Below are 144,179 nucleotides of genomic sequence, written 5' to 3' on the forward strand. Positions count from 1 at the left end.
GGTTGGAGCAGCTGAGTGGTGGAACGGCTCTGCAAAATAGAAGGAAAAGAATCTGGACATCTGGGGGATAGAGAGGAGGAGCGTCAGAAAAGGAAAGAGAGGGAGAAACCAGTAATGGGGGAGTTTGGGCAGTTGGAGGTGAGGAGGCGAGTCAGCATTTTAAAATAAAAAAGACCAGGGTTATCCGTGCTGGGGGATGCTTCGTAGGGCCCCTCCCCTGGGGGCGGAAGAATCTGCCACGTTCACAGATCTTGGTGTGCGCGGATCTCTTAGGTGTGGAGATGGAGCGATGGGTCGTGTGGAGTGAAAGAGAGGGGTCTTCGATCTGCATCTTGAGAGCCTGGGGTCCCTTGGGGATCTGTGGATTTCTTCAGAGAGGCGGAAGGAGCTTCAGAATCGGGGTTCAAGACAGGCTGATCTAGATCTTAACTGCCTACAGCTGACATCTGGATCACTCTTGTTAACTGCATAGCATCAAATAAACTTAGAAAACACTATTCACCTTTCCAAAGTCCATCGGAGCCCTCTAACACACCATTTCCTCAAGAATAAATGGGTAAGTGTGCACATCCAGCACACGTGGTGTTTAACCCGCCCCCCCCCCCCTTCCTTGCACTTGGCCACAGGTCAGAGTCACTCAGAATTGTGGAGGCAGGAGAGATAAGCCAGGTGAAAGCCTATTTAAAGACTGGGCAGTGGAGGCTCAGAGAGGGAGAGCAACTTCCTCAAGACCACACAGCTAATGGGGGCAGAGCTAGGACTTATTTTTTCCTGCCCCCAGGTTTGGGCTCCTCCCCCTCCCTGAGGACTGCAGCTGCTGTGAGTTAGGATGGAGCCAATTTGGGTCTGAGGGCAATTCATTAAAACATATCCTGAGAGAGCAGGAGACAAGGAGGCCTTGTTTTCTAAGGGATTCTCCCAGGGCTCTGAGCTCCAAGCAAACACATTCCTGAATCTTTGCCACCACATTTAAAACCAGAGGAGAAAAGTTATAAATGGGCTTTTTCTCTCTACAGATAAGAGAACCACAGGATATTAGGTCTGTGAGAGATGGGCTAGCAAGACGTCTCCCTGCCCAGACTCCCTGTGACCTAAGAATCTGAATTCTCGCCCTGAACTTTTAGAGTCCCATAGGCAGAGATGTGTGACCTTAGTAGCTTCTTCAACAAACATTGTAAATATTTTTAAAGTTTTTACTTTTATCATAGAAAAATAATAGGCATTGAATGAATTACATTGAATATTTTGCAAAATTCTAATTTATTCAACTCAGCAAGAATTTGTTTATTCAAGGAATGGCCAAATGTTCACCACTGAAGTTGGAACCTGGACACATTGGTCTGGGGGGTGGGGTGCGGGGTGTCATTAAACTATTCTCTTTATTTTTTAAATGTTTTCAAAATTCTGTAATAAAAAGTTAAAACTATATGTATATATATATTTTTATAAATTTATTTTATTTATTTATTTTTGGCTGTGTGTTGGGTCTTCATTGCTGCGTGCAGGCTTTCTCTAGTTGCGGCGAGCTGGAGCTACTCTTCATTGAGGTGTGTGGGCTTCTCATTGCAGTGGCTTCTCTTGTTGTGGAGCACAGGCTCTAGGCGCACGGGCTCAGTAGTTGTGGTGTGCGGGCTCAGTAGTTGTGGCTCGTGGGTGATAGAGCGCAGGCTCAGTAGTTGTGGTGCACGGGCTTAGTTGCTCCACGGCATGTGGGACCTTCCCGGACGAGGGATCAAACCCGTGACCCCTGCATTGGCAGGCAGATTCTTAACCACTGCGCCACCAGGGAGGTCCCTATGTGTATTTTTTTAAAGTTTGCTGCTTAAATAAGTGTCAGAAGTAAGAACTTCCATTGTAAATATTTTGCATGTTGGTTTTTTTAAAAAATGCCAATTTGCTGTCAACAAACTCAGTCTGTCAATCTGTCCTTGTATCAAAGTTCTCATTTTAAAGGTACAATTAAGGGAATTCCCTGGCGGTCCAGTGGTTAGGACTCTGCACTCTCACTGCCAAGGGCCCGGGTTCCATCCCTGGTCGGGGAACTAAGATCCCACAAGCTGCACAGCACGGCCAAATAAATAAATAAAGGTGCAATTAAAAGCGCTTCATTTAAAGTGGCGATTAGGACTCAATGCAATTGGGGGCACTATATAACCCACACCATAAGTTGAGGCAGCATCTACGTCTCATTACTCCTTGTCACAATCATTTCACACTAGTGGGCACACACAGACACAACCACACGTAAAACACCAGCGGTGAGTAGATGGAGCCCATGTTCATCACTCACACTGCTAGGCTCTCTGACTCCCTAGCAGAAGCAGGTGCCCCATAGCACTGCGTCCATCCCGCTATCCTGTACCTGCTGCACGTTCTTAGAATTCCTTACTATGCATCTGCTTCCCCAGCTACTTGCTGAGCTCCTTGAAGGCAAGGATGAGGCTGGCCCCTCTCTGGGTCCTGGTCTGGGACCTTGCCCCACAAAGAGTGAGGACTCAATAAATAAGTGTTAGATGATATAAAAGTCAAACTGTGTAGCATTCTGGGCTTGGTGTAGAGAATTGGGAGAAAAACAGAAGAGAAGTGACCTGGGACATGGAGCAAGATCGGGGCTCCCTATCTACCTGATTATATGTGGGGCCTCAGTCTCTCCATCAACAAAATGGGAATAATTATCTTTACTTTGCAGAGTCGTGGTGAAGAAGAGAGATGATGGCTGTGCGGTGCCTGGCACATAGTAGGTGCTACAGAAGAGGCTGCTATACCTAGAATGATGACCCTAGGATGAAGATAACATCTGATGCAGAGCTTGGGACAGAGGTGAGTGTTTTAAACACAGGCAATGAAGGGTTACCAGGCTGACATTAGCCAAAAAGCCCAAGATCTTTTAATAAAAGTCAGGGAGGAGAGAGAGAGTTCGCAGGTATTTAGTTGTTTTGTATGCCGTGACTTTAACTAATCCTCATGTCAACCTGTGAAGTGCGTGGTTTGTGACCAAGTCCTCAGGAGAGGAGGAGGAAACATTAACACAGGCTGGTGCAGCGCTCAAATCTCTCAGGGAGGGCAAGGCTGGAATTTCTGGCATGTGGGGCAGGAAGCGTTTCTGGGCTCCTTGTACCCTCCCTATTCTTTTTAAGTCAAATCAAGTCCTGGAAGCAGCTCAAAGCTCACCCTCTTTGGGGCCCAGTCCCTGTACCTTTGTTTAACAACAGACACAGATTCATTCCAGGCTGGCCTAGTTCAAGTTGACCTGGGCAGGCCTGTTGCCTGGGAGGTGGACAGATCCTCCCTTCCCCTCCCCACTGCCCAGTCAGAGGACATGACTCTCTCTCTTCTCCCACCTTGAAACCCTGCTTGCCTGGGGTTCAGCTCTGAGTACTTGACCCTGGAGACCCCTTACCCCTTGGAACATGGAATGAAGAGCTTCCAGGGGCTCAAAGGACAGAGAGGTCCCCTTTGTTCCCATCTTAAATACTTCCCTACCGAATTTTGTATCACAGTCCTAGATTCTTTTTCCTAAAGAGCGTTCTCAAAAATTAGATAAGCTTCAGGTCCCACAGAGTCTGGTCTGCCCCTGGTGGTCAGGACAGGTCTCTCTGAGAAGGTGACATTTGAGTAGAGACATCAATAAATAGAAAGTAGCCATTAAAATGAGCAAAACAAAATTATTGGCCCTAGGTTGCCCACTCTCACCACTATTATTCAACATAGTTTTGGAAGTTTTAGCCACAGCAATCAGAGAAGAAAAAGAAATAAAAGGAATCCAAATTGGAAAAGAAGCAGTAAAGCTGTCACTGTTTGCAGATGACATGATACTATACATAGAGAATCCTAAAGACGCTACCAGAAAACTACTAGAGCTAAACAATGAATTTGGTAAAGTAGCAGGATACAAAATTAATGCACAGAAATCTCTTGCATTCCTATACACTATTGATGAAAAATCTGAAAGTGAAATTAAGAAAACACTCCCATTTACCATTGCAACAAAAAGAATAAAATATCTAGGAATAAACCTACCTAAGGAGACAAAAGAACTGTATGCAGAAAATTATAAGACACTGATGAAAGAAATTAAAGATGATACAAATAGATGGACAGATATACCATGTTCTTGGATTGGAAGAATCAACATTGTGAAAATGACTCTACTACCCAAAGCAATCTACAGATTCAATGCAATCCCTATCAAACTACCACTGGCATTTTTCACAGAACTAGAACAAAAAATTTCACAATTTGTATGGAAACACAAAACACCCCAAATAGCCAAAGCAATCTTGAGAAAGAAAAACGGAGCTGGAGGAATCAGGCTCCCTGACTTCAGACTATACTACAAAGCTACAGTAATCAAGACAGTATGGTACTGGCACAGAAACAGAAATATAGATCAATGGAACAGGATAGAAAGCCCAGAGATAAACCCACGCACATATGGTCACCTTATCTTTGATAAAGGAGGCAAGAATATACAGGGGAGAAAAGACAGCCTCTTCAATAAGTGGTGCTGGGAAAACTGGACAGCTACATGTAAAAGTATGAAATTAGAACACTCCCTAACACCATACACAAAAATAAGCTCAAAATGGATTAAAGACCTAAATGTAAGGCCAGACACCATCAAACTCTTAGAGGAAACTATAGGCAGAACACTCTATGACATAAATCACAGCAAGAGCCTTTTTGACCCACCTCCTAGAGAAATGGAAATGAAAACAAAAATAAACAAATGGGACCTAATGAAACTTAAAAGCTTTTGCACAGCAAAGGAAACCATAAACAAGACAAAAAGACAACCCTCAGAATGGGAGAAAATACTTGCAAATGAAGCAACTGACAAAGGATTAATCTCCAAAACATACAAGCAACTCATACAGCTCAATATCAAAAAAACAAAAAACCCAATCCAAAAATGGGCAGAAGACCTAAATAGACATTTCTCCAAAGAAGATATACAGATTGCCAACAAACACATGAAAGAATGCTCAAGATCATTAATCATTAGAGAAATGCAAATCAAAACTACAATGAGATATCATCTCACACCAGTCAGAATGGCCATCATCCAAAAATCTACAAACAATAAATGCTGGAGAGGGTGTGGAGAAAAGGGAACCCTCTTGCACTGTTGGTGGGAATGTAAATTGATACAGCCACTATGGAGAACAGTCTGGAGGTTCCTTAAAAAACTACAAATAGAACTACCATACGACCCAGCAATCCCACTACTGAGCATATACCCTGAGAAAACCATAATTCAAAAAGAGTCATGTACCAAAATGTTCATTGCAGCTCTATTTACAATAGCCAGGACATGGAAGCAACCTAAGTGTCCATTGACAGATGAATGGATAAAGAAGATGTGGCACATATATACAATGGAATATTACTCAGCCATAAAAAGGAACGAAACTGAGTTATTTGTAGTGAGGTGGATGGACCTAGAGACTGTCATACAGAGTGAAGTAAGTCAGAAAGAGAAAAACAAATACAGTATGCTAACACATATATATGGAATCTAAAAAAAAAGAAAAAAGAAAAAAAAAATGGTCAGAAGAACCTAGGGGCAAGAAGGGAATAAAGATGCAGACCTACTAGAGAATGGACTTGAGGATACGGGGAGGGGGAAGGGTAAGCTGGGACAAAGTGAGAGAGTGGCATGGGCATATATACACTACCAAACGTAAAATAGATAGCTAGTGGGAAGCAGCCGCATAGCACAGGGAGATCAGCTCAGTGCTTTGTGACCACCTAGAGGGGTAGGATAGGGAGGGTGGGAGGGAGGGAGATGCAAGAAGGAATAGATATGGGGATATATGTATATGTATAACTGATTCACTATGTTATAAAGCAGAAACTAACACACCATTGTAAAGCAATTATACTCCAATAAAGATGTTTAAAAAAAAAAAAAAATTCTTGGCCCTGTGGGAGCCAGTGATTCTGAAAAGGCCCCAATCTATCTGCTTTGCTAAGTTGAAAGACTGCATTTGAAATTCCATCTCAGGCCAGGTCTCCAAAACAAGTTGAGCCTAAAAGTTTACATGTATCTCCAGACCCCACCCACCCACCCACCCAGGCTATTGGCCTATGCCAGGCCTGAGAAGCAGGGCAGAGAAGGCAGGAGAGCCTGGGAAGATGGGAGGCATCAATCGGCAGGCCTTGGGTCTCAGAGAATGATGGGTAGTGGAGACCAGTAGGAGGAAGGAACCCAGACAGACAATATCAAGTGTTGATGAAATTGTGGAGCAACTGGAACCCTCATACACTCCTGGTGGGAATGCAGAGTGGTCCAGCTACTTTGGAAGACAGTGTTGCAGTTTCTTACAAAGTTGAACACATACAGGGACTTCCCTGGTGGTCCAGTGGTTAAGAATCCATCTTGCAATGCAGGGGACACTGGTTCGATCCCTGGTCGGGGAACTAAGATCCCACATGCTGCAGGGCAACTAAGCCTGCACACAGCAACTACTGAGCCTGCACACCACAACTAGAGAGATGCCCGCACACCGCAACGAAAGATCCCATGTGCCACAACTAAGACCCGACGCAGCCAAAAAAATAATAAAATAAATGAATAAATATAAAATATGTTAAAAAAAAAAGTTAAACACATACAGTTGACCTTTGAACAACATGGGTTTGAACTGCGGGGGTCCACTTATACGTGGATTTTTTCAATAGTAAATATTACAGTACTACACGATCTACAATCCGTTGTTTGTTGAATCCCTGGATGCAGAGGAACCTCGGATACAGAGGGCCAACTGTGCTGAGGGTTGGTGCCCCTAACCTCCACGTTGTCCAAGAGTCAACTGTACTTAATATATGACTCAGCAATACCTTCCCTGGTATTTACCCTAGAGAAATGAAAACTTATGTTCACATAAAAATGTGTACACAGATATTCATAGGAGCTTTATTCATAATAGGCAAAAATTGCAAAAAAGCCAAAAACAGCCCAAATGTCCAACAACAAATTGTGATGTGTTCATGCAATGGAATACTCCTCAGTGTCACAAAGGCACAGACAACTGATACACCCAGCAACATGCATGAATCTCACAGACATGCTGACTTCTGGAAGAAACCAGACTCAAAAGAATTTATCTGTAGGATTCCATTATATGACACTCTAGCTATAGGAACAGAAAGCAGATGACTGTGCAGGGGCACGAGAGAATTTTCTAGAAAGATTGAAATGAATCTTGATTGTGATGTATGCATTTGTCAAAACTTATTGAATTGTGTACTTAGGGGCACATTTACTACATAGAAGTTACAGCTTAATTAAAATATAGCTTAGTAAAATTGATACAAAAATCACACCCCAACACATTGTCCACTGGAAAAACCCTCCTTGAGGTCAATCATCTACCCCGTTCGCTTTACACATCAGGAAATGGAGGCCCGGAGAGGGCAGTGACTTCTCCAAGGTCACACTGTGAGTTAGGACTATTAATGCACTAGGGAATGTCTAACTGAGGTTCACAGGGCACGTTCTCAACCTCCTCTGACTTAGTGCTCACTACAGCTTTGTGAGGCCGCAGTCATGCCATTATGCCCAGATTTCAGATGAGCACACTAAGGCCCAGAAGAGTTGGAAGACTCGCCCGAGTCCACACATCCAGCTTCACCATGACCTAGGCTGCCTGGGCAGCTGCCAATGGAGCAGGAAGGCAAACCCAGGTCCTCAAAGCCCAGATCTTCCCTCTTCCCCCCAGTCCACCTCCTAGCAGAGGATGTGTGAGCTGGAGACCCTTCACTGAAGCCCAAGGGCCCAGAGCCCAGCCCTGAGGCAGGCAGAGGAGGGAAAAGAGTGTGGAGCACCTGTGAGCTTTCCCTGGTGAGGTTGTGGGCTGGGCGACAGGAGCCACTTCTGTTCCCAGTGGGGCGGAGCCAGGGAGTAGGTGGAGAGACAGCCCTGGCTGTGCTCAGAAAGATCCGGTTTCCCCTGGATGCTTTTTCCAGCATGGCCTGCCAGGAGAGATTAAGATCACAGAGAGCAACACGATGCTCTGGAGAAAGAGATTAGTGGGTTCCGGGGTGTTTGTCTCCCTGAGAAAGGCGGTTTGTTTGGGATCTGACTCCAAGCCACAGCTGAAGCTGTGCCAGGTCCCACTGGAGTTGACATGAGGAGAGAGAAGGCCCCTCAGGCAAGGAGGCCAAACATAACAGGACTAGGCCTTCCAGAACCCTGAGAGGCGGTGGAGGGTGATCTGGGGTCCCCTGTAAGCCTTGCTCCAACGCCTCCTGCAGAGGATGGTTCCCATCATAGCAGACCCCTGGGTTTGCTGAGAACACAGATGGCCTTCGCCCTGCGGAGCTGGCGTGGACTGGGAAGAACCTAATTTGTTTTCTCCAGAGTGGGAGGGTCTGGACTCAGAGGGTGGGGGAGGGCTGGTCCCAAGAGAGGGAGGGGGAAAAATAGCCAATTAGCACGGAAGCTGGGAGAACTTTTTTTTAAATTATTTTTTATTTATTTATTTTTTGGCTGCATTGGGTCTTCGTTGCTGTGCGTGGGTTTTTCTCTAGTTGCGGCGAGAGGGGGCTACTCTTCGTTGTGGTGTGTGGGCCTCTCATTGCGGTGGCTTCTCTTGTTGCGGAGCACGGGCTCTAGGCGTGCGGGCTTCAGTAGTTGTGGCTCATGAGTTCTAGAGCACAGGCTCAGTAATTGTGGCGCACGGGCTTAGTTGCTCCGTGGCATGTGGGAACTTCCGGGACCAGGGCTCGAACCCATGTCCCCTACTTTGGCAGGTGGATTCTTAACCACTGTGCCACCAGGGAAGCCCCTGGGAGAACTTTTTAAAACCTGAAATGCGTTAACATGAAATATTTCTGTGGCTACCATCGTAGAGGGCACGATGAGACACGATGGTGACCCAAGAACCTTCAGTAAGGTTTCTACTGACTGAGTGACTTTGGAGTGAAAGATCCAGGAGAACGACCCAGGCCCTATGTTTGGGGCAACTCCAGGGGAGAGAGAAGGCACAACTGCGGGAAAACAGAGGCAGGTGTCTAGAGCCAGAGTGGCTGGTGACAATTTGCAGGAATTTGCATTTTAAGGGCTTTGGGTTCCCCACAGGGATGGAATGAGGTTTCAGTCTGTCTCATTCGGGTTTTGAGGAGCTGAGGACTCTGGCTGCCATCTGAGTTACATGTGCTCCTGCCAGACACAGCGGTGGAGGTGGGAGAAGTCAGGAAAATGGAGGTGGCTTGTCTTCTGCCCTCAAGGGGCGCCAGTGGCATTCAGCAGATAGGACAAAGCACACAGCCAGTGTGTGTGAATAGAAAAGGGCACGTGGAGGGAGCAGAGAATGATGGAGGAAGACAGAAAAGGTGAGTGAGAGTGAGGAAGAGCCAGGGAGAGGGACAGAGACTGATTTTTTTTTCCCAGCCTAGAGACGGTAACATAAGGAAGCCTTCTGAAGGGACATCACATTTAGGGCCATACTGTTGGATCAGTAGGATATGGCCCTGGGGATATATGGAGGGGTCACTCCCTGTAGAGAGCACCACCTAAGCAGAGGCCCAGAGGGGCAAGGCTGGGTGTTTCCAGAGCGCTGAGAAGCCAAAGCGATGGCAGCAGGTCTGGGGACCCCGGGTGATCACGTTGACCTTCGTCCTTGCTGGTCATGCCAGGAGCTTGCTCGAGGCTTGCGGTCTAGGGAAGGAGATGCATATTAAATAACCCCACAATCAAATACAACGTTATAGATGATGGTAGTGTTACAAAGACACCGTTTAAGGAGGCGTTTCAGAGCCAATAGCAGAGGGCACTTAGTGGGCGGTGATGTCTGCATTCACACCCGAAGGATGTGCAGAATTGAGTGGGTAAGGAGGGGGGTGGGGAAGAGCACACAGGCCGAGGCAACAGCCCGTGCAAAGACCTCGAGGCGGGTCGGAGCACGTGCCGCCCCCGGCCCACCATACCCCCTGCCGTCCAGGGACTCTCAGGGAGTTTTCTCCTCCTACCTTCCCCACGGCACCACGCACAGGCCTAGGCACGCTGACTGTGCTCTGGAATTCACACGCCCACACCCCCTGCTGATTAGCTCCCAAGTTTATCCCTTCCAGCCACTCGTACTGATTGCCTCCTGGCACCACCTTCCCATCCCCTTGACCGCCTATCTTACCCCCCACCCCGGCCCCAAGGTCACCTGCTCCCCACAAGATTTGCTCCGTTTTGTGAAGGTACCACCAGCCTGAGTCTGGCTTGGGGCCCCCTCACTCCCCCTCCTCACTCATCCTGCCCCAGCCCTTTTCCAGGATGCCTGGGGAGCCGAGGGGCATGAACACCCCATGGTAACCCCGGATCAAAGGGGGATGAATAAATGGTGTCCTCCTTCCCCCACAGGCTGTTCTGAGACTTGTTGTGTGCATTTTGCAGAAGGCCCTGTGACACAGAAGAGAGGCAACTCCATCTTGCCTCTGGTGTTGGTTGCCCCTGCCCGGCTTCACTCTCCCACCCTGCACTCTGCTTCCTGGGCATCGCATTCCTGAAAAAACTCCTCCACCACAGGCCTCTAACTGGGGTTCCACTTTAGGGAGCCAGAGCTAAGACCCCCCCATCAGGATGAACCTGTATGTCTGAAGCGGGGGCTGCCTCAGACTCTCCCCATCTCCAGCAACGCGTGCATCAGTGGGCTTTTCAGACCCTGGGCCCCAAGCCCCTGGCCCCTCTGCTCGGCTGCCACATCCCTGACTCGACCCTGTTCAAACGCCCAGTCTCGTCCCCGTGCTGACTTCTGTAAATAGCCAGGCAGCATGTTTACCAAGAACACTTTTTTTCTTTTCTTTTTTGGCTGCGTTGGGTCTTCGTTGCTGCGCACGGGCTTTCTCTAGTTGCGGTGAGCGGGGGCTACTCTTCATTGTGGTGCGTGGGCTTCTCATTGCGGTGGCTTCTCTTGTTGCGGAGCACGGGCTCTAGGTGCATGGGCTTCAGTAGTTGTGGCAAGCAGACTCAGTAGTTGTGGCTCACAGGCTTAGTTGCTCTGCGGCATGTGGGATCTTCCCGGACCAGGGCTCGAACCCGTGTCCCCTGCATTGTCAGGCAGACTCTTAACCACTGTGCCACCAGGGAAGTCTTACCAAGAACACTTTGACACTTACTTTCCAATGGCAGAGACAGCATGGTACATTACTTACTTCTTGTTTGCCATGGTACATGGCAAAGTGACTGATTCCCCAAAGCTGTCTGGTGGCCTGTATTTCCACAGGCTGCTCCAAAGCCAGCCTGAAGTCCTGGTGTAGAACCCAGAGCCACTGCCTGGATGCCAGCAGCCTGGGCTCCCAGCCAGATTCTGCCACAGGCTCTTTGTGACCCTAGACAAGCCGCAGGTTCCTTGGTCTCTTCCTTGTGAACTGAAGAAGGAGAGACATTCTCCAAGGTCCTTTGAGCTCCAACCAGAGAATCATGCTCTCCCCAGTGTCCAGAGAAGATCAAGTTCGGGTGTGCCCTGCACACCACACCCCCAGCTAGCATTCTCCCTAGAGATCACGCCTTTATAGAACACACATGTCTTCAATACGATGTTTTCTGGCTGGTATTTACGTAGGTGGGGACTTCCCTGGTGGTCCAGTGGTTAAGACTCCGTGCTTCCACTGCAGGGGGTGCGGGTTCCATCCCTGGTCGCGGAACAAATATCCCGCATGCCACACGGTGCGGCCAAAAAAAAAAAAAAAAATACATGGGAGAAAAAATTATGTGTACAGCTCCAAAAGTTAATACTTTTTTTTTTTTGGTCATGCCATGTGGCTTGCAGGATCTCAGTACCCCCGCCAGGGATTGAACCCCGGGGCACTGCAGTGAAAGTGCCGAATCCTAACCACTAGACCACCAGGGAGCTCCCTAATACAACATTTTTTAATGAAACAATGTGCAGGAAAAGAATCAAGATACTTTCCAAATATAATTAGTAGAAGGTTTAAATCAAGTTGTGTTTTGAAGAACATGAAAGTAATGAAGTGGATGGTGTCTCTTAGCTGTTGCTGGCACTGAGGTCAGATTCCCGTGTACAGGGCAGCTGCTTGGTTTTTGTTGTTGTTGTTTGTTTTGTTTCTGTTTTATTTTTAAAGAGGCTTTTAGAGTCCTGTCGGTAAGAAAATACATAAATACAAAGATCAGCATATCAACCTACGTGGTCTGGTTGAATGAAGATTGGATTTATCTGACAAAGCCCGCTAGAGGGGCACATTCTTTTTTTTCTTGAAGTATAGTTGATTTACAATGTTATGTTAGTTTCAGGTGTACAGCAAAGTGATTCAGTTATGTGTGTGTGTGTGTGTGTGTGTGTGTGTTCTTTTTCAGATCCTTTTCCATTATAGGTTATTACAGGATATTGAATTTAGTTTCCTGTGCTATACAGTAGGTTCTTGTTGTTTATTTCACAGAGAAACTGCTTGTTAATGTCCCTATTAATTATAGGTGACCAGGAAGCAGAGTTTTAAGCATCTTACAACCTAACCTGATCCTTTGTTACATATATAAGCATTTTACCGTATTTTAGTTAGACCTAGGAAATTGGTTAAGGGATTGGGGTTGACAGATAACAATATAATTTTCCCCTTTAAAAAGAAAGGAAAGGGACTCCCCTGGTGGCACAGTGGTTAAGAATCTGCCTGTCAAAGCAGGGGACACGAGTTCGAGCCCTGATCGGGGAAGATCCCACATGCCACGGAGCAACAAAGCCCGTGCGCCACAACTACTGAGCCTGTGCTCTAGAGCCTGCGAGCCACAACTACTGAGTCTGCATGCCACAACTACTGAAGCCCGCATGCCTAGAGCTTGTGCTCCACAACAAGAGAAGCCGCCACAATGAGAAGCTCGCGCACCACAACAAAGAGTAGCCCCCACTCGCCGCAACTAGAGAAAGCCCGCGCACAGCAACAAAGACCCAACGCAGCCAAAAATAACTAAATAAAATAAAATAAGGTTTTAAAAAGAAAGGAAAGAAAATAAACAAAAGGAAAGGAAAAGAAAGGAAAGATGTTTCCAGAAGCATTTCACCCAGAACATCTCATTTTCAGGAATAGATAACTGACGTTAAGTAGGAGATGCCGTACGATCTTCTTCATGTGCCGTTCACATGGTAGTCATATTCCTGGGAAATTCAGTGGATATTAAAACCTTGCAGATATACTTGGTGTTTATTATGTAAAGCAGAGTTTAGTTTTGAGCTCAGATAATCACCTACATCAATGTCGTGAGAGACATTCAAAAGTCGTGTGGAGGGCAAGGCAATTCTTCACCGTGAGCTGGCCCCAGGCATTGCAATATGTCCAGCATCTCTGGCTCCTCATAGCCCCCACCCCAGTGCCAGCAGTGCTCTCCTCAACATGGGGACCCCCAGAAATACTCCCATATGTTGTCATGCCCCTTGGGGCATCCCTACCTGCATGGAGAGATTACCCTTAAAAAAAGTATAAACTGTAATTTTAGTATAATCACAAAGTTGTGCAACTGTCACCACTATCTAATTCCAGAACACAATCGTCACCCCCAAAAAAGGAACCCTGTACCCATTAGTTGTCACTCCCCATTCTCCCCTCCCCCAAGTCCTAGCAACCACTAGCCCACTTTCCATCTCTGTATCTGCCTCGTCTGGACATTCCATACAAATGGAATCATATAATACGTGGCTTTTTGTGTTTGGCTTTTTCACTTAAAATAATGTTTTCAAGGTTCATATATGTCGTAGCCTGTATCAGTACTTCATTCCTTTCAGTGGCTGAATAATATTCCATTATATGGACATACCACAATTTATTGATTCATCAGTTGAGTGGTTTCTTCTTTTTGGATCTTATGAACATTCATGTATATGATTTTTGTCTTCCATTTTTATTGAGATATAATTGATGTACAGCACTGTGTAAGTTTAAGGTGTACAGCATAATGATTTGACTTTACATAATCATGAAATGATTATCACAATAAGTTTAGTTAACATCCAACATCTCATATAGATACAAAACTAAAGAAATAGAAAAATATATTTTTTCTTGTGATGAGAACTCTTAGGATTTACTTTCTTAACAACTTTCCTGCATAACATACAGCAGTGTTAATTATATTTATCATGTTGTACATTACATCCCTGGTACTTATAACTGGAATTTTGTGCTTTTCGACTGCCTTCATCCAATTCCCCCTCCCCTCACCCCTCATCATGTACAAATTCTTGTGTGGATGTATGTTTTCAATTCTCTTGGGTGTATACCTAGAAGTTTCTGGGTCATATGGTAACTCTATGCCTAACTTTTTGAGGACCTGCCATACTTTTTCCAAAGTGACTGCACTATTTTAAGATTCTGCCAACAGTGTATGGGGGTTCCAATTTCCCCACATCCTTGCCAACACTTGTTATTGTCTGTCTTTTTGATAATAGCTGTCCTAGTGGGTGTGAGGTGGTATCTCATCAGGGTTTTGATTTGCATTTTCCTAGTGACCGATGATGTGGAGCATCTTTTCATGTGCTTATTGGCCATTTGCACATCTTCTTTGGAGAAATGTCTATTCAAGTCTTTTGCTCATTTTTAAATTGGGTCATTTGCCTTGGTGTTGTTGAGTTGTAAGTGTTCTTTATATATTCTGGATACAAGCCTCTTATCAGACATATAATTTGCAAAATGTTCTCCCGTTGTGTGGGATGTCTTTTCACTTTCTTGACGGGGTCTTTTGAAGTACAAACATTTTTAACTGTGATGAAATTCAGTTCATCTATTTTCCTTTGATTGCTGTGTGCCATGGGCTTTGAATCAGTTGTCCTAGCCCCACCTCACGGCCAGGGCCAGGAAATGGAGGCTGCTGTAATTTGACTGGGGGCAACATCTTCCAGCTTCAAAGGCTCTTGATGGGATTCCATATATAGAGTTTAATTTCTCTAGATAAAAACTCTATACCTGCCAAGTTCAATGCCCTCAGAATGAGTAGCACCAGCCCTCCCAGTCATTCATACCTTAGAGCAAACTAGTCCATCAGACTAAGAGCAGACCGTGCTGGGGGTGGGGACCCTGAACCCTGGGTGTGCACCACGTGGGTAGAGGCACACGGGAGAGGCAAGCTGGACGTGAGGAAGGCCAAGGTCGCCTCTTAGCTGAGGGAAGTCGCCACCAGCTCTCCTACATAAGCATTAGCTAAGAGCCTCCCCATTCCCTACCTCATGCCATATTTTGGGTTTTGCAGCAAAAGGCCCTGCTAAAACGTAAATATGTTTGCAGGATGGGGACACATTCTTAGATGGCTGGTGCTGGACTAAGAGGAACCTCCATGCTTATCTCCTGCAGGCCCTCCAGCTGTGCATGGAGAAACAGAGGCCCAGAGAAGGCAAGGGACTTACAGCAAATCCACAGCAGGGCAGGGACCACGTGGCCCTCCCACTCCCCACGGCCCTCCCACAAGCACCTTGGCCCTAATGGGATCCACAAGCCTCTGACAACAAACATTGTCCTTGGGCATAGGCAGTTTGCTTGGGCAGAAAGAGGCCCACATAGGTCAGTGTCCCCGGGGGGGTGAGCCCATGAAGGGCCGCAGCAGGGGGACAGAGCAGCACAGGGCCCCAGACCTTGAGGGGAAGGGGCCTCACCTCTTTGGGACGACCCTGCAAATCACATATCTCTTAGTAATAGCTGCCATTCACTGAATGCTCATGAGGTGCCAGGCGCACGCTAAGAAATGTACCCACATCATCACACTGATCCTCCCAACGGCCCCATGGAACAGATTTTTTGGTTTTGGTTTTGGTTGAGGCCACTGAGGCTCCAAAGAAGTGAAGCGACTTGCCCAGCATCACATAACTATTGATAGAAAGAGCTGAGCAGACTTTCAAATCCAAGTCCGCCAGCTCCAAAGTCAGGGCTCACAATGCGCATTCTGACTGACTTCTGGAGACCCCTCTAGTTCTCAGCTCCCATGTGGAGGATGCAGTGTGGACCCGTAGGCTCGTGTCCCACCTCATGCAGCTGAGCTTTGCCCAGGAGCAGTCAGAGCCCTGGGTCCGTTCCCAGGGAAGCCTCGGCCCTCTTCCGCTGTCACAGTGCCCCCTGCTGCTCGCTCCCACTCTCTTCTGCAAGACCGTTTAACGCCAAGGGGCTACCTGTTAACAGAGGCTCTGGGGGTTCCCCCAAATAGGAGCCCCAGTGTCTCACTAACACCCCTGTCTTCTCGAAAGTTCTCTAGGTTTGGGGCAAATCAGAGAGAAAAGTGTGATGTTATTTCTGGGCTTTTAGGTCTGTGCCTAGGGGGCCCAAAACCCCCGCATTGTCCTACCCTCCTGTCACAAAGCAGGCAGAGGGGCTTTCCTGGTGGTCCAGTGGTTAAGAATCCGCCTTCCAATGCAGGCGACACGGGTTTGAGCCCAGGTCAGGGAACTAAGATCTCACATGCCGCGGGGCAACTAAGCCCACATGCCACAACTACTGAGCATGCGAGCCACAACTAGAGAACCTGCGCACTGCAGCTACTGAGCCTGCGCACCACAGCTAGAGAGAGAAGCCTGCACACCACAACGAAGAGGCCACATGCCGCAGTTAAGACCCGAAGCAGCCAAAAATAAACTTAAATAAATAAATAAATAAATACTAAAAAAAAAATAAAAGCAGGCAGAGAGGAACTCTGGACTTTGTATCAGACACTGGAGGTCAGCAACCCAACTCCAATTCTTCATAGTCCTACAGATGTATGTAAACTGAGTCTCAGTTCCCTGATCTGCCAACTGGAGACAAAAGTGCCCACCTCTCTGCTGGGGGTTGTCTAGAGTCTAATATACAGCAAGTACCCAGTAGCTGAGCATGTCTCCTTCCTGAGCCTCAGTTTCCTCATCTGCTGATGTCCCTTGGCACCTGACCTTCACCCACATTACCTCACTCAATTATCACAGTAATACATAAGGTAGAATAAGGAGAGCTCAGAGGAGTCAAGCAAGTTGCCCAAAGTCACACAGCTGGAAAGACGTAGAGCCAGGGTTCCAACCCAAGCAGCCTGGCTCCAGGTTCAAGGCTTGTAACCACCACGTCACAATGCCTTCCAGTGGCAACGTGCCTTATATACTATGAAATGTGCAGAGTCTGTGCAAAGCTGGGGAGATGTGGAGTAGGAAGAAATTAGAAAGAAAAAATAGTACTTAGAAAAATGAAGCCAGGATGGACAGACTCCTGCAGTTTGCATCTATCACAGCAGACTTCCTGGAGGAGGTGGGGACTGAGCCAAATCTCCCCGTGTCACAGGGTCCAGAGTGACTGGTGGAAAGGATCCTGGCTGCCCTCCACTTGCCCATCTAGAAATGGGGGTGTTTCCCAACCTTGCAGGGACTGAGAGAGAACAAGGCATAATGGGACTGTCCTGATAGTGAAGACATATATTGACTGTTTATACAGACCAGGCACAGTACTAAGTGCTTTACGTGGATCATCTCCTTAAATCCCCCAAGAGCCCTGTGGGGTAGGTACCATTATCGTGGCCCCTTTACGCTTGAAGAAACTGGCTTTCCCAGAGGTTAAGAGGCTTTGCCAAGGTCTCACAGCAACTAAGAGGAGGAGTCAGGATTCAAACCCAGGCTCAGAGCTCTGCTCCTATATGTCCAAGCCACAGCTACACTTCCCCAGGAAGAATGTCCCTGGCTGGGATCCACACTTTCCTGCCATCTCCATGTGGCCAGCCCTACTGGACATTCTCTCTGGTGACTCTTCTCTCAGCTGAGGCAAACATAAAGAAGAAAGACTTCCTTTCTCCCCGTGTCCCAGCATCCAGAAGTGGTCAAATGGAGGATGCTTGGAGAATGAACTGGCCTTGCTGGAGGAAGGACAGATTACCTATGTCTCTGTCGCCCCCTCCTGCCCCAAAGGGGAACTTCACAGGACCAAGGCTCTGGGGAGCATCCCAGTGCAGGTTGGAAAACGAGGTCAGGCGCAGTGCTTCCTAAGACATCCGTGGAAAAGGACCACGCTGTCACTTTTTTTTTTCAACTTTCAATTTGTCATGGACCAATACTTTTTGTTAAAATTCATAAAAATGAATTACTTTTAAAAAACGAAATGCTGCTTGAATGATGTGGCACTGTCAAGTTGCTATAAAAGTTTCTAAATACTTCCTCACAAGTCCTCAGTGAGTACTTCCTGTAACTGTCTTCAGGTAACAATAGTTCGTGAGCCAGCACAGTTCTGGGATCACACTTTGAGTGGCACTGGTCCAAATGGCCACTGGGCAAAATGTCTGCCTGAGGTCCCATGGCTAGTCATGAGGAACCCATTCCCAAGGGCACTGCCTCAGTAGAGGCAGGGACTCTGTGCCATCCTGAGACTTGGGTCCTGATGCTGACTCGGGGTTCATCCCTGCACTTGCAGCTGGAGCAGAGGGATAGCATAGGCCTGAGAAATCCCCAGGGGCAGGGCCCCAAAGACAGCAGTGAGAAGCCAGCTCCTGGGTTCTGCGCTCTCCATCTGTGAGAGACATGAGCAGGAAAGCTGAGGCTGTCAGAGCCAAGGAGGCCTATGGGAAGGCAGATCCTTCCCCTGGCAAGCTGGGAGGTAGGGGTGGGGGTCTTAACCTGCTGTAGGGCAAGGGCGATAGACACCCTGAGCTTAAGTCCAAAATTGGATGGTCACATCACCTTGCCACTCTGAGCTTCCTCTTCCACAGATGCTCTCTGAGATCCTTTCTAAATCTAATATGCTGTGCTTGTCCGGGAAGATCAACTGCCTGCCCTCAGGGATGGGGTGACAAGGCTGTTCCACTGCCAAGAGGAGAAACCAGACCAAGCGGAAGGAAAATGGACAGTAGTTGTGCATTGCAGGCTGCCCCCAGCGGGCAAGGAGGATCCAGGCCCGGAAAGGCCAGAGAAGGCCTCTGGGCAGGGTGCACCCAGGGGATGCCTTGGAGGGGAGAGGTGTTTCCGATCAGCTGGGGAAGGCGCTTGGTGGAACTGAAGGAGCGCTTGAGGGAAGTAAAACCAGCCCTCTCCACGTTAGCATTGGCTACCTGCACACAGCCGCACTCAACCGGCCCCACTGTCTCTGGTCCCCACCGCCACCTCTAAGTAAAGTAACCCAACAGCTTGAAAGAAAGCAAACAGCTGCAGAGCAAGGAGCAAGCTTCCCACTCATTCCCAGCCAAGGTGAACAGGCCGCGAGTTTGTTGACAGAGAAAAAAGTCATCAATTTTTCATGAGCCAGCGAAGGCAACAGAATGTCTCGGGATGTCAACAGTTTCCAGGCAACGAAGACAAACCAAATACACAGTCCCCTCACCTGCAAAGGTGTTTCCTTTACAAGCATCAGCTTGGATGGGGAGCCGGGAGGAGATGGAGACGGAGGCAAGTGAAAGCCCTTGGCAGCCACAACGGCTGATTCAGACGTTGGGGGTTTGTGGTTGTCTGCAATGACCCCATTAGCAGATCTTGTCAGACGATGACTCAAGGCCAAGCCGGTCTTTGGGGAGGATTCGGGCACAAGAGCAAGGCGGGAGGGATCAGCTGGCGTGTCTTATTCATCCATTTATTCAACAAACATTTTTGAGCGCTCTTAGGATCAGTGCTCAGGCCCCGGGCCCAGTCTAGCTGGGGAGATGAGCAAGGAAACCACTTCCCCTCACCCTACGGATGAGAAAGCCAAGAGCCAGAGAGAGGAAGCAACTGTCTCAAAATCACAGGGCCACCTAGAGGCCGAGCTGTACTTGATCCCCCAGCCCAGGTTCTTTGCAGCTGTGCCAGGAAGGAGGTTGGCACAGACACGGTCTCGTCCAGAATTAATGCTGCAAAAGCTTTCCAGAGCCCTTTAGCCTAAGTGTTCGGAAACCGAATCTAAAACCAAAAAGGAGATCATTAGAATCTCGTCGTGTGGTACATGACTGTTATTTTTAACTATCGAGGTGGTTCTAACCAAAACAGAAAGGAAGGCCCTTTCCAGAGCACTTTGTCAGGGCTGCAGCTCCCAGGATGTCTCCTTGTGTTTGCGTTAACGTTTCCCAGTGAATGTCAACGGAGGCTCGAGAATAAGTCAACACAGGTCCTCACAGTAAATGGCAAGGCTTCTTAGCAGAGTAAACCGTGTGCTTAGCCTGTCTTAAAAGAATCTTTGCTGAGTAAACAGAAGGAAGGCTTTACTTGAGAGTAAACAGAGCCAGGAGCTGTGGTGTGGAGACTCCACTGGCACCGGCTGCTTCCCGGGGCCCTGGGAGGGAGCTGGCATTGGCCTTGCGTGAGGCAGAAGCTTCCTTGCAAGCCCTTCATGCCAGGAGGGGTGTGGGGACCAGAGAGGTCATGGGACTTATTGTCACACAGCCAGCTGAAGCAGAACCGGACTCTGAAAGGACCCTCAGAAAGGAGAATCTGGGAGTCCATCTCATTTGCTCTGAGGTGTCAAGGAACTTATGTCTTAACCTTCCCAGGACAATTTTTATACTTAAAGACCACTTCAAGGAAGTGAAGCCCTAATGAAGACAGAGGTGAGAAAATATTTTTCGTCCAAATAGGTGACCAACTTTCTGTCTGCAAATATTAATGCTGATTCAATATTGTCCTTAGTGGTAGTGGCTAAGGAAACAAACCCTAATAGCTTCTGGTCCTTTGCCCACACCTCATAACTTCCTTGATGGCCTTGTTTACATGAGCTTCTCATTTTCCCAGGTAAAAAAACATTTGGGTCTGAAATCTTTGACCCGTAAACTTGTTAGTCTCAAAAACCCAAGTGCAACCACTGACTTAAAATCATCTCAAATAACTTTTCACACACACACACACACACACACACACACACCAACCAACTTGAAACATTCCACTCTTTGTTTAATTTATGGATTCCTTTCCTCTTTCTTGAAAGGATATGAGAACATAGATCAAAGTACAAGTATGCCGTGAAGTCATTACAAGAGCCACAAAAAAAGAAAAAGAAAATTTTTTTTAAATCAGTACCAAGAAAAGGATGAGGAAGCAAATCCATTATCCATTTAGGTCAATTTAATGGCTGAGATTGGGCATTAAGCCTGGTGCTGTTTCTCAGGCAGAGACGCGAGCGTGATAAGTCACAGAGCTCTTGTTATTATAAAGGAGGACTGGCTACCAATTCCCTGGAGGATACAAACTTTCTTCTGGTCCTAAATTTTTTTCTTTTTTAACAAATTTATTTATTTTTGGCTGTGTGTTGGGTCTTCGTTGCTGCATGTGGGCTTTCTCTAGTTGCAGCGAGCGGGGGCTACTCTTCGTTGCGGTGTGCAGGCTTCTCATTGCAGTGGCTTCTCGTTGTGGAGCACGGGCTCTAGGCACACGGGCTTCGGTAGTTGTGGCACATGGGCTCAGGAGTTGTGGCTCGCGGGTGCTAGAGCGCAGGCTCAGTAGTTGTGACGCACGGGCTTAGTTGCTCCGCGGCATGTGGGATCTTCCCAGACCAGGGCTCGAACCCGTGTCCCCTGCATTGGCAGGCGGATTCTTAACCACTGCGCCACCAGGGAAGCCCCTTCCAGTCCTAAATCTAAAAGAATTTTTCACACAAGACCTTATTTAGGAGACAGTAACAACACAACAGCCTCCATAAGTTTTATGGAAAAAGCAGAAGTGGTTTTCATGTGGCCGTTTCTTCCAACAACCTTGGAGGAAAGCCAAGGGTACAGCAGCTTGCACAGCAGCTCAGTCAAGTTCTTCCTTGTTCTTAGACAAGAAATGAACTTAGCACATTTGACTTTTCCTCTTAATATGCTTAAGTAAATTACACAGGAGGCAAGACCACGTGAAAATGCACTTGGTTTCTTCCTGACTGGGTCACTGGTGGGCACACAAACATGCCTTTCCTTTCATATGTGCGGACTGCCTTGCTCACCCCTGGGCCGACAGCCCGCACCCCTACCTGCCTGCCTCACCACACAGGGGCAGCACTGAGCAAGCATCTGGAAGAAAGAAACTTTCAAAAATTCCATTTGTAAGCAAAGCCATCCGGCATGAATGCAATTCTACCAATCTACTAATTCCATTAATCCTGAAAATCCAGTATGTGGCTGTTTCCATGAAAATTTAAAGGGTGTAAAAATAAAACAGCTGCTCCAATAGTAGGCATTTTTTCTCTGATACTCTTTTTAATTTTTTAAATGTCAATCCATCATATGAGATAGCAAAGAAATGCTAACATTTTTTGAACAGGAACTGTGCTAAGTGTTTTACATGTGCCATCTCATTGAATCCTACAAGAACTCTATGAGGTAGGTATCATCATTAACCCCACCATGCATATGAAGAAACGGAGGCACAGAGAGGTTAGACAGTTCTCCTAAGGTCACACAGCCTTATTTAGTGGCAGAGTGGGATTTGAGTCAACCCAGGTAGTCTGACATCAGAGCCCTTAACCCTCTATCCCAAAAGACTGATGGGATCTCACTGGTGGAAGACATATCTAGTCCACACTCATTCCCTAAACAGACATTGTCTTATTTCTCCCAGCCTCTGCCTAATGCCCAGCAAAGTTTTTCCCTATTTGGAGCTAAAACGCTCTCAAAATTGGTCAGAGTTCTTCCCTCCATAGCTCACTGGAATAAAGTGAGTTTCTCTTTCATATTAAAGCCCCTCCAATTTTTGAAAAATTAATAATAACGTTCATTGTTGCTCCCCAACCCTCAAATAGCCCTACAGCAAGAACAGGGTGATTATTCCCCATTTACAAATATGTCCCATCCCATTCCTGCTGGCTAATGAAAGTGCTGGACGCTCCTGACATAGAGGTTTCACAACAGATTAGTTGCTTTAATCCACTCACCAGCGTCAGAGACCACATTGCCATTACTAAACCGGACTTAAGAGCTATTAAAAGTAATGCATGGTCATGGTTTTTTTAAATGCAAGCAATATGGAAAAGGATAAATTGAAATGGAAAAAAATCTCTCTCCTGCCCTGTCCAATCTCTCCTTTCAGAGGTAATCACATGTTGTTACTTTTGAATCCTTCCAGAAATTTTATTTACACATATAAACATATGCATATGAATCTTTTAGGGATATTATGGATAATAGTCTGTAATTTGCCTTTTTCACTTAACAAGGTGTCATAGATATCTTTCAATAGCAGCACTCCTGTTAATGGCTACATGAAAGCCTCCTCTCATGCACTTTTTTTTTTCCCCCTCTTACAAATAATGCTTCAGTGAAATTGTACATATATTTTTGGATGGATTCCTATAAGTGAAATTCCTGAGTGGAAGGTAAGGGCACTTTAAATTCTGAGAGATGGAAACCAATTACACTCCTTAAAGAGTTTTAGTCTTTTTTTTTTTTTTTTTTTTTTATGGCTGTGTTGGGTCTTCGTTTCTGTGTGAGGGCTTTCTCTAGTTGTGGCAAGTGGGGGCCACTCTTCATCGCGGTGCGCGGGCCTCTCACTATCGCGGCCTCTCTTGTTGCGGAGCATGGGCTCCAGACGCGCAGGCTCAGTAATTGTGGCGCACAGGCTCAGCTGCTCCACGGCATGTGGGATCTTCCCAGACCAGGGCTCGAACCCGTGTCCCCTGCATTGGCAGGCAGATTCTTAATCACTGCGCCACCAGGGAAGCCCAGTTGTAGTCATTTTCACTCAAAGCAACGGTCCATCTTCCAAGTGTTGACAACATGGTTTATAATTCAACTGTTAAATCTTCCTTCAGGATCTGAAGACAGTTATTAATTGTCGTTCTTTTTGTTTTGTTTTTAATTTTTATTTTATATTATAGTTGATTTACAATGTTGGGTTAGTTTCAGGTGTACACAGTCATTCTTTCAAACAATGCTTATTATGCACCACCTACATGGCAGGCACTGCGTGAGGAGCTGGGTTTGCCCTAAACCAGGAGTTCCCAACCCTACTCATCAAAATCCTCAGGAGAGCTAGTTAAAATGCAGACTCCCTGCCGCCTTCCGGGAGGTCCTGGTTCATCGACCTGTGGAGGGGCCCAGGAAGCTATTTTGTTGTTGTTTGTTGCATTCGGGTATTCTGTTTTGTTTCGTTTTGTTTAACAGCTTCCCAGATGACTCAGCTAATGATAAGCAGTCAAAAGTAGAACAAATCTTCCCGCTTCTTTCTCTGGGCAAAAAACCGCTTTCTGGAAACCAAGGTGCTGTGAACAGGCAGGATCCACTGCCCCCAAAATAAAAGAACAGGGAGCTAACTCCGTGATATTAATTAGTAACGTCCAAACGCCGAAATCTGTTGTTGCTCCCCACCCCTCAAAAAAACAGCCTTATGGCAGGAATGGGCTCATTATTCCCAGTTTACAAATATGCCCCATCCCATTCCTGTTGGTTAATGATAGAGCAGGAATCTCCTGACCTAGAGGTTTCACAACAGATTAGTTGCCTTGATCCACTCACCGGCGCCCGCGACTGCGATGCCGCCACCAAACCAGACTTTAAAACTTTTACTAGCGGGATTGATGGTAACGGGCACGCGCAAAAGCCCCGAGGCGCGCGCGCCCCTCGCGGTCAATAAGCCTCAGTGCAATTGAGGAGTTCGCTTCCCCTGGCCACACTCGTCTTCTAACCCCGCCTCCCATCCCGCCCCTTCCTCCCAGCGCGGACGTTGATTGGCGTAAGGCGCACTATAAGAACTCGAGCGCGGGTGTCCGAAGCCCCGGCATCAGTGCCAGTTGAGGAGAGTGATTTCTGTGGAAGGTACGGCTGAGGAGAGCTGAGAATACTTCACCCGGTCGCCTGGTCTCAGTCTCCAAGTTTTCCTGCATATTCTCCCCTCATCCTAGGCGATGTAGACGTGATGGGGGAGGCGACAGGTCACAGTGTCCGGAAGGAAGTTTGCGGGCTGCGGGGCGCCACTCCTTGCTTATGCTGTCCCACCTGCTGAGAATTCCACGCTCATCAATAAGGCGTGGCCCTGGCATCACCTGGGGGAATGCCGGGACGCTGTCGTTTGAGTCCGCGGACCCGGGTCTTGCGGATTTAGGATTATGGAATGTGTAAAGCCAGACCTGGTACCAGCGTCTTGCGCCTTCAGTCTTCATGTGGGTCCGTGGGTTCCCATCTCAGGGCCTGAACACCTACATCTGCACCTGGCAACCTGGAAGGTGCGTACTAAGTGTGAATTGACTGAATGAGGCTTGTGGTAGGGGGCAGGCCTGCTGCAGTGGAAAGGGCATTCGCTAGTCCAGAGACTTGGGTTCCACTTCTGGCTTGGCCAGTCACTGCTGCTGAGCAAGGTCCTCCTCTGTCTGGGCATTGATTACCTTCCGTGTGAAAGGAGAAGGTTTGGCTCTGATAAATATAATAGTAATGTCAACAATAAGCCAGGCGTTGTGATAAGTACTGGGGATACAGGTGAGCAACACAGTCCCCCCGATCCCCGAACTCACTGCATGGAGGCAGGAAGATACTGAACAAACTGTCAAAAATGCACAATTACACATTTACAAATTATGGGGGAGAAAGGATTTGACACATTTTATTTGAATTTGTAGCAATATACCAAGTTGTTTTGTTGCATAAATATTTTGAATTCTTTCAATTGGTTTTTCTTTTCCAAAAGGTGGTTTTAAAACTTCACATTTCATGTATGGATCTCTCCTTATCATTTTTAGCTGAGAAGAAAGAACAACAACAAAAAAAAGAATTAGAGTAAAACAGTTGATAGGCGCTTCGGATTTTTTTTTAAACCTATCCCATTGTCCAACACATTCTGTGGACTTTTTTTTTTAATAATTTTTAAAAAATTTTATTTATTTTTGGCTGCGTTGGGTCTTTGTTGCTATGCACAGGCTTTTCTCTAGTTGCAGCGAGCGCAGGCTTCTCATTGCCGTGGCTTCTCTTGTTGCAGAGCAAAGGCTCTAGGCACGCAGGCTTCAGTAGTTGTGGCACACGGGCTCAGTAGTTGCGACTCGCAGGCTCTAGAGCGCAGGCTCAGTAGTTGTGGTGCAGGGGCTTAGTGGCTCGGCGACATGTGGGATTTTCCTGGACCAGGGCTCAAACCCGTGTCCCCTGCATTGACAGGCAGATTCTTAACCACTGCACCACCAGGGAAGCCCCTGCGAACTTTTTAAAAAGTTGTCTTCTTAGGTGGTTTGTCAATGAACATGTCTGTTCCCAAGATTCTTCAGAAGATGGGGATTAGAGCCCATATACCTAATGCTGGCTTCCTGCTAATGCAGGATTATTAGAGGGGTGAGTGAGCTGGCCATGGACCGAGGTATGCTTTCAGTAGCCACAGGAGATGTGAATAGAATTTTAAGAACAAGGAACTGTTTAAACAAAGTAACAAGTATGCTTGGTGAACGTCAGAAGTGTGAAACTATAAGAAACCAACCAGGTACGCAACCCTCAAGTGTCATAATAAAGAAGCCATGACTGGGCAGGATCGGCAGGGAGGGGGCTTGGGGAGCACAAGGTTGGACCTGGGATTCTGGAAACCAGGGATGCCAGCTGTGTTGTGCCTTATGCAGACGGGAAATAACAGTCGCATGCCAGCAAGCATTACTTCGTTCATTCTCTAACATGAAGTAGATATGATTTCCATTTTGCAAATCGGAAATCAAGGCTCAGAGAACTGAAAGGTCAGTGGAACTGGACAGGTTTTATTACTGATATCTAATGAATAAAAGACTGGCATTCCTATATGTGGATGTGGGTCCCCTAATTTGATTATCAGATCATTCTTTGGAAAGGTTTTTTAGCTCTATTAGATTCTTACTATAGTAAAGGTTTCTTTTAAAAAGCTGGGCCATCCATTAGGCCATGTTAACATGAGTCTTGCTAGAGTGAACGTTTGCGATTGCATTGTTTGGTTTGGATAACTTAAATTTATAATATCCCAATTTACCACTAATTTTCAGCTGTTTTAGATGCTGTGCTTTTCTTTATCTTGTATTCTCTTTAACCCATCCAAAAAATATTTCAGCTAAGTGAAATGTGGATGTTCCCTCCTTGAATGCTAGATGCAAGGAAGCCGTTATCTCCGAACTCTAGAGGATATACTCTCATCACTTCAGATGAGAAAGCTGATGCAGGAGAAAGGAGCAGGAGCATGGAGATGCAGTTAAAGCAGGCTTCCGAGTCATTGCCTGGTTTTAATCCTTCCAGGCACTTACTACTTTGTAACCAAAACGCATGAAAACCTCTGAGCTTCTACTTATCCACCTGACGTGGGGTCTTACCAGCATGGGATTGTTGTACAGAATGACGCCTGAGATTAGCACAGTGCTGGCCTTCATTTAGGTGAGCTATGGATGAGGAGAGTGAGGAAAAGTAGGCACTTACCATGTGGATGTAGATCATCTTTGTTTTATGACACATTCCCTAGTGCTCCGCGATGCCCTTTTCCATGTCTAAATTTGAACCATGACATCTATGTTCTCTCATTGTATCCCACCCACCTCAGGTCCTAAATTATTTACCCTACCTTATCTTTATCAGATATGAATGACTTAATCTCTAAAAATTTGAGCTTTACAAAAAGGGTAACGTGCTATATATATGTTATTTACTAAGACTTGCTTTTAAATCTCACTCTGTAAGAATTCCTCCATATCTGTAGTTTCCACCACTGACAACTTAAGGCCACTTATTTGATGGACCTCTGAGATTTTCATTTTTCAGCACTGCTTTAAACATTACCAGAGATGTATCTTGATGTCCAATTTTACAGGATACACCAGCCACTTGCCCAAATGGCTACAGTAACATATACAAATGGTCCTGTACACTGGAGTGAGGACGGTTGGGGCCAGGAAGTCCTGCTCAACTCCTCAATCCCATGTCCCCAGCTATTAATTGCACAAATGTCCCAAGTGCCTGGCACCTAACATGCTCTGAATACACAAGAATCATGTTATATAAATCCAAGTTCTAGGGTGGCCCTGGCATTTTGAAAAGCGAACCAATTTCCACTTCACACCACCATTCAATCACCTCTCCCCCAAAAGCTGCTTCATTTGTTAGTTTTTCAGAAATCTGAGGTCTGGATCACCCCCAACAGTGACTCTTATTCAGGTCTAGAGGACAGAGCCTGTAATCATGAAGTCATGTGGGTAGTCAGGACAAGGTGTCTGCTCTGAACCTTTCTCCTCCTGCCTCTCCATGCAGTTCTCAATGCTGCACCCAGCTTCTTCTTTCAGGAAGAGACCACTGAAAGCCACAGTTCATCTTTACACAACACATCCCCAGAACTATCAGTAAGACCAACAGCAGCAAAGAGCTCAGCTTTTTATTGAACGTGCTACTAAAGAGGTTTAGTCAAAAAGACCAAAGCCCATGTCATCATCAGACTCTTCAGATTCTTCTTTCTTTGCTTCCACTTTCTTCTCCTCAGCTAAAAACAAAACAAAAAATAGTCAGTTACCTCTCTCAAACTCCAAAGAGCTCCAGGCCCTTCAACTTACGTGGTCAAAAATACCCTAGATTTCCCTCATCAAACTATGCCTCTGGTTTTAAGATTTCTATACATCATCTACTCTTAGCAAATGAAGAACAATTTTGTCTATAATACTTTTAATCTCCACGCTCTGATACCAAGTTTCCTACCTGGGGCAGCAGTGGTGGAGGGGGCAGGACCTCCTGCTGGTGCAGCACCAGCTGCTGGGGCAGGTCCACCTGCCCCCACATTGCAGATGAGGCTCCCGATGTTGACATTGGCCAAAGCCTGCAATACACATGCATATATAGGTAAATGCTTAGTTCTGTCCTTTTGTTCCAGCACCAAAATGCTGGCTTAACTTGCTAGGAGAAATTTCAAGCTTCCTTAAACACTCAAACCAAGATGCTTTCCACAGTTCATATCTCCTCTTTAGAGTGAATTCAGTTTTTTATACTATGCAATTCTAGGACTTTTCCCAAGGGAATTCACTGAAGATGATTTAGGAACAATGTTTCCAATCTTTCAAGTCTCAAGGTTGAAGGACAGGAGGTGAATAGTTAGAGGCTATCAGTTTCACTTGCCAGAGATTAAGTAGCCTACACAATGGAAGGTAACCAGTGCTAAGTTCCTTGGGTAGGAATCCGGTTTTCATTAGTCTATTACCTCCTGGGCGACCGTTTTATGAAGGAATGACCTGGTTAATATATCTTCCTCATGATTTTAGAACAGAAGGAAAGAGAAAGCAGAGTCTGAGACCAAGAGAAAAAGACATAACAAAGCAAAACCTTAATTACCTCCTAGAGATAGAAATGAGGAAATTATTGCTCATACTTGGACAAGTCCAGTGGAATTCTGGCACTTCTGGAGGTTAGAATGAGCACCTGACTTAATGGTCTTCCAAAATTTGCTTCTCCAAATCACTGCCACCATCACCTTACCTTTGCAAACAAGCCTGGCCAGAAAGGTTCAACATTTACACCGGCTGCTTTAATGAGGGCATTGATCTTATCCTCCTAAAACAAATAAAAACGGCAATCCATCAGACAGCAAAGTTTAGCTTTCGTAAATGTCTCCGAAATACTGCAAATTGAAAGCAAATCACTCGTAACATGTGTACAAAACTACGTTTACCCAGTTCAAATATTCTATCGGCACCGCATGTATGCTAATTTAAGACGACTCTTTCTTCCACTCTAAAGGCAAAAAAAAAAAAAAAAGCCTCTGCTCTTGTGTGCCAGGTACTTTGCACGGCCTCGAGTTCATCGCTGCCACTTCACAGGCTGGGACTTGCCCAAGTCACGCAGCTATTTTAAGTTGTGAGGCAAGGCCAGAGGTGGAGCAGAGCCTCCACACCACGCAGCCAGGCCCCAGGAGGTCTTCTCAAGAGCACGAAAGGAAATCACACCAAATGGAGGTATAAAGCGTCCTGGGGCATTTTCTAGCTGCGGATGAGGCTGCCCACGTGTTGCACAAGTTTCTCTAAATACAGGTTCTCAAAGCCCGAGCGCGCCGCCGCCAAGTGAAAGCCACTCCCTCCGGGGCGGGCACGTGGCCGAGGCCCCAGGCCGCCCCGCACATGGGACCACCCGATGGGAGCCCGTTCCGCCCGTCCCCCTCCGCTGGGGTGTCGACTGCCGCGGCTCCGGCCAGAAGAGTCCGCCCCGGACGCCTGCGAAGGCGGGGAACCTGCGCCCCGCCACCGGCCCACGCCCGCACTCACCGTGACCGTCACCTCATCATCGTGCAGGATGAGGGCTGAGTAGATGCAGGCGAGCTCCGAGACGGAGGCCATGGTGCGGACGAGTGCTAGGCAGGGTCTGCCGGGCGCGGTGCTAGTCGCCGGATGAAGTGAGGATCTCACCCCAACGCGGCCTTAGCTTCCTCGGAAGGACCGAGCACCTTAGCGGAAACTGAGGAAAAGGAAGTGCCCGCCTTCGCGCAGCATCTTATACTAGCCAAGCGGACCAATCGGCGCCCGAGTCTACCGGAAGAGGCGGGACTAGAACATCTCGCGACAACACACCAAAGACGCCTGCGCAAACACGTATCTCGCTCGTTTGCGGGTTCAAAAAGTTAATAAGCGTTTGCAGACGCTAGTTCCCGAGGCTTGGGTAAAAACTTAGGGCTTGTGAACAGTAAAAATATTTTTAGCAAAAAGTTGCCTAGATAAACAGGTATCACTTCCACCTGCTGTAGCCCGTGTGAGAGTGTTTAAGCAGGCAGTGACCTGCTGAAGAGCAGGAAACAGGTTTTAACCTGGAGGTCCCGGTGCTTAGCGCAGCTTCTCGGATAAAATGCTAAGTGAATATAGGAGAAAATGAGAAACCTGCAACGTTACTGTAGCAGAGGCATTTGAGCGCCTACTGTGACCCAGGCACTGAGCCACACTCTGCAAGGATTCGTTTAATCCTCACCCAGCATAAGAGGTAAGTACTATTATCTCCATTTTGTGGATGGCAAAACTAAGGTGTAGGCCCGGTAACTACACAAGATTCCGCAGTTACTACGAGGCCGAACCTGGATTTGGAATCTAGGAACCTAAATTCAGTGCTTCCTTCTTGTGTGTGCAGAGAGGGATGGGTTTGGGGATTATGAGTAAATTTTGTCTTCTTTTTTTTTTCGCCCAAAGCATAAAAGATATATTAGGAATATAGGAGAACTTGCCACTTAAGCTTCATTTTTTTTTTTTTTTTGTAAATAAGGGAACCCGTGGTTGGATGTAAATGCCTTGAAACTGTACTTGTGATGTTAAAAGACCTCTTGATGTAACTGCTGTCTGGCTAGGTGCTGTATTGCCTTCTTGGGTCCTTTGAAGCTAATGAAACTGGTGTTGGGTTCATGCTGAGAGGTTTTCTTTAGAATTTTTTAAATTGAGGTATAATTGATATATTAGTTTCAGGTGTACAACATAATATTCGACATTTGTTTGTACTGGGAAGTGATCATCATAATAAGTCTAGTTAACATCCATCAATCATACATAGAGAACAAATTTATTTGTGTGCGATGAGGTCTACTCTGTAAGCAACTTTTCAGTGTGTGGTACATTATTCACAGTAGTCACCATGCTGTACCTTACATCCCCATGACTTATTTATTTTATAACTGGAAATTTGTAGCTTTGATCCCCCTTCACCAATTTCACTCAGCCCCGCATCCCCACCTTGGGCAACCGCAAATCTGTTTCCTGTATCTATGAGCTTGTTTTTGGTTTTTTTGGTTTTTTTTTTTGTCTGTTTGTTTAGATTCCACATATAATGAGGTCATATGGTATTTGCCTTTCTCTGACTTAGTTCACTTAGCATAACGCTCTCAAGTTCCACCTGTGTTGTCTCAAATGGCAAGAGTTTATTCTTTTTTTGCTGAATAGTATTCCATCACATTTTCTTTATCCATTCATCCGTTGGTGGACGCTTAGGTCGTTTCCATGCGTTGGAGATTGTAAATAATGCTGCAGTGAACATGGGGGTGCAGGTATCTTTTTAAGTTAGTGTTTTCCGTTGTCTTCTAGTGAATACTCAGAAGTAGAATTTCTGGATTTTTTTTTTTTTTTCTTCCCATGGATCCAACTCATGTTTAATAGCACCGATGTGTAGCAGGGACACGAGGTTGACTGATGGAGCCCTGCCCTAGGGGCTCACAGTCAATCCAGAGACACAGGTCGTTACAGCGCTGGGCGTGAGTGCTGAAGCAGCCAAGTGCACGAGTGGGCATGGAGGCAGGACTCCTGAAGAGCAGAGGGGAGGGCAGCGCGGGCCCAAACAAGACTAGCTGCTAACACAGCAGGCAAGTGCCTGGAAGGGAGCCGAGACTCGCGAGGAGGCCCCGCACCCCACCCTCCTGCGTCGAAGCTGTCCCAGTGGGCCAGGGCTGCTGGTAAGCCTGTACATAGGGAAGCACCCTTCCCTGCCAAGACACCCTCCCACTTACACTGAATAAAGAGAGCAGCTGCTTCCTCCATGCAGCCTTCCTTAACTTCCAGTCCGGAGGACAGGGGACACAGGGAGCAGAGACTGGGGCAGGGGTCAAAGCAGACACTACAGGAGTTAGGTCCAAAAGGGCTGGCACGGCGGACCCAGTCCAGTCCCAGCCAGCACCGAAGTGGGTGGGTTTGGGGGGGAGTAGTTACAAGGACTGTACAAACTTGATGGGAACTGATCTACGCAGCTCTTTCCAACTAGCGGGAACAGGCCAGCTGAGAAGGCGCTCCCCAACAAGGTGTGGGGATGCAGCCCAGAGCCCAGTGGGAGGCAGCCTCTGGGCCACTGAGGGAGTCGGAGAATGAGGGGCACGGAGCAGAGGCCATTGTCCTGCTGTGCCCTCGGGTGGCGGTATAAGGGACACTGTTTGTGCCGAGACATGGTAGACGCCAAACAAGTGCATCTCCTGCCCAGCAGTGGGGCAAGTGGACAGGGCACTACCTGGTGCACTATATCTAGAGTTGGCTGGCAATGCCACACTGTCCTGACAGGGGGCTGCATTGTTCCCTGGTCACGCAGGCCACTTCATGACAAGGGGGCACTGCCACACCTGCCCGGGACATGTTCGGAATCCAGTGCTGTGGGTTGGGGCGTGGGACAGATTATAGTAGTTTTAATTTTCGAAGGAACCTCCATACTGTTTTGCGTAGCGCCTGCACCAATTTACATTCCCACCAACAGTGCATGAGGGTTCCCTTTCTCCCCATCTTCGCCAACACTTGTTAGCTCTTGTTGATGATAGCCATTCTTAACAGGTGGGAGATGATAGCCCATTGTGGTTTAAGTTTGTGTTTCACTGATTAGTAGTGATGTTGAGCACCTTTTCAAGTACCTGTTGCCCATCTGTATGTCTTCGAAAAAATATCTATTCAGATCTGCCTGTTTTTTAATTTGATTGTTTGTTTTTTTGTTATTGAGTTGTATGAGTTTTTAATATATTTTGGATATTAACGCTTTGTCAGGTACATGATTTGCAAATATCTTTTCCCATTCAGTAGGTTGCCTTTTCATTTTGTTGATAGTTTCCTTTTCAATGCACATGCTTTTTAGTTTAATGTAATCCCTCTAATTTGTTTTTGCTTTTATTGCCTTTGCTTTTGGAGTCAGATCCAAAAAATCATCACCAAGACCTGTGACAGGGAGCTTACTGCTTTATGCTTTCTTCTAGGATTTTTATGATTTCAGGCCTTACATTCAATTCTTTAATCCGTTTTGAGTTAATTTTTTGTGTATGGTGTAAGATAGTGGCCTACTTTCATTCTTTTGCATGTGGCTGTCTAGTTTCCCAACGGCATTTATTGAATATTGTATATTCTTAGCTCCTTTGTCATAAATTAATTGACTGTATATGCATGAGTTTATTTCTGGGTTCTCTATTCTGTTTCATGGATCTATGTGTTTGTTTTTATACTGTTTGATTACTATAGCTTTGTGATGTCTCCAGCTTTGTTCTTCTTTATCAAGATTGCTTTGGCTATTCAGGATGTGTTGTGGTTTCATATAAATTTTAGGGTTGTTTTATTTCTGTGAAAAATGCCATTGGAATTTTGACAGGGATTGCATTGAATCTGTAGATTGCTTTGGGTAGTATGGACATTTTATCAGTATTCTTACAACCATGAGCATGGAATATCTTTCCATTTATTTGGGTCTTCAGTCTCTTTCATCAGTGTCTTAACTTTTCCTTTATTTTTGGTATTTTGAATTGTCTACAACGTGTATGTGTATCATTTATTACATATCTGAACCTTAAATTTAACTCCTACTAACAAAATGGTAATCTTTACATTTCATCAATTATTTCCCTCTTGGAATTTGCCTAGTTTCCTGGAAAGGTGATTCAGTTTTTTGTTTTCCCCAGGAACCTGCTTTGTTTAATCAATGCCATTATCTCATCATCCCTGACCAAACATTTCCATTGGAATCCCCCAATTTAGAGTCCCACTTGGGTTCATCTTATCCACAAATGTAAACATATCTTAATATCCCAAACTTTTTTTTTTTTAAAGTGATGGGAGTGTCAAATCTTCTAGATTTGTACAAGTTTTGTTTCCCATCTTATCTTTTTTCAAAAAAATTTATTTATTTATTTATTTTTGGCTGTGTTGGGTCTTCGTTTCTGTGCGAGGGCTTTCTCCAGTTGCGGCAAGCGGGGGCCACTCTTCATCGTGGTGCGCGGGCCTCTCACTGTCGTGGCCTCTCATTGCGGAGCACAGGCTCCAGACGCGCAGGCTCAGTAGTTGTGGCTCACGGGCCCAGCCACTCTGCGGCATGTGGGGTCTTCCCAGACCAGGGCTCGAACCCGTGTCCCCTGCATCGGCAGGCAGACTGTCAACCACTGCGCCACCAGGGAAGCCCCCAAACTTTTTAAAAAGCTTTAAAAAAAAAAACTATCAAGGTTTCTAAAAATAAAACTTGTTTTGAGTTTTCATCTAAATCTAGGAAGCAGTTATAGTGGAATTTGGGAGGAAAAATGTAAAATTATTGAAAAATTCAAACGTTTCCAAAGCCAGAATGAATCAGTCCAAAACATACTTCCCTCACCAGTGTACTTAACAAAAAACTGATCTGGTGAATATAATACATATCAACACACAGTAAAACAAGATTTTTCCCATTTTAAACTATACTAATAAGAAATAGTGTTTTTTTATTGAAGTATAGTTGTTTTACAATGTTGTGTTAATTTGTGCTGTATAGCAAAGTGATTCAGTTATACATATATGTACATTCTTTTTTTTAACATACTTTTCCCTTATGGTTTATCATAGGATATTGAATATAGTTCCCTGTGCTATACAGTAGGACCTTGTTGTTTATGCATTCTATATATAATAGCTTGCATCTGCTAACCCCAACCTCCCAATCCATCCGTCCTCCAACCCCCTCCCCATTGGCAACCACAAGTCTGTTCTCTGTGACTCTGTTTCTGTTTCATAGATAAGTTTATTTGTGTCATATTTTAGATCCCACATACAAGGAATATCATATGGTATTTGCCTTTCTCTTTTTTTTGAATTTTATTTGTTTATTTTATACAGCAGGTTCTTATTAGTCATCAGTTTTATACACATCAGTGTATACATGTCAGTCCCAATCTCCCAATTCATCACACCACCACCCCCGGCCCCCGCCGCTTTCCCCGCTTGGTGTCCATACATTGGTTCTCTACATCTGTGTCTCTATTTCTGCCCTGCAGACCGGTTCATCTGTACCATTTTTCTAGATTCCACATATATGCGTTAATATATGATATTTGTTTTTCTCTTTCTGACTTACTTCACTCTGTATGACAGTCTCTAGATGCATCCACGTCTCTACAAATGCCCCACTGTCGTTCCTTTTTATGCTTGAGTAATATTCCATTGTATATATGTCCCACATCTTCTTTATCCATTCGTCTGTCGATGGGCATTTAGGTTGCTTCCGTGACCTGGCTATTGTAAATGGTGCTGCAGTGAACATTGGGGTGCATGTGTCTTTTTGAATTATGGTTTTCTCTGGGTATATGCCCAGTAGTGGGATTGCTGGGTCACATGGTAATTCTATTTTTAGTTTTTTAAGGAACCTCCATACTGATCTCCATAGTGGCTGTATCAATTTACATTCCCACCAACAGTGCAAGAGGGTTTCCTTTTCTCCACACCCTCTCCAGCATTTGTTGTTTGTAGATTTTCTGATGATGCCCATTCTAACTGGTGTGAGGTGATACCTCATTGTAGTTTTGATTTTCATTTCTCTAATAATTAGTGGTGTTGAGCAGCTTTTCATGTGCTTCTTGGCCATCTGTATGTCTTCTTTGGAGAAATGTCTATTTAGGTCTTCTGCCTATTTTTTGATTGGGCTGTTTTTTTAATATTGAACTGCATGAGCTGTTTATATATTTGGAGATTAATCCTTTGTCCGTTGATTCGTTTGCAAATATTTTCTCCTATTCTGAGGGTTGTCTTTTCATCTTGTTTGTAGTTTCCTCTGCTTTGCAAAACCTTTTAAGTTTCATTAGGTCCCATTTGTTTATTTTTGTTTTTATTTCCATTAGTCTAGGAGGTGAATCAAAAAAGATCTTGCTGTGATTTATGTCAAACAGTGTTCTTCCTATGTTTTCCTCGAAGGGTTTTATAGTGTCCAGTCTTAGATTTAGGTCTCGAATCCATTTTGAGTTTATTTTTGTGTATGGTGTTAGGGAGTGTTCTAATTTCATTCTTTTACATGTAGCTGTCCAGTTTTCCCAGCACCACTTATTGAAGAGACTGTCTTTTCTCCCTTGTATATCTTTGCCTCCTTTGTCATAGATTAGTTGACCATAGGTGTGTGGGTTTATCTCTGGGCTTTCTGTCTTGTTCCACTGATCTATATTTCTGTTTTTGTGCTAGTACCATATTGTCTTGATGACTGTAGCTTTGTAGTATAGTCTGAAGTCAGGGAGTCTGATTCCTCCAGCTCTGTTTTTTCCATCAAGACTGCTTTGGCTATTTGAGGTCTTTTGTGTTTCCATACAAATTTTAAGATCTTTTGTTCTAGTTCTGTAAAAAATGCCACTGGTAATTTGCTAGGGATTGCATTGAATCTGTAGATTGCTTTGGATCATATAGTCATTTTCACAGTATTAATTCTTCCAATCCAAGAACATGGTATATCTCTCAATCTGTTTGTATCATCTTTAATTTTTTTCAGCATTGTTTTATGGTTTTCTGCATACAGGTCTTTTGTCTCCCTAGGTAAGTTTATTCCTAGGTATTTTATTCTTTTTGTTGCAGTGGTAGATGGGAGTGTTTCCTTAATTTCTCTTTCAGATTTTTCATCATTAGTGTATAGGAATGCAAGAGATTTCTGTGCGTTAATTGTGTATCCTGAAACTTTACCAAATTCATTGATTAGCTGTAGTAGTTTTCTGGTGGCATCTTTAGGATTTTCTATATATAGTACCATGTCATCTGCGAACAGTGAGAGTTTTACTTCTTCTTTTCCAATTCGTATTCCTTTTATTTCTTTTTCTTCTCTGATTGCCATGGCTAGGACTTCCAAAACTATGTTGAATAATAGTGACGAGGGTGGACATCCTTGTCTTGTTCCTGATTTTAGAGGAAATGCTGTCAGTTTTTCACCATTGAGAATGATGTTTGCAGTGGGTTTGTCATATGTGGCCTTTATTATGTTGAACTAGGTTCCCTCTATGCCCATTTTCTGGAGAGTTTTTATCATAAATGGGTGTTGAATTTTGTCAAAAGCTTTTTCTGCATCTATTGAGATGATCATATGGTTTTTCTTATTCAATTTGTTAATATGGTGTATCACATTGATTGATTTGCATATATTGAAGAATCCTTGCATCTCTGGGATAAATCCCACTTGATCATGGTGTATGATCCTTTTCATGTGTTGTTGGATTCTGTTTGCTAGTATTTTGTTGAGGATTTTTGCATCTGTATTCATCAGTGATATTGGTCTGTAATTTTCTTTTTCTGTAGTATCTTTGGTTTTGGTATCAGGGTGATGGTGGCCTCATAGAATGAGCTTGGGAGTTTTCCTTCCTCTGCAGTTTTTTGGAAGAGTTTGAGAAGGACGGGTGTTAGCTCTTCTCTAAATGTTTGATAGAATTCACCTGTGAAGCCATCTGGTCCTGGACTTTTGTTTGTTGGAAGATTTTTAATCACAGTTTCAATTTCAGTGCTTGTGATTGATCTGTTTCTTCCCGGTTCAGTCTTGGAAGGTTATGCCATTCTAAGAATTTGTCCATTTCTTCCAGGTTGTCCATTTTATTGGCATAGAGTTGCTTGTAGTAGTCTCTTAGGATGCTTTGTATTTCTGCAGTGTCTGTTGTAACTTCTCCTTTTTCATTTCTAATTCTATTGATTTGAGTCTTCTCCCTCTTTTTCTTGATGAGTCTGGCTAATGGTTTGTCAATTTTATCTTCTCAAAGAACCAGCTTTTAGTTTTATTGATCTTTGCTATTGTTTTCTTTGCTTCTGTTTCATTTGTTTCTGCTCTGATCTTTATGGTTTCTTTCCTTCTGCTAACTATGGGTTTTGTTTGTTCTTCTTTCTCTAGTTCCGTTAGGTGTACGGTTAGGTTGTTTATTTGAGATTTTTCTTGTTTCTTGAGGTAGGCTTGTATTGCTGTAAACTTCCCTGTTAGAACTGCTTTTGCTGCATCCCATAGGTTTTAGATCGTCGTGTTTTCATTGTCATTTGTCTCTAGGTATTTTTTGATTTCCTCTTTGATATCTTCAGTGATCTCTTGGTTATGTAGTAATGTATTGTTTAGCCTCCATGTGTTTGGTTTTTTTATGTGTTGTTCCGTGTAATTGATTTCTAACCTCATAGTGTTGTGGTCAGAAAAGATGCTTGATATGATTTCAGTTTTCTTAAATTTACTGACGCTTGATTTGTTACCCAAGATGTGATCTATCCTGGAGAATATTCTGTGTGTGCTTGAGAAGAGTGTGTAATCTGTTTTTGGATGAAATGTCCTGTAAATATCAATTAAGTCTATCTGGTCTATTGTGTCATTTAAAGCTTGTGTTTCTTATTAATTTTCTGTTTGGATGATCTGTCCATTGGTGTAAGTGAGGTGTTAAAGTCCCCCACTATTATTGCGTTACTGTCGATTTCAACTTTTATAGCTGTTAGCAGTCGCCTTATTTATTGAGGTGCTCCTATATTGGGTGCATATATATGTATAATTGTTATGTCTTCTTCTTGGATTGATCCCTTGATCATTATGTAGTGTCCTGCCTTGTCTCTTGTAGCATTCTTTATTTTAAAGTCTCTTTTATCTGATAATGAGTATTGCTACTCCAGCTTTCTTTTGATTTCCATTTGCATGGAATATCTTTTTCCTTCCCCTCACTTTCAGTCTGTATGTGTCCCTAGGTCTGAAGTGGGTCTCTTGTAGGCAGCATATATATGGGTCTTGTTTTTGTATCCATTCAGCGAGCCTGTGTCTTTTGGTTGGAGCATTTAATCCACTCATGTTTAAGGTAATTATCGATATGTATGTTCCTGTTACCATTTTCTTAATTTTGGGGGGTTTGCTTTTGTAGGTCCTTTTCTTCTCTTGTGTTTCCCACTTAGAGAAGTTCCTTTAGCATTTGTGGTAGAGCTGGTTTGGTGGTGCTGAATTCTCTAGGCTTTTGCTTGTCTGTAAAGCTTTTGATTTCTCCATTTGAATCTGAATGAGATCCTTGCCAGGTAATCTTGGTTGTAGGTTCTTCCCTTTCTTCACTTTAAATATAGCATGCCACTCCTTTCTGTCTTGTAGAGTTTCTGCTGAGAAATCAGCTGTTAACCTTATGGGAGTTCCCTTGTATGTTATTTGTCGTTTTCCCCTTGTTGCTTTCAATGATATTTCTTTGCCTTTAATTTTTGTCAATTTGATTACTGTGTGTCTCGGCATGTTTCTCCTTGGGTTTATCCTGCCTGGGACTCTCTGCACTTCCTGGACTTGGGTGGCTATTTCCTTTCCCATGTTAGGGAAGTTTTCGATTATAATCTCTTCAAATATTTTCTCTGGTCCTTTCTCTCTCTCTTCTCCTTCTGGGACCCGTATAATGCAAATGTTGTTGCATTTAATGTTGTCCCAGAGGTCTCTTAGGCTGTCTTCATTTCTTTTCATTCTTTTTTCTTTATTCTGTTCCATGGCAGTGAATTCCACCATTCTGTCTTGCAGGTCACTTATCCGTTCTTCTGCCTCAGTTATTCTGCTATTGATTCCTTCTAGTGTAGTTTTCATTTCAGTTATTGTGTTGTTCATCTCTGTTTGTTTGTTCTTTAATTCTTCTAGGTATTTGTTAAACATGTCTTGCATCTTCTCGATCTTTGCCTCCATTCTTTTTCCGAGGTCCTGGATCATCTTCACTATCATTATTATGAATTCTTTTTCTGGAAGGTTGCCTATCTCCACTTCATTTAGTTGTTTTTCTGGGGTTTTGTCTTGTTCCTTCATCTGGTACAAAGTCCTCTGCCTTTTCATTTTGTCTGTTTTTCTGTGAATGTGGTTTTCCTTTTACAGGCTGTAGAATTGTAGTTCTTCTTGCTTCTGCTGTCTGTGCTCCCTGTCTTTCTCTTTCTGAGTTACTTCGCTTAGTATGATAATCTCTAGTTGCATCACGTTGCTGCAAATTGCATTATTTCTTTCATTTTTATGGCTGAGTAATATTCCATTGTGTATATGTACCACATCTTCTTTATCCATTCATCTGTCGATGGACATTTAGATTGTTTCCATGGCTTGGCTATTGTGAATAGTGCTGCTATGAACATAGGAGTGCATGTATGTTTTTTTTTCTTTTAATCAAAGGGAGAAGTTATTTTTTTCTTAAATATATGTTTTATTTATTTTAGTACATTACAGTTGCCATTCTTTTTGATGCTCTAATTATCTTGTTTCTGACCAGTGGGAACCATTTCCAGTTGTCTCTTAAGTCTTCTAATATCCTGATAGTCTTTAATAGCTTCTTTGACTTCTGATATTCTCTTTTTTAAAAAAATATTTATTTACTTATTTATTTATTTATTTTTGGCTGCGTTGGATCTTTGTTGCACAGGATCTTCATTGCAGCATGGGGGAGCTTTCATTGCGGCACACGAGCTTCTCTGTAGTTGTGGCATGTGGGCTCAGTAGTTGCGGCATGCGGGCTCTCTAGTTGTGGCGCGCAGGCGCCAGAGCACGTGGGCTCTGTAGTTGTGGCGTGCAGGCTCCAGAGCACATGGGCTCTGTAGTTGCGGCGCGTGGGCTCTCTAGTTGTGGCTTGTGTGCTCAGTAGTTGCGGCGCGCATGGTCTTAGTTGCTCCGTGGCATGTGGGATCTTAGTTCCCCGACCAGGGATTGAACCCGTGTCCCCTGCGTTGGAAAGTTGGTTCTTAACCACTGGACCACCAGGGAAGTCCCAGGGTGCATGTATCTTTTTGAATTACAGTTTTGTCTGGATATATGCCCAGGAGTGGGATTGATGGATCATATGGTAATTCTATTTTTAGTTTTCTGAGGAACTCTCATACTCTTTTCCATAGTGGCTGCACCAACTTACATTCCCACCAACAGTGTAGGAGGGTTCCCTTTGCTCCACATCCACATCCAGCATTTGTTATTTGTAGATTTTTTAATGATGGCCATTCTGCCAGTGTGAAGTGGTACCTTATTGTAATTTTGATACGCATTTCTGTAATAATTAACGATGTTGAACATCTTTTCATGTGCCTATTGGCCATCTGTATAAGAAATACTTTTTGAATTAAATTAATACTTTGTTCCACAAGTTGTTTTATAACCGTAGTAACAAAACCTGAACCTTAGAGTGCGAGAAAGGTAAATTATAGGCTCGTCTCAGTTATGAATGTAAACACATTCCAAAATAAAATATTACGGTCAGTTATATCTCAAACTGGGGGGAAAAAGCCAAAAAATTAATGAACTGAATCTGTACTGTATGTAAAAATACGGTATATCATTACTAAACAGGATAGTTCAACATAATGAAATCTATTAAAAATAATTCATTAACAAAGAGGAAAATCTACATGAACTTCTTATAGACTCAGAAAATCACTTGATAAAATTAAGTAACTATTCCCATAGATTGTAGAAAACTGGGTTAGAAGGTAACTTCCATATCCTAAGGTATCTACCAAAAATGTACAGTAAACATCATACTTAATGATGAAACTTTAGAAACAAACTGCTTAAAATCAGGAACAGAAAAGGATGCCTGCTTTCTCTGCTTCAGTTCCAATTACTATTTTAGAGTTTAGCCATCTCCGGAAGATAAGAAAAAGTATTAAAATTGGAAAGTCGTAAACTTCATTATTCATAGATGATATGGTTGTTTACCCAGAAGTTCCAAGAGGTTCCATAGACAAACAGTTCAGATTAATAAGTAGTTTGGCAAGGTTACTAGAGTCAAGATTAATATACAAAACCCAGCAGCATTCCTGTACTCAGCAGAAGTCAATTAGAAGATACAATATTAAAAAATATACCTCAGGGGCTTCCCTGGTGGCGCAGTGGTTGAGAGTCTGCTTGCCAATGCAGGGGACACGGGTTCGGGCCCTGGTCTGGGAGGATCCCACATGCCGCGGAGCAGCTGGGCCCGTGGGCCACAGTTGCTGAGCCTGCGCGTCTGAAGCCTGTGCTCCGCAACAAGAGAGGCCGCGATAGTGAGAGGCCCGCGCACCGCAATGAAGAGTGGCCCCCGCTTGCCACAACTAGAGAAAGCCCTCGCACAGAAACGAAGACCCAACACAGCCATAAATAAATAAAAATAAATAAATAAAAAATTTAAAAAATATATATATATACCTCATACAATAGCAATTAAAGTCATATGGTTTCTAGGAATAAATCAAGATGTGGATGGCCATCATTTTAAAAGTCGTAAAATTTTATGGAACAACATCAAAAGCAAACTAAAAAGAGTGATATATTCACAGATGGAAGGATCTTTTTTTTATTATTATTATTAATTATTTATTTTTGGCTGCGTTGGGTCCTGGTTGCTGCACGCAGGTTTTCTCTAGTTGCGGCGAGCGGGGGCTACTCTTTGTGGTGGTGCATGGGTTTCTCGTTGTGGTGGCTTCTCGTTGTGGAGCATGGGCTCGAGGCGTGAGGGATTCTGTAGTTGTGGCTCACGGGCTCTATAGTACAGACTCAGTAGTTGTGGTGCACGGCTTAGTTGCTCCGTGGCATGTGAGATCTTCCCGGACCAGGGCTCGAACCCGTGTCCCCTGCATTGGCAGGAGGATTCTTAACCACTGTGCCACCAGGGAAGTCCGGAAGGATCTTAAAGTGGGTAATTCTCTCCCAATTGTGTAATTTCAATCAAAATTCCATTATGCTTTTCAGTGGAATTTGACAAATTGACCTTAAGTTTTAATGGAAGGATCAAAGGCCATTAATAGCTTTCTACGTTATAAGGGAGGATTAACTTTAATGTAAATTTCACTGAGGGCACAAACTGTGGTTTACTGCTGCATTTCTTATTCCTAAAACAGTGCCTGGCACATAGGAGGTACTCAGATAAATACATACGGAATTAATTAAAAGTGTTATTGACATACAAATAAGCAGACCATCAGAACAGAGAACCCAGACATACACTCTATTTGTAAGGGAACTTGGTAAGGTCAGAGGTATGGCTTTATAAGTGGGAAAGAGGTGGTTAGGGGGGAAGAGTACCTTTTCAAAAACCAGCAGTGGGACAACTAGTTTTCTATCTGTATGGGAGTGGGGAAAGAATGTTTTTAATTCCCTCCTCATACCATACATAATGTGAAAAGCAAAACTATAAAATTTTAGAGGAAAACATAGGAGTTTTTCTGTGATATGTGTATGAAAATTTTCATTAGACACAGAACAGAAAGGAAAAGATTTATGTGTTTGATAACATTAAAATTGAAAACTATTCTGTTGGCCAAAAGGTTCATTAGTTTTTTTCCGTAAGATGGCTCTAGTAGCACTTAGTTGTCTTTAACTTCATTCAAAACAGTTTTGTTAGATTGTATGTGACAGTTGAAATATCAGCATGCATTTAAAAAAAGATTTATCAAAATTGGTGAATTTTTGTGTAGCCATTTTAATATTGAAGATGGAAGAAAACAACATTTTTGGCATATTATGCTTTATTATTTCAAGAAAGGTAAAAACACAACTGAAACGCAAAAAAAGATTTGTGCAGTGTATGGAGAAGGTGCTGTGACTGACCGAATACGTTAAAAGTGGTTTGCGAAGTTTCATGCTGGAGATTTCTCACTGGATGATGCTCCATGGTCGTGTAGACCAATTGAAGTTGACAGTGATCAAATCGAGGCATTAATTGAGAACAGTCAACATTATACCACAAGAGAGATAGCCGACATACTCAAAATACCCAAATCAAGCACTGAAAATCATTTGCACCAGCTTGGTTATGTCAATCGAAATGGCCCACCACCAACCACACCAAAGGCTGGTGTTTATCCAAAGAAGGTGATGTTGTGTATTTGGTGGGATTGGAAGGGAGTGCTCTATTATGAGCTCCTTGTGGAAAACCAAACGGTTAATTCCAAAAAGTACTGCTCCCAATTAGACCAACTGAAAGCAGCACTCAATGAAAAGCATCCAGAATTAGTCAACAGAAAATGCATAATATTCCATCAGGATAATTCAAGACCACATGTTTCTTTGATGACCAGGCAAAAACTGTTACAGGTTGTGGACTTCCCTGGTGGCACAGTGGTTAAGAATCTGCTTGCCAAAGCAGGGGACATGGGTTCGATCCCTGGTTCTGGAGGATCCCACGTGCCATGGAGCAAATAAGCCCGTGCACCACAAATACTGAGCCTGCGCTCTAGAGCCCATGAGCCACAACTACTGAGCTCATGTGCCACAACTATTGAAGCCCGTGCACCTAGAGCCTGTGCTCCACAACTAGAGAAGCCACTGCAATGAGAAACCCACGCACCACAATAGAGTAGCCGCCTCTCGCCACAACTAGAGAAAGCCTGCGTGCAGCAGTGAAGACCCAACGCAGCCAAAAATAAATAAATTTATTAAAAATAAAAAAAACTGTTACAGCTTGGCTGGCAAGTTCTGATTCATCTGCCATATTTACCAGACATTGCACCTTCAGGATTTCCATTTATTTTGGTCTTTACAAAATTTTCTTAATGGAAAAAATTTCAATTCCCTGGAAGACTGTAAAAAGCATCCAGAACAGTTCTTTGCTCAAAAAGATAAAAAGTTTTGGGAAGATGGAATTATGAAGTTGCCTGAAAAATGGCAGAAGGTAGTGGAACAAAAGGGTGAATATGTTGCTCGATAAAGTTCTTGGTGAAAATGAGAAACGTGTCTTTTATTTTTACTTGAAAACCGAAGGCACTTTTCGGCCAACCCGATAAAAGCCAAAAGTCTGAAAAACCAAGTCTGAAAAACTGTCACAGCCAAGAAGAGCCTAAGGAAACACAATGACTAAATGTAGTATTGTTTCCTACCTGGAATTTTGGGAAAGACGAAAGATATTAGGTAAAAACGAAGGAAACCTAAATACAATATGGACTTTAGTTAATATATCAATACTGGTTTATTAATTGTAACAAATATATTGGTGTGTTAAAAAGTAGGGGCAGCTTGTCAATCAGTGGGGCTTAACCGCTGGTTGTGGCCAGGGAAAGAAACAGTCAAAGAGAGCCCTGCCGAAATCACTGCCATCCCAGAGTGACTGTGCATGCTCAAGGCTGCTCCGTGTAAGAGCAACGTTAGCTGTTTCGCAGTGTGGGGGCGACAGACTTCACTAGACTCATCAAGCCAATCACTGAACAAATAAGCAAAAAGCCACAGAACCAATACCTAGTCTTGCTGTGTTACCTGAAATGTCTAGTTTCCAAAGGGAAAAAAAAGAATGCAAGACATACAAAGAAAGGAAAAACCTACGTGTTTGGGGAAATAGGCAACAAAAACTGCCAGTGAGAACAATCGCATATTAGATTTAATAAAGACCTTAAAGTAGCCATTATAAATAATGTTCAAAGAACCAAAGGAAACCATGCTTAAACAAAGGAAGAAGTGTTGACAGTGTCTCATCAAATAGAGAAGATAAAGAGATTATTAAAATTAATGACTTTTTCAGTAAATTTCAAAATTTTTCAATAAAGATATCATTAAAAAGAAAAAAAATAGGGACAGCTAGCTGTGAGATATGTGGGAACTCTCTATACTATCCTCCAATTATTCTGTAAGTCTTAAACTTTTCTAAAAATTAAGGTTTTATTTATTTATTTGGCTGCACCGGGTCTTAGATGCGGCATGTAGGATCTTTGTTGCAGCATGCAGGCTCTTAGTTGCGGCATGCGGGATCTAGTTCCCCGACCGGGGAGGATTGAACCCGGGCCCCCTACATTGGGAGCGTGGAGTCTTAACCACTGGACCACCAGGGAAGTCCCTTAGGTTTTTTTAAAAAAAATACTATAACCAAAGTGGGAAAAGAAAGTCAGATTGGGAGAAGATATGAGGCCCAGAGTACCCAAAGGATATATAAAGTTCTACAAACCAATAAGAAAAGACTAAAAACTAGTCCTGTTTTGTAAAACATCAGAAATTATCAGGTGAAATTGACTAGGGCTAAGAAATGTTTAGTTAAACTATAAAAATGAGTCACAGTCATTAGCAAAGTAGTTAACAGCTTTGATGTCAGACTTGGGTTTAAAAATCAGCTCCATCATTTATGACTTTGGGGGGTCCTTGAGCGGGTCATTAACTCTTTCCATCTATTTCTTCACCTGTAAATGATAAATAACACCTTTACAGGGCATCAGAGACTGAGCATCCAATTAACTACAGCTATTCTTCATGACTATTTAAGAGAGCTATTTAAGCAAAACATCAACTGCCCATGCATTTCCCTTTATTTTGTGTAGTTCAGGGGCTTACTAGATTCAACATACTGTTCAGACAAATTCTACTACCCCACGTTCCCGTATCATAGTAAAAACTTCCTGTTAAGATGTGTTTCACAGGAATTTCCTGGTGGTCCAGTGGTTAGGACTCCACACCTCTGCTTGGGACCCGGGTTTGATCCCTGGTCAGGGAACTGAGATCCCAAAAGCCACGTGGCATGGCCAAAAAAAAAAGTATTTCAAAAGACTAAGCAATATGATATTTAAAAAAAATAAAAATAGTCAAGAAATAGAAAGATGAAATACAGTAGCATCTATTGAGAGAGGTGCTCTGAAGCATTTCTAGAAACACACCTATGACACTGCTTACTACTATACTATTAGTGACAAGAAAGTGGATTTTGTCTTTTTCCTTAACCTTTGAATCTGCGTTTGGCTAGGACTAATATCATGCCTTCACTCTTAATAAAAAACAGATAAACTATAATTTTAGTAATAAAAAAGTTCAGCCTCAAAAAAAAAAAAACTAACTTATAGAAAAATGTATGTTCACCCAGATAAGAATGGATATTTCGCCATGATGTTCAATAGTACTTCTAATTTATGTTGTCCCCCAACCTTGTTTTTTGTTGAAATGTCTAGAAGAGCATACTTAATACATATATATTATGGTTGTCAGGCAATTCGTTGAATTTGTGAATTCAGTGGCAAATTATATTATCTAGTGCTTTCTTTTTTTTTACAATTGCAAAAATCTACTTTTCATTTTTTATTGAAATATATTTGACATATAACCTTGTGTAATTTTAAGGTGTTCAACACCTTATAATGTATAGTTAGATCATTTATATATTATAATATTGCCATTGTAGCAATACTTAGCACCTCTATCACATTTCATAATTATTCTTTCTTTTTACTAGTTGGAATAATCAAGTTCTAGTCTCTTAGGAAGTTTGATGTTTATAATACAGTATTGTTGTCTATATTCACTGTACTGTGCGTTATATCTCTAGGGCTTATTTATACTTGTTGCAAGTAAACTTAACATCTTTCCTGTCCTCCCACCTCCTATCCCCAAGTAACCACCATATTACTCTCGAGTTTTACAAGTTTGGCTTTTTAAAATTCCACATATAAGTGACATCAGACAGTACTTCTCTAACTTATCTCGCTTAGCAAAATGTGCTCAGGGTTTATCCATGTCGTCTCAAATGGCAAGATTTCATTCCTTCTTATAGTTGAATAATATTCCATTGTTATTATATATAACACATTTTCTTTGTCCATTCATTCATTGGTGGATGCTTAGGTTGTTTCCATGTCTTGGCTATTGTAAATAATGCTGCAGTGAACATGGGGGTGTAGATATCTTTTCAAGGTAGCATTTTCGTTGTCTTCAGATAGATACCTAGAAGTACTTATTTATTATTTATCTTTGATGTCTGGATCATATGGTGGTTCTAGTTTTAATTTTTTGAGGAACCTCCATACTGTTTTCCATAGTGCCTGCACCATTTACATTCCCACTGACAGTGCGTAAGGGTTACCTTTTCTTCACATCCTTGCCAGCACTTGTTACCTCTTGTCTTCTTGATGATTGCCATTCTTTTTTTTTTTTTTTTTTTTTTTTTTTAGTTTATTTATCTATTTAATTTTGGCTGTGTTGGGTCTTCGTTTCTGTGCGAGAGCTTTCTCTAGTTGCGGCAAGCGGGGGCCACTCTTCATCGCGGTGCGCGGGCCTCTCATTGTCACAGCCTCTCTTGTTGCGGAGCACAAGCTCCAGACACGCAGGCTCAGTAGTTGTGGCTCACGGGCCTAGTTGCTCCGCGGCATGTGGGATCTTCCCAGACCAGGGCTTGAACCCGTGTCCCCTGCGTTAGCAGGCAGATTCTCAACCACTGCGCCACCAGGGAAGCCCATGATTGCCATTCTTAACAGGCATGAGGTGAGCTCACTGTGATTTTAATTCGCATTTCCCTGATGATTAGTGATATTGAGCATCTTTTCATGAACCTATTGGCCATTTGAAAGTATTCTTTGAAAAAATGTCTGTTTAGTTCTTCTACTCACTTTTTAATCAGATTGGGGTTTTTTGTTTGTTTTTCTGATATTGAGTTGTATGAGTTTTTTAAATATGTTTTGGATATTAACGCTTTATCTGATACATAGTTTGTAAAAATTTTCTCTCGTTTTGTAGGTTGCCTATTCATTTTGTTAATTGTACCTTACTGTGCAAAACCTTTTAAGCTTGATGTACTCCCATTTGTTGCTTTTGTTGTTTGTACTTTTGTTGTCATATCCAAAAAAATCAATGCCAAAACCAATGTTGAGAAACTTCTTCCCTATGTTTCATTCTAGGAGTTTTATAGTATCAGATCTTATGTTTGAGTCTGTGATACATTTTGAGTTAATTTTTGTGAGTGATGTAAGGTATGGGTTTAATTTCATTGCTCAACATATGTTAATCCAGTTTCCCAGCACCATTTGTTGAAGAAACTGTCTTCTCCACTTTGGGTGCTCTTGGCTCCCTTGTTGAATATTAGTTGACCATATAGGCTGGGGTTAATTCTGGGCTCTTTATTCTGTTCTTGCTCTATGTGTCTATTTTTGTGCCAGTACCATACTGTTTTTATTACTGTAGCTTTGTAGTACAGTTTGAAATCAGGAAGTGTGTGATACCTCCAGCTTTGTTCTTTTTCTTCAGGATTACTTTGGCTATTTGGGGTCTTTTGTGGTTCCATAAAAATTTTAGGATTTTTTTTCTATTTCTGTGAAGAATACTGTTGATATTTTGATGGGGATTGCATTGAATCTATAGATGGTTTTGAGTATTATAGACATTTTAACAATATTAATTCTTCTGATCCATGAGCACAGATATTTTTCTATTTGTTGTGTCTTCTTTGATTTCTTTCAGCAGTCTTATAATTTTTGTTGTACATATCTTTCACTTCCTTGGTTAAATTTATTCCTGGGACTTACCTGGTAGTCCAGTGGTTAAGACTGTGCACTTCCACTGCAGGGGGTGTGGGTTTGATTCCTGTTCAGGGAACTAAGATCCCACATGCCACGAGGCACAACCAAAAAAATTTAAAAAAAAAATTACTCCTAAGTATGTTACTGTTTCGATGCTGTTGCAAATGGGATAGTTTCATTTCTTTTTCATATGTTTTCTCCTTAGTGTATAGAAATGCAACTAATTTCTGTATGTTGATGTTGTATCCTGCAACTTTACTGACATCATTGATTAGTTCCAACAGTTTTTTAGTAGAGTCTTTGGGATTATCTTTATACAGGATCATATCACCTGCATTTCTATATACAGGAAGAGTAACTTATTCTTCCCCAATTTGGATGCCTTTTATTTCTTTGGCTTGCCTAGTTACACTATCTAGGGCTTCCAATACTATATTGAATAAGAATAGTGAGAGTGGACATCCTTGTCTTATTCCTGATCTTAAAAGAAAAGCTTTCAGTCTTTCTCCATTGAGTATAATGTTAGGTTTGCATTTGTTATACATGACCTTTATCATGTTTAGGTATGTTCCTTCTATACCCAATCTGCTAAAGGTTTTTATCATGAAAGGATGTTGTATTTTGTTAAATGTTTTTTCTGCATCTATTGAGATGATCAAGTGACTTTTATCTTTCATTTTATGAATATATATTATGTTTATTGATTTGCATATGTTGAACCATCCTTGCATACAAGGCATAAATCCCACTTGGTCATGGTGTACAATCCTTCTTTTTTTTTTTTTTTTTTTTTTTTAATTTTATAGCTACTTTATTTATTTATTTATTTATTTTTGGCTGTGTTGAGTCTTCAGTTCGCGCGAGGGCTTTCTCCAGTTGCGGCAAGTGGGGGCCACTCTTCATCGCGGTGCGCGGACCGCTCTTCATCGCGGTGCGCGGGCCTTTCACCATCGCGGCCCCTTCCCGTTGCGGGGCACAGGCTCCAGACGCGCAGGCTCAATAGTTGTGGCCCACGGGCTCAGCTGCTCCGCGGCATGTGGGATCCTCCCAGACCAGGGCTCGAACCCGTGTCCCCTGCATTAGCAGGCAGACTCTCAACCACTGCGCCACCAGGGAAGCCCTACAATCCTTCTTAAGAGTTCTTGAATTCAATTTGCTGATACTTTGTTGAGAGTTTTTGTTCCTATATTCATCAGGGATATTGAACTATCGTTTTCATTTCTGTAGTGTCCTTATCTGGCTTTGGCTTCAGGGTATTGCTGGCCTCATATCAATAGAATCAGTTTGGAAGTATTACCTTCTCAAATTTTTGTAAGAGTTTGGGAAGGATTGATGTTGATTATTCTTTGAATGTTTGGTAGAATTCGCCAGTGTAGCCATCTGGTCCTGGGGTTTTTTCTGTTGGGAGAAATTATTTCAGACTTTATTTATTATTATTATTTATTATTATTTTATTATTTATTATTTATTACAGACTTTTATTATTACAGACTTAATTTTATTTATTATTTTTTTATTATTTACAGACTTATTTATTTATTTTTACAGACTTAATCTAGTTTATTATTTATTTATTTATTATTATTTATTATTTATTTATTTATTATTACAGACTTAATCTAGTTGGCTATTATTGATCTGTTCATATTTTCTATTTTTTCCTGATTTAGTCTTTTTTTAATTTATATTTTATATTGGAGTGTAGTTGATTAAGAATGTTGTGTTAGGGCTTCCCTGGTGGTGCAGTGGTTGAGAATCTGCCTGCTAATGCAGGGGACACGGGTTCGAGCCCTGGTCTGGGAAGACCCCACATGCCGTGGAGCAACTGGGCCCGTGAGCCACAACTACTGAGCCTGCGCGTCTGGAGCCTGTGCTCCGCAACAAGAGAGGCCGTGATAGTGAGAGGCCCGCGCACCGCGATGAGGAGTGGCCCCCGCTTGCCACAACTAGAGAAAGCCCTCGCACAGAAACGAAGACCCAACACAGCCAAAAAAAAAATTAATTAATTAATAAAAAAAGAATGTCATGTTAGTTTCAGGTGTACAGCAAAGTAGTTCAGTTATACATATACATGTATCTATTCTTTTTCAAATTCTTTTCCCATTTAGGTTATTACAGAATATTTAGCAGAGTTCCCTGTGCTATACAATAGGTCCTTGTTGTTATCTGTTTTAAATATAGTAGTGTGTATATGTCAATCCCAAACTCCCAATTTATTCCTCCCCTTTGGTAACCATAAATTTGTTTTCTAAGTCTGGGAGTCTTTCTGTTTTGTAAACAGGTTCATTTGTTTCCTTTTTTTTTTTTTTTTTTTAGATTCTGCATATAAGTGATATCATCTGATATTTGTCTTTCTGGGTTTTTTTTAAATATTTATTTATTTAGGCTGCACTGGGTCTTAGTTGTGGCATGTGGGCTCTTAGTTGCAGCATGCGTACTTCTTAGTTGCGGCATGCTGACTTCTTAGTGGCGGCATGCAGACGCTTAGTTGTGGCATGCAAACTCTTAGTTGCGACATGCATGAGAGATCTAGTTCCCTGACCAGGGATCAAACCGGGGCCCCCTGCATTGGGAGCTCGTAGTACCCACTGTACCGCCAGGGAAGTCCCTTTCTCTGTCTGACTTACTTTACTCAGTATGATAATCTCTAGGTCCATCCATGTTGCTGCAAGGGGCATTATTTTGTTCTTTTTTATGGCTGAGTAATATTCCATTGTATATATGTACACATCTTCTTTATCCATTCCTCTGTTGATGGATATTTAGGTTTCTTCCATATCCTGGCTATTGTAAATAGTGCTACAATGAACATTGGGGTGCATGTATGTTTTCAAATTATGGTTTTCTTTGGGTAGGTGCCTGGGCATGGGATTGCTGGGTCATACGGTAGTTCTATTTTTAGTTTTGTAAGGAACCTCCGTACTGTTCTCCATAGTGGCTGTACCAGTTTACATTTCCACCAACAGTGTAGGAGGGTTCCCTTTTCTCTACACTCTCTCCAGCATATATTATTTGTAGATTTTTTGATGATGGCTATTCTGACCAATGTGAGGTGATGTCTCATAGTTTTGATTTGCATTTCTCTAATAATAATTAGTGATGTTGAGCATCTTTTCATGTGCTTTTTGGCCATCTGTATATCTTCTTTGGAGAAATGTCTATTTAGATTTGGGTTGTTTTTGATTGGGTTGTTTTGTTTGTTTTTGATATTGAGCTGCGTGAGCTGTTTGTATATTTTGGAGATTAATCCCTTGTGGGTAGCATCATTTACAAACCCCATTCTGTGGGTTGTCTTTTCATTTTAGATATTTTAAATATAGTAGTGTGGATGCGTCAATCCCAAACTGTGAACTTATCCCTCCCCTTTGGTAACCAGAAGTTTATTTTCTTAGTCTGTTAGTCTGTTTCTGTTTTGTGAATAGGTTCATTTGTATCCTTTTTTTTTTTTTTTTTTTAGATTCCACGTATAAGTGATATCATATATTTGAAGTGATTATTGGTATCACTCCTTTCTGTCTCCTTTCTTTTTTTTTTGTTTCTACCTTTGTAAAGTGGTGGTTTTCCTTAGTGATTTGCTCAGTCTTCCCCCCACCCCCACCCTTTTTTTTTTTTTAATGTTTCATGCCTCTAGATTTTTGTTTTGTGGTTACCTTGTGGCTTATAATATATCTCATAGGTAAAATAGTTCTTTTCATGCTGTTGATAGCACCTTGGTTTCATTCACCTATAAAGATTCAACCATTTTTACTCCTCCCCTTTTATACTTTAGATGTCCCAATTTACCTCTTTTTATGTGTACTTTCATTTGTTTTTATGTCACTAATTAGCATCATTCTGTTTCAGCTGAAGAACTCCTTTCAGCATTTCCTGCATGGCAGGTTTTGTTTGTCTGGGAAAGCCTTTATTTCTCCTTCATAGCTGAAGGTCAGCTTTACTGGATAAAGTATTCTTGGCTGGCTGTATTTATCTTCAACACTTTGAATATGTCATTCCACTCTCTCCTGGCCTGTAGAATTTCTGCTGGGAAATCCGCTGATAGCCTTGTGGGGATTCCTTTGTAGGTTACTTTTTTTTTTAACCCCTGGATGCCTTTAAGATTTTTTCTTTTTTTTCTTTGATTTTTGACAGTTTCATTATAGTGTGTTTTGGAGGTTTTTTTGCATTGAGATAATAGGGTGTCCTGTTAGCTTCTTGGACTTTTATATCCAATTCCCTCCCCAGGCTTGGGAGATTCTCAGCTATTATTTTTTTAAATACACACTCTCTGCTCCCCTCTCTCTCTCTGCTCCTTCTGGTAGACCATTATTCTTATATTTATTTTCTCGTCATATATGAGAGTTCTCGTAGGTTTTCTTCACTTTTTAAAAATCTTAGTTCTCTCTCCTCCTGAGTCGTTTCTAAATTTCTACCCTCCGAGTTGCAGATTCTTTCCCAGATCTCATCTGCCTTATTTCCTAAGCTTTCTATACATTCTTGATCTCATTCATTGAATTCTTCAGCTCCAGAATTTGTCTGGTTCTTTTTAAAAATTTCAGTATATTTGGTAAACAACACCTTACATTCAGTAACTTTATTTCTATATTCTTGAATTGCCTGAGTTTTCTTGTAGCTCAGCAAATAAATCCTTCATCACAGCTGTTTTTAATTCTTTATCAGATCACAGTATTCTGTGCCTTCGGGTTCAGTTGCTGGAGAATTATTGTTTTTCTCATTGTGATACCGTATCACCGTGATTTTTCATAGTGCTTGGTAAAATGTGCCCCTGCCACATTTTTCTTTTATTAGTTGCTTACTTTGTTCAACACTGGCAATTAGAAACCTTGCTTTTATTCTCCAGAAGGTGGCACCATAGCTCAAGTTTTCGGTTTCTCTACCTGAGCTGGCTCTGGGGCTGTGCTAGGGAGTGCCTGTAAAAAAGCTGGCAGCAGAGTGGGCACGTGTGGGCTCAGCCCCTGTGGTTGCCCACAGCCTGGCAGGGAGAGCCTCCACTGCGGGGAGCCCCCAGAGGGCCATGCATGGACCTCCTGCTGAAATCTGAGGCAGACGGCAGGGAGTGAGATACCTCAGTGCCCTTTGTTCTTGTCTCCCTCTTTCCACTTCCACTCGTCAGGGAGGTGGCTCCTGAGGAATTCGTGCTGCTGGAGAGAAACAGGTTCGTCCAGCTGTGACCAGCCAGGCAGCCCCTTAGAGGCCTCTGTCCCTGGCAGTGGGCGCCCAGTGTGCTCCTGCTCCTCCTCTGCCTCCAACCTGGTCTCCGTCCCGCTCCCCACAGTGTGCCTGGTTCTGTCGGGCTGGCTGGACCTCCTGTCCACCCGGTGCTGCACTCTCCAGTCTAGCTTCCCACCACGCCCACCGCAAGTGGGGCTGAGGCAGGCCCAGCAGCTCCCTTGGATCTGCAGCCCTCTCCAAGGTCCATCCACCTAACCTTCCGAAGGCCTCATCGGTAGAAATCCTTTGGATGTTCTGGTGTAATGTACAGGGGTACTTTTGTTCAGTTATGAACGACCCATTAGTTCCGTTTTTTTCCCTCTTTTATTTACAACTCACACTGCCGTGATGCTGCCATCGCTTGCTCCTCTACCTTATATCTATGCATGTGAGTTGGGTATAATATCAATAATTTAAAATTTTCATACCTGGAGACTGATGAGTGCTGGGCTTGAAACCCTAAGTTGAATGAAGTAAAAGGAAGATTCCAAATCAAACACAGTCTGTGTGTGAAGGATTGCCCAGGGGCTGCAGTACACCCAGTGGGCTGGGAGAATATTCCTGGTTTTCAGCAGAGGAAATAGCCCCTTTTGAAGCTGTTCCTTTTCATGCTGAAACAAGTATCAACGTGGTGAGAGAAATTTCTAGTGCTTTCTTTTAATTCATCCCACAAATGTGCCAGCTAAATGCAAGGCACAATGCTAGGTTCTGGGACTAAGTGTTAAATTACTATCACACAACCTTGTATTTCTTAGTGCTTTTTGTTTCAATTCTTTTGGTATATCTAAATGTCAGAAAGTACATACATACAAAATTCAGAACACCTTCCTAAAATGGTTTTAGTATTGGCCAGTCTCTGACATCTTTATTTATTTTGAAAGTTTGAATTGTCAAATATATGTCTAAAGTGCATTCTTGCAGCTAATCAATAGCAGCATTTGTTTTGTTTATAAACCCTTAAGAAACATTCAGACAAGAAGTAGAAAAGTCACAATAAAAAGCAAAGCGTGATCTAGATATATTCTTCCTTAATCACCCAAGACAAATACATGCATGAATTAGTTTATAAGTATACAAGAAATATACAAAAAAAATAGCATTATAAAAAAGTTCATACGGCATGAGAAAGAGGGGTCTTTCTCTGCTATTAATATTAAATATGGCAAGGTGTATAATATAAAAAAAGTTTGTAGAATCCTAGATATCTTTGGAGCCATGGGGGAATCTTTATGTAGGCCAGTGTATGATGATATATCTGAGGTCTGTGGTATTCAACAAAGCTAGAGTTCTACAAGATGATTCATTCAGAAGACTCCTTCTGGTATTGCTTTGGAGACATCACCAACACAAATGAAAATGTTCTTTTGTTATTGGGACTGTCAATTCATGGTTTCTTGCGCCTAAAATGAAAAAAAATGAAAACCAGCATTTAGTGCTGAATTTTGCAATGAACCTTTAGGAGGGCTTTGAGAGAATTCCTGTTTTATCATGGGAAGAGTTAAAAGTCCTTCAAAGAAAGCAAATAACTTATAAAATATGCTTATCTAGTATTAAATTTAAAAAACAGAACTTTCCATCTTTATCCTGTTGCATTGACTTTCCAAACTGCCTAAGGAATACGTGTGTCAAAAATGGACACATGGACCTGTATAGGTAGATATTTGAAAAGCAGCGGGTTTGATTAATATGGGGAGAAAAATGGGCCATAAATTCTGCCATTCTGTTTTATTTTAGCAAACACTTTTTGCTGTAACAAGAGGGGAATTAGGAAAGAATGAATTACACGAGGAGCTGTCATCCCTGACTCCAGCCTCCCCTCCTCATAGATGATCTCAGTTCAGCCTCTGAAAACTTTATGAGCACAGGCAAAAACAGGAACAAGAGCGAATGTTCTTACAGCTCTAATTGCTCTTATTCAGCACCCCCCACCCCCGCCCCCGGGTTCTCAGCACTGCTACTGCCTAGTGCAGTCTGCCAGTAGGGCCCAGATATTCCAACAGGCAAACAAAAACCACATAGGTCCTCTAAAAAAAAAAAAAAAAAAAAAAAGTGGTTGGTAGGGAGAAGGGGTGGTGGGGAGGGAAAACACAGAGAGAAAGGCCACACGTGGTCGGTACTCACTTGGGTTGTGCGTGGTGCTGATACCCAGGCCCCAGCTGAGACCCTGCTCTCATCTCTACAGCCACAGAACACTGAGAGAAAAACCACAGAAGAGGAAAGATTAGCTCCTCTCAGCAGTCTATTAAACAGACCTATTTAGATAGATTCAACCAAGGTGAAATCCAACATTGCTTTCTAGTCCAGTGCAGATACGTATGTTAAAATACCAATCAGGTACTTGAAATTTATTTGATGTGCCACAAAAATTGTGAGGTAGAAGGGTCTTTAGAGATCATACAGGTAAATCTCCTCATTTTCTATCAGGAAGAAGAAAGTGGCAAAGGCTAGAGCTTGGCTGGCTGACCCCCACCTTCCCATGATCTTTATGTGAATCTCTCCTCAGGAGTTAACAGTTGCACAGGGAAGTTCTTCTCCTGAGAAGATTCCCATCAGTTTGATGGGCATTCTTGTTATTCTAGGGTGATGCTCTCTGACTGGATTCTTGGGCCCTATCCCTCTACACTCAAAACGGGCTTTGCACTGAAGAGCTCCAGGAAAACCAGAGCAGAAATACAAATACCTTCTCAGCTGTGCTGGGGACAGGCCTACAGGCTGCACTGGCCATGTGGGATCAGACCTTAGTTGTTTGTTTCAAAGAGCATGAAAAGCTACAGCTGTAGGGCTTCAAATATGACATCCCTAGCAAATACTTCGTCCTCCTACCCTTGTTTCTACGTCGGTCCATTCAGACTCTGTTCCATCTGGTTGGGCAGGTGCTCCCGTGGAAGATCTTCGTTTTCGACTACAGAAAAAGGGAAAACACAATGCAACAGTTATTTTTTGTATCTAAGAACAGGAAATATATTAGAAATCGGGAAATACCATATATACTCCTTCAGAGAATTGATACATTTTACAGGCTAGTCTGTTCCTCAAGAATGAGCAGCTAAGAAAATGACAGCCCTCTAAAGAAAGGAATTTGATGATCACTCACCCAGTTGGTGATTCTTGTTTCAAAGTCTCAATTTCAGTAAACTGGACGGATTGTCCACCACCCCTTGTTTTATAAACATCACCCTACAGCCAAGAGAGAAGGTCACCATTACACTTTTTATACATCCAAAGGATAAATTTAATTTGAAATACATATGTATGTTTAAGACTCTACTGTTTTATGGAAACTCCCATCCACAAAACCAGATGGTGCTTGGACTGCTGGGTCTGTACCGTTAAAATACTTTAAGGATTTGTGTACATATCTCTCACTAAACAAAAGAAGTCCAATGCAATATAATTAGTAGCATTCTTAATTGCAGAAAATAACATTCCTTTTTATTCAACCTATAATTTAAAAACTACACTAGAGATCAAGAAATCTGTCAGAAATTTGTAAATGTTAGAAGGCAATATACTTTCTTCTCTGGATGTACCCCTCCTCTCATATTCAAATAACAGTACAGTTGTTTTTGTTTTTGTTTTGCCGCACTGTACAGCTTGTGGGATCTTAGTTCCTGGTCCAGGGATCGAACTCGGGCCCTCAGCAGTGAAGGCGCAGAGTCCTAACCACGGACTGCCAGGGAATTCCCTCAAGTAACAGTACAGTCAAAGGTAGGAGTTCTTTGTTTGGTTTACTTCTTAAGTAAGGGTTAAAACAAAATACATATTAATTAAAAGCTCTGGAGTTCCTCTAACAAATCTGAGACTCTAAGCGTCATTTGACGGAAAGGAGCAGATTTAGTTCCAATTTAGCAGATTCATAATCTAAGTAGTTACTTTAGTTTTCTAACAAACAAAGAGGTTTTATCAAATACCCATTTAAGTTCCAGTTGACACTGCCTGTGTGTCATCAGAGGAAGAGTAAATGGTTTTTTGTTCAGTTGACTTTTTGAATATTTTCTTCTCTTGTGTAAATTTTTTACCTTAATTAGCTTAGTTTCAATCTCCCCATCGGAGGCTAGTTCCTGGTGGGTCAGCATGTACTTCTCACACTTAGCTAGTGCCTTTTCATTTGCAACAGATACAGTGATGGCATGAGGGACATGTGGCTGCATGACTGTTTCAGTTTGCAGGTTAGAGGCAGGCTTATGATCTACCCATCTGTCTCCCGCAGAGCGTGATCGTCTGTGTCGCAGACGAACTGGTGGTGCATTCTGATCAGGTTGAAAGAGGAATCAAGAAACAAGCATAACCCAGAATTAATTTAAGGGTGCTATTAGAAGTGCAGCAGTTTTGGCTACATTAGTTGGTGACAATATCAAAACAAATGCATGAACCTTTCTTTTCAAAAGCTAAACGTTACTCAGGCAATTCAAATGTTCTCTTTGTATTTAAACAAAACCAACGAACATCTTTTAACACCAGCTTGTGTATATGTATTATATATTCTACTAGGGAGCTTCCCTTTCAACAAAGAATGGAAGGAAAAGTTCTGGTCATGCCGCTAGTCTTTCCTGCATAGGTGGTATTCAGGACAAGTAATTCATTTTGCATTCTTAATCAAAAACCAGTATTTGTGCCTGTTATTGTGAGGTAATCTGTTAGGTCCATGACTATGTTAAAAGCTTCAGAAAGATCAGCAGAAGCCCTAAACATATCTTAAGCCTCTAAACAAAAGAGAAAATACTCCTATTACAAACCAGGACCCTCCCCAAAGCTGATGGAGCTGTAGACTACAGAATGCTAAAGAACATAAGGTATAATGAGAACCTTGTGTATAAAATGATTAAAAGAATGTAAATAAAATACTTCTGAGTACTTTAAAAAATCTCAAAACAGAACTTTTTGAAAAGTTCAAAAAACAGTAATGGCTAAAACATACCAACTTTTTTCCCCCAAGCGTTTCATAAAGGTTCCAAGAACTAGATAAAGAATATACTGTCAAATCAGCCTCTATCATACAATGAAAAACTAAATGCTTCCAGTAAAATGTTATATAACTTTAGGACAGTTAAATTTAGCACATTCAGCCTAAGGGGGAAAAAAAAATCACATACAGAACATAGTTAATAGTTTCTTTGTAACTTTGCAAACATCTTTCTGTTTACAAAACTGAAAGGAAATGAAACAGTCTGCCACAGCCCAAATCCTTCAAAGCTGGTCAAGTATGAACATCTAATTTAAAATGCGTATACGGAGAACTGAAGTGTTTTTCCCTGTACAAGAAACAAATGAAGCACTAGTGACAAATCAGGATACTAAAACATGGGCAATAGAGTTTGCCACTATGGATGCCCAAACCTCACAACAAGCAGGAAACTTCCCATTCTTAAAATAGCTTAATGTTGAAAAGGAAGAATGTGGCTCTCATGTCCTACCATTTAGCAAAGGTGACGGATTTCTCAAACACACTTAGCAATAAATACATTCTGAGACAAGCTTTGGAAAGATGACAGTCCTTACATTCTACTGTCATTTATGAAATAAATGATATTTTAAATTTCTTCCTCACTGAAGTATAAATTCAGTCCACCTGACCTAATTTTTGACCAAAAAACCTAGATGCATAGATACTAGCCTAAACTTTTCTCTGCTGCACTTCTAAAGAGATTTTGATTTCAAATGAAGAAGTTAAAGGACCTCTAGTAAATCCTCTTAAATATCTCATAGCCAAATTAGATATTACATTAATGTTGACCAGGCATAAGTAGGCCTTGAATAGTTTTCAGTCTATAGACTTGCATGAAATAAGGGGGATTTATTAGAGTTGATCAGAAAGACCAGCCACCATGATTTGCTCCCTAAAAGGGTTTAAAGCAAAATCTGCAAAGTAAAGAACTTAAGCGATTTTAGAATTATCTGTTGCCTTGGTAAAATACCTTGTAATTCATCATCATCCCTTAATAATCAGGAATGCAGGCCACCTGAATGAAATTTTTCTGCACCCTAAATTATACAACAAGAAAATCTAAAGCAAATGTTTACTGTAAGATTAAGTTGTTTAGAAGAAAAATTCTTAAAGAGATGTATTAAAATTTTACTAAATGTAAATTCACAGTATTAACTTTGTCCACTTACTCAGATTCAAAGGAAAACTTTACCTTAATCCTTAAGAAGAAAATATAGACATGACTTTGTTTAAACAAACACCCTTGAATGAGGCAGAGCCCTTGTAAATTGAAATAAAGGCCTTGAGATTAAAAGCAATGTATTGGAGATGGAAACCTTCCTTCAGCAGTTATAAAACAGCTGGCCTGGGCTCTTCAAAAAATAGTCAATGTCATGAAAATCAAAAAAGGGGAGGATGGACTATTTTATATTGAAAGAGATTAAAGAGAGATAATAACCACATATAATGTCACCTTGATAGGACCAAGGTTTGAAAAAAGAAAAGCCATTATTGGGACAACTGGGGAAATGTAAACATGAACTGTATGTTAGAAGGTACTTTTCAGGGTTAACGCTTTCTTAGGTGTGATGAAGATTGTGGTTATGTAGGACACGAAGTCTATGACTTACTGTCAAAGGTTCAAGAAAAAAAATATTTACAAATCTATTTTTCAAAATAAAAGTCTGGGAAAGCAATTTTAAAAATGAAAGTTCGAAAACAGCAAAAAGTCTAATTTGGGGAAGAGAAACCAAAATCAGAAATGTAAAACGTGCTCTAAGACACTCAGTCACTGGCTTTGTGGGTGCTCATCAGTTTATGCAGCTGAAAAGCACATGTGACTCTGGGATGTGCCCCACTGACCTGCTTTCACTGAACACGAGGCAGTATTTCTGTGCCAGATGGGTTTAGGCTTTTTCAGATGAAGAGCTAGGCCTCAATTTCAGGGTGATTTGATCTTTCAAACTAACAGAAAAATTAGACCTTGTTTATATTAGAGCTCACCCATCTTTCCGTTGAACTTTCTGAACCAAGTTAAAAAAACACAGAAGATTAAAATCTATTGCTACGATGCTTTAAAATAATACTGGCACTAACCCTGCTGCAGTGATCCTCTTCTATTTCTATCTCATTTCTGAGTGAAGGAACCACCTCCCTGCCTTCAGTCCAGTACATCCCTCGCCTTCTGTCTGACACGATACAAGTTTTACTTTGTCCTGGCTCCCGCTGCCTACGCCTTGCAATAGATGTGACATTGAGAGGTGTGTTGTACGCAGGAATTTTCTGCTCCCATTCCGAAATACAGGAAGCTACAGAAATGCTGCTGCAAGAGTTAGAGCGCCTATGTAGCTGTGGCTGGCTCATGAGTTGCTGGCCGTTGGAAATCTGAGCAATATAGTTACTAGAAGGCTAAAAAAATTGAAGAGAAATTAATGAGCAAGACTTGAAAAAGTGAAACAGTTCATTACTTTTCTATAATATTTAGCACGGGAAGACAACATGATAATTTTTGTACTAAATTACTAACTTTTATACTAAATTTGTGTTTATACTAAATTTTAAAATATTTGTAAATAGAAATTTGAGAAATACAATAATATAAAACAAAAAATTGATTCTCACAGAAATAGTCACCTAATCTGAACAAACTTTCTCTAGTACTACTAAGTTACTATACAACTACAAATAACTTACAGGTACTGGTGATGGAGAAACAGATCTTCGAGTAGCTTTTTCTCGATCGCGCTCCCGAGAGGGTCTCTCTGGCCTTTCAGTTTTGGGTTCAATAACGATAGCCTTCAGTTGTTTCAGTTTTTCATCTTTCACCCAGAGTTTATTTTGCATCTCCAGCTGTTTGGCTGCCACTCGACGCTCCTGAAGATTATGTATGGCAATAAATATTCTAATTAATTCAGTTCTAGCAAACAAGTGTACCAGTTTACCTGAACACTTTACTTCCTAAAGATGACAGTTCTCCAGTTCTTCATAATGCTTATTAATTTGTTGTGACTTGTAAGGGCAGAGGAAGGAAGGAAGAGGAACTGAATAGGGGCTGCTGTGGCCACCACCACTAAAACCCTACCCCAAGTACAAGTGATTCAGAATGCTACAATTAGAGGTGAATCATCCCTGACATGAGCACTGTGTGAATGACACTCACGCATTCTTTCTCCCACTTCATGGTTGTTTCTGTCACCATGCCTTGCAGCCTGGCTTCTAGTCTGCGCTTGTCAGAAAACTGTCGCTGAAGTTTCTGATTCTGGGTTTCCAGCTCCTGTTGCAGATTGCGCTTATCTTCTTCATAGATAGTCGTTGTTTTCTCTAAAATCTCAACCTGGGAAAGTAGCCCATTATGTTCAGCATTTGGTATGTAAACATTTCAAGTAGCTTTAAAATAATCTCTCTCATAATCTTCTTATGCAAGCATAGTTACGGAAAGAAAAATCACGGAGAAAGCGTTTCCTTCTAAAATTTCATCTGAATTCCCACCTCCATGCCTAGAAATGAGAACTTTTAAACAAGTTCCTCACTGAAAGATGAAGTTATAACTGATTTCATGTAAAAATTACTTTTCCTGAAAATTAAGGCCTAAAATTTAATTTTTAGGCTACTTTCAGAATAGAGAACACTATATTGGTTGAGATTAGCTTCTCTGTAGAATGAATGTGTACCCCCTAAATGATCCTCAGTAAATGAGAGAACAAACATTACACAGTAGTAAATCAAAAAGCAAGCTATAATCAACGCTAAACTGTAGAACATTCTCTTCGATTGCTAGAGTCTATCTCATAAAATTAAAGAGTGTATTACCCCTTTTATGCTTTTCACTCATATTTCCTCTTTTTGGGGATGGGATGAAGATTAGTAAATAACCAAATGATAACTCCCAGTAAGCAGCAGCTGCAGGCCAGTCTAGCAGAACGGCTAAGTCAGAGACCAGTGCTAAATATACATCCATTATAATACCAAAGCCAACCTTGTATTCTAAAGTTTTGTTTTTCTTCTCCAGTCGTTCAATTTCCGATTTCTGTCCTGAGATCACCTTTTCCTTTTCATTTAGTTTTCCTTGAACGTAATTTTCTTTATTTAAAACAGCATTGTCAAATTCTTGCAACAAAGCTTTAAAAGTAATAGCTGAAACAAGAGCATGCAGGCCAAGTTTACTCCGATTCGAAAATAACCGATGAAATCAACTTTTATGTGATGTGGGCAAGTTATTTTTTTCTGAGCACATTTCCTCATTTCAAAATGGGGATTTAAATACCACTTATCTCACATTTTTCTTATGAAGATGATAAGTGTAAGTACATTCACTGAGCACTTACTATGTACCAAGCTGTTCCTGTCCTACATGATTTTCATACATTATCTCATTTATCCTTACAGCACCCTCTGAGGTAGGAGCAATTACAATCCCCATTTTGCAGATGGAAACTAGAAATAAAGGATTAAGTGATTTTCTCAAAGATAGTTATGATGTAATACATGTTAAATGCCTTGCAAGTAAGTAACTAGTAGGAACTAAAAAGTAGCTGTTATCCCTTTGATCATCACTGTTGATTTTTGAAAGGGAGAAATTCATACTCACTTTTCTCTTTTGCTTTACTTTCTTGGAATATAAAATGATGCCTTGGGGACTGCTAAGTTCAGAGACAAAATAACCCTTCCTTGCAGATTCTATCCCAACATAGAACTGAACTCCCTGCAAATTTCTGGTGTTAAAATGACTGCAGTTTTGCCCTTACACTGTTTGTGAAACTCATCAATCATCATTTGTCGCAGGTGATGTCGTTTCTCGAGTGCTTCAACCAGCCTGGGGAGAGTCCGCTCGTCATTGATATCCAAAATTTCGCAGGATGGCAGAGGTGGAAAACTCTGCAAAACCACTTCTGAAACCAGCAGTTCTGTATTGAGTTATTAAAAATAAAATGTTAGTTACTTACACTGGAAAAAATGTTATTCAAACAAGTTTTAACACTGTGGTAAGAGCCCCAGTCCAGTTAACATTGTACCTTGTTGGGCTGTCATTAATACTTCCTTAAAAATGTGTTATAAAGAAGGAAAAATGAAAAAAAGGTATATAATAAAAGAAATGTCACTTATACTTTGGTTCAGATTTTTTTTTGCACTTGTTTTTCGAGGGGAGAGGAAGTAAACAGTTTTCTTATGTGAAACAGATTTTTTTAAAAAGAGAGAGACAGAGACTCATCAGTGGGCAAATGACATAGCAGCTCATACCGTCTCCAACAAGACCTCCCCGGGCCTGGTTTCTGTATCGCCTTCCCGGCGTTAAACCACACATTGCCTTGTCTGTTGGTCTTGCTACTTCAACTTCTTGGGTCACTTCTGCAAATCTCATGACTTGCTAAGACAGACACAAAATAAATGGGGTTTGTTTTTTTTAAACAAATAAGCGTATCCAAGTCTTTCTAAAGAAATTAGTAAATGAAACGGTAATAGATTGGTCATTAGTTCACTTCTGTAACTAATGGTTCTGTATCAGTTTAAAAAATGTTCAAAATGTTATTTTTCACATCCAAATGGTTGTTTTCTCTATAGAAAGTCAGACTCTATAAAGGCATTAAAATTACCAAGCTTTCTTCATAATCTTCGGCCTTTGGATTCACACACACGATCAGGCGTACTTTCCCTTCCCCGTCAAAGTAGTTCTTGAACAGATGGGTTAACTTTGAATCTCGATATGGAACCATCTATAAATATATTCAAATCCAAATACATAAGGCAGAAAATGCACACAAACAAAACTATACAAATGTCCAAAGGCTGCTGCTTACCTTGTTAGTTCCATACGTTTGGTTCTCTCTCAGGACCTCCATACATGTTCTTAGCGTCATTAGTGACTGATTAATGTTACCTGACAGAAAAATGTACACAGAAGACATTTGAAGACAACAATTGAGTAGCTAGAGTGTGGTCTGTTTGCCTATGAAATCCCTGCTTCATAGAACTAGTAGATGGAAATTACAAATGACAGATTTTAGTGGCTCAACTTAAAGAGCCGTCCATATCTGGCAGTGTTGCAGGAGAGGGTGAGTACCATCCTTCAGGGACTCTATCATAAAGACCCTCCACTGAATGCAGCATTATGCTTCATGACCCATAAAGTTTCTTCCAAATCTTAAATACTGTGATGTGAAAGAGTATATTAGATACAGATGTTTAATATCCTCATAAGAAACTATTTTCTCTAAAGCATGACCATTTCAGGCTACAGTTGGCTCCATCCAGACACTGAAGTCTCCCCTGCACCAGGAGGAGCTCCTGTTTCCACCAGTCAAGTGTCTTGAGAGCCAACTAAATCTGTTCCCTCAATATCTAAACAAGGGTTTCTTAGGCAGCATACTTGTTAGTCCTGGCCACTCATTTGAATTTCTGAGTCAAGGCAAGTCTGACAGATCTATCAAGCCAACAATACAGGAGAGCTCACCTGCATAGACCCCAGAAGTACCTGAGAATTTTTTCATCCTGAAACCTTAAGGTCAGCTGACTCCACCATGCTTTCATTCTTAGCCACCTCTCAAAACACAGAGCTTGGGCTTCCCTGGTGGCGCAGTAGTTAAGAATCTGCCTGCCAATGCAGGGGACACGGGTTCGAGCCCTGGTCCAGGAAGATCCCACATGCCGTGGAGCAACTAAGCCCGTGCGCCACAACTACTGAGCCTGCGCTCTAGAGCCCGGGAGCCACAACTAGAGAAAACCCGCACGCAGCAATGAAGACCCAACACATCCAAAAATAAATAAATAAAAATTAAAAAAACAAAAACAAAACCAAAAAACCACAGAGCTCATCTGCACCTCCGTGATATTCCATGATGCGTGCTTTATTTTTCTTGACCCCAACTCCCACTGCCTTTCCTCCTTTTCTTCCATTGTGTCTCCGAAATCGATATTCCTGTTAACAGACTTCCCTCATCCTCAGGCCTCTCACAGAATGATCCATTCACCTCTTTCCCTAATGCCAGGGGTTCCTAACCTGGGGTCCGTGTTGTCCATGGGTACACTTCGGGGAGTCTGCATACATGGATGGGAAATAAATTACATCTTTATTTCTATTGATCTCTGAAATTTAACTATTCCTTCCATTATGAATGTAGGCCAAAAACCTACAGTGGTGGTAGTAGTGCCACCTGTGATTTTTAATCAGTAGAAGTCACAGATACTTTTATAACACTATGGTTTATTGCTGATCTCTAGATACTTTGAAATTATGCAGTTATTAGACATGCTGTTGGGATTTTATTTAAGGCCTTAATAAAGCACATAAATTATGACAGAGGTTTTAAGAATACTTTAAAAAACACATTTCAGTCTAATTGGTTTCCTTTTTAATCCTGTATTTTATGTTATACATTCTAAAATATCATTCTGAGTAGTGTCCACAAGCTTCACCCCATCACATGGTGCAAAGCCCTGCAACCTTACTTTTATTTCCCAGAAGGGTGGTGCTTCCCCTGCAGCCCTGTAGTCTTGTGAATAAAAGTTGCTTGTTTTCTAAAGCCTGACATTTTAAAAGGATGGTGAGTAGAGGGAGGCCAGCAACATTTTCCTAGTTCCTTACTGCTGCCTTCAAATAAAGGTGCCCCATACATGCCAGCTCCTGGGTCAACTTCAGGATCTAAGAGGAAGGTCACTCTGACCTGCCATCAGAGAGCCCCAGCCTCCTCAAGTCCAGTAATCTTTCTCTCTTTACCACTGTAACCACGCCCTGAACCTTATCACTCAGAACTGCAGCACCTCTAGAAACCTGAGGCTAAACTATGCCCCAGGCACAATATCCTCTTCTTCTAGTTCTCACTCCCTAACCATGTCACACCTGTTCCCCATCCATATCAACACTGATAGTCCTTTCTGGTTTTCTCCCCAAAGCATCAGAACCCTCAGGTTTCCACTTTCCTCCCAATCCAGCTAGACCTCTTTTCCCATCAAGGTTAATCCTTCCTCTTGTGATCTGGATTCCGGATGCGCTGTCGTCTTATAAAGATGTGTATAAAGTGTGTGTGTGTGGTTAGTCATTCCATACTCCCTCAAGTCACCTAGCTACCCACCCCCCCCCCCCCCCGACTCTCTCCTTCCCAGTCTCTCTAAATTAATCATCTCAAGGACTTGTTGTCCTCAAGGCCCTGCCCTCAGTTTGTTCCTCTTTGTTTTCCATGAATAATCTTATCTTCCCCATTGCTTAAATCATGCTTTTATTGGCAAAACCTAAACCTATAAAACTCAAGTCAAATCTCTTTCCTTCCAAATCCATGTACTTCTCTGCATCCAATTACTAGGCACCTACACTTGAATAAATGGAATATATCCAACACAAAACTCTTAACTGCCCATACCTGCACCTCAGGCTACTTCTCCTCAATCAAGATCTTCCTTGATTTACCCTCTTCTCTTCCTTCCTCTCCACATCCAGATGGGCCTACTTCCGAACTAGCTCCTAGTTTCGGCTGACCTTTGCCTCCAGGTGACACGATGGCTCATCTGAATTACTGCAAGAGGCTCCTGACTGCGTTTCATCTCTCTAGATGTGCCTCTGGTAAATTAATCTGCTACACTGGGGAAATGGTCTTTCTAAAAGTAATCCTTCATTGACTGTGTAACAGCAGAAAGATACAGGTTCTGAAAGTTCAACCAACCTGGGTTTGAACCAGGCTCTAACCTTGGGAAAATTACTTAACCTCTTCCGATCTGAAAACTGGGTATGATACAACCCTGAAAAGTCACAATCAAGAAATCAAGCCCACGTATAGTAGATACTAGGACACACACTAGCCCCTTAGTAATTGGTAGTCACCATTATTCCTTCAAGAAAAAATTCAGACTTTCTAATATGATAGTCAGGGGTCTTAATGACCTTGCCTTGCCCTCCTGCCTCAGTGGTCACGGTTCACAAATCCACACCCTACACTTCAGCTACCATGACCCTGCCATGTTCTCTCAGGAAAGATGCCGTTAATTCTGTCCTCCTTCAGAGAGCTCACGCCTCAGTTGAAGTGTCAACTCCACACCTTCTTCCCCAAAGCCCCCCTCACAGCCCCACAACGGCAGGAGCAGCCCTGCTCTGCACTCCCACAGTGCCCTGTGCTCCCCTCCTTCATACTCTACTGCGACACTCCAGTTACCTGCCTCTCTTGTACTAGATGGGCTCTCTAGGGCAGGGTGCCATCCTTTATATCTGTGTTCAACTCCTGTAACACAGTAGGCACTCCATAAATGTTATTAACATAAAACATAACATGAATGGCTGTACTGAATGAAAGATGAAAAGAGGAAAACACACACACAGATTTCCTTTCAACTGGCTTTTGTATTCAAAGATTTTTCCTATCTCCAGAAGCCAATCTTTACCACTTTGAATGTTGGAGTAACTATTCGATCACTTAATTTAATGGACCCAGTACTGACACGCCAGCCATAGATATAGTAGACACTTTCAATATGAATATAACCTATTTTATATTTATTTTACTCAGTTTTCCTCATTCTTAAAGAAATCAATGTGTTGTAATAGATCAATACCAAACCAGCATAACTAAAGAAAAAGCACTGGTCACTTAGCCTCTAAATTTTTAGTCAAATTGAAGATAGTTATGCATAAACCACCTATCAATAAGTGACGATAAACTGGCATGGCAAGTTTTTGAAAGTTGTAGCAATAAGTAAGTACTATGCTTTGCTCACCAGCTTCACGTAACCTGTTCCCTTCTGCTTTTGTCCGGTTGGTTCTTTCACTTCCAGCAAGATCTACCAAGGACAACTGGCTAATAGTGATTTGTTCTTTTTCCTGAAGGGAAGATTATAATGCCAGTAACATAAGTTATAACTGGTTTACAGTGTTCTTTAAATATATTCAAATCAAATTAAGTCTTATGAATACAATGTTTGCACAATACAAAATGTATAGTAGGGGCGAAGGATACATGTTTTTGGGGAAGAGTTTGCTAAAAGCATATGATGAATATCCTCATGACATTACTTGCCCATTGTCTGGTCTTCTACATTATACTGTAAGCTCCACAAGAACAGGAATTCTACCTTTTAACCACTTCATCTCCAGCACCTTGCACAGTGCCTAGCACTCAGCAGGAGCTCAATAAATGTCTGCTAAATAGTGAGTCTACAGCAAGGCTAAATATTTGTATAATGAGATATTTGATAATTTTACAGTCTAATAATTTCATAATACTCTAATAACTTATAAGAAATGAAAGTCAAGAGATACTATAATATTAGCTGTGATTCAATGGAAAGCAAGTGTATAGAGACTTGACTTACAAGGATTTTCTAGCTAACATTTATCAAGTGCTGACTGTAAGCCAGGCAATGGACTAAAAACTTTACATGCCTCGCCTCCTTTAACCCTCACAGCATTACAAGTTTATTACAATTAGGTGAGACAAGCTAGTAAATGCCGAGGAATCAGAATTCAAATCCTGGCGGTCTTTAGTACCATGCTGTACCATCTACTCCTGCTATCTGAAAACCTTCGTGATATACCACAATTTCACAATATGTTTTGAATGGAATTACATTTTAATAGCTTAAAGTTATTAAATGATTTATATATTCAGGCTCAAATGCTGTTACTAATTGATATAAGCCTTGTAGCATGACAGGCCCAGCAGTAAAGCGTGATCAGCAGATGGGGGGCCCTACTGGCCTATCAGCCAAGAGAAGAACAATTTAGAATTGGCCACTCCTGAACTGTACCTAGCCTGGAAAGTTAACTGCTGACATTTAAAAACCATTAACTGAATTTCTACATACAAAATGAGTCTTCAGAGAGAAAATAAAATATATGTTATGATTCATTGTTTTATCTCCTCTATTAGATATTTATAAAGATTTGTAAACCTTTTTCACAACAAAATTCCAGGTTCTAAGATTTAATAGCCAGTTTCCCAAAACTATACTATCTAATTAATGGAACATTTTTTTTTAAATGTCATCACCTACACATATATTAATTCTAGAGCAATATTCAGTGTAATGAAACCTCCATGATTTACCTCTGACTCACAAAATTAAGGATTCAGAACAAGAAAACACTCCACACATTAAATCTTTACCTGTAAGACATTGTCTCCATCTGCATCCAAGGGAGCCTGAACTAATTTAATGTTGAACACGCTATGGGAACGGCTGGACTCATGATTCAAATGTGTGTTAGCAATTCGTCGCTTTTTCTGGCCTACAGTGACAGAGAAATCACTGATCAAATCTCTACCGAGTCATTTCAGTGTACATACTTTCTACCAAACCAAAAAGTATTGTCAAATGAGAGCAGCAACTTGCAGGATTCTATTTATCACTGTATATATCTGTAATTCTAGCTCTGCTTCTAACCTCTCCAGAAAACTTCAAAAGCCTCCTCAGTAGACTTCACTTCTACTTCTGTACATCCTGCAACGTACATGTTATGGTTCTTATCTTCACGAAGCAACTTAGATTGTGGAGGTCTATGGGAAAGAAAAAACATTAGTTTCCTATATTATGAGATACTGATATTGCAACTTAAGACAAGGACTAAAATGTCAGGCAACATGACATCCATTCTTATAACGGGAATAAGCCTAAGCAAGACTCCAGAAGCATATTACACTTGGATAAGAATAAGGATATATAGTAAAAAGATTAGTTACATAACAGGACAACAGGAATCTATTTTGTTTTAAAAGCTTTGCTCTAATTTGTTCTAACAAAGCACATGAAACAACACTTACTAAACAACTAGAGATCAAAGTAGTAGTATAGCACCATCACATACATGCACAGGTTAAGCATCAAAATCTAGCATTTTCTTAATTTTAAAAGATCAACTGGTTCTGACTTCAGTGTCAACAAAAAACAAATTCAGAAGGAGTTTGGTATATACCAGGAGTGGCAATCCTTTCAAAGTGGCTGGTCAAGTTGTAGTCTAAGGTAGGTTGAGGATGGGAAAGGTGCTGCCTGTTTGGCCTCAGTCTTGTGAATGGTGGGGGTAGAAACATTTACCAGCCACCATTATTCAGCAAATGGCAGATTTCTCAGGGACCAAGGAGGGGCTTAGAAGTAGCAGCCAGCCCAGTACCAATGAAAAACCACCTACATGCAAACATGCCACAGATGCCAACCACTAGTATAACTGCACCCTTCTCCTTAAGAAAAGAGCACCATCACATACACAAAATCTGTGTTCCTCATGGGCGTGCTGCAACTATTCCACCTACCAAAGGAATAAGGTAGAAGTTACTGTTTCTATAGCAGCCATCTCACAGCAACACGTTCAGTCCAGAGTATCTGACAGTCACAATGAGTCGTATCTTAAAAATCCTCTGCTTCTAATATTTCTTCATTGTATTAAAAACTAAACCTTAAACCAGCTCAAAAAAAGCAGGTTAATCACCACCCTAACAAATAAAATCTGAATTCACTGCCAAATAAGCACCCTGTGAGTTCATTCAAGTAGTTACCAGAAAGGTTACAAGGCATAGTCACATTTGTCAGTCTTCATTTACATAACAAAACCAAGATAGGCTTCTTAGAAAACAATCTCATTTGCAACAAATCAAACAGAAACTTGGCACATGTGCAGACATGAAAGTAATTGGTAGCAGTGAATGACATCACAAAAGTTTAGGAAAATGGGTACATACAACTGATACTCTGAAACAAATGGGAAAGTAATTAGTCTATAAATTGTTTAATATAAATAAAAGTGGATATACAGACACCTGTTCTCAGTCTAATGGTTTTCCAAATCTAGCTGGTTCCTCCAATAATATTCACTGAGTCATATACACAAAAGTTAAGTAATACAACACAGGTCTTCATATTATTTGTCTTGAGAGGCCCTGACAAAGACAGCATTGAAGATAAGCATTTAGCTTAAGAACAAAACCATCAAGGAACAAGATAACCGTTATTAGACATGAGATTCCAGAGTCAGCTCTGGCACAAATGTAGTTTGTGATGCCAGATTGTAATTGCTCTTCAGTCTCAGCAGGGCAAGACCCAAGGAAATCTAAGTAATAGTCTTTTAACTCTGGTGGAATGACAACACAGATGCCACTTCTTATTGGTCAGTGATGGAAGGTCTGTGACTATTGTGCAGACAACAGCTTTAGACTCCATTCTGTGGGGATCACCAGAACACAGATTAGAGGCTACAAACTCCCAACATTAAGTGTCAGGTTCTTAAAGGTAGCCCCAGGGCACATCTATAGGGACACTTCTTTATACAATTAAGGTCCTTGTCAAAATACAGCCCAGGGCCCACATATATACAGTAGAATATTACTCAGCCATAAAAAGAAATGAAGTTGAGTTATTTGTAGTGAGGTGGATGGACCTAGAGTCTGTCATACAAAGTGAAGTAAGTCAGAAAGAAAAAAACAAATACCGTATGCTAACACATATATATGGAATCTTAAAAAAAAAAAAAGGTTCTGAAGAACCTCGGGGCAGGACAGGAATAAAGACGCAGACGTAGAGAATGGACTTGAGGACATGGGGAGGGGGAAGTGTAAGATGGGATGAAGTAAGAGAGTTGCACTGACATATATACACTACCAAATGTAAAATAGCTAGTGGGAAGCAGCCGCATAGCACCGGGAGATCAGCTCGGTGCTTTGTGATCACCTAGAGGGGTGGAATAGGGAGGGTGGGAGGGAGATGCAGAGGGAGGGGATATGGGGACATATGTATACATATAGCTGATTCACTTCATTATACAGCAGAAACTAACACAACAGTGTGAAACAATTATACTCCAATAAAGATGTTAAAAAAATACAGCCCAGGGCCAAGAGTTTTTCAAAAGTAAAGTCTAAGGTGAATATTCTCCTTAGATGCCTTAACCCAGTGGTTTTCCTAATACAGCTACATATCTAGTTAATATACAGAACTATTCACCAAGCACCAACTGCATGATATATGAGTTACATTTCATTTTGAAAACAAAAGTAAGCTTTATCCCCATTTATAGCTGAGGAAACTAAACCTCACTGATGTGAAGTGACTTCACCAAGGTTAAGCAGCTAAGGGACTCTCTCCACTACTTACTTAGGCTTTATGGGATCAAATGGCACCTCTTCCAATAGATCATATATGTAATTATTATATATTTCAATATAAGAGACAAATACACCGTAGACACTATCTTCATCAACCTCTTCTGCTTTGCAAAATTCTTGTACATTTATCATATCTGCAAACTCTGGATCTACTTGTCGTCTGAAAAAAAGAAAAAAAAAGCCCCAAAGTCTCATCTTACACACTGTGAGGAAATAAATGACCTCCATTACAAGCAGGAATGCACAGAGCAACTTTATTCATACTCAAGGTTGGGCCAACAGTTCTCCCAAATCTCCCCAGATATACAACACAGGCTTTTACACTCTCTCTCACCAAGAGTGGCACCTTCCCTAAACAGTGATTCAAGGGCAGTGTGCTCAGAACCAAACAGAACATCTGAGCAAATAAACTCACTTAAGAACATCCCTCGGGCTTCCCTGGTGGCGCAGTGGTTGAGAGTCTGCCTGCCAATGCAGGGGACACGGGTTCGAGCCCTGGTCTGGGAAGATCCCACATGCCGCGGAGCAACTGGGCCCGTGAGCCACAACTACTGAGCCTGCGCGTCTGGAGCCTGTGCTCCCAACAAGAGAGGCCACGATAGTGAGAGGCCCGCGCACTGCGATGAAGAGTGGCCCCCGCTCACCACAACTAGAGAAAGCCCTCGCACAGAAACGAAGACCCAACACAGCCAAAAATAAATAAATAAGTAAATTTAAAAAAAAAAAAAAAAAAAAAAAAAAAAAACAACCCTCAACTTTGATCTCACTAAAGTCAACTGTCAGACCAACTTCTCCACTTCTGTTCACCATTCCCTATGCCTGAGGAAACCACTGGACAGGGTTCCCATGAGGCCAGTGTTACAAATGTAATTACTTACTTGCTAGAGGGGGTCTTTGGATTGGGCGTGGCTTCTCTTTTCTGCCGTTCTAATAAAGCATCAACTTCACACTGTATATCCATACTATTCCTATCATTAGATTTAAAAACCTTAAAGTGGGGGCAAAAATCAGACCATAATTTTTAGACTTTGACTTAAATAGTAAGAAATATATTTAAGAAATAAAAAACAATATTTAAACATATTTAAAGTTTCAAAAGGTATCCGATGCCTTAGTTCTCCCTTAATACTACTGTATCCACAGGTATTTTGGCACCTATGCCCTCTAGTGAGTCACAACACACACAAAATTAAACTTACGTATCGTTTAGCTTGAAACGACCCTATACTGTTAAAGAGCATGTCCAAACAGCGAGGAAGCAGTCCTCCTTCCCTTGGAGAACCAGTCATAGTGTGAGTTTTTCCACTTCCCGTCACACCATATGTAAAAAGGAGACCTACAATGTAACAAGTCACAGTTATATATTAAATGTCACACTTGGCTATATCTTAAAAGTCCTCCACGTATATTTTTTGTATTAGAAAACACTTAAAATTAACTGCTCAACACCTCAATATATAAGGCAAATGCTAACAGCCATGAAAGGAGAAATCAACAGTAACACAATAGGGAGACTTTAACACCCACTTACATCAATGGACAGATCATCCAGACAGAAAATAACGAAACACGGGCCATAAATGACACATTAAACCAGATGGACTTAATTGATATTTATAGAACATTCCATCCAAAAGCAGCAGAATACACATTCTTCTCAGGTGCACATGGAACATTCTCCAAGACTGACCACATGCTGGACGACAAAACAAGCCTCAGTAAATTTAAGAAAACTGAAATCATATCAAGTATCTTTTCTGACCACAACGCTAAGAGATTTGAAATCAATCACAAGAAAAAAACTGTCAAAAAAAACAAACAAGTGGAAGCTAAACAATATGTTACTAAACAACCAATGGATCACTGAAGACGTAAAAAAATACCTAGAGACAAATGACAACAAAAACATGACAATCAAAAACCTATGTGAGGGGCTTCCCTGGTGGCGCAGTGGTTGAGAATCTGCCTGCCAATGCAGGGGACACAGGTTCGAGCCCTGGTCTGGGAAGATCCCACATGCCGCGGAGCGACTAGGCCCGTGAGCCACAATTGCTGAGCCTGCGCGTCTGGAGCCTGTGCTCCGCAACAAGAGAGGCCGCGATAGTGAGAGGCCCGCGCACTGCGATGAAGAGTGGCCCCCACTTGCCACAACTAGAGAAAGCCCTCACACAGAAACGAAGACCCAACACAGCCATAACTTAATTAATTAATTAATTAATAATAATAAAAAAAAACCTATGTGACGCAGGAAAAGCAGTTCTAGCAGGGAAGTTTATAGCAATAAAATCTTACCTCAGGAAACAAGAAAAATCTCAAACAACTTAACCTTACACCTAAAGCAACTAAAGAAAAAAGAATAAACAAAACCCAAAGTGAGTAGAAGGAAAGAAATCATAAAGATCAGAGCAGAAATAAATGAAACAGAGATGAAGAAAACAACAGGAAAGAGCAATGAAACCAAAAGCTGGTTCTTTTAAAAGGTAAACAAGACTGATAAACCTTTAGCCAGACTCATCAAGAAAAAAGAGGGCTCAAATCAAGAAAATCAGAAGTGAAAACGGAGAAGTTACAACAGACACCACAGAAATACAAGGGATTATAAGAGACTACTACAAGCAAGTGTACGCCAATAAAATGGATAACCTAGAAGAAATGGACAAATTCTTAGAAAGGTACAAGCTCCCAAGACTAAACCAGGAAGAAATAGAAAATATGAAAGGACCAATCATAAGTACTGAAACTGAAACTGTGATTAAAACCTCCCAGCAAACAAAAGTCCAGGACCAGATCGCTTCAGAGGCAAATTCTATCACACATTTAGAGAAGAGTTAACACCTATCCTTCTGAAACTATTCCCAAAAATTGCAGAGGAAGGAACACTCCCAAATTCATTCTACAAGGCCACTATCACCCTGATACCAAAACTGGACAAGGGTAACACAGAAAAAATTACAGGCCAGTATCTTTGATAAATATAGACACAAAAATTCTCAACAAAATACTAGCAAACCGAATCCAACAACACATAAAAAAGGTCACACACCATGACCACATTGGATTCATCCCAGGGTTCCAAGGATGATCCAACATACATAAATCAATCAATGAGATACACCACATCAACAGAAGAAAGGAAAAAAGCCTCGTGATCATCAATAGATGCAGAAAAAGCATTTGACAAAATTCAACATTCACTCATGATAAAAACCTTTATGAAACTGGGTAGAGAGGGAACATATCTCAACATAATAAAAGCTATTTATGACAAACCCACAGCCAATATAATATTAAATGGTGAAAAGCTGAAAGACTTCCCGCTAAAATATGGAACAAGACAAGGATGCCCACTCTCACCACTTCTCTTCAACATAGTATTGGAAGTCCTAGCCAGAGCAATCAGACAAGAAAAAGAAATAAAAGGTATTTAAATTCATAGGGAAGAGGTAAAATTGTCATTACATGCAAATGACATGATAATATATGTAGAAAATCCTAAAGACTCCACACTAAAACCACTAGAACTGATAAATGAATCCAGCAAGGTAGCAGGATACAAGATTAACATACAGAAATAGGTTGCACTTCTTTACACTAACAATGAAATATCATAAAGGGAATGTAAATAAACAATCCCTTTTAAACTCCCACAAAAAAATAAAATACTTAGAAATAAACCTCACCAAGAAGGTGAAAGACTTATATGCTGAGAACTACAAAACATTATTAAAGGAAATTAAAGATGATTCAAAGAAATGGAAAGATATCCCATGCTCTTGGATTGGAAGAATTAATATTGCTAAAATGGCCATACTACCCAAAGCAATCTACAGATTTAATGTGATCCTTATTAAATTACCAATGGTATTTTTCACAGAAATAGAACAAATAATACCAAAATTTACATGGAACCATAAAAGACCCAGAATTGCCAAAGCAATCCTGAGGAAAAAGAAAAAAGCAGGAGGCATAACACTACCAGACTTGACTACAAGGCTACAGTAATCAAAACAGCATGGTATTGGCACAAAAACAGATATACAGATCAACGGAACAGAAGAGAGAGCCCAGAAATAAACCCACACACTTGTGGCTTAAAGACCTAATTATAAGACCAGACACCGGGAGTTCCCTGGTAGCCTAGTGGTTAGGATCTGGTGCTTTCACTGCAGAGGCCCAGGTTCGATCCCTGGATTGCACCATCCTGCATGCCGCGTGGCGCGGCTATAATGAAAAAAATAAAAAAGAAAGAAAAAGACACCATAAAACTCCTAGTAGAGAACATAGGCAAAACATTCTCTGACATAAATCATACCCATGTTTTTTTAGGTCAGTCTCCCAAGGCAATAGAAATAAAAGCAAAAATAAACAAATGGGACCTAATCAAACTTATAAGCTTTTGCACAGCAAAGGAAACCACAAACAAAATGAAAAGACAACTTACGGACTGGTAGAAAATATTTGCAAATGATGCGACTGACAAGGGCTTAATTTCCCAAATATGCAAACAGCTCATACAACTCAATAACAAAAAAAAAAACAACCCAATAAAAAATGGGCAGAAGACGTAAATAGACATTTCTCCAAAGAAGACATACAGATGGCCAATAGGCACATGAAAAGATACTCAATGTCGCTAATTGCTAGAGAAATGCAAATCACAACTACAATGAGGTACCACCTCACACCAGTCAGAATGACCATCAATAAAACGTCTACAAATAGCAAATGCTGGAGAGGGTGTGGAGAAACTCTCCTACCCCGTTGGTGGGAATGTAAATTGGTAGAGCCACTATGGAGAAGAGTATGGAGGTTCCTTAAAAAACTAAAAATAGAGCTACCATAAGATGCAGCAATCCCATTCCTGGGCATATATCCGGAGAAAACCATGGTTTGAAGAGATACATGCACCCCAGTGTTCATTGCAGTGCTATTTACAATAGCCACAACATGGAAACAACATAAATGTCCACTGACAGATGAATGGATAAGGAAGATGTGGTACATATATACAATGTAGTATTACTCAGCCATAAAAAAAGAATGAAATACTGCCATTTGCAGCAACATGGATGGACCTAGAGATTATCACACTCTAGGTATAATAGTAAGCGAAGTAAGTTAGAAAGGCAAATACCATGATAAAACTTATTACGTGGAATCTTAAATATGACACAAATCAACATATCTATGAAACAAAAACAGACTCACAAATATAGAGAACAGACTTGTGGTTGCCAAGGGGGGGTGGGTAGGAGAGGGAAGAAGTGGGAGTTTGGGATTAGCAGAGGCAAACTATTATATATAGGATGGATAACAACAAGGTCCTATTGTATAGCACAAGGAACTATATTCAATATCCTGTGACAAACCATAACTGAAAAGAATATGAAAAAGAATATATATAACTGAACCACTTTGCCATACAGAAGAAATTAACACAACATTGTAAATCAACTACACTTCAATAAAATTAAAAAAAACACTCCCAACAAACAAAAGTCCAGGACCAGATGGTTTCACAGGTGAATTCTGTCAACAGTTAGAGAAGAGCTAACACCTATTCTTCTGAAACTCTTCTAAAAAATTGCAGAGGAGGGAACACTCCCAAACTCATTCTACAAGGCCACCATCATCCTGATACTAAAACCAGACAAGAATATCACAAAAAAAGAAAATTACAGGCCAATATCACTGATGAATACAGATGCAAAAATTCTCAACAAAATACTAGCAAACTGAATCCAACAATACATTAAAAGGATCATACATCATGATCAAGTGGGATTTATCCCAGGGATGCAAGGATTCTTCAGTATCCACAAATCAATCAGTGTGATACACCACATAAACAAACTGAAGAATAAAAATCCTTTGATCATCTCAATAGATGCAGAAAATGCTTTTGACAAAATCAACACCCATTTATGATAAAAACTCTCCAGAAAGTGGGCAAAGAGGGAACACACCTTAACATAATAAAGGTCATGTATGACAAACCTACAGCTAACATCATACTCAATGGTGAAAAGCCTAAAGCATTCCCTCTAAGATCAGGAACAAGGCAAGAATATTCACTGTCACCACTTTTATTCAATATAGTTTTGAAGTCTTAGCCATGGCAATCAGAGAAGAAAAAGAAATAAAAGGAATCCAAATTGGAAAAGAAGAAGAAAACTGTCACTGTTTTCAGATGACATGATACTATACATAGAAAATCCTAAAGATGCTACCAGAAAACTACTAGAGCTGGTCAATGAATTTGATAAAGTTGCAAGATACAAAATTAATACACAGAAATCTCTTGCATTCCTATACACTAATAACGGAAGATTAGAAAGAGAAATTAAGAGAACAATCCCATTTACCATCGCATCAGAAAGAATAAAATACCTAGGAATAAACCTACCTAAGGAGGCAAAAGACCTGTATGCAGAAAACTATAAGATGTTGATGAAAAAAACTGAAGATGACATAACTGATGGAAAGATATACCATGTTCTTGGATTGGAAGAATCAATATTGTCAAAATGGCTATACTACAAGGCAATCTACAGATTCAACGCAATCCCTATCAAATAACCAATGGCATTTTCCACATAACTAGAACAAAAAAATTTTTACATTTGTGTGGAAATGCAAAAGACCCCCAAGAGCCAAAGCAATCCTGAGAAAGAAAAACGGGGCTGGAGGAATCAGGCTCCCTGACTTCACACTATACTACAACACTACAGAAATCTGGCACAAAAACAGAAATATAGATCAATGGAAAAGGATAGAAAGCCCAGAAATAAACCCACGCACCTATGGTCAATTAATTTAGGACAAAGGAGGCAAGAATATATAATGGAGAAATGAGTCTCTTCAATAAGTGGTGCTGGGAAAACTGGACAGCTACATGTAAAAGAATGAAATTAGAACAGTCTCTAACACCATACACAAAAATAAACTCAAAATGGATTAGAGACCTAAATGTAAGACCTGATACTATAAAACTCCTAGCACACTCTTTGACATAAATCACAGCAAGATCTTTTTGGATCCACTTCCTAGAGTAATAAAAACCAAAACAAAAGTAAACAAATGGGGCCTAATTATACTGTAAAGCTTTTGCACAGAAAAGGAAATGATAATCAAAATGAAAAGACAACCCACAGAATGGGAGAAAATATTTGCAAATGATGCAACCGACAAGGGATTAATTTCCAAAATATACAAATAGCTCATGCAGCGTCACAAAAAAAAACCCAAAAAAACAAAAAACAACCCAATCAAAAAATGGGCAGAAGACCTGAATAGACATTTCTCCAAAGAAGACATAAAGATGGCCAAGAGGCACATGAAAAGATGGTCAACATTGCTTAGTATTAGAGAAATGCAAATCAAAACTACAATGAGATATCGCCTCACACAAGTCAGAATGGCCATCATCAAAAAGTCTACAAATAACAAATGCTGGAGAGGGTGTGGAGAAAAGGGAACCCTCCTACCCTGTTGGTGGGAATGTAAATTGGTATAGCCACTATGGAGAACAGTATGGAGGTTCCTTAAAAAACTAAAAATAGAGCTACAATAGGATGCAGCAATCCCAGGCCTGGGCATATATCCAGAGAATACCATGGTTCAAAGGGATACATGCACCCCAATGTTCATTGCAGCACTGTTTATAATAGCCAAGACATGGAAGCAACCTAAATGTCCATCGACAGGTGAATGGATAAAGAAGATGTGGTACATATATAAAATGTACATATATAAAATGGAATATTACTCAGCCATTAAAAAGAATGAAATAATGCCATTTGCAGTAACATGGATGGACCTGGAGATTATCATACTAAGTGAAGTAAGTCAGACAGAAAAAGACAAGTATCATATGATATTGCTTATATGCAGAATCTAAAAAATAAAAAAATTTAAAAATGATACAGATGAACCTATTTACAAAACAGACTCACAGACTTAGAAAAAAACTTATGGTTACCAAAGGGGAGGGATAAATTGGGAGTTTGGGATTGACATATACACACTACTATATTTAAAATAGATAATCAACAAGGACCTACTGTATAGCACAGGGAAATCTACTCAATATTCTGTAATAACCTATATGGGAAAAGAATCTGAAAAAGAATGGATATATGTATATGTATAACTGAGTCACTTAGCTGTACACCTGAAACTAACACAACACTGTAAATCAACTATACTCCAATGCAAAATAAAAATTAAATTTGAAAAATAAGCAAATTAAAAAAATAAAAATAACTGCTCAAAAAAGCAGGTTTAACACTACTCTGGAAAATTAACTGGGTTCACGGCTGAACATAAACCAAATACCTAAGTATCAAAAAAGTTTTATCAGAGGGGGAGAAAAAGAAAAATTCAACAAAACTCCAAGAATCATACCATTTTTGCCATGAATGAGGTCATCTACCAAGGGATTAGCCACAACATCAAAGAGCTCCTTTTGGGTGGTATGAATGCCAAATACTTGTTTAAATGAATACTGAGTCTGTGGAGAAGGAAAAAAATAAAAAGCACATAAACGGAATTCCACTATAGCTAGGCTAGAAATGTATCTGTTTAAACATATTCAGATGTTTCCTTATGAACAATTAGATCTAGACATGAAAAAAAAATACCAATAGTCTTTAAACTTGGAATCTTTAAAAAATTCATGACATACTTAAATTATACCAATTATAAACTGGTAAATATTTACAGTTATAACTACTGAAGAGACTGTAGAAAAGTCTTGTCTACTAATGCTTCATAGACTAAGGCTGATTTTGTTTCAATTAAGTGACAAAGGAGTTCAAAAGGTATTACAACGATTCAGTCATAGACTTGTGAAAATCCTCAAGCATTACTTCATATACTATTTTACTGCTATCTATTTTTCTTTATAAAGGTGTCATTTAAAATGGCATAGCAGTATAAAACCAAGAGTTTTGATGTACTGCTTTTTTAAAACTAGAAAATAACTGTCAATATAATCTCATCTGAGTTTTTTTGTTTGTTTGTTTGTTTTTGGCTGTGCCACAAGGCATGCAGGATACTAGTTCCCTGACCAGGGATATAACCCTGGTGCACTGGAGTGGAAGCATGGAGTCTCAACCACTGGACCACCAGGGAAGTCCCTCATCTGAGTTCTTCTATGAAATAAATTTTAAATAAACTGTGACCTTTAAAAAAGCAATAATACTTCAATTATCAAATCTTTCAAAATATGACTATTATTATAAAGCATATCTATATTATCAGAAATATTACCAAACTCCTACTTGGAAAATAAGACTGGGGACTAGGGTATATATTTCAAGGTAAATTAAAATGCCCTAATTGTCCAGGGACTGGAGTTCTATTCTTTCTATATTTGTTGTCTTCAAGCTTTATTAGTTTGTAGACGTTGCAATTGTTCCTGTAGGCTTCCTGAATTTCTTGCAATTTTTGCTCCATGAATGTCAATGCTATTATTTGGTGCATGAGTATTCACTAGAATTTATTGTGGATTATAGCCTTTGTCACATGACCCCTTTTCCATGTTTTATACGTTTTATCTTAAATCCAACCTGCTCACATATCAATATCATGACCCTTATGTTTTTAAAATTAGTAGTTTTGTCCCCCAAAAGGAGACATGTATAGATTAGGACTCAAATACATCATCATCATCATAACAACAACAACTTGCACTTAACACTAACCATGTCCCAAGCACTGCCTTAGCATATTAGTGAATCATCATTTTTACAACCTTTGATGTAGGTACTATCAATTATTATGGCTCATTTTATAACTTGTTAAAGATCACACACCTACTTCAGCTAAGCTAACTCTCACCTTTGTAGAAGTTTTTATTCCAATCCTGTAAAACAGCTTTAGAGTTCACAGAAAGAACAAAGACTCTTAGAACTGAAAAGATACATATAGGTTAGTGCTGACAGGTCAATCAGATGACCTCCAAGTCCTCATGAACAATCCCCACCCTCTTCCAGGTGAAGAAAACTGAGGCAAGAAGGAACTTGCCCAAGCTCATGAAGCTAATTAGTGTCAAAGCCATTTTCATTCCAACACTTCTTCCATTATCCAGTGTTGCCTTCTGTCAAAAAGCACTGAGAACTTTTAATCCCCACCAAACCTTTAGTACTATTTACACATACATGAAATTAACTCTAATAAAGAAGCAAAATTCAATAAGTCAGTTCTCAACTATTTTACATTCTCAAAGGCCTACTCCTCCATGAAGCCTTCCCAGACCATTCCTTCATGCTTAATCCGTATCTACTGAGTGTTTGGCAAACAGGACAGATAAGGTACATATCCCCTAGAAGTGCATATTACACCAGGGGAGAGACAATAAACAAGTAAATAAATCTATAGGTTGGGGTAAGTGCTGTCAAGGAAGTATAGAGAGTACAGACCAGGAGAGAAGTGGGAGGGGTGCTACTGCTGATGGGGGTAATCTGGACACACTCTCGGAGGAAGTGATTTAAGCTAAAACCTAAGGATGAGGAGCCATCCTGCTAAGAGCTAAGGGAAAAGCCCTGAGGCAAGATTCTGGCTTATCCAAGCAATTTAGGATTGTATGAGTACTAAGAGATGAGGTGGAGAGAGAGATAGCAGGAAGATTAAGCAGGACTGTGCCCATTTGAAAACTTTATTCCTTAGAAGGTTTTAAAGAGGAAAATGGTGACAGGAAGGGGGGAAAAATTAGGAGTTTGGGATTAGCAGGTACAAACTGCTATACATAAAATAGATAAACAACATCCTACTGTATAACACAGGCAAGTGTATTCAATATGTTGTAGTAAACCATAATGGAAAAGAATATGAAAAAGAATATATACATATATGTATAACTGAATCACTTTGCTGTATACAAGAAGCTAATACAGCATTGTAAATTAATGGTACTTCAGTTAAAAAAAGAAAAAGGAAAATGTGAGGTCTGATTTCTGCTTTAAAAGATGAGTGGCTGCTCTGTGGCAATGGATTAGAGAAGATTCAGAGTGGAAGCAGGTGGTCCAGCTGGCTTCAGCATAGTCTTGTTAATGTTACTCAAAGTGTGGTCAGCAGGCAGGCCAATGCCCCTCTGAGAGCTGTCTGTCTCCAGTCCAGGGAGGGGTAATTACAGAGATGGAGGGTAAATGCTTAGAACCTCTGTAGCCATTTCACACGGCTGCAACATCCCAGCATGTGACCAGTGGGTTTATCTCTGAACAGATTATAAACCAGTCCTCTGCTGTCTAACTTTGCCTAACAGTTGTCTAACAGTTTCTTGTGGCAAAGCTGCACAAAAGTATCAGTCACCAAGCATTGAAAATAAAAAAGCTGCTTCTTCACCACAGTTTGAGAAGCACTTGTCTCAGTAATTAATAACAGGCCTCAGACGAGGGTAGTGGCAGTGGAGATAGAACTGAAAGGACAGTTTCAAGATACACACTGGAGTAGAACTGATAGGATCTACTAATGAATGGGATATGAGGGGGGACAAGAGAAAGGTAGGGACAGGGTGTCTGGTTTGAGCAAATAGATGGTGGTGATGCTATTTATTGACAAGAAAAAACAAGGGAGGAAGTGATCTAGAGGGGAAAAAACTCAAGAGTTCTTTTGGACATGCCTGTGTGACATCCAAGCAGTGGACGTTCAAGTTGAGAGAGAAAAGATTTAGGCTGGAGATAAAAATTCCGAAATTATTACCATATCATCAACCTGTAAAGCCATGGAAAAGTATAGATAGGGAAGAGAGCCCTGGGTATAGCCCAACCTGGTATTTAGAGGTTGGAAAAGGAGGCAAAGCCTGCAGACGGTGGCCAGTGAAAGACAGAACATGGAGAATTGGAGCGGAAGACAGGACAGTGCTGCTGAGAAATAGATCGTAATGAAGACAAAGAGGCGTCCATCACATCTAGCAGCAAAGAGGCCACTGGTGGGCTTTTGACTAGCAATCTCCCTCGAGTAGTGTACATGAAAGAGTGAAGGCAGCTTGAAAGAAGAGATGACACCCTGAATTAATCCTTTCTTCTGCATTCCCAGAGTCCATTTCTTTAAACACACCTGTCTTACCAATGAGGGTCACTTGCTTAGCATCTGTGCTCCCAACTAAGTTGTAAGCTCCATAAAGGCAAGGACCGTGTCTTACTCAGTTTTTAAAGTCTCCTTCTATGATCCAGCTTAGCACATGTTTGTTGAACTGAATTGAACTCTCTTTGTTTAACATTTTACTAAAAATAAAAACACTTCATAAGAGATCGATACAAGTATACAATGACTATTAAATGTTATTTCAGTCCCACACATGAAACTACATATACACATGTAACTGCCTAGCACAATCAGATATCATTCCACATTAAACTATCCCTAATATATGCTCTAAAAATCAATAATTATCCAATACAAGAAATTAATCATCTAAAAGCAATCTTCTAACTCCAGTATACCAAAGGTGTGTCTGTACAGCCCAGAAATTAAAGACACTTTTGATATGGTGGTTAGAGTGAAGTAAATAAGTCTTTCAATAAAGTGGAAACACATGAATGTTGTTAAATGTAGAAAATGGAAAAGCCATTCAGGAAAGAACCTATCAATTAAAAACAGTTGCTTCCAACAGGAATTACCTCCTTATAGTCTCCATTTCGGTTGAGCCTATAACCCTCAGGAGTATGAAGTTGAACTGTTGTATTATTGATCACTTCTATGCAACACTCTTGCTCTGGGAGGCTCAGTGGGCGTACCCTGCAGTACACCTGAAAATACAAGAAGGTGCTTAAAGAACAAAGGTTGACTTTTTACCTGACTTTTCATTCATTCATTCATTCATTCAAACATTTGGTCTCTAAACTTAAGTATATATACTTAGAGCTATGAAAGCCAAGATCTGCTACCCTGCTACCCGATTTGCTGATTGTCAAATGCAAACAGATATTTTAGATATGAGAATTTTAAATGCACATAATATCAAAACTCTAAAAATCAAAAACATATCACACAATGAGAATTATTTGAAAAGCTGTTAGGATTGTCTGGAATTGGATGTCAATTAAAACTTGCCAGCTTAACACTTAATATACTAAAGTGCAAGATCTGAAATATGGTCTTCTTTTTTTTTTTCTTTAATTTAATTTTATTTATTTAATTTTTGGCTGCGTTGGCTTCGTTGCTGCGCGCAGGCTTTCTCTACTTGCAGCAAGTGGGGGCTACTCTTCGTTTTGGTGCACGGGCTTCTCATTGCAGCGGCTTATCTTGTTGTGGAGCACGGGCTCTAGGTGCGCAGGCTTCAGTAGTTGTGGCGCACGGACTTAGTTGCTCCGCGTCATGTGGGATCTTTCCAGACTGGGGCTCGAACCCGTGTCCCCTGCATTGGCAGGCGGATTCTTAACCACTGTGCCACCAGGGAAGCCCAAAATATGGTCTTCTTAATCAGTGATAGGGTTGGGGAAAAACTGGTCAGCACTATATGCAAAGCATCTGGTTCCCACAACTCAGATCAAGAGATACATTCCAGTGCCAATGAAGGGAAGATTTAAAAACCCCAGAGCAAACCACCTTTCTTTTATTTGCCATTTGCTCTTAAAAGCAAGTTCCCAAGCTTGCATGAAGAATTCTCCAAGATAGTTGAAGAATATTTTTTCATTATCTAACTTTTCAAATATAATTAGTTACAGGAAGTATGCAACTGACAACCAAACACTTCATTTTACTGGGCTAATGTATCCGACATAGAAACAAAATTTCAAAGCTGGAACCAGCCTAAGCAATTTAGTATCGTCCTTTTAGCTAAATGTTCTTTGACTCCACTTCCACATCTCCATCCCTTCCAAGCATAAGCCTAAGACATAAAAGGACTGAAGAAAGAAGACACACACAAATTCACAGGGAGACCTTACCCCAACGGGGTCTTTAAGACTCGTTTGGGATCCTTTCTTCACTGGTGGTTTCCTGGGTGTCTTAGTTCTCCTGGTCATAGATACAAAAACATTTCAGTTCAACACTAACATATAAAAAGTTCACCTGTAATTCATACAGAGACGACCTTCCTAGGGTTTATAAAATTATTCTTTAGCAGTTCCACAACACTATATCCCAAATAACATGAATAAGAATAAATTTCCTTAGTAGAAGAGTGTTTGCTGCATGGATAACCCAAAAGTAATTAAAATTTGGCTTAGGAGACATTTTTGCTACTAAAAAATGGAGATAACAGGCCCAAAATGGGGTCACTTGTGCTAAGCCCCACATCACCAAACTGAGACTTCATACCTAACTTAATTATAGTTCCAACCTCTCCCAGGAGTAGAATCTTAAACCAATCTGGAACTACCTGGTCAGCGCTAGTGAGGTAATCTGCCTGATAGACCCCTGCCATCCACTAAAGGATGTTCACCTTGCCACAGACAATCCACTCATTGCTAGTATAATTCCCTTGTTCCATCCCCCTCTGCCTATAAAAAACTTCCATTTTGTACAGCTCTTAGGAGCACCTTTCTGTGTGCTAGATGGATGCTGCCTGATTCATGAATCATTGAAAAAAGCCGGTAAGATCTTTAAAATTTACCTAGTTGAATTCTGTTTTTTAATATCTATTTATAGTTCTGTATGTAAAATAGCTTATTTTCTTGAGCAACAATTTTACAGACACTACAAATTTGAAAAATCTAGATAGTTGACCACACTTATCTCGAAAGTCATTTATGTAGGTACATAAGCACACACGCTGTGCCAACAGCCCACTGCCAAGGCAGACTGGCAAGTGATCAACTTCAATAAATTATAAAAATGCAGATGGAGGAATCCATTCTTTCATCAAGATTTGTCTTTACTTTCAAGGAACAAGGGATTTTTGAATTCTCAAAACTATCATCCTTTGTCCTCAAACAAAATGTGGTCCCCAAACTGCAATTTCGTGCTCTCTTAAGTAGGGACAGTAGCAAAAGATATTTTGATTTATTCACCATTTCTCTAGCATGCCACTCTCCCCTTTCCCCCATTTATCTATAGACTAGAAAAACATTTAACACTAAGTGAAATTACTGGCTTGGATTTTAGGTTATTAAAATACTTCTACAACCCCTTCCCAGATGAAACAAGCAAATTTGTGTTTTAAGTGCAAAATATTACGGTAGGTTTACTTAAACTCAACATTTTTCCCCAACGATTTTGACTTTAGCCTCTTAAGAAAACAAGTTGCCTTTGCAAACGACTAGCTACGTGATGGTGCTAATTATAAAGGCAGCCCTCTTCTTTGCACAAGTATTTCGTTACCCAGCAGCAGTCAAGGAATTAGGCTGAGCTGCAAATGTCACCGACTCCGAGAGGAATGTGGGCGTGGGCTTTTGTGTCGGGGGCGGGGCTGTCTGAGACCCAAGAACAGAGCAAAATAACTGGCCTTCACCCGGGGGTGGTCGCGGCCCCCAGGCTACCGCGCTAGGCTAAGAAAATCACGCAGTGCGCTCGGACGCCGGGGCTCTCCGGGGGCTGAGACCACCTACCCAACCCCAACCCCAGGACACAACACTCGGCCCACACGCTAGACGACCCCCGGCCCGCACTAACTCCGCAAAATGCAACCCGCGGGTGCGTGCGGCAGGGGATGGAAAGGGAAACTTAAGAAAGGGTTCAGGCGGCGGTCCCGGAGCCAGGTGGAGGGCGACCTGGCTAACCCGAACTGGGGTTGCCGCCCAAACTTCCCCCTCCCCCCAACTTGGGGCCGACATTTCCTGGCCGAGTGAAGCTAGGGCGGGGAGCCGGGCGCCCGACTCTGCGCGGCGGGGAGCCGGACCGGGTCGACGCGGACGGGGTCTCCGCGCCCGGTCTCCCCCTGGGCGGTCCTGATGGGGGCTCCCTCCCACTTTGGGGGCCGCGGCCCGGGAGACGCGGGGCTCGGTACCGACGGCGTGTCCCGGGGCCTGCTGCGGCATGAGGAGACGCCGGCCCCGGCTCCGCGGCCCGGTACTCACGCTGGCTTCATGGCAGCAGGCTCCGCGCTGCCCAGACGCGTGCACGGGACGCCGGACTCGGTCGGGCGGGCTGGCGAGGACGGCGGGCCGCAGGAACCGGCCGCGGGCACCGGGACTCGGCAGCTCAGGCGCGGTGCTCAGAAAAGCCCGGAGAACAGCTCCGGGACCAGGTGAGCTCGCGCCCGGCGCATTTCAAACGGGCCAATCAGCGCCCGCCTGCGGGGAAGGGGCGGGGCCTCAGGAAGCGCCTGCGTCTCCGGGAGAGGCGCTCGTCTCCTAGGAGACCGACGCAGAAAGGGCAAGGGTTGTCTGCGTGCCTGGGCTTCAGGGCTGGAGGGGGAAGTGGAGCTCAAATATTAGAAAATACAACCCCTTGAATTTTCTGATAAGGACACTGAGAGTTTCTTCTCCCACAGCACAAGAAGTCCAATGGAAGGGCAAATCCAGGGTTGATTCAGAAGTCAGCTGTGTCGTTCCGGCCCAGGAGTGTCCTATCCTTGGGCTGTACCCTGCGCAGTCTCAGGCTCCCTCTCTGGCTTCCAGAGCATCACAACACCTTGGCTTCCTTTCTTATCTCGTCTTCACCCTTCCTGGGATCTCCCTCTCTGAAACCTCCAGCTCTTTCCAGAACCAGTATTTTCTAAGATGAACTGATTCTATCTCACTTCAACCTTTGCGCCTAAACCGATGACTATCAAATATGCATCTACATCTGTGCTCTCATGGAACTGTAGTCCCATCTCCTCAACTTCCTACAGGACCAGACACCAGTAAGGATACACATAATTAATATCCTCGGCCCATAATGTTCCACATAAAGATGGTTCCAATCTCTGCTGTTACAAACATACAGTGAATAAACTTGGAAATTCATCATTTTACACAGAATGGCTGTGTTTAAAGAGTATATGTGTACGTAATATTTCACAGGTATTGCCAAATTGTCCTCCATAAAGGTTGTCCAAAGGCACAATCCCACCAGCCATGTATGAGAGCACCTGTTTCTCCACAATTCTCAGATAGCAAAGTGTTACCAAACTTTTCTGTGACTGTTGATCTAATAGATGAAAAAAAGTCACCAATTTAAATTTCTCTTCTCTTATGATGAATGAGGTTGGGCGTCTGTGCCTATGTTCAATAGCCATTTGTGTTTCCTTCTCTGAGAACTATGTTCATATCCTTTGCCTCCTTTTTCTATTGGGTTGTTAGTTTTTCTTATTGATTTGTAAAAGCTCTTCACATATAAGGAAATTGGTCCTCATCCAAAATCTGAGTTCAAAGATTTGTATAGTTCATAACTTGGTTTTTATTTTAATTAGTTTATGTTGTTTGGTGACAGCTTAAGAAAAAACTTAAGGTAGCCAAATTTATCAGCCTTTTCTTTTGTGGCTTCTGTTTTGTGTCATACTAGAAAAAATTCTTCTTAAATTCTTTAAGAAGAATTTAAATTCTTCTTAAATTTTTTTAATCTTTTATTTTTCCTAGTGCTTTTATTACTTTGTTTTTTATGTTTAAGTCTTTGAACCATTAGAACTTTATTTGTTGTCAAATGAGAGGTCTGTATTATTTAGGAATTGGGCTGGGCTGCTGGCCACTTAACCTCTTAATTACACTGCAGCCTGGCTTTGGCCTCAGCCTGAACCTCTTAATTACACTGCAGCCTGGCTTTGGCCTCAGTCTTTCCACTGGAACTCTTCTCACCAAGAACACCACCTCATTGATGCTAAATCTATTTGACCCTTCCCCACCTTTATCTTACTTGACCTCTTAACACACTAAAAAAATTTCCCATTCCTCTCTTCCGGTGCCTTTGTTTTTCCTCCTAGCTTTCTAACCCCTCTTTCTCAGCCTCATTTGTGAGTTCTTTTTTCTCCCTTAAATACTGTGGCTTAGGGTTTTCACCTGGTGGTCACTAGCTGTGCCCTATCTGCAGGCACTCCCAACCATTCCTATGACCTCACATGCCACTCACATTTGCTCTTCTGAGCTCCAGAGTCATATGTACGACGGCCTACTGAATTCTCCACCTGGGTGCCCCACAGGCACCTCACACCTAACACATCCTAATCTCTTCCCCTGAACCTATTCTCCCTCAGTGGATGGCATCGCCATCTATCCACCCACCCAAGCCCGAGTGCAAGGTACCATCTTTGCATTCTGCCTCTCCTTCTGTTCCAACGTTCAGTCACCAAATCTTGACAATTCTACCAACTAAATAGCTTTTAAACCCCTCCTCTCTGTCTCCTTGGCCACTACCATCTCTTGTCTGGATGACTGCAACAGTATCCTAACAGGCTTCCCTGCTGCCATCTTCCAATCCTGGTTCCATTTTGCAGCCAGCTCACCACTAAATCACAGATCTGATCATATCATTCCCCTGCGTGTAATACTACAGTAGTTCCCATTGCTGGAGACCCTCAACAGGCCCTGGGGCTCTTCCTCTCCAAGCTCATCACCTATCATTTCCCCTTGCATCCCTCCAGCCATGATAACCTTCAGTGCTCACACACCATTCCCTCTGCTGTTAAGCTCTGCTCCCTCCCTTCCTCTGACAATGCCTCCTTACCTTCAGTTCTCAGCAGATCTTCTGCCAACGACCCTGCTCTGGATGCTGGACCTCTGTTCTCTATCCACAGTGCCCTGCACTCCCACAGTCACTGCACCTGTTGATTTGCTTCGGAGCTCGCATCCCAATTTTCAATCGCTGCTTATTAGTCTCCTCTACCAGCTTATCCCCACATCCTCAATAGATGGCGCTGTTGCATCCCCCGTGCCCAGCAATGAAGATGTTCCATACATGTTTGAAGGAATGAATGAACCCATCCCTTCACAGAACACCCCAATGGAGGGCCCAGTTACAATACACCACCCCCAGCTTTTCTTTTGGCCAGTTTCTTCTTTCTCACTCATCTATATCCTTATTAAAGCTCACTGACTTAATTTTTAATGCCAATTCATTATATCATTTTCTCTGTTCAAAATGGTCAAGCACTCCCCACAGCTGGTAAAAGATTTGCATTTTCCCCTAGAATGAGAGATCCAAACCAGGGTGAGGGTAGAAGAGGGGTAGAGAGTAGAACTGGGAGGCTTTTTTAAAGATCAGGTTTATTGCAGTATAATTTACATACAATAAAATTCACCCTTTTTATTTGTCCCATGTATATATTTGACAAACATACACCATCCTGTAACCACTGCCATAACCAAATGTATAATATTCCCATCACACTGAAAATTCCTTGTGCAGACCCTTCGCAATCACCTTCCGCTATCCCCAGCCCTTGGCAACCACTTTTCTGATTTCTTTCCTTAGATTTCTGTCTTTTCCAGAATGTCTCTTTTTTAACTCAGCATAATGCTTTTGAGATTCTATCCATGTGTTGCCTCTGTCAATAATTTTTTCCCTTTTCATTGCTGATTAGTATTCCATTGTATGACAATCTACCCATTCACTAGTTGATGAACATTTAAGCTGTTTCCACTTTTTGGCGATTATGAATGAAACTGGTATAATTATTTGCGTAAAGTTATCTATGTAGACATAGATATTTTCATTTCTCTTGGGTGGGATTGCTGGTCTTGTGGTAATCGTAACTTTAACTTTATAAGAAACTGCCAAACTGGACTGGGAGGGTCTTATGCAAATCACTGAAGAGGGGCTGATACTACAAGAGATTTGAAACCATAATTAATCCGATCTCCCAGCTAAACGAGACCAGCTGTGGGAACGTAGTAACCAGCAAGCACCAGAAATTACCAAAGCCCAGAGTGTTTGAGGAAAGGTGGTAAGCTGGAGACAGGACGCCTGTGAGCCTCCAACACACTCAGCACACCCAAGGCTTCAGTGGCTTTGGCAACATAATCTCACATCCCCAGGCCATGTGACTCTCTCTCCCCAGGCCATCTGTAAAACCAATGATTGGATGTTAATGCTTTACATGCTCCAGCAACAACCACAAATTAGTAAAATCAACAAGCTTGGGGGAGGGTGTACAATTGATACAAAAACCCACAAAAGATCTGAACAGAACTTCAAACGAATAACATACACAGAAGGGGAGTGATCACTTACCCAAGGTATTTAGACTATTTGGACTAAGTATATGCCCTCAGGCTCAAGACAAAAAAAAACTTGAAACCGTATACTGAATTCTAATTAGTTGGCCTTTTTGAAGACATGGATTAGTAGTTCTGAAAGGACATTCTGTACATTCCAGGATTGAGCAAATAAGTAAATACATTGTGGATAATGGGAACCAAGTTTCTCACTGTTAGAGAGTAATATAAATATCAAAAGGGGGAAGGGTGAAAAGTACCTGGGAATTCTTTGTACTATTTAGCAACACTTTTCTAACTATGAAATTATGTCCAAAAAAAAAAAAAAAGAGAGAGAGAGAATGGTTGGACTATATCAGTGCTTCTTAAACTCCCTTATGGTATTAAAAATCACCTGGGGCTTCTGATAAAAATTCAAAACTCCAGGACTACGCCCACCCCCAGCACCCTGGGTGAGTCTTCTACATCTGTGCATCTGGGCCCTGAGCATGTGCATTTTACATCATCAAACACATTTTTTAAAGGCTAGATTAAATTTTCTTTGAGGCTCGTGGTTCCATGCTCTGGAGGAGCCAAAATGTGAGCCAGTTTTAGAAACCCGTTTCTCAACACGGAGAGAATGTGTGTGACAACCATTTGCCGAAGTACGTTTATTACAGAGTTGAAGAATTCATACAAATACCAAGGGGCCATAGGAAGACCCCTTGGGCAATCTCCCAGGAGGAACATTCAGGAGAAATTTCATAGTTCTCTGAGTCATGCCGATGTCTTCTGGAGCTATACATTTCAGGAATGAGTGGCCTGATTTCTATCCTTCCAATAAGACAAATGCTTACTGGCCTTAGGGCCTTTGCACTTACAGCTACCTGGACCTGAAATACTCTCCCCCACATGCTGGCAAAGTTGGTTCCTTTTCAACCATCAAGTCTCTCCTCAAATACCAGTTTATCAGAGTGCCCATCCTATCTCAGCTGCCCTACCCCACCCCTCCCTATTCCCTCACCAGGCATCTTTTCTTTTTTTATAAATTTATTTATTTATTTATTTTTGGCTGTGTTGGTTCTTTGTTGCTGCATGCGGCTTTCTCTAGATGCAGCGAGCAGGGGGGGGGGGGGCTACTCTTCGTTGCGGTGCGCGGGCTTCTCTTGTTGCGGAGCACAGGCTCTAGGTGTGCGGGCTTCAGTAGCTGTGGCTCACGGGCTTCAGTAGTTGTGGCTTGCGGGCTCTACAGCGCAGGCTCGGTAGTTGTGGCGCATGGGCTTAGTTGCTCCACGGCATGTGGGATCTTCCCGGACCAGGGCTTGAACCCCTGTCCCCTGCCTTGGCAGGCAGATTCTTAACCACTGCGCCACTAGGGAAGTCCCAGGCTTATTTTCTAAGCACTTACCATTATCTGAATTTATCTATATCTCTTGTCCTACTGACTGACATAGAACATCAGCTCCACGAGGGAAGGATGGTTTGGGTTTTGTTCTCTTCTGTATCCCCAACTCCTAGGATGGTGTTTGTTCTATATATACCAAGCACTAAATAAATGTTCATTGAATGACTTAACAAAACACACGTACAGGAATCTATTTCTCATGATGAATGAACATGTTTGCAGTGGGGTAGGTGAAATATAACCAAGTCAAGTGAGAAACGGGAGGACTTTCCTATAATAAATACATTTTATTTTATTTTTTCTTCCACACAGTTTAAGAAAACCAGACATTAGTATAAGCTGGAAGAACATCTCTGAGTTTGGACATAGATCTCTGCCTTTTCATCCATAATGGATTGTCAACTGGAAAATCAGAGGCTGGCATTCAACAATATGTTATAAAGTGTTGTTATACAGTGTGAATAGGTGTTTCATATAAAAAGGGTACCATGACCAAAATAAATTTGGGACACAGCAGATCCAAAGGAAAGGTTTCTCCAGTGCATCCGAAAACAGCATTCCTCTCCACCCTGCCTTCCGCAGTACATCTCCTGGGAGCTGAGTTCCTTCCACAAAAAAACTTTGAGAAAGATTGCAGCAGACCAAATATTTAAATCACTTTGTACTCAAAAGGCTTCTGAACATCCCACTTTTAACTCTAATCAACAATGACAAATTCATGTCTTTAGAAAGAAGAGGGAGAGTTCCTTTCTAAGAACTGAGCAAAGGAAAATGAAACTCTGGGGCAATTGACTAAATGGCCTCATTCAAACATATCTGAGTTTTATCACAACAAAAATGACTGGCAAATTTTAGAGTAGTGTTTGTCAAGCAGGAGGAGGGGGAAGAAATACATCTCTTTAGGAATTCTCTCCCCCGTCGCTCCCCCCTGCCTTTGGAGACAGCAGTGGGAATATGGTACATCTCTAAAGTGTATTGAGACATGAAAACAATGCGAGAACTGCTACATTAAAAGACATCTTCCCAGTGAGGTTTCAACTGACCCACTGCCAAACTTTTTAATTTCCGGAATGGCTTAGGCAAAACTATACTCACGTTAGACTTCATAATACTTAATGATAATTAATATATTTGAACCCATTCTCACTCAACATTAGAAGCGTCCAAATCAGTGTACTGCAAACTGTTATAAAATTTTAATTTGTAACACTGTCCAAAAGTTACAATGGGACTAAGTTTACCAAACTTATAAAAACATTATGAAACATCTGGTCTTATTTTGTTGATTTAACATTTCATTTTCGTCATTAAGCATGCTGAAAAAGCAACGTAACCACAGATTAAATTAAATAATCTAAAAGTCCTTCAAATTAGTCACCCGTTATCTTTCAACTACTTCTGAGCTAAATGAAGAACCTTATTTTACTCTCTATAAACAAGAGAATTTAAAAGCCTTCATGCCTTTGGCATTACTAGAATGGAGTATTTAAACTTTGTACCTTTGTCCACCATAAGACTGAAGTTACAATAACATGAAATGGAAGCCCACAGACCCTGCTGGAGTAAGAGTCCACTAACAATGTCAGCCTCTTGCCAAAAAAACAAATTTTGTCATGCAGCTGGCAATTAATGTACCAAAAATTTACCAGCCCATATAATTCTATCAGTCTACCTTCCCCAGAGGAAGTAAACAGATAATAAAACTAATGAAATCATATTTCTTGACCACTCGCATCCAATATAAATTGTTACTTGTCCTCAGAGGATTGGACGATGAGCTATTTATAAGGCCATTCGAGTGTCTGGGCCAGTAAACCACAGAGGCAGTATACTAAGATATGGGGGTGCTCCTGAGTCAGCAAAAGAGGATCCTGCATTGTGATGGATGGCCCCTTAAGTCATTAGCAAGTGCACATCAGGGAGTGATGGGCTTCTGTTAAAAACTGTTTCGTGTCAGCATTTCTGTACTCTCTGAAAACATCATGAAACAGTGAACTTTAATTAGTAATGCAACAGATGAGAAAATACTCAGTGTTTTGTAATACTCCACAGAGGAGGAAGCAGGAGACACATTCTTAGGTGGTGAGTTGCTAAAAGTTAGACCAATCAAAACAAAGCTGATAGGCCCAGTACCTTCTGGAATTTGTGACATCAGCATTTCTGCAAGTTTGGCCCATGGCCCTCCTGACTCAGAATCACCTGGGGGACTTTCTCCAGTGCAGATCTTCTCCAGGAAACCAACATTTTAAACCAGTAAAGCAGCATCTCCTGATTTGCCTGGGGAATCTACATTTGTCACAAGCTCACCAAGTGTTTCCATCCCTTTGGCAAGGTCTTTAGCATCCTCTGCACATGAACACTAAACTCAGCAGCATGTATGAAATGCTGAAGGAACATCAAATGTATAACCTCCCCAAATATCGTGATGTCATTGGCTTAAAAGGTGACAGACAAGCACAACCAATTGGGATTGACTCAGCCAGTGCCCACTGGGTAACACATTTTACCTGTGCTGCATAATACTTGGCGGCATCAAACTGGTGACAAGAAAACAGAGCAAAACAGAACATGTAACACTTAGCCACAGGCTGTGGACTTTTAAGAAAATCCAAATCTATAATGACATGGGAACCTTGCATTGTGAAAAAGAATGTACTTGTAGGAAAAGAGGACTCTCTTTCTATTCATTCCCTTCACTAGGTGGGGAAAGGAAGAAGACCACTCCCCAAACCAGGTTTCTTCATTCTGGAATGCCTTCCCAGCCCCCAGGGCTCCCACAGACCCAACTTACTCTTTCTCAGGTTCCCCTACTGACCTTTCCAGCTCATTCTCTTCCCACTGTGGGAGCTCTTGGGAGAGGCTTTGTTACATGAAACTCATCAGATGAAGCACGTTGCATTCTGCAAGAGTAATACTACAAGGGTAGTAAAGCTTAATCCAACTATTTCATAGTAAAGCTACAAGGGAGGTATGCTTAATCCAATTGTTTAAATAGGATTGGAGAACTCACTTCAAATAAATTAAAAACTAAATGAAATATTAATGATTTGCCTGAATGAGGACTTACTTGAACCCATGTTCCCCTTTTAAAATCACACGTACGGAACCAATGCACGTCTAGAGAAATGTCCCCACGTCAATACCTTATTGACATGAACCCATTCAAAAATGCCAAGACACCAACCATTATAAATATTTTAGGCCACTGTAAACTGGTACCATGACACTGGCTTATGGTGGTTAGGAAGTTGTAGCTTAATGTTGACATTTGGCACAAAAAGCTTATGGTCTGAATTACGTTTCTTTTTTATGTAATTCTGGCTCAGGAATCCGATACAGAGCAGCTGAGAAATAAACTATGTTGCTGAGGCTGAAGATGAGACACAGAAGTATGGCTCCGGCTATCTGAGAGAACAACAGGGGCCTGGAGTGGGCCAGGAGCCATTCCTTCCTTAGAGTCTTGTCCAGAAGGATGGCTTCCATCTGCATGTGTGTGGCCAGGATCACACACACATGAAACAGCTGGTGACTATGACCTATAGCAAACACACAAAAGACCACCAAGATCAGCAATAAAAAAGGAATGGATTATTGATACATGCTATGGCATGTATGCTAAAAACACTATGTGGTGTGAAAGAAGCCAGATACAAGAGACCATATACTGTATGATTCCATTTATATCAAATGTCCAGAAAAGAGAAATCCACAGAGACAGAAAATAGATTAGTGGTTGCTTCAGGCAGGGGTGGGAGTTGGCATTAACAGTACATGGGCACAGAGGATCTTACTGGGGTGATGAAAATGTTCTAAAACTCATATATGGTGATGATTGTACAATGTGGTAAATTTACTAAAAGTTCATAGAATCATATACTTGAAATTAGGGTATTATGTGATATGTAATATATACTTTAAAAATTTATTTTTAAAATGTAATATGAGAAAAATAAAAGGGCCATCAGAGCAAACCAAATCCATTTTTAAAACAACTTATCCACCAGTCCTGTTTTTCACATGAAAAAGTTCTGCCAAAGGTTACCTCCTGAGAGCTGTCACTGATCAGCTCAGATTCTGACTTCAACACCAAAGGAGAAGCCAGCCAAATTTTCTGTTGGCCTCTTATGAGGTGCTCCTCTCCCCACTGCTGGTTAATCCCAGACACAACCAGGGGCTCTTCCTCTCCAATAACTTACAGGACCCCAGTCACCATGTATGCATCCCCAGAGGGTGGGAGTCCAGTGGAGGGTGGTTGGAGTGAACAGGGATGTGCTGATTTGGTGATTGGTGAGAAAAGGAGTCCATTGCCCAGGGCTGGGGATTGCTTTGGGGGACAGCCTGCAGAAACCATGTTTCATGGGCTGAGTTGTATCTCCCCCTCCCAAATTCATATGTTGAAAGTCCCAACCCCCAGTACCTTAGAATGTGATCATATTTGGACATAAGGTCTTTAAGAGACAATTAAGTTAAAATGAGGTCACTAGCGTGGGACCCACTCTGATTGGTGTCCTTATAAGAAGGGGAGATTAGGACGCAGACATGCACGTACACAGAGGAAAGACCATGTGAAGAGAAATGGAGATGGCCATGGGCAAGCCAAGGAGAGAGGACTTGGAAGAAACCAACCCTGCCGTCCCCTTGATCTCAGACTTCTAACCTCCAGAATTATGGGAAAATAAATTGCTGTTGTTTCAGCCACCCAGTCTGTGGTTCTTTGTTATGGCAACCCTAGCTAATACGACACAAGAGTTAAAGAGTCTCCTTCAGTTTAAAAAAAAAAAAAGAATTCAGTGTTGTACCCCCAGGACTTAACCCAGAGTAAGTATTCAATAAATGTGTCCACAGAAGGGACCAACCTGGCCATCTGCCCAACTGAGCAAGGGCAGAGTCAGGAATGAGGATGTAGGAGAGTTGAGTAGGTGGCCAACGAGTTCCTTAGGGCAGGGAGCTGTCAGCACCCCAGCCTGCATCCCCCAGGGAGGAAGTGTGCCTGGAGGGGCCACCCCTGCCTCACTCAAGCCATCCTACTGGGCTGTGTCCAATTTCCAAATCTGTGTGTGATGCAACGAAGTGGTTCCTTATCCAGCGAGAGCCGTGTACTCCAAGGACACAGGGCCAAGCAGAAGGAGGTGACCAGCTGTGCTCACCAACTGAGGCACAAACCTGTCTCTGTTAGGGCAGGAGATAAAAAGACAGAAGAGCCACGAGCACTGAACAGATGTGAAGTGTGCCTGCAGCAGGAAGAGCGATTTCAACAATCCCGCCTGGCAGGAATAGGGAGGAACTTCCTGTGGGCGTTGGAGACGGAGCCCAGCATCTGACTGACTCTGTTATTTAAGGACGGAGAACTTTCCAAACCCTTTGTTAAAGATCTGTTACTAACTGCCCATCTGGTCAATCTCCCCCCGTAGGAGTGTCTTTCTGCTCTAGGCCCAGGAGTACAGGATAGAGGCAAGTAAATAAAATGTTATTAAGAAGCCAGAGCTCGCAAAACAAGGCTCAGGGCTGTTTTTCCTGCCCCCCGCAGACTTCGTACACTACCACCTCTATTTCATCTGGCTGGAGCTGGAGCCGTGGACGTGCTGGGCAGGTTCTGTAGGCAGGTTCCAATCCCCTGGCCCTCTCATCTCCCTCCTTTTTTGAAATCTGCCCTCTAAGCATTTTGCTCATTGTAATCCCTTCTGGCAGGAGAGAAGAAGTAAAGGAGATGAAACTCTAATCAGAGCAAACAAAGCAAAATCTGGCCATGTGTCTTGGGCAGAAGATGGAAACCCATGGACAAAATGGGCTTGGGGAGAACCAAGGTTCCTGCCCGCCACCTGGGGATGAGGATCTGAATCCCCATGGTATTGATAGCTTATCTAAGGAGCTCTCAATCCAGGACTCGATCAGCCTCACCAAAAGTGGCCCAAGGGTCCCTCCTCCAGCCAGTCCCAGAGCCAGGGTGGAGGAGACACGTTACACAGTGCCACCCACTTCCCTAGACAAAGAGGAAGGAACCCTGCCGGCAGGTGTAAACCCCTGTGGTTCCGACACCTCCTCTCCACCACATGGCTTCTCTAACTTGAGTGAGCTCAGGCTCACCTGGAGAATCACACAGCTTCTGAGACACGGGATGTCTGGGGGCTGGGAGCCAAGAATCTGCACGTTCCCAGGTGGTACTGAGAATGTTGGTCCAGGGGCCATACCTGAGAACCACTGCTCTGCCACGATTCCTGGCCCCATCGTACCCACCGGAATGAGACAAAGACACTTTCCTCTCCTCAGCACAGCCCCCTGCCAGCTGGTACCCTCAGAGCCAGCTGTACTCTGTCTTTCCTCTTCCTCTTTACGGCTGGCTTACATGTTCATTTAATAACGGGATTTCACATTCTAGGTAATAATGGGACTCTCCTGTCCCCACACCTGCTGGAAATGCTTTAGAATCCTAGATCCACCTCCTCTCCATCCTCCGCCATCCTCCCTGGTCGTCCGCTGGCTACGTACATCCTGGCCTCTGTCACCTTACAATTTCACTAACCTTGGTCTGAGCCTGGAGAACTTCCTGAAGAATTGCTTCTCTCCCTGCCCCGGCCTCTCTTTGCAACTATGTGCACTGGTGTCAGGGATGGGCACCCTCCTTGGACAGGAGGGCAAGGGGCATCGGGGCCACCAGGCACTCACCGATGTAGTCGAAGCGTCCAGGAGCCAGGCGCTCCGGCAGATGCGCGGAGTAGAGGAAAGAGGCCAGGAGGGTCATGGCCATGTGCTTCTGGTGGTACAAGGTGGCTTCGTTCTGTGCACTCTCCCCGGGGAAGAGGAATAGCTGCAGGTATTTAAAGAAACGTCAGCTCTTAAAATAGATAACCAACAAGGACATACTATATAGCACAGGGAACTCAATATTCTATAATAACCTAAACGGGAAAAGAATTTAAAAAAGAACAGATACATGTATATGTATCACTGAATCACTTTGTTGTATACCTGAAACTAACACAACATTGTTAGTCAACTATATTCATTATAAAGTAAAAATTTTTAAAAAGAGAAGGAAAGAAAGAAAGAGAGAGAGAGAGAGGAAGGAAAGAAGGAAGGAACATATGTCAGGTCTTGAGAGGAGGCCTGCGGACATCCCCGCGCCTATGTATGGACTCTGTGGGCCAAGGCCGTTCCCTCTCCAGTTGTGGACCGTGTGAGCAGGCTTCCTGTTCTGAGTGTGATCAACTGAGACCCAAGGCAACTGTATTTTAATCCCCCGCATGCTCATGAGAGCCTTTGGATTATTTAATTCAAAAAAAAAAAAAAAAGAGAAAAAGGAAAGAAAGAAAGAAAGGAAGGAAGAAAAGAAAAACAACAGAAGTGAAGACAAAAATGAAAGGAAAAGAAAAATCCAGTTAGATATATCGCTACTTTTTTCCTGGGGCTAAAACGTAAGTATAGTAAAAAATGGCCTATTCACACTTGAACTCACTTCTAACCAGCACATCCCCTGAATTGATGCTCCTAATTAAGACTTTAAGGCCTAAAAATCCCTGGACGGCCTTCTGAGTCATCAAAAACTATTAATTATGGACATTGCCCTGGCGTGGAGGTCAGCACGGTTTTTGTACGATTGTTATAAATAGTGGCGGCAGCCACCTCTACGGAGGGCACTAGGCCAGGCCTTTTACGTGCATCACTTCATCGGAGCCTCAGCAATGACCCCAAGGCAGACACTATTCCCCCCATTTCGCAGATGAGGAAACTGGGCTGGAGAGGGACTTGCAAACCACTCACTGGCAGTGAAGTCAGGCTGATTCCAGAACCTGTGTGCGCAGACACATCACCACGTAAGGTAAGCCCTCCCCTCCCCCGCTGCCCACTGGCTGACGCAGCCGAGTGCCAGGAGCACCCAGCGCTCATAATAGCAAGAACCTGTGCTGTATGCCTTGGCGGCCTTGTGGGACCGGCTTGTTCTTTGCTCTGGTCTCCTGTGTGTGGTCTGTGTCCTCAAAGAAGGATTCAAGGGAATGGGCTGCATCCCCATCTCTGGGTCTCCCCCAGGCCCACACGAACTGAACAGGAGCACACGCTCAGTGCCTCAGCTAATGAAGCCAGCTCGACCCCTCTCCTGTATCCCTGGGCGCTGCCATCCTGGCCTCATGCAGCAGACCCTTACGCTGCCTCTGGGAGGGGAACTCCACCCACTGGGCCTGAGCTTGGCATTGCTGAGTCCATCAGTTCTGTTTATTTGATTATTCTCCTCTACCCCCCTGTGAAGGACAGGATGTCAGCCTCGTTTAAAGATGAGGAGGACTTCCCTGGTGGTGCAGTGGTTAAGAATCTGTCTGCCGATACAGGGGGCACAGGTTTGAGCCCTGGTCCGGGAAGATCCCACATGCCGCGGAGCAACTAAGCCCATGTGCCACAACTACTGAGCCCGCGTGCCACAACTACTGAAGCCTGGGCGACTAGAGCCCATGCTCCGCAACAAGAGAAGCCACTGCGATAAGAAGCCCACGCATCGCAACAAAGAGCAGCCCTGGCTCGCTGCAACTAGAGAAAAGCCTGCGCGCAGCAACGAAGACCCAACGCAGCCAAAAATAAACAAATAAAATAAATTTATAAAAAATTTAAAAATTAAAAAAAATAAGGATGAGGAAACTGAGGCTCAGAGAGCTTATGTTCATTGCCTAGGGTCACACAGCCAGTGAGCAATGGGACTGGGATTTGAACGTGCATGAACTTTCCCCCTTCTTGTCTTTCCTCCTACACCCTCTTTCTTTGTGTTCTCCATCTAATTCCCATCTATCCTTTAAGACCTTCATTCATACATTTGCCTTCACTACTACTATGTTAATTGATGATAATATATAATCCTGCATTTACTGGACTCTCACCACCAGCTAGCACTTTACACATTGTCTCATATAATCCTCCCCACAGCCTGACAAAAGGAAGTGTTATTACCAGGCCATTTTACAGATGAGGGAAATCAAGACACAGAGGTGGAAGATAACTCATCCAATGTCTTGCAGTGAGTAAATATTAGAGATTTGCCTCCAGAGCCCGCTCTCCTGGTCACTCTACTAAACCCCAGGCTGCCTCCCCTGCCCAGCCCTCTGCGATTGCTCCTGAGCCCCCAGTCAGCACTGGCCACTGGTGCATCTCCTATGTTCATCAGGACCTCTGGGTTCATGCCGTCTCTTAACTAGTCTGCAAGTGCCATTAAGGGAGCACCTGGGGCTCTACTCCTGTGTGTCCCACTGTGACCAGGACGGCGTTCTGACCCCCAGAGCTCAGGACACAATTGATTCCCTGATGTTGCCAACAGGCAGAGAGGGGTTGGAGCTGGGCCCTTACCCTGGAGAAGATGGGAAGGGAGTCCCAGGTGTAGGGATAAGCGAAGGCCAGGACACGAAGCATCTTACAGAGCCTGGGCTTCTGGACCTCAAGAAACCTAAATCAGGGAAGGAAAGGGGGGGAGAAATGAGAATGAAAAAAGAGTTTCAGTAAATAACACAGACATGCATATTAAAAATAACCAAGGGCGAGTCACCCACGAAAGACAAGCATTTTTGCACAAGCGCCTCCTATGGCCAGCAGCTTCTCCACCAGCGCTCTCCACTTCTCCCACCCTGATGGGAACGGCTCAGTCTCAGATGTGGAAAGAGCTCAGGGTGGGCGGGGAGGGGGAAACCATCTCCCAGCATCCTGAGAAGCAATGGCATCCAGACAAAGTCAGGAAGGAGGCACTGAGCAGAAGCCCTTCAAGGGCCAAGTTATCTAGCTGCCAAAGAGCCTTCTAGAAGTCCAGTAACCACCAGGACAGGGAGACATGTGCAGAGCGGGTGGGTCCAATGGCACAGGCTCCTGGGGTGAGGACCTCTGCGAAGGTTGAGATGCTTAGTCAGAGGCGCCAGCTGATTACCCTGCACAAGCCCTGGGTGCAATGAGGTGTTTAATTACTTAAGAGATTTCTGGAATATTTAATACCACACACAGGGATACTGGGCTGGGGAAACTGAGTAAGCATGGTCCTTCCTTCTCTCTTTCATCATCACCCCCACCTGCCTCCGGTTCAAAGACAGATGAAACCAGCATTAAAACGAGTGGTGCTGACTGTCACAAAGACAGGCAGCTCCTCCTGGATGGAACACGATGGGGCCTCAGCTGGCTTGGGCCCAGCCTGAGGAGGGGGCAGCAGCTGAGGGGGTGGGGAGCCGGGCAGCACAGATAGCAGGCTGGATACTGGGAGGGGAGGGGTAAGGAGAGGCTCCACATGAAACCACAGCCCTGAACTGGGGCTCAGGCGAGGGAGAGCTCACACGCACAGGCTGGGCATGGAGGCAGGGCAGGTACCCGCTTCAGCAGCACAGCGTACTGTGGGGGATGGATCCTCCCTTGGTGCCCACAGGGCTGCGAGGCCAGAGGACCCCCAAGGGTGGTGTGCAGAGCCTGGGCGCCGAGGCTCGTGGGGTAGCTGTTCTGGTGCAGCCCGTAAGATGAGGGAGGCGCTGGGGCCATCCCAGCCCCCCCTCGACAGTTCTGCCCCTCATCACACTCTCCAGCGGGGATGGAGTCTATGTCCCACCACTGCTCCTCACCTCTGCTCCCCAGATACCCCGTCCCAGCCCACTGGCCTGCCCCTTCTCCACCAAACATAGTCTGCTGCCCCTGCAGCTCGGGCCCATCTCCCCCTCCAGGTTATTCACGTCCCCTACAAGCCAGTGCCTGACTACAAGCCCCACTGTGCCCACATCCTTTGGCGTGAAAATGGCAGAGACACCCACATCTGCCTCCTGAGTGGTCGGGGAACTCTCCTCGAGGGCAGAGCTGGGTCTGCTCAGCTCTCCATCCCCAGCATCCAGCTCAGCATCGTGTCTGAGGATGTGACATCGCCAGGCTGCTCTGTGCTGTCCAGCTCTCAGGGCAGCCCAGCCTGGGGATCCCTGTTCTGGGTAAGAGGCGGCCACTGTGGACCGCGAGAAGCCCCATAACCTCCAGAGATCAGCTCCAACTTTGCTCCAGCCCGTGGGCATGTCCCTCCTTCTTTCCTGACCCTGTGGACACTGGGCAGAGATGGAAGAGAAGTTCAAGAAGGAGGAGGGGAAATAAGGGACCTCAATTCATCGTCCGCCAGAACAGAACCCCAGCCTTGGAAGGAACCACAAACCCCCGGGATTGGTGAGGCTGCACAGGGCCACGATCTGGCAGACACCCTGAGTCTGATCCCGTCCCTGCCCTTTGTGACCATGTCATCCAGCAGGTGATGTGACCCTTGTGTGCCCCAAAACCCTCATGTGTAACATAGGAGCAACAACAGAATCCCTGCAAGGGATTGTTGCAAGGGTTTGAGAAAATGATGCTCGCAAAGAACTTACAGCTGTGCACGGCACAGAGTAACACTCAGGAAATGGCAGCTTTTAAAAATAATGTGTGTTGTAGGAGCCATCCTCTCGCCCTCCCCATCCTGTAGCTACGTCGTACCGGAAAATAGGAACAGGAGGGACCAGATGAGTTCTGGGTGATTTGCCTAAAATCACAGGAGCTAATAAGAGGCAAAGCGAGGATTTACAGGCAGGGCCATCTGGCTGGCTTCCCACCCTCTCCCCTCGGGCAGGCAGAGCGGGCATCTGACCACTAGCCAGCCTCTGTCCTTACCTGACAGACACCCCTCTGCCCCCCAGGAGGCGATCGGAACACATTCCCGCTGCCCCAGGAACCAGGGCCCATCTCAATGGCCTTCTCAGTCCACGCTGGCAGACCCTGTCCAACCACGGCAAGCCCACTCCCTCCCTCCCCCTGCACTGCCACCGCCTATCACCTCTGGGTGCAAAGAGACTCGCTATTAAAGCACGCTCTTTCTGCGGCCACTTACACAGGAAGAAGGCTGGCTCTGGTTGGCGAGGGCCATCCCCCAAACCATGGATTTCCTGCGACTTGAGACATTTCGCCCGGCCTGATAAAGTACTTTCCCAAGGGCAAACGAACCAGCCTCTCCAGCTGCAAAGCCGAGTCTACAGGGGGAAAAAGGAGAAAAAGCAGAACAGAAGAGAGACAGCAACAAAGAGTAAGAGGCAGAAGGGCCAGCAGCCACAGAGACCGGTGGGGGCGGGGGGGGGGGGCCCTCCCACTAACAAGGTGCAATTCCAAATCAGGCCACAGGGTGTCGCCACAGCCAGAGATTCCGAGAGGGACGGGAGGGAGCCACAGCGTCCTCCAAAGCACCCCACACCCCAAAGTCTCCAAAGCCTTGCCTGGTAAGGCAATCCCTGCACCCCAGAGCTGGGAGTCAGGGAGCCAGGCCTCCTCTGCCTAGAACCAGGTGAGCAGGAAACACTGGATTTTGGGAGAAGCCTCCAGCAAGAGAGGGTTGATACAATACCAGTCTATTCTGAAACCTGATAAATTCTTATTGCAACCAAAGCTGGAAAGATTTGCAGGTGAATTCTGGAACTAGTGCTTGAAAGAAGTGGGCCTTTGGAAACATCATCCTGTTGCAGAGGTGTGTCTGTATGTGTGATGGGGGCGGGTGTTACGGTAGTTTGGTTGTTGTGTGGGTGACATAGCAGGAATGTGGACATTTCCACGTGCTGGCCCCTGGCCCTAGCAGCACTCTGTCATCTGACTGAGCCCTCTGACCTCCAGATGTATCTGAGAACCACTGTCTGCTAAGCCTCCTGTCTCCAGCCTTGATCTCCAAACCCCCTTCCAGGCCTGCCCCATGCCTCTCTGAGCTGCCACGACAGCACTGCCACGGCAAGGCTCTCACAGCACAGCTCACTATCCATCCACCAAGGATGAAAATTCATCTCTCCCTCACAGCACCGACCACAAGGCATCTCACTGAGCAAGTATGTGTCGGAAAACCAACGGCTGGACGCTTTGAATGGATGAGCGGAAAAGTGCGTACGGTGACCCGTGGTGAACAGCAAACACTGTGTAACTGACATTCCTGAGAGAGTGGTGGTGCCTTCCTGGGCTTTCGGGTGGTCGGCGGGTATGAGCAGGCAGGGTCTCTGTCACCCTCACCTGGCTCCGAGAGCCACAGAGAGGTCACACGTTCTGTCATTTTCCCCCCTCGAATGCTGCAGAACAAGAAAGCAGTTTTCTGGAACGTGTTCCTTTGAACTGAATTCCATGATAATAAGGATCGAAAGACCAGTTGGGGGAGCCCACGTCTCCTAACGGACATGTATCGTAAGGGAATGAACGCCACTAGGACCACGCTACTCTGGGAAGCATGTGGATGACTAAAGCACGACTCCTGAGCTCCACGGTCTGCCGCTCAGGGAAGGAGGTGGTTCTCGGCCACTCCCGGCCATACCACGGACTGATGAAGCGGGAGAGGGGAGGCAGACGTGGGCTTGGTGGGTAGGGAAGAAGGCAAGGAGAGAAATCTTGGAAAAGTCGCTGAAGCGGACATCATAGAATGCCCAAACCAGAAGGAACCCAAGGGACATCTTCTTAGATGCCCCTGTTTAAAGGTCGTGATTGGCCAGAGGCCGCACAGCAAGTCTGTGAAATCGGGACCCCAGACGGCCCTCGCCCTCCTCCACCTGCTTCTCCTGAAGTTAATCAGGGCCAGAGCCTCTCCCCACACACAAGTCCCCTTCCTCACTCCTCAGACACTGAAGACAAAGACAGAGAATGAAAACAAAGGGGACGGGCCTTGTAAGAGCAGGGATCCACCGACACACGGAAAGGAGAGCGGACAAGATGCAAAGGAGGCCGGACGGGCCCACGGGGGGACATCCCACTCTATCCTTGACTCTGAGCATGTGGCGTTTGCCCCTCTCTCCCTTTCTGTCCCCCAAGCCCCCACTTAAGCCCTGCAGGGCACGGGAGCTGAGTCCACAGATTTGTCTTCCTAGGAAGTTTACTGTCCTTCACGAGTATAGGGCCAGTCCTCTGTAGGACACACGAGGTGCTTCCATTTCCCCCGCCTCTCTCTAGTCCCCCTCTAGCTTCTCTCCCCGCTTCCAGCCCCACAGGCTCTGGCAACTCTGAAGCTCCTTGTTGCCTCCCAATGACATCCCATCCTCTCCGGGCCCTCGCCCTTGTCCAGGCTGTTGGCTCTGTCCAAAAGGCCCTTCCCTCCTCTCCAGCTAAAGTGTTCAACCTTCCTCAATACTCATTCCTAAGGCCACTTCGCAGAAGCCTGGGAATCCAAGCAGGTGTCATTTTGTATTATCATTATTTGCTTATGTTATATCCTGTAATGCTACACACTGAAAGCCTTTTCTTCTGGCCTTTAAAGGAAATGATGACTCCATCTGGACTTTTTGAGGGTCTGCAGTCTGCTTCTCATACTGCATGGGGCACTCTCTGAGGACAAGGACTGAGCCTCACTCACCCCTGTATTCCCAGATCTTAACATGACACTCGGAGCATGGCAGGCATTTAAGGAATGTTGAGTGGTTGGTTGGATGCATTGATGGAAGGATGGGTGGTTGGGTGGGTAGATCGATGCATGAATGGGTGGGTGGATAGATGGATGGATGGATGGATGGATGGATGGATGGATGGATGGATGGATGGATGGGTGGATAAACAGAATAAGTGGATGGGTGGATGGATAGATGGCTGGGTAGATGGATGGATGGGTGGGAAGATGGATAGGTAGGTAGATGGATGGATAGATGGATGGATGAAACAGCCACAGATATGCCCCATAAACAGAAATAATCCATTTCATTGACAAGGGAGAAGCCCCAAATGGACATTCAAGAGATTCCTGGCCAACCTGCCCTGCCAAACAAGTTTGTCTAAAGGTGCCAGGCATGTCACATCCAAAAGACCCATTCAGGGACTTCCCTGGTGGCGCAGTGGTTAAGAATCCGCCTGTCAATGCAGGGGACACAGGTTCGAGCCCTGGTCCGGGGAGATCCCACATGCCGCCGAGCAACTAAGCCCATGCGCCACAACTACTGAGCCTGCACTCTAGAGCCCGCGAGCCACAACTACTGAGCCTGCACACCACAACTACTCAAGCCCACGCGCTCTAGGGCCCGCATGCTGCAGCTACTGAACTCACGAGCCACAACTACTCAAGCCCGTGCGCCTAGAGCCCGAGCTCCGCAACAAGAGAAGCCACCGCAATAAGAAGGCTGCGCACCGCAACAAAGAGTAGCCCCCCCCCCGCCACAACTAGAGAAAGCCCGTGCGCAGCAACGAAGATCCAACACAGCCAAAAATAATAAATTAAAAAGAAACAAAAAAAGGAAAAAAAAGACCCATTCATTGTACCTGAACAATCAGGGAGGACTCCTGGCTAGAAGAAAACAATATACCCTCATGGCTTATAGGTGATTCAGGAAGATTAAAAAAATAATAATAAGTTCCAAGAATTTGCACTGGGAGTTCATGGGAAAGCAGTCCTGGATCATGAATGGCGGGACTGTTTCTTCCACCCGTGAAGCCCACCTGCCCCACCAGTCCGCAGTGCTCGCCTCCCTCTGATCCTAAGTTCGCAACAGCAGAGCCACATGGCCCCGCAGGAGCTAACCAGGCAGGACAGTGGCTCGTCCAAGCACCTGATCCAGGTGTGTCTTTGGCCCAGGCCTGTCAGTGAGCCCTCGCATCCAGGCACTGTGCCTCCGGGCCACGCTTCATCTCTCTTGGGCTGTTTTTAGCATCAGTGTTACTTTTCTATGTATGTTACGCCTTGTCTCACCCAAGGCAGGGACCCAATCTCCTCCTCTCCCCCATCCGTGGCAGCCCTCACAGCTCTGGCCTGGCACAGAGGTTGCGCTTCAGAAAGAGCTTTTAATCGCCAGAGCCCTTGAGGAATTGGGGGAGAAGGAAATAATAACCCCATGATGTCTGATTCAGTTTTCTACCCTCTGGGCAGACCCTATCTCCTCACAGCTGGAGGGGCGCTCTGACTTCCAGGAAGAGGGAAGGGGGAGTTTACCACCGACTCCCACCCCAGGGACGAAGCAACACAAAGCCCAGTCTCGAGACTGAGCCTGGAAATGAGACTCACCCCATGGCAAGCAGCTCCGTGCTTCCCACCACCTGCCTCAGGACAGGTGAGTGGAAGGCAAGTTGGGGCAAGCATTCCCGATGCTGTTTAAGGCTCTATCCTTTGATTTTTAAAGAAAACCAACCTGTCAAGTTTGGGGAACTTGCCTACCTCTGGATCCCACAAAACCAAAGTGTCACCCAAAGAAAGCTGGAGCCAGAATCATTGCGGGGAAGTTGCAGAAGCATACCTCTCCCTCCCTGTTTTCTCCTGGGGAGGGAAGAGTTGGCGGCTGCCAGGAATAAGAATTCTATGAGGCCAGCAGCAGTCTATTCGGAAGACTCAAACTGGCTTAGTGGAGTCGCGGGTAGGGGGACAGATGGCCAGGGGTGACTGCCAGCCTTCCTTGGCGCTCTTCCTAACCCACCATGAAAGGCCCCCAGCTCCCAGCACCATCTACACAGGGATGTTACCCCAATACCACCATTCCAGAGGTTTCCCAAGTAATTTCGGGTAGTTCATTTTTACCAAGAGCTGAATAAACTAGAGTAGTTATCCTAAAAAATGCCTCTTGTACTCATACTCCAATGAGCTTCTTTGAGTGGCAGGAAAAAAATGGAAGGAATAAGAGCCAGTTAGCTGGGCATGACTCATGGCCACCGGTCTTCCCCTGGGGATGTGTTGGACATTTGAATATCATCCATCACCCACCACACAGATAGGCATATCTTGTTTTACTGCACTTTGCCTTATTGTGGTTTTTGCAAATTGAAGGTTTATGGCAACCCTGTGTTGTAAGATGATAGCATTTTTAGCAATAAAGTATTTTTTAATAAAGGTGTGTACATTGTTTCTTTAGACATAATGCTATTGCACACTTAATAGACTACAGTGTAAATATAACTTTTATATGCACTGGGAAACCAAAAAGTTTGTGTGACTTGCCTTATTATGATGTTGGCTTTATTGCGGTTGTCTGGAACCGAACCTGCAGTATCTCCAAGGTGTGCCTCTATCAAGAGGCCGGCCCCCTCTGTCCCTATTAGCAGATGGCCCATTTATGGGGCACCTCCTATGGGCCAGGCTAGTGTTAGGTGTTCTGGATACATTACCTGTAATCCTTACATCCGTCTCACAAGGTAGCTGTGTTGACCCCACTTTTTTTTTTTTTTTTTGGCCACACCACGCAGCTTACAGGATCTTAGTTCCCCAACCAGGGATTGAACCTGGGCCACAGCAGTGAAAACACCAAGTCCTAACCACTGGACTGCCAGGGAACTCCCTTGACCCCATTTTATAGATAAGCAAACTGAGGTTCAAGGAGGGTAAGTGACTTGTTCAGCCACACGACAAGCTACATAACTTGTAGAGCCCAGAGCAGAAGGAAAGTAGGGGGACCCCCTTGTTCAAACCTCATTAAGTGTTTCAAAACAACAACAGCAGGGAATTAAACCAAGTGGGGAGCCCTCTTGATCACAGGGCCCTGAGTGCCTGCACAGGCGTATGCCTGTGAAGCTGGTCCTGCCCGGCCACTGGAAGTCCATCTGGAACTGAGTCCCAGGCTCCCGAGCGTCTTTTTCCACTGTCCCTTCCAACAGTCCAGGAAGCTGTGTGCTCCGCGCCGCCCCGCACCCCATCCCATCTGAGACAGAGCAGCCGGGTACCTGGAATAGCAGGAGAGGCCGGTGCTAATGCTGGTGTTCAGCACAGCCAGGGCCACGTAGTATTCGTGGAAGACGGTGTTCACCAATGCGTCCGGGAACACATAGGCAGAGTAGGCGATGGCCGAGCCTGGGAAGAAAAACCAGCCTTGGGCAATAAGCCAGGACTCAGCACTGTCTGGGCTCCTTGGGAAGACCAACCCCCCCACCCCCGCATCTGGCTGAGCCCCCCGTCATCCCCACAGACCACGAGCAGTCCTGCCGCTCCACCCTTGCTTATGCCATCACCCATCACCGCCCCCCCTCAGCATGAGAATGTTCTGTGAGCCCAGCACTGCTCCAAGGGCTTGACATGCATTAACTCACATAAACTTTACAACCACCCTCTGACATCAATCCTGCACTTAACCTCATTTTACAGATGAGGAAATGGAGGCACAGAGAGGTTTAGTAACCCTCCCAGGGACACACAGCTAGAAAGCAGCAAAGCCAAGCTTCAAACGCAGGCAGTTCAGCAACAGTCCCTGCTTTTAACTATGGTCCACGATGACACCCCAGTGTGCTCAGCTTTGCTCTGAGTGTGCACACATCTCACCTGCCTGATGATATGGGTGTCCCTTGTGGAACAATCAAGGCTGCAGGGGAGGGGGGGTGGGATGAGGGAGGGCCCTTGCTGAGGCCAGGTGTGTCACATCAGCGGGCTGGGGGACTGGCCAGCTGAGAGGCTGGGCGTGAGATGCTAGCCTCAGCATTTTGTTTTGTTTTAGGTTTTGGAGTTTGTGAGAGAAGGGTTACTGAAGGACCTTCTAGAGACCTGTCTGCTGCAGCTTTTGTTTGAAAGAACAAGGGAGATCACGCTCCTTTTCAAAGGGGACAGATGTGTCCAGGAGCCTAGACCAGATGGCCTCTCCAGGCACCCTCACCTGCTGAGGTCCCTTTTGGGAGAGGCAGCTGCAGGCCTGTCAGCCCAGAGCCTAAGATCAGGCCTAAGGACACCTGTTATCCAAAAACAAAGAACCCTGGAATGCTAGTTCAAGGCTGAACTCAACCTCAGGCCATGCAAGTTCAACCTCTGCCTTTGATCCCATGTGACTGGTGAAATCTAGTGAAGCCCAGGGATGTGCCCAGGGTCATACAGGCAGAAAGGGCCAAGAATCACTACTCCTGGTACAGTGCTCCCCACTCCTGCAGGCTACCTGTGAGATTTCAGCTGGAACTGCCTCCAGGGGGACAGATTCTTGCCTCAGGCCTGACACCATGGGGACGCTCCCACGTGGACCAGGATGCATCTGCTCTGTGTGTATTGACTGGGGCCAAGCTCCATGGGGGATATATGAGCGAAGGAGACTCAGTCCCTGCCAAAAACCGCAGTGGAAAGGGAAATTGGTGAGTGCCTCCAGGCGGGTTCCAGGGTGAGGTGGGCGTTCAGGATGGGCAGGCATGCAGTCAAGCGGCTGACCTTGGAAGTATCCTTGGAAGATAGGGGATTCTTACAGGTGCCTGAGGGCAGGGATGGCTTTCCAGGGAGCAGGAGACACCTTTGGAGACTAAGGAAAGTGAACGTCCCCTTTCAGGCAATAGGGGGCCCACCGAAGGTTTCTGAGCAGGGGATTAAGATGGTCAAAGCCTAGTGAAAGTGCACGGGAGGTCCAAGAGGGAGGGGAACAGCTGGACATCGGGGAGGAAGCTGAGCAAACGCCACCCTCCAGGGATTGAGGGTTTCCACGGGGTCGGGGAGGAGGAGAGATGGCTGCAGACAAGGAAGTCCCAGGTGGATCCCACAGGCTCTCTCGGCTGACTAGACCTTCCTTCCAGGTTTACTGAACACCCCCATGTCAGGCTCTGGGCTACGGACTGGAAAACCAGATGTGAAAGACGCATGGCTGTCCTCAGGGAGTTGTTCCCAGTGAGGGGCAGAAATGAAGGAATCAGACAGAGCTCCATGGAGGTGGATCCAGGCCCGGGGACTTGGAGGAAGCCACAGGCAGGGGCCCTGAGGCTCCCAGGCCCCGGCTCTGCCATTCACAAGCTGCGTGACCTGGGTAACTTACCTTTAGTGTTCTCACCTATAGCGTGGGTATAATGATGGTCCCCACCTCAGGGGCCTGCTGTCAGGGTTAACTAGGTAATCGTGGTAATCGCTACCTTCTGTTGCTTACTAAGTGCCAGGCACTGTCCGACACGTTTCACTTACAAAACCCATTTAATCTTTATAACACTCCTATGAGGAAGATACTATGCCAACTGTATCTTGCCTAAGAGCATATAAGTATTAGGCGGTGGTGCAGTTAGGCCGCTAAGCCCCGCGTTATGCCACCCCTTGGTGATGTGGGATGTGGGTCGGGTGCTCGGCATGGAGCCTGCCGTTATGCCTCCAAAACGCTTGCTCTTATCATAAATGAGTCTGGGGCAGGCGATCGAGGGTGATGGAAGCTGCCGGGTTAAGGAGTTTGGACTTCATCCCAGGTAACTGGGAACCTGGAAAAGTTGAAGTGGGAGGGGTGCCATGGTCAGAGGCCTTGAAGAAACCCCGCACGGCAGCTGGGTGAAGCCCAGGGGAGAGGTGTGAGGGACTAAGCCAAGCCAATGGGGGCACGGCCGATTTGAAAAGTATGTAGGAGAAACTCAACTGAGTTTGCCAACCGATTAGACAGGATGGTGAAGTGGGATGGGTGGGGAGTGAGAGGCAGGGGGAACTTGATTATTCACAGATTTCTGACTCGAAGGGGAGTAGATGCAAGGGCAGGCGCGGGGAGGATGTAGACGGTCTCGGTCCCAGGGCTGGATGTGGTGTGGAGCTTGGGTGAGCAGTTTACTAGAGATGGGGTTTGGGAGTGTCCCCCAGAGGTGTTGGGGGATGGTGTGGGCGCAGAGGAGATCTCCCAGGGAGCCTGACCACGGAAGAACAGAGGCCCAAGAATGGACTCCCAGCTGGCGCACCTATGGGGGGACGGAGGAAGGGGAACTGGTGAAGCAGGATGACCATGTGAGTGGGTGGGAGGAAAACCAGGAGGGAGTGATGCAACAGGGGCCAGAGGAAGTGGGGGAGGTTTGAGGAGCACGGGGGTGCCCCTGCATCAAAGGCTGGAGAGAGAGCCCACGGGGCCTGCGTGGATCCTGAGAGTCAGGATGAGGCTGGGGCCTCGGCAACCAGAGTTGTCTATGTATATGGGTTTGTGTATGTGTATGTACGTGTGTGTTACTAGTGAAGAGAGAGGGAGAGGGGTGGGAGAATAGGCTGGAGGTAGATCCTCACACACCCTCTTGGGCAAAGGGAAGACGGTGACTTTGCTTTCACACCTGGAGCAGGATCAGGAGGGAGGAAGCGACCAGAGCTGGGATGCAAGGGGACAGACGGATGCCCACAACTGGGGGAGAGGAGAGGAGACAGGAGGAGGGCGTTTCAACCCCCCACCTCCCCTCACTCTATCACTGCAGCTCTAACCCCTACAAGCCTCCAGACCGATGGGGTCTGTGAGCACCCCCTTCTCTGCGGGGCACGACAGAGACCAGCACTGATGTGTGGAGTTGGCTCACGCTGGCCTGTGACAGCAGATTGTTAGTGTCAGAGAACTCGCAAGCCAACTGTTAAACACAGCCATCATTAAAAATTGAATGACATGAACTTACAGTGACATGCATCATATTAACAAGAGCAACAACTGTTCAGTCAATGCACCCGCTGTATCTGTACAGAGGAATGGCTACGTAATGGGGACCTACCACGCATCTCTCCCCAGCCCTGTGTTCAGTGACGTTGGCAGCTTGAAGCCGGCCGTGGCAGGAGTATTTACACCACAGCAAACCTGTCAAAGCCACAGACCAGGACTTTGGTCCACAGAGAGCCAGTTGTTAAATATCTGCCAGCACGCCTTTGGACAAGTTTCTTATAAAACACTCATCAGGCACCCGGGCAGGGGCACTGGCATTGCGGTGACTCTTCCGGAAGCCCACCAGAGCCTCATGGTGGCCCCAGCTCCCAGGGGAAAGGGAAGGTGATTCAGTCACAGGGAAGAGGAGACAAGAGCAGGGCCTGACGTACCCAGGCTGAAGAAGTTGACAGCGCCGTAGTCCAGGAAGTAGCAGATGTGCCGGGCGTTCCTGGACATGGAGCTGAAGGTGTGTGCACAGCTGGATGCGAGGGGGTACACACAGCTGGCGCCCATGTACACGAGCAGAGGCCAGGCGTAGCTGTCATTCAGGACGTCCGTCACACGCAGGGTGCTCACAAACCTCCACGTGAAGAACCTGGAACACAGGGGGACACCCTCAACCTCCGAGACAGGGGCTCCTCTTACCGTCCTCAACCGACCGTCGTCTGCCTTCCATTTCCCTGGGATGACCGGCTCCTACATGGTCTCACTTTGGTGACATGCCATGAGCGAGGAAGGGTGAGTGGGGTCCTTTTTGGTTGGAAATATGCAGGATGGGCAATGGTCCAGTCCCCTTCCCCTGCATGTGGTGGAAGATCCCTTTTACAGCAGCTTGCCCAGGTGACTCTCCAGCTTCAGCTTGCACGCTTCCAGGGATGGGGAGCTCACCATCTCTTGAGGCAGCTCTGAGTGCTGCAAAGTTTCACTGAGCCTCCATCTGTCTCCCTGGAATCTCTCTCCATTGGATCAGCCCTAGTTCTCCCCATCAGCACCACAGAAAACAAACCCATCAAATATCTCAAGGCTGTCTTCATAATCCCTCACGCCTCTCTGAGCGTCACATTAAAAAACCTCAGTGCATTCAACCATTCCTCATGGGATCCAAATTTGGCCTTGTCGTCATCCCTGTGGTTGGTCCAAGTTCCCCTTGCAGGAGGGCACCTCAAAGAGAAGCAATCTCTTCTGTGGGGTCTGGAAAGTCTGGAAGACAACGGGACGATTTTCTCCCCCCTCTTCCATGCTATTTCTCCACTAATATCACCATCTCTTTTCTGAGGGGCCTGGTCCCACGGCTGAGTCTCGGCTAAGCCTAGGCCTCCAGACTCTTCTCTACATGGAGACACTGCACAGTTCTGTGTCAGATCTGCCTAACCTATAACCCATGCGTGGGGTTCTTGCTTGTAGAGCTGCCCGCTTCCACAAACCGCCACTAGAGAGCCAGGCCCTTTGCCCACAAACTCTCCCAGGGAAGGAACTAAAAGCTTTTCACGCAGGAACCCCAAGAGCATCGCTAAATTCTCTGGCTACATTTGTGATCTTTTCCCTCCTGTCCCAGCAGAAATCAAGCTTAAGCTATCTGCTATTTTTCAAAACGTACCCTTTTATCATCTCGAGATTACTGCCGAGTCCCACTTCCCTGGGGCATCTTTCTCCGGCTCTCCCAAGCCCTCCTTGCTGCTGTGTGTTACGCTCTCAGGGCCTGGCAGTACAGGGGCGTATGCCCACTGGGGCGCCCTTGCCAGCATGTCTCAGCTGTAAAACAGCTACAACGGGATCTGCGCACAGCAACTCAAGCCCCACAAACAGGGATGGTCAGGCTGGCACTTTGTAGTGGCACAAACTTCAAAATAGCCTAAGTCACCTGTGGTTCATCCAGAAAATGGAACACCGCGCAGCTGTTCAAAAGCCAGAGAGGCTTCTGTGGGGGTCAGACAGAGATCTCTGGGGGAAAAGCAAGGGAGGAAAGAACCAGGTGCTGGGTGTACACACATGTCACAGATGCTCGAGTCTCTAGCAAAGCGTTCTGGGAGGATGCACAAGCAGCAGGTCACCCCGGCAGCTCCAGAGAGGACGAAGAGGGGCCGGGGGAAGACTCCGACTCTACTCCCTTCTGCAATGTTATAATTTATTATCATTTAGACTTTTTACTTAAGTTTACTTAAATTTAAAACAACGAACAGCCTCCGTGAGCAGATCTTGCTGCCACCCGGACCAGTCTGCAGGCCCTAAGGCTTCTTTACAGGTGGTCCTATCCCACCCCAAGCCTGAGCTCTCCCTCTTCTCCACTGGCGACGTTTCTGGCACCAAGCAGCCTTCCCCTGCATTTTGCCCTGGGTCTGTCTCTGACTGCTGGCCAGGCAGGCCGCCGTCCTCAGGCCCCTCTCTGCCTGCAGCACACCCTGGGGTCCTTCCTACTCTCTTGGCTTCTCAATATAATTGGGAGGGGGAGTCCAGAGACCAACCTGTGCTAGAACTTGCCAGGGGATGTAAGCAAGTCACTCCTTTCTCTGGGCCGCATCTGTGTCAGCCAGTGGTGGTCTGAGTCGGCTGGTGGCCCGCATGACCCCCATGGTCCTTCCAGCTCTCGTATACTAGGACCCCATCTCCACCCTTCACTCGCTATGCACAGGCACCAGGTATGTGAAGCTGGTCTTCGGTCCCCACCTTTCTCAGCCAGGTCCCTCTTCACCTTCCTGGCAATCCCCATTTGTGCGTGTGCACGTGCCGGAGCGTTCTCCTGGCTGGCTCCACTAAAGTGCTGCCTGACCAAATGCCTCACAGCTGCTGTGGTCCCAGGCACCCACAGCTCTGTGCCCGATGCCTTTTCCAATGCCTCATCCCCTAATCCTCAGGGCAACCCCAGGAAGGGCGCAGACTATCCTGCTTTGCATATGGGAAAATGCGAAGCCCAGAGAGGTTAAGTGACTTGCTCAAGCTAGGGAATTTTAGCCAGGGCTTCCAGAAGACCCAGAAAGCCTCCAAGACTGAATAAGACAATCCTCTCAAATCAGGCCCCGAAGCAGGGGAGCAGGGAAAGACCGGGGAGCTGCCAGGAGCCCCTCGAATCCTACTACAATCTGGGTCCTAGAGGTCACCCCAGCAGCAGACCGCCATGCCTCCCAGCACCACGGGGGAGTCCCCCAAATCCCATCACGGAATCTCAGCTCTCTCCACCCCAGCTGTGTTTAAAGAAGCCCCAGTTCCCAGGCTCTGAATGAGCAGCTGGTCAAGGGGCCTGGGAGGTACCAGAAGGGCAGCAAGTGCGTCCAGATGTTGAGGGTCTCATTGGTCATTTGGAAAAGGCTGAGGAGACAGGCCGTGGCGGAACTCTGTGGATGTCGGTAGCCGAAGAGGATGCCCTGCTCGTGGAACACCTGCAGGGGGAAGAGAAAGGGGCGCCGAGGTGAGACGAGAGGGTGGCGGGAAGGTCTCAGGAGGAACATCTCCGGTAGTCTCTAGCTTTCTCCCAGGCTGTGCACTTGTACACTGTAGCCTGGAACACTTGACCCCGAGTCCTTGACCTGTCAAGCTGCTCCTGCCTCCCTCCCATCGCTTCTAAACTCCCATGTCCTTCCAGAAGCCCGCAGTCAGCTGGAGGAGAGGATTCAAGGCCCTGACTCCCTTTGGGAATCCAGCCTGTCTTTGCACGGCAGATGCACTTACTCCTGTCATGAATATTGCCTAAGAATCTGCTTTTGCACCCTCTGCCTGGGGCCTACAGCCCAGTCTTCGGATGCCTTCGTGGTTGGTTGACATATATGCTGCCTGTTCGAGCCAACAAGCCCTGGATGTCAGGGGCTGGTGGGATGATCTCTGCGGAAGATCCCTCCCCGCCGGGGCCAGGATATATTCACCAAGGCGCTTCATAAAGGCCTGTTGATAGTGAAAACTATGATGGCATCAGCCTGTGCTGCAGGTGGAGGAGAAGGCTGGTCACAGCAGGGCCCACGCAAGCTCCCCACCCCATGCAGCCCACCTGGCAAGGCTCTCAGTAACCACCCCGGATGAGAAACTTGGACTGGTCAGGTAAAATAGCGGGTGTCAGCCTGCTTGGAGGACTGCATCACATCCATTAAAAATGGTAATTATGGAGACAATGAGGCATGAGGGACAAAAGCTCAGGATGCGATATTAAGTGAAAAAAAGTGGAATGTCAACTGTATTCCTGCCATGATGATTAGAACTATAGAAATTTTACGCACATGTAGTGGGGTGGAGACTGGGAGAAACACGGAAAAGGAAAGAGTTTTATTTGTTGAACTAGCAGGATTTGCGGGAGATTTTTACCCCCTTTTGTGTTGATCAGATCAGTGTTTCTCAATCTTGACCCTGTTGACATTTGAGGCCAGACAATTCTTTGTGCTGGGGGGGAGCTGTCCTAGGCATTGTTTAGCAGTAATGTGACAACCAAAAATGTCTCCCGATATTGCCAATGTCCCTGGGGGCAAAATCTCCCCCAGTTAAGAACCACTGACTTAGCCGAATGTTGTTATAACCTTTGAGAGGTTAAGTAAAAATGAGTAGATTAATTGAGGCAAATAATGACAATGACAATATTAGTAATCGTAATGTAAATTGAATCATAATCAATTTTAAAGGTTTCCCTCTGATTTTCTAGGGCTGTGGGAGGAATGGAAGGCTGGGAGAATTCCTACCTAGCCACTCATTTCCCATTTGGGTTACCAACTTCTTAGTTTAAGAGAGGATCTTGATTCAAAAATACACAATATTTGTAATGACCTATAATGGAAAAGAATCTGAAAAAGAATATATGTAATAATAACTGAATCACTTTGCTGTACATCTGAAACTAACACATTGTAAATTAAATATACTTCAATTTTTAAAAAGAGTTTAAAAAATAATAAATAAATAATCAAAAACAAAATAAAAACCACAAGAATAGACAATGTAGGGACTTCCCTGGTGGCACAGTGGTTAAGAATCTGCCTGCCAATGCAGGGGACACGGGTTTGAGCCCTGGTCTGGGAAGATCCCACATGCCACAGAGCAACTAAGCCCATGCGCCACAACTACTGAGCCTGCGCTCTAGAGCCCGTGAGCCACGACTACTGAGCCTGCAAGCCACAACTACTGAAGCCTGCGCGCCTAGAGCCTGTGCTCCGCAACAAAGACAAGCCACCGCAATGAGAAGCCTGCGCACCACAAGGAAGAGTAGCCCCTGCTCAACACAACTAGAGAAAGCCCGTGCGCAGCAACAAAGACCAAACGCAGCCAAAAATTAAAAACAAATTTTAAAAAAGAATACACAATGTATGGCATAACTTGGACTATCTCTTGAGGTTCTGAGTCAACAAGTCTCATGGAACAGTGGAGAAATTAGTAAGGGGATGTCAGAGTAAAGAGTCAAATCTGGGCCCATTAGGTGCCCTATGACCTTGAGCTGGGCCACAACTCTCAGGGCTCCGTGTCCTCACCTATGAAATGGGGGGCGTTTGCTCACCAGACGGTGAGGACATTCCCATCTTGGTTCAATTCTGGGTGAAACTAGTCAACTAGGGGGAGGGGGAGAATGAAGTTGGTTCATGGTCCAGTGAAGAAATACTGTTTGAATTAGGTTTGGGTTTTAGCTAATTAAAGCGATTTGTTCCAGTTTTTGATTCACTGTGCATTTCTGCTGACATCCCCGGTTTCCAGTGGACAAGCTTCTCTAATGGGCAGCAGGCATCTCCGCTTGCAGCTGCCCACCCACCAGGGTTGCTGACCAGGCGGCAAACGGGCTGATGGCCTTCAGCCTTTGAGTCACGCGAGGAGGATGGCGCGTGCTTGGCAGGCACGCGTAAGGCCCTCCAGCAGAAACTATAGGTCTATCATTCTACCTGTTATATTTCTTGTTTTCTTCCTTAAAAAAAAATTTTTTTTTAATAAATTTATTTATTTTATTTTTGGCTGTGTTGGGTCTTTGCTGCTGCGCAGGGGCTTTCTCTAGTTGCAGTGAGCAGGGATCACTCTTTGTTGCAGTGCGCAGGCTTCTCATCGCGGTGGCTTCTCTTGTTGCGGAGCACGGGCTCTAGGCGCGCGGACTCAGTAGTCGTGGCTTGCGGGCTCTAGAGCGCAGGCTCAGCAGTTGTGGTGCACGGGCTTAGCTGCTCCGCAGTATATGGGATCTTCCTGGACCAGGGCTCGAACCCGTGTCCCCTGCATTGGCAAGCAGATTCTCAACCACTGCGCCACCAGGGAAGCCCTCTTTTTTTTTTTTTTTTATTAAAGCATTGGCCTCTTGTTAAAATGCAAGGACTCCAGAAAGGAGCAATTGTTATTAATTATTCACTGCTTCTTGTGAATAAGTTCAGCAGATCCCGTGTAGCAGGAGATCTTACGACAAGGGGCCTACGGAGCCCTGGGCATGTGAGGGTGACACACAGGGAGGAAGCAGGGCGGGGCTGCAGGACAGCTCAGATGCAGTGACGGCCACAGCTGGACGGTGGATGGACAGGACCCAGAGCAGGGGGGAGTCTCCCACATTTTGTCCACGGTGACTCAGGATATGACTACTGTCCTTCTCTCTTTGGACCCTGCATTCTGAGAGGCAAGAGACGATGCTGATAGAGTCAAAAGTCAGAGGGGAACAGAGGGGCTGGGAAGTCCACAAACTGGACAACTTGACCACACTGAAGAATCTGGCCCCAGACCTGGGGAGAATGCCTTACCACCAAGGCCAGGGTTGGGCGCAGATTAAAAGAACTGCTTCTCTCTGACCGGCTATCCTAACGCCAGACATGGGGGCAGGATTTTAAGCAGCCCCTCCAAAAAAAAAAAAAAAAAAGACGGATAAAGGATGGATAAAAGAAAGGGAGCCCCTCTGTCCCAGAAGAGTGATTCTGCCTCCTGCCTCTCCACCTTGACCCCCGTTCATGAGGCGGCATTGCTATGTCCACTCCTGCTCTGAGGTCCTCCAAGCACAGGAAGGGAGACGCGTTCTCTCCATTGTCCGGCTCCAGCCTTAGCAAAGCACTTTGCATAGAGTAGATCCTTACAGAATGCATGCTACATAAATCTGAACAGCAAAACACTTGAAAACAATTTTGTGTTCGTGCCTAGTTTGACCCCCAAAGGCAAACTGTGGTCATTGCCTTAATACTCCATAGCTGGGCCTCATTTGTAAGCGGCCCAAAGTTAGCAGGCGCTAGCATATTTGCACAGCAGAATTGATTTGACTCCACCTTGCCTCCCAGGTTGCAGTCCGGGCAATTTAGAATGAAATGAAATCAAATTGCGCGCAGCCTATAATTTAGGAGCGAGAACCCCCAGGCAGCCAGGTGGAAGGGCACGTCAGCGGGTTTTCCTCTTACTGCCTGTCACGAACTCGGCTTCCAAGAACAGCCCTGTGGCCCTGCTAGCTGATGCCTGAAATTCCACTGCGACCATTTTAAACCCTTGGTTTTTCCAGCTATTAAACTGCAAATCACCTGGGGAAAATAATCGGGCATTCTGGCTAGCAGTAAATAAGAGAGGATTTTGATGGCAGGCAAAGCACAGAGGCTGTCAGAGTGGGGTCAGCAGGCCACCGGCCTCGGCGTGGTAATCTGCATTTCCCATCTAGATCTCATTGAATCCTCACGGCCTCGTGAGGGACAGCCTTTTACTGTCCCCATTTCACAGAAAAGGAAACTAAGGTCTGTGGATGTTAAGGCATTTATCAAAGATCACAGAAGTAGGGGGAGCAAAGCTGAGACATCAGACTCCGTGTCCTGGTCTCACACTGTCCTCCCTGCCACTCCAGAGGGCTTGTCGGAGATGAAGCTCTCACCTCTCAGCCTGCAGTGTGATTGTGGACCATCACACACTTCTCTGAACCTTAGTTGCCTCTTCTTTAAAGTGGCGTCATTGTTCTGAATTGCATCTCTCACAAAATTCACATGTTGAAGCCCTAACCTCCAGCACTTCTGAATATAACTGTACTTGGAGATAGTCTTTAAAGAGGTGATTAAGTCAAAACAAGACAGTTAATCTAATCTAACTGGTGTCCCTCACGAGAAAAGGAAATTTGGACACAGAGGGAGACACCAGGGGTGTGCGTGCACAGAGGGATGACCATGTGAGGACACAGCGAGAAGGTGGCCCTCTGCAAGCTGAGGAGAAGCCTCAGAAGAAACCAACCCTGCTGGCACCTTGATCTTGGACTTGCAGCCTCCAGAACTGTGAGAAAATATATTTCTGTTGTTTAAGCCACCCCGTCTATGGTACTTTTTACGGCAGCTCGAGCTAATACAAAGTACAAGTGGTGAGGCTGGGGGACAAAGTCTCTAAGCCAGCGCCTCTCCAACTTTCTTCTGCAGGTGTCTGCAGATCACCTAGAGATCTTACTGCAGTTCGGTGGGGTTGGGGTGACTCTGCATTTCCAACACACTCCCAGCACATGCTGATTCTGCAGCTATCTCCGGCTTCCCAGCCCAGGCTCCTGCCTCAGCATCGTGCTGTCACCTCCCTGTCCAGAAACTGTAGCTCATCACAGAAGAGGAGGTGCCCTTTAGGTATGTTAAGATGAACCCAAAGACACAGGCATGAAAAGGAAGGGAGGGGACAGTGAGAGACCAGCAAGGAGTCTGGTGAGGTGTTGGTAGGCAGAGGCATGGATAGAATGGGGAGGAAGAGAGCGGGCCACAAATTGCTGTGTCAAGTATAACCCGTCATTTAGAGAGTATCTGCCACGTGCCTGACACTGGGTCGGACACCAAGCCACTGTCTCATGCAGGACGGACCATGCTTGGTCCTGGTAAAAGAGAACACTTAGGTTCTCAATCTAAAACACATAAAACATCACTGGTACACAACCCACATGCAATTACTAGAACTGTAAATCGGCTGAATTAATAGCCAACCATTGTTGGTATTAAGCAATTACAGATAAAGGTCAATTTAGAACACTGGGGTGATGTTCTTTAAAAAATAAGCGTCTAATATTCAGTCAAGAATAAGGATGCTTTCCATACATGCAAGACAATATTTATACAAGATGATGGTAAACTTCTTCTGGCCGAACATGTAAGATGGATACAAAATAGTGAAACAAATGACCACTGTATCTAGGATGGAGGATCTGAAGGATATTAGTACTTTAATGAGCAATAAAGTGAAAAAAACAAAGACACATAGGATGTTTTTAAAAAGTAAATGTTACTCAGTACAGGTAGGTGTACCAGGGTGAGAAGTCCCACTGAATGACGAGCATTATACGGAGTGTTGATCTGCAGAAGAAGAAAGTGACGAAGTTGAAACAATGGAGCATTCCATCAGTTTTACTTTATTATAATAATACAGTCTTTGATTTAAGAACTAGAAAAATAATCTTAAAATTTAGGTATTGATTTAAAAATCTACCATGGGCAAGCTTGTGATAACATGATTTGAGAGTCTGTGGTAGGCAAAATAATTGCCTCTCAAGGATGTCCATGTCCTAATCGCCAGAACCTGTAAATATGTTAGGTTTCACGGCAAAGGGGAATTAAGGTCACAGATGGTATTAAAGTTGCTAATCAGCTAACCTTAAAATAGGGAGATTATCTTGATTATCCAGGTAGGCCTAATGTAATCACGAGGGTTCTTAAAAATGGAAGGGAGAGGACTTCCCTGGTGGCGCAGTGGTTAAGAATCCATCTGCCAAGGCAGGGGACACGGGTTCGAGCCCTGGTCCGGGAAGATCCCACATGCCGTGGAGCAACTAAGCCCATGCGCCACAACTACTAAGCCTGCGCTCTAGAGCCCGCTAGCCACAACTACTGAAGCCGGCGCGCCTAGAGCCCGTGCTCTGCAACAAGAGAAGCCACCACAATAAGAAGCCCGTGCACCGCAACTAGAGAAAGCCCGCGCACAGCAATGAAGTCCCAACGCAGCCAAAAATAAATAAAATAAATAAATTTTTTTAAAAAACCTTTAAAAGTGGAAGGGAGCGGTAGAAGGGGATGTGACTATGAAGAAGGGTCGAGAGATGCAACATTGCTGGCTCTGCTGATGGAGGGAGTGGGCCAGGAGCCAAGGACTGTAGGTGGCCGCCAGAAGCTGGAAAAGGCAACAGGTTCTCCCCAGAGAGCCTCCATCGACACTTTGATTTTAGCCTAGTGAGACCCATGTGAGATTTCTAACCTACAGAACTGTAAGATAATCAATTTATCTTCTTTTTTAAGCCATCAAATTTGTGGTAATTTGTTATGGCAACAACAGAAAACTAATACAAGGTCAGAATTTGCCCAAAAATCCAAAAGCATTCTTAGAGCTGGAGATGGCAGCACATGGTTTCAATTTCTTACTAGGAGAATTGATGCCTTCCTTTGGAACAATTCAAAGATTATATATGACATCCTCAGAATCTTCCCCAATGTGGGATATCTTCCTGAAACACATATCAAATTTGACCACAAACTACTCTTATTCTTGCAATGGGAATGCCAAATAACTATCATTAAACACTTAGGTAAAATTTAGGCAAGATGCAAGATGACTGAAAGAAATCAGCGAAACAACAGAAGGTCCTCAAGTACAGAGCAAATCCCATCTTTGGTGGGAAATGACATTAGGTTTGAACCTGAGCTGTCCACAGATATATGTTATGTAGCAAAAGCCTACACACAAAAAAAAGAATCTAGTTTGGCTATTTCACTTTTAAAGGGATTAAAAATGCATATTTATTATTTTAAATATCTCTAGGACTTTTCTAAACTAAAGGAGCCACACATGAAATATGCAACAAAAATGATATTCCAATAAAATAAAATTCAAATAAGGAAACAAAAATGTCTGTGGACCATGAAAGAGAGGATTTACATACAAACAATCCTGAAGTTGATACCCACAGAAATTATTTTTCCGGCCATTGCAGACTGAGGTATAATTTTGACTGAGCAAGATGCTATTTTGTTTTCTTTATATTTTTTTCTTGGAAAAAGAAAAATCAAGTAGTACTATATGGATCTAGATATTGTTTTAAGGAAGTGAAAACAGCAACATAAAAGATGGTGATCCATATGAAATTAAAATATTTAATAATTTTCCCACTTAATTCTATCATATGAAACCTCATTATAATGTTTGAACTTGGTATGTAAAATTTATACTCATTCCTGATTCTAAATGTGGCTTTAAGAATATTTTTAAATAATTACAGTTGCTCTGCCTCAGCAGAATTGAATAAAAACTCAACAGAAGTTTCTCCCAAATGAAATTAATTAAAATCAAAAAAAAATCTAAGAACTACAGTGATTCAAGAATAATGGTCTACTTTGGCATCGCTCTTAACAGAACACAAATTATGTGATAATGTTGATTACAACATCTCAAAATTTTGCTGAAATGAAGGCAAGAAAAATAAATTTTATAGACTAAATATGTAAATTTATGAATTATGTTATGTATGTTATGCCCATCTAAACATCACTAATCCATCAACATTATATCCAGACATGTGCAATAATAAAGTTTAGTTGTCTTTGACATTTTGCTGGCGTTAGCTATACAAAAATCAGAGCTTTACATACTGTTTTTTGTCATTATGAAGGAATATTTGTCAAGGTAGAATTTATATAACTATGAGCTTCATTTGTGACTTTTACATATTTAGGCATATGGTCTATGGCCTCTATTTGTTCTCCTGATTCAGATCCAGCACATGGCAGGGGCAGACCCGATTTTATTTGCTCATCGTGAGAGCACTGAAAGGTAGGGATTGTCAAGCCCATTTTACAGATAAGGAAACTGAAGCTCAGTGAGATGGAACTTCATCTGCTATTTCATAAGAAATAGCAGAACCAAAATGCAACTCCTAGTTTGTTAGGTTGAAAAGCCCAGGATGCTTCACTGCATCCAGCCTAGTGGAACCAAGGATTGCTACAAACATTTCACGGATATACTAGATGTTATACAAGTTTTCAGAAGGAAGGGATCACTGGACCCATGTGATGCAGGAAGGACCTGGAAGAATAGCTGGGGAACATCTGGTTCTGGCAGAATGATGGTCGATTAGATGTCATGAAGGATCCTTCCAACGAAAACAATTAAAATGCTGGATGAAGCCTGCATGCTATGCTGGATAAATCTATCAGCAAGATGGCACAAAAGCAAGGAAGTCACAAAACCCTCAAACAAAGGGAAGCTAGGAACCCTGTGAGGTATGCTGCTTTCACCATCAGAGTTTCTGCTGCCAGCCTTTGCAAATGAGAGATGAAATCCAAGGCCCATCAAAGGCAGGGAATCTAATAGGAGACCTCATCAATAAAGCTAGGACTTTCAAGATAAGTGAATGTTGGGCTTCCCTGGTGGCGCAGTGGTTGAGAATCCGCCTGCCAATGCAGGGGACACGGGTTTGATCCCTGGTCCGGGAAGATCCCACATGCCACGGAGCAACTAAGCCCATGCGCCACAATTACTGAGCCTGTGCTCTAGAGCCAGCAAGCCACAACTACTGAGCCCTCATGACACAACTACTGAAGCCCACATGCCTAGAGCCCATGCTCTGCAACAAGAGGAGCCACCACAGTGAGAAGCCCACTCACCGCAATGAAGACCCAACGCAGCCAAAAATAAATAAATAAAATAAATTAATTAAAAAAAATAAAAGATAAGTGAATGTAAAATAAATCCTACCAGACAGAACAATACATTTACAAAAGTTGTCTCTCTGAAAAAAAATCTCTCTCAAGAATTCAGAACCATCAGTTCATCTTCATAGGGGTTTGTGGTCCAAATCCACACTACCATTGCGGTCCAAGAACTCTGAAGTGGAAAATTTAAAGTGGTTACAAATAGATAGAGGTCAAAGTTTTGTAGTTCCCTCAGGTAAGCAACAAAACAAATGCAAATCCTCTCTGAAGGATTTCTACGTTAAAACAAGCATGCACACACCTGGAAACAAAATGCCATGAATGAGAAACAGCAAAAAATAGGAGATAGCAGAAAGAGAGATCAAAGAACAGATACTGAAATATAAAATGACTATGTCCAATATGTTTAAAGAAAGAGCTTAAAAATATGAACAATAAGCAAGCAGATTTGAAAAGAACCTAATATAACTTATAGAAATTTAAAAAAAATAATAATTGAAATAAAAAGTCACTGAAAGGATAAATAGCAGACCAAGCTGATGAGGAAATTAGTCAACTGAAAGTAGATCCAAAGAAAGTATCCAGGATGCGGTCCAGAGAGATTAAGAGACAGAAGATGTGAAAAAGCAAACAAGAGACATAACAAGGGCTTCCCTGGTGGCGCAGTGGTTGAGAATCTGCCTGCCAGTGCAGGGGACACTGGTTTGAGCCCTGATCTGGGAAGATCCCACATGCCGCGGAGCAACTAGGCCCGTGAGCCACAATTACTGAGCCTGCGCGTCTGGAGCCTGTGCTCCGCAACAAGAGAGGCCACAATAGTGAGAGGCCCGCGCACCGCGATGAAGAGTGGCCCCCGCTTGCCGCAACTAGAGAAAGCCCTCACACAGAAATGAAGACCCAACACAGCCAAAAATAAAAAATAAATTAAAAAAAAAAAAAAAAGAGAGACAGAAGATGTGAAAAAAGCAAACAAGAGACATAACGAATATTTCTCTAGAAGGAGAAAATATAATGGTTCTGATGTGATATTTGAAGAGATAACTGGTATATGTCTAGAACTGTTGCAAGTCACCAGTCCTCAGATCCAAGAAGTTAAGTGAAGCATGGTAGAGACAGTTGGTGCTCACCAAATATCACATGTGCTTTCTTACATTTCTCAGACTGTCTTGTCGTTAGGTTGGGGCCATGTTGACTATTTCTGGTTAAAGTTAATTCCAGGCCAGGGCAGTCGAAGAATGATGTCTTCTTGTAGGAGACGTCCTGATGGACTGGGGATGCAACTCTTCCCCTTTTCAGAACTGAGCCACTGTCCCTCTCTGGGAATCACTTGTGGCCAAAGGTTGCTACCTTGCCCACATTATACTCACTGTCCAGGGACAGCACGTACCCACTAAGGATGGGTACAAAGTCCTGGCCTTCTTTTCTCATTGGGGACAACTCTGAAGGGTCAACCCCACTCCAGAGCTCCCTGGGTGGTCAGCCGAGGCCTCTGATGCAACGTCTCCTTCTACCCAAGCCTGCTTCCCCCACTTCCTTACAGGTGTTCCTGAGAACACTCCCTCATGAACTTCCTGCATGTATATCTTTGTCTCAGAGCCTGTTTGTGGGAAACCCAACCTAAGACACCTCTCTCTCTTCCCCTTCTGTGGTGACCTAGAAGGCCACATGTTCCAGATGGAGCAGCTATGAGGTGGCAGACCTTCCATCTGCCTGGGTCCTTCACAGTTCCTCACTGACCACTTAGCTATGTAATGTGAGGGTGAAATAAATCTTTGCTCTGTTAAGTCACTGAGCTATCTGGGATAATGTTTAAACTCAGCATAGCCTAGCCCTTCCTGCTTCCCACAGTTATTCATGTAAAGATAGCTGGAGTAACCATTAAGCTGATAAATTCAGAGAATATTTCTAGCCTATTAATTATAAAACAAGGGCAGGGGAAAACAGCATGTTCAAAAGGAAAAAGAAAAGAAGAATGTAAAACTCAATTCAAAGAGCGCAGGAAGGGAAGGGCAACAGAGAAAACAGGACAGATAGAAAGCACATAAGACGATCAAAATAAATGCAAATATTTCAATACTCATTATAAATATAAACAGACTAAACCGTCCCTTTAAATGACAAATACTGTCAATCTAGATGAAATCCAACTATGTGCCATTTACATGAGACACAACTAAACTATACGGACTGGGAGAGATTACAAGTCAAAGTAAGGAAAGAAATAAACCAGACATAACAAAAACAACAAAACTGGAGTCACTGTACAACTATCAGACAGATGCTAAGACAAAAAGCATTACTAGATATAAAGAGAATCACTTTTTAGAAATAATAAGAACTTTACTTCACCGGAAAGATACAATTACAAACTTGGATGGACCTAAAAAACACAGGCTCAAAGTATATAAAGTAAAAATTGACTTACCTACAAGGGGTAATTCACAAATCTGACACCATTAGGAAAGATTTTAACACATTTCAATTATGGATACCTTGAGCAATCGTTAAGTTGCATAAAAAATCAAAATGGAAGTTAGAAATTAATTAGAACTGCATATGTGGACTGCAGTTAAAGCAATACTTAGAGAGAAATATATATATATTTAATTGCTTACATTACAATGGTAGAGTGATTAACTTAAGAAGTTAGAGCAGTAACAGCAAAATAAACCCAAAGTAGAAAGAAAATAATAAAAATAACAAAAAGACATTAGAGATATAAAATACATAATAGAGAGGCTCCACGAAGCCCAAATCATCTTCTTTTCAAATTTTTTTTAAAAAAAAGACAAACTGACAAGATTAACCAAGAAGAGAACAGAAAAACAAAAATGACATATTCATGTCAACAGACACGGAAAAAGTATGTCACAAGATCCAATACCCTTTCATAATAAGAGAATACTCAACAAAATAGTAATAGAACTTCTTTGAACCAACAAAGGCCATCTACAAGAAACCCACAGCTAACATACTTAATGGTATGCTTTTCCCCTATGATCAGGATGTCTGCTCTCACCACTTCTATACAGCATTGTAGTGGAGATTCTAGCTAGGTCAACTGGACAAGAAAAAGAAATAAAAAGCATCTAGATTAAAAGGAAGAAGCAAAACTATCTCTATTTGCAGATGACATGATCTTACATACAGGAATTCCTAAAGGATCCACTAAAATACTATTAGAACTAATAAATTAGTTCAGCAAGCGTGCAGGATATAAGATAAATATACAAAACTCAGTTTTCTATATTCTAGCAATAACAATCTGAAATGAATTTAAGGAAACAATTCCACTTACAACAGTATCAAAAACAATAAAATACTTAGAAATAAATTTAACAAATCATTTTAATGGTGCAAGACTTGTATACTGAAAACTACAAAACATCACTGAAAGAAATTAAAGAATAACTAGACAAATGGAAAGACAGACCATGTTCATGGATTTAATTTACTTAATATTATTAAGATGGTAATGCCCCCCAAATTGATCAACAGATTCAGTACAATCCCTCTCAAAATCCTGGCTGTTTTTTTTGTTGGTCTGTCTGTTTGCAGAAATTGACAAATAGATCTTAAAATTCATAAGGAAATGCAAGGGACCCTGAACAGCCAAAACAATCTTGAAAAAGAAGATCAAGGTTAAAGGACTTACACTTCCCAATTTCAAAACTCATTACAAAGCACAGTAATCAAGACAATGTGGTACTGACATAAGAAGAGACAAACAGATCAATGGAATAGAACTGAGAATCCAGAAATAAAGCCTCACATTTACAGTCAATCAATTTTCAATAAAGGTGTCAAGATAATTCAATGAAGAAATAATGAATAGTCTTTCCAATAAATGGTGCTGGCACTGCTTGATACCCACATGAAAAAAAGAAAAGAATAAAGTTGGACCCCTATTTCACACCACATGCAATAACTAATGCAAAAAAAATGGATCATAGACTTAAATTTTAGGGATAAAACTCTTAGAAGAAAATATAGGAGTAAATCTTCATGACCTTGGATCAGCCAAAGGTTTTTTTGCTATAACATCAAAAGCACAAGCAACAAAAGAAAAATAATAGATAATATTAAATTTTAAAACTTTTGTGCTTCCAAGGATACCATCAATAACATGAAAATGCAACACACAGAATGGTAGAAAACATTTTCAAACCATGTATCTGATAAGGGACTTGTATCAAAAATATATAAAGAACACTTACAACTCAACAACAAAAAGACAAATGACCCAACTTAAAAATTGGCCAAAGACTTGAGTAGACATTTCTCCCAAGAAGATATACAAATGGCCAATAAGCACATGAAAAGATGCTCAACATAACTAATCTTCAGGGAAATTCAAATCAAAACTACAATGAGATATCACCTCATATCCATTAGGATGGCTACTATAAAAAAAAAACAGAAAACAACAAGTGTTGGTGAAGATGTGGAGAAACTGGAACACTTGTGAACTGTTGGTGGGAATGTAAAATGGTACAGCCACTGTGGAAAGCAACAGGGTGGTTCTTCAAAAAAAATTTTTTTTTAATGGCCAAATGATCCAGCAATTCCACTTCTGGGTACATACCCAAAAGGATTGAAAGCAGGGTCTTGAAGGGATATCTCTACACCTATGTTCATAGCAGCATTATTCACAATAGCTAAAACTTACAAGTAACCTATTACTTATTCATGGATGAATGGATAAGCAAAATGTGGTATGTACATACAATGGAATATTATTCAGCCTTTAAAAAGAAGGAAATTCTGGTATATGCTATAATATGGATAAACCTTGAAGACATTATGCTAGGTAAAATAAATAAGACAGTCACAAAAAGACAAATATTATATAATTCCACTTATATGAAATACTTAAAGTAGTCAAATCATAAAGACAAGAAGTATTAATGGTGGTTGTCAGAGGCTGGGGTAGGGGAAAATGGGGAGTTCTTATTTAATGGGTACAGAGTTTCAGCTTTACAAGATAAAAAGAATGGAGATGAACAGTGGTGATGGTTGCCAAACAATGTGAATGTATTTAATACCACAGAACTGTGCACTTTGAAATGGTTAAGATGGTAAATTTTATGTTAAGTATATTTTGCCACAATAAAAATAAAAGTTAAGCATAGAGTTACCATGTGACCCAGCAATTCCACTCCTAGGTGTGTACCTAGGGGAATTGAAAATATGTCCACAAAAAAACTTGTACACAAATGTTCAGAGCATTACTCATAATAACCAAAAATTGGAAACAACTTAAGTGTCCATCAATTGAGGAATGAATAAACAAACTGGTATATCCATAAATGGAATATTATTCAGCCATAAAAACAAATGAAGTACTAATCCATGCTACAGCACACATGAACCTTGAGAACACTATGCTAAGTGAAAGAAGGCATTCACAAAAGGCCACCTACTGCATGACCCCATTTATATGAAATATCCAGAAGAGGCAAATCCATAGAGACAAAGTAAATTAGTGGTTGCCATAGGGCTGCGAGTGGGGGCAGTGGGAAATATCTGCTAATTGGTACAGAGTTTCTTTCTGCGGTGTTAACAATGTTCTAAAATTCAATTTGGTGATGGTTTTGTACAACATACTTTGTGTGTGTCAACATACTAAAACCCACTGAGCTATATACTCTTAAAGGGAGAATTTTATGGTATGTGAATTATATTTCAACAAAACTATTATAAAAAAACTTTCTACAGAGAAAATGCAGCTGTAGCATCGAGTTGCTCCTTGCACAATTCCACAGTCTGTCATTCACGTAGACTAAGAGATAAACAATGCTCCCTTGGGTGGGCAACATGGTGGCTCTGCTCAGACAATTTTCCAGGTAAATTCTACCAAGCTGTCAGGAATGTATAATTCTAATATTATACAAATACTACATATATTTTCCATAGAATAAATAGGCAACACTCTCCAGCTCATTTGTGGTTGGCGCCATCTTAATCCCCAATCCAGGGGAGGGCAGTATAAGAAGGAGAAATTTCAGGCCAACTCAATAAATAGATTTAAGGATCCTAGACAAAATATCAGCTGATTTCAGCGATAGATTAAAAAGATACTCCATCGGGGCTTCCCTGGTGGCGCAGTGGTTGAGAGTCTGCCTGCCAATGCAGGGGACACGGGTTCGAGCCCTGGTCTGGGAAGATCCCACATGCCACGGAGCCACTGGGCCCATGAGCCACAATTACTGAGCCTGCGCGTCTGGAGCCTGTGCTCCGCAACAAGAGAGGCCGCAATAGTGAGAGGCCCGCGCACCGCGATGAGGAGTGGCTCCCGCTTGCTGCAACTAGAGAAAGCCCTCGCACAGAAACGAAGACCCAACACAGCCATAAAAATAAATAAATTAAAAAAAAAAAAAAAAAAGATACTGCATCATAACCAAGTAATATTTAAATGCAAGGTTGGGGACTTCCCTGGCGGTCCAGTGGTTACGACTCCACACTTCCACTGCAGGGGGCACAGGTTTGATCCCTGGTCAGGGAATTAAGATCCCGCATGCTGTGCGGTGCGGCCAAAATAAATAAATAAGTAAGTAAGTAAGTAAGTAAAAATAAAAAGAATAAATAAAATAAATAAATAAATGCAAGGTTGGTTTAACATTAGTAAATCAATCAATGTAATTCACCACGTTAATAACTTAAATGAATCATATATGGCCATCTCAAAAGATATACTGATAGAAAAAAGATTTTATTACTGATTAGAGGCAAAAAAAATCCTAGGAAACTAGGGATAGAAAGGAATATTCTTAACCTGATAAAGGTTATTTATACACATACACACACACACACAAACACACATACACACCCATACACACAGAAAGAGCTAACATTATATTAAATGATGAAATGTTGAAAGCATTCATCTGGATTAAAATCAAGAACAATACAAAAAGCCTGCAATCATGACTCCCTTTCATAAGCTCCCAGGTATTCTCGTGGTGGTGATCCAAGCGCCCACTTTGAGAAATTCTCGGCTGGAGAAACCAGTTGCCTATTGAGATGGCTTCTTGTTTCAGGTGCCCAAGCCCACCTACCCAACACCACTCCCAGCCACTGATCTGGCTCTGCTTCCGTTCCTTCATAATTATCCCACTACTCTATTTCATTTTTCTTGGCTCTTCACAATAGCTCTGTGAGACATATTATCTCCATTTCACAGATAAGGAAACTGAGGCTTGGAGAGGTTACAAGTCTTGTCCAAATTCCCACAGTAAGTGGCAGAGCTACAGTGCAAGGCTGGGAAATGCTTTGTAGCACCTCTGGAATCCTCCTGCCTGTGCCCCTAAATTAAGGCTTCCAGGACAATGTGGTGAGTTTACCTGTAGCCTGGGGGCCAAGGTTACCATTAACAAAAGATTCTCAATTTGACACAAAATACTCTTGTTTCCTGGCCAAGTGTCATGCCATGTTCCATATGAACTTGCTGTCTAGACTTCCCTGTTTGTCTCTAGGTTGGGTCTGTCTAGGAATCAACACCTAGATACTTATTCCATTCCTTGAACTGTTTGTTCACATCTTTCACAACTCCCTAACGTACCCAGGTCTGTTATTAGACACAGGGAGACTTGAAATTGTGAGGCATGTACCCAAGTCTTACCTTCTACGGGAAGGGAGAACTGTCCTTTCCTGTGAGTAGTCCATTAGGAGGAATGCACCAGAATTAGAACCCTGAGGATGCCAAGAGGCGGTGCCCCACCCTCCTCTGATGGGTGAGGCTCAGAGAGGGTAGGGAAGTGGCCCAGGCCACACAGCTGGTTGATATACAAAGGGAGAGGTGGCCATATAGGGCAGCCTGCAGAGGTGCCAACCAACAGCTGAAGGGGCTCAGGGAAGGGAGAGGGCACCTGCAGCTCCACGGAGAAGGAGGCCAGAAAGGGGGATGGAGGGGCAGGGGAGGTAAGCCTTCTTCAAACAGAGATCAAGAGAAGTGAATGTCCAATCTGGTGGGAAGTCTAGAGAGAGCACCAGTGTGGCTGGAGAAGAGGGTTTACAGATGAAAAACAGTGGGGGAGGTGGGTAGGAGTTGGGCCTGTGAATACCAGGCAGGGAGCTGGGGTGGGAGTCTGTGGGAGGGGCTGCTCAACGTCTCCTCCCAACACACCTCACCCCTCCAAGTGTGGAGGGCACAGGGGAGCTGATAATAATAATAACGGCCAACATTACTGACTTCACCATATGCCAGGCACTTCCCATGGGTTACCTCATTTAATCTTCACCATTACCTGAGAAAGCAGATTCTAGCACCACCCCATTTTACAGATGCAGAAACTGAGGTAGGGAGACTAAGGGCACTCTGCCCAAGGTCATTCTGGGGACCAAGTACTGGATCCCTGAGCCCACCAAAAGTAAACAATATTTCTATGAAGTCTCCTATTCTAAATACTCATGAAAATTATGCATTTTCTCCTTAATATATTTGCATCTGTTTGAATATTTTTAAAATGCCTTTCCCCCTCCCCCACTAAATCCTCAAATAAAACTACCCTCCAGGCAGGCAGAGACACTGTGTTTTCTCTGTGGCCGCATGAACCTTGGGCATGATGCTGGGAAACCCAGTAGCGGATGCAGGAGCCCAAGGAAGGTTCTGAAGTAAACAGATGTGAGGTGTGATGTTGGGTCTCTGCCTCTGACTAGTGCCATTTTGCTAAAAAGAAAATTGTCATCTCCATCATTTATGAAAAACTGGACAGAGAAGACACATTAATCTTCAGCCCTCAGGGGCCGTCCGGTCCTCACCCTCAGAGCCCCCATACATTCAGAATCCCAGCAGTTTACCCAAGGTCCCCAGTGAGACCATCCTCTCTCCTTCACTTCTTTCCTGGGCACAGTCTCTGAACCCAACCTTGACCAAAACTCCCAGGGAGATATCCGAGCAGATACCCATAATCCCCGCCCCAAGAGTCCCCACACCTGCCCCCTCGTTTCCCAGCTCCAGGCCTTTACTCATGCCATTCCTTCACTTGGAGTGCTCTCCCTGCCTCCCAAATTCTACCCGTCCTCAAACCCAATCTTACAGATCGCCCCCTTCATGGAGCCGTCCCTGATCCCCTCCTCCCCCATGATGGAAGTGACCAACCCCTCTTCTGAACCCATCTGCCCCTCTCTGAGCACACACCCTAATCCACTTTGCAACGGAAGTGCTCCTGCATAATTTTACACCTTCCCAACCAACACAGAGCCCCTTAAGGGCAGGATTTGTATGTGATTCTTCTCTGGGCCCCGCACAGAGTAACACCTTGCACACAGTAGGCAGTCAATAAAAATGTCACGAGTGAATGAATCAAAAGATCACTGTGTCCCCACTAATCACAGCCACTAGTTCTCTGTGGGTAGGACCAACCAGGGCAGGGCACCAAGAAGAGATGTCTACAGCCTTGTGAGAACAGAGGTGGGCCACCTGCCCAACAGCATTGTGGGAACCTGGTCTCATTTCCAGTGTGTCTGTTACCTGCCGCATCCTCACGTCTGCCCTTCAACAGCTCCGCATCCTTCTGATTTTCCCCCAATGCCATCTTGCTGGCATCACCTAGCCGCGCAGGCTTTTAGGAAGAGGGTTTGGTGGTTTGTCTCCTCTTAACCTTCCATTCATGCTGCTGAGATCATTTGGGATTTATTTTTCTGGGGAAAGTCGTAAGGGCTTGGCGGTCGGTTGGGTGGAAAGGAGATCTCCCCTCCCTCCGTGACATCCTCCAGATGAAACATCCATGAAACAACAGTCATTCTTGTTCAGTCAAAGAGGAAGGAAACATAACACCGAAACAAGGGTGTAATGAGATGACGTTTACTTTGCAAGGGAAGGAGGAGGTGCACCGCTGGCACAGCTCAAACGCAGCATGACCTCGCCTAAGGCTTATTAAAAACGCAGATTATCAATGCATCCCAGTTGTTTCGGGGTAGCTGCCCTTGAGCACCCAGGAACAGGCGGATCAATAACTCTCTTCATCGCCTCAACACACACCTGGCCTGGGCCTCCTGCAAGGGATGAGGACAACAGCAAAGCCACACTCTGAGGTGACTCTGCCCCTGGCCTGCTTTCAGGCACCCATGGGAGGGTCCTTAAAAAACTGCCACTCAGACAAGTGCTGCTAGCTTCACCTCTGTAGCTTGAATCTGTAGTCTCAATAATGACTCTGCTTCGGGAAAAAATACAGATGTCACAGAGAAGGGCTACAACTTAAACAGTTTTAGGATCACTTCCGTTTCCAGGTTTGGTGTAGGTGAGGGAAACAGGAGGCTCGAATTCCCCAAGGGAGTCTGGGAGGGGCTCCTTGAAGAGAGTGGGTGTACACAGAGCAGACCGGTTGAAGACATAGCAGTCGCCATGTTGCAGAGGCCAAGCCCTAGTCCCAGCCTGGAGCTCAAACACCGGAACAACAGCACGTACCTGGGGCACCTGTTCTATGCTGAACAGCCTGGGGAGCTTCAGGCTCAGCATCCTGAAGCCGAGCTGGGAAGACTGGTGGGTGACAGCCGGTCCCTGTCACCAGGCCTCGCTCAAAGTTCTGACATGGCTCCGGATGCCTCTGGCCAGCCGGTGTCCGAGCCGCTTCACTGAAAGAATACAGCGTGAAGAACTCCAGTGAGTGTCAGCCTAACTCCAGCTGGATCAAGACTGTCAGATTGTTTACCTAAGGAACATACCCTTGCTTGTGATGGCAAAATAACCAGGCTTCCTTCAAAACAATAGTGAAACACTCAGACTGCTGAGTCATTCACTCCGAGAGTGACAGAGGGAGGTACTTAAATCATAATAGGGCAATCATAAAATTACAGCGCTGGAAAGGGCCACAGAGGTCACCCAATGTCCTCATGTTGCACAAGAGGGTCAGAGGGGTGGAGTAACCTCCCCAAGGTCACACAGCTCGGGGAGAGCTGGGGCTGCTCACTCTCCCTGCATCAGGTGCTACACCTGGACAGACAGTGGGATCCCAGGTCCGAGTCCATCAAGCGCTGTGCTCCAGATCACCCAAAGAGATGCAGCACTTCCAGAAGGCGGACTGGAGCGTGGTTGCCCTAAGACACACCAAAGGACCAGACCAGGTAAATCCGAGGCACCTTGAATCAGAGCAACAGGTCTGCTTAAATGCAGGATTCAGACTGTTTAATAAGCTGTGAGTAATGTAAACTAGAGGAACCCAAAGTCCTCAGGGCAGGCCCAAGAAACTGAAAAATACTAGCTGGGTTCCACAAAGAAAGAGCAGAGCTAGGAGTTTACCATAGTCCGTGCCTCACCTACACCCCAAATCTGCCACCTCCTCAGAGCCCCACGGACGGGTTCTGTCCCTGCCTCCGAAGGCCCCAAGACCTTGCCTGTACCTCTCCTGCAGCACCATCCACATCTGCCTGCAGGCAAAGCTACCCGCCTAAGCCTTGTCTCCCCTGCACCCCCATCTGCCCCAACTGGGGAGGACCCTCCTGAGATGGTTGGAAACGCCATCCATCTAGGGTGTGTGCCTGGCTCATCCCAGGCCTTCAGCAAATGCTTACTTAATGATGCAATGGTGTTCATCCTTTGAACTTAAAGTGATTTTTTGTTTTTGTGGTTTGTTTATACTTTTGCTTTTTATTATAGTTGTTTAGGTCCTATGCATTATTACCTGGAACTATGTAGCAAAATATAATATAGTTATGTTTCATCGTAAATAGGCATCTTTATGGTGTAAGCAATCATTCATAATAATCGCTGGTGTAAGCAGCAATTATAAGCATAATAACTGCTGGTGTAAGCAATTATTCATAATAGTCAAAAGGTGGAAATGATAGGGATAGAGAAGGATAATTAAATAGTTAGTTTAGAAATTCCACTAGGGGATTAAAGACAGGGAGGAAGGGAGTTTGGGAGACTGTTGTAAACTAATGACCACTCAAGAAAAGAATCCAGTAACCTAGCAACAATCAGCATTACCTTGAAGGAAGACCAGGTGCATCCGAGCGCCAGACACACTCAAGCCACAAACCCTGATCGTTAAAACACAAGACAATAGATATGGGGTCTGAATCTTGTTACATGAAGTCTGGGAGTTAATGGTCCTTAAAGAGTAGCATCTCTGCATATAACCAAGACAGGAATATAGGTGAAAGGTGAAAGAAACTAGGTGAAAGGGGACATGATACTAAAACCTGAGATGAATTACCATATTTTAGTATATGTTACCACTCTTTTGCTAATATACATATGATTTAAATAGTGCCATGACAGTCCCAGTTAAACCATGTAGGGTCAAAGGAGGAACTAATGATGTAAGCCTTGATGTCTGCCCAAGAATGAGGAAGAAGGTGGTCTTCTCCCCTCCCCACTTTTGCTTTGATTATAAAAATGTATCCCTCTTTGTTCTCGGGGCTGTGCTCCCTTGCCTGCCTGCTCTATCTCTCACAAGCATCCTACGCTAATAAACTCACCCTTTGCCTATTGCTTTGCCTCACGCTGAATTCTTTGTGCAATGAGACAAAAGAACCTGAGCTTCAGTAAGTCCTGACACCAGGTGAGCCATTTCAATTAAAAGACAGTGGGTTCGAGACCCCTCCTAAATCAGAGCTCGTGGGTTCAAGTCCCAATCCGAGGTGTGGCTGGGTTAGAGTACCATCCAAGAAGGAGTGCTTCAGAAACAACCCAAGTGTCCACCAGCAGGTGAACAGAGAAACTAGCAAATAAGCAAAATGCAGTCTACACATACAATGGAATATTACTCAGTCTTCAAAAGGAATGAAGTTCTGATGCACGCTACAACATGGATGAAAACTTGAAAACATTATTCCAGGTGAAATAAGCCAGGCACAAAAGGCCAAATGTTGTATGATTCTAGTTATATGAGGGACCTGGAATAGGCAAGTTCACAGAGACAGAATAGAGGCTGGTGGGGAGGGAGGAACGGGGGTTGTTGTTTAAGGGGTACAGAGTTTCTGTTTGGGAGGATAGAAAGTTCTGGAAATGGGTAGTGGTGATGGTTGCTCACTACTGTAGATGTAAAATGCACTTAAAAATGATAAATTTTATGTTGTGTATCTTTTACCACAATAAAAAAAGTTACAAAATATTTCTGAATGACAAAATAATATAGAAAATAATTTTTTAAAGCACATGTACATTTTACCCAGGTTAAAAAATAAAAGTTGATACTTTGCAAACAAATGAACAACACTGATGTAAGTGGGCCTGGCACGCCTTGGTTCTCCTGGTTTTCCGATCTAAATCACCAAGACACTTTCACTCCCAGATGCACCACTAATTCACCTGGTGGCAGGATGAGAGGCAACGGTCTGGTACCAGGGGAGACTCAGGCACATCAGAAAAACCTCTAGCAATAACGGGACCAAGGTTGGGTTTCCACGGACTTGCCCACCTTGGTCCCCTGGTTCTCCCTGGATTTCAATGTCATGGGCAAGAAAAAGGAAAGAAATGGTCCCTACTCTCACAGCACACACCATCCAGGAAGCATGACCTGACGAAACATACAAAAGGAGGGTAATACTTAGTAGCATACGATTCACACACTTCATTCAACTTCATTCAGTTCAGTGTGTCCGGCATTTTTATCATGTGACGAATAAGGTTAAGGGCTCAATGTAGAGCTGATTACACCCTGTGAGCTGCAGCAGCTGGAGGGAAAAGGAGAATTTAACTGAAATAAAAATTGCATAGGTTTGTGACACACAGAATGGAGGAAAATAGGTGTCCTCCATACCATTGTATTCCTATGTTGCACAGGAAAAAAAAAAAAAAGATGAAAAGACAGTCCTTGTCCCCAAGAAATGTATAAAGGAAAAGAAGAGACAGATATGCACCTGACTAACCAGGACCAGTCACCCTCGAAGGAGGGGAACCCTCACCCACTCTGTGCCAAGCCTGTGCTGGTCACCTTGCCTGCCCACCTGGTCTCCTTCACTTTCACCACTCCGTCTCAGGAATTAAGGCAGAGCAGTTAAGGGCCTCGGGGCTGGATTCAAGCCACATGGGTTTAAAGACTGGTTTGCCATTTCCTGTGCAATTCCAGGCAAGGAACTTAACTCCTTGTGCCTTAGTTTCCCCATCTGTGAAATGGAAATAACAGCAGTTAATTTCTTCATAGGGTGGTGGTAATGATTAAAAGAGAGAGCCTATGTAAAGGGCCTGCCATAAAGTAAAGATCCAACAAACACTTGCTATTGTTATTCATTTTCAGATATGAAACTGATTTTATATTTTGCAGGCAGGAAAACCGAGGCTTTGAAAAGTTAGGGGGCTTGCCAAAGATGCTATCATTTGATTTCCGGTTTGTGTGATGTCTGTGGAGGGAGGTTGGGGTGGGGATGGGGATGCTTCTGGAGTTGTGTTATTTGATCTGAGGACTACAGGCTACGTAGAGAGATTGGAGACTTCGAAACTGCATTCTGTGGGACCCTAAGTTACATTCCAGGGACCACGTGTTTGGGGGTGGACGTTGTACCAGTAACTAGGAGAAACAGAAAGGTTACTTCTACCCCTATGTCAACCAGAAGATGTCTTGGTTGAAATTTTTCTGAATTATAGTAAAAATATAATAACACAAGTCCTCTCTTTGAGAAAGAAAATATAAGAGGCATAAGCTTCCTTTTAAGAAGAGAAGTAACTTTGATTAAGGGGAATTAAGTCCTAGCACAAAGCACTAGGACTTAATTTTTCTTTGCTACTGAGAAAAGATGAAAAATACAATGTTCACAATGATGTTTATAACCTAGATGCTAAACAATGACCCTCTTTGCCAATTAATCAGGTTGAGACAAACTCACAGGTAAGAGCAAACTTGACCTTGCTGTTTCAACAGTTGGAGATTTCTTGTGTGATGTTTTCCCACCATTCAAAGAAATAAGGACTCTCCCATTGATACATTGTTATTTTGCATGTAAAATGTAAACCTTTATGTTTGTCAATACTGTGAAACATCCATGGATGATCATGGGCGGTGATTAAAGCATAGCTGATGATTTGTATGTTGTGCCTATTGTTAATCATTTCAGATTAACTGCACATAAAATGAACTCACTGGTCTTTTTAGCCATCACAAGCTAAAGCTCTTAATTTCACCAACATTGTAAAAACCAGAGTGTAATTTCCAGTATTTCAAACTGCAGCTTGGTTTGTTGTCTCTTTTCACAGAGGTCTAGAAATAAGACT

At 43.6% G+C, this 144,179-nt stretch overlaps 3 protein-coding genes and 1 long non-coding RNA gene across 17 annotated transcripts in view; 1 reads left to right on the forward strand and 3 right to left on the reverse strand.

The window, feature by feature from the left end:
• Positions 1-28,116: 28,116 nt before the first annotated feature.
• RPLP1 (ribosomal protein lateral stalk subunit P1) lies at positions 28,117-30,226 on the reverse strand. The gene is made up of 4 exons (XM_036840914.1): positions 30,019-30,226; positions 29,237-29,311; positions 28,466-28,583; positions 28,117-28,253 (listed from the first exon to the last, which is right to left on the reverse strand). The coding sequence occupies exons 1-4, from the start codon at positions 30,088-30,090 to the stop codon at positions 28,174-28,176; spliced, it is 345 nt and encodes a 114-aa protein (XP_036696809.1). The 5' UTR covers positions 30,091-30,226; the 3' UTR covers positions 28,117-28,173.
• A 121-nt stretch (positions 30,227-30,347) lies between these two features.
• Positions 30,348-64,857, forward strand: LOC118889177. The gene is made up of 3 exons (XR_005018433.1): positions 30,348-30,724; positions 58,425-58,539; positions 64,538-64,857. It is a non-coding gene; the product is annotated as an uncharacterized LOC118889177 (long non-coding RNA).
• KIF23 (kinesin family member 23) lies at positions 55,656-89,979 on the reverse strand. Of its 7 annotated transcripts, XM_036840776.1 has the most exons (24): positions 89,787-89,943; positions 87,717-87,786; positions 86,448-86,576; positions 82,231-82,336; positions 75,024-75,160; positions 74,703-74,812; positions 73,814-73,984; positions 71,934-71,975; positions 71,117-71,229; positions 70,840-70,961; positions 69,452-69,554; positions 65,551-65,630; positions 65,347-65,466; positions 64,994-65,120; positions 64,501-64,659; positions 63,732-63,889; positions 62,916-63,089; positions 62,450-62,629; positions 61,853-62,164; positions 58,851-59,081; positions 57,926-58,008; positions 57,655-57,733; positions 56,953-57,023; positions 55,657-56,231 (listed from the first exon to the last, which is right to left on the reverse strand). In XM_036840776.1, exons 1-24 carry the CDS (start codon positions 89,795-89,797, stop codon positions 56,216-56,218), a joined length of 2,904 nt encoding a protein of 967 aa, XP_036696671.1. In that variant the 5' UTR covers positions 89,798-89,943; the 3' UTR covers positions 55,657-56,215. The 7 variants fall into 7 exon arrangements, with proteins under 7 accessions (XP_036696691.1, XP_036696701.1, XP_036696671.1 ...); XM_036840796.1 differs by lacking the exon at positions 58,851-59,081 and having other exon boundaries at positions 55,656-56,231; XM_036840817.1 differs by lacking the exon at positions 61,853-62,164 and having other exon boundaries at positions 55,658-56,231.
• A 5,511-nt stretch (positions 89,980-95,490) lies between these two features.
• PAQR5 (progestin and adipoQ receptor family member 5) overlaps positions 95,491-144,179 on the reverse strand; it is an 86,198-nt gene continuing 37,509 nt past the window's right edge. For 5 of the 8 annotated variants that reach the window (XM_036840854.1, XM_036840862.1, XM_036840866.1 and 2 more), the window contains 7 exons: positions 139,434-139,600; positions 119,718-119,845; positions 116,861-117,066; positions 112,822-112,948; positions 104,551-104,647; positions 101,890-102,031; positions 95,491-98,762 (listed from right to left, as the gene is read on the reverse strand). In XM_036840854.1, the coding sequence (XP_036696749.1) occupies positions 98,521-98,762; positions 101,890-102,031; positions 104,551-104,647; positions 112,822-112,948; positions 116,861-117,066; positions 119,718-119,845; positions 139,434-139,484 (993 nt within the window). In that variant the 5' untranslated portion in view covers positions 139,485-139,600 and the 3' untranslated portion in view covers positions 95,491-98,520. Of the gene's footprint in view, positions 98,763-101,889; positions 102,032-104,550; positions 104,648-112,821; positions 112,949-116,860; positions 117,067-118,460; positions 118,582-119,717; positions 119,846-139,433; positions 139,601-142,918; positions 142,940-144,179 lie in introns of those variants that run through there. The other 3 variants (XM_036840895.1, XM_036840875.1, XM_036840903.1) reach the window with 3 other exon arrangements.

The sequence above is a fragment of the Balaenoptera musculus genome, chromosome 2, assembly GCF_009873245.2.
Source record: "Balaenoptera musculus isolate JJ_BM4_2016_0621 chromosome 2, mBalMus1.pri.v3, whole genome shotgun sequence".
In the NCBI taxonomy this organism is placed as follows: Eukaryota; Metazoa; Chordata; class Mammalia; order Artiodactyla; family Balaenopteridae; genus Balaenoptera; species Balaenoptera musculus.

Bases quoted from the DNA above. Each gene is read 5' to 3' on its own strand.
- RPLP1 (XM_036840914.1), bottom strand. From the start codon at position 30,090: ATGGCCTCCGTCTCGGAGCTCGCCTGCATCTACTCAGCCCTCATCCTG. The intron at 28,584-29,236 runs GTAAGGTGATGG...TGTGTATTGCAG, and splicing joins GGCCAGGCTTGTTTGCAAAG to GCTTTGGCCAATGTCAACAT. The intron at 28,254-28,465 runs GTAGGAAACTTG...TTTTGTTTTTAG, and splicing joins CTCCACCACTGCTGCCCCAG to CTGAGGAGAAGAAAGTGGAA.
- KIF23 (XM_036840776.1), bottom strand. The intron at 74,813-75,023 runs GTAAGTTTAATT...CCCCACTTTAAG, and splicing joins CGTTTCAAGCTAAACGATAC to GTTTTTAAATCTAATGATAG. The intron at 69,555-70,839 runs GTAAAGATTTAA...TCTTCCCTTCAG, and splicing joins ATGGAGACAATGTCTTACAG to GAAAAAGAACAAATCACTAT.